This window comes from Chenopodium album, chromosome 16, assembly GCF_948465745.1.
Source record: "Chenopodium album chromosome 16, dcCheAlbu1.1, whole genome shotgun sequence".
Taxonomy (NCBI): Eukaryota; Viridiplantae; Streptophyta; class Magnoliopsida; order Caryophyllales; family Amaranthaceae; genus Chenopodium; species Chenopodium album.
This window is the reverse complement of record NC_137849.1, coordinates 31,303,282-31,447,460: the sequence shown is the minus strand read 5'-3', so window position 1 is coordinate 31,447,460 and position 144,179 is coordinate 31,303,282. Positions and strand designations below refer to the sequence as shown.

Here is a 144,179-nt window from a genome sequence, read left to right as displayed (position 1 = left end):
TGCATCCTACGAAGGCTCCTGGCCCCGATGGTATGTGTGCTCTTTTTTATCAGAAATTTTGGAATATTGTCTGTCCGAATATTATAGATTTGGTCTTGGATATTTTGAATAATGGAGGTGATATTGAGTCTATTAATCAGACTTACATTGTTTTGATCCCTAAGAAAAAAGAATGTGAGTCTCCTGCGGATCATAGACCTATTAGTTTGTGCAATGTGATCTATAAGATTGTGACTAAGGTTCTTGCGAATAGATTGAAAATTGTTTTGCCGGATATTATTCATGAGTCCCAAAGTGGTTTTGCCCTGGGTCGTTTAATTTCAGACAATATCCTTGTTGCGTATGAATGCTTTCACTATTTGCGGAAAAAGAAGAAAGGGAAAAATGGTTTTATGGATCTCAAGCTTGACATGTGTAAAGCTTATGATAGGGTGGAATGATCTTTTTTGGAGCGTATGATGCTCAAATTGGGTCTCCCGGGTGGCTATGTTACTACTGTTATGAAAGGTGTGTCTTCTACCTCCTTCAAAATTCTTGTGAATGGGCAACCGTCTAGGGGTTTCTTACCTTCCAGAGGACTTCGACAGGGTGATCCCTTGTCGCCTTTTCTCTTTATTATTTGTGCAGAGGGGTTATCTGCCCTCCTTAGAGATGCCGAGAAGAAAAACATCATTCATGGGGTGAAAAGTGGCAAAAAAAATGGATCTGATATCTCACTTATTTTTTGCAGATGATAGTTTGTTGTTCATAAGGGCCAACGAAGAGGAAGTTGATAATGTACTTGACATTCTTTCCACCTATGAAACTGCTTTGGGTCAGAAACTGAATATGGAGAAATCTGAGGTCTCCTTTAGCCGAAACATTGAGCCAGAGAAGAAGAATATGCTTCAGATGAAGTTATCATTTAAGGTTGTTGAGGGACATGACAAATATCTTGGTCTTCCTACTTATTTAGGGAGCTATAAGAAAAGAATTTTCTCCGTTATTCAGGATTGGGTCTGGAAAAAGCTTAAAGGTTGGAAAGGTGGATGTCTCTCACAAGCAAGTCGTGAAGTCCTTATTAAGTCAATTTCTCAAGTCATTCCCACTTACGCGATGCAATGCTTCAATCTTCCTTGGAGTATCCTTAAGGAAATTGAAAGAATGTGTCGTAGCTTCTTTTGGGGCCAAAAGGAAGAAGAATATAAAACTGCCTGGGTGACGTGGGAGAAACTGATTGTATCCAAGAAGGAAGGGGGATTGGGGATGCGTGATCTGGTATGCTTCAACAAGGCCATGTTAGCAAAGCAAGTGTTGAGGCTCCTTACTAATACAAACTCCCTGATGGTGCGTACTCTGAAGCAGGAATACTTCCCTAATTCGAATTTAATGTCAGCCAAAGCATCACTAAATGCAAGCTACACTTGGAAATCCATACTCTCTACCAGAGAAGTTGTTAAGTTGGGTTCCTGTAAGTTGGTTGGTACGGGAAACACGATTGATATTTGGAAGGACCCTTGGGTTCCGGATCTACCCAATTTCAAAAAATTTCCAAGAGTTCATGGTGATAGCAATGGTATAAATTCTGTTAGTGATCTTATCTTGGAAGCTGCTTGGGACGAGACTTTGCTAAGGAGCACCTTTGTGGAGTGGGAAGTGAAGGAAATCACGAAGATCCCACTGCCTTCTTTTCCCTCTGAAGACAGTTGGACTTGGAAGCTCTCTAAGTCAAGCGATTTTACTGTAGAGAGCGCATATTTCTCCTATCTGAAGTACATTAAAGCTGCCGACTCTTCCTATTCTTCTCCTCCTTGCAATGATATATGGCTCAACCTTTGGAATGCTAAGGTTCCCCTTAAAATCAAGAATTTTGGGTGGCGTGCTCTTCATTGGGGCATCCCTGTTAGAAATAATCTAAAAAATCGTGGTATTTGTTTGGATGATGTGTGTCTTATCTGTGGGGAGGAACCTGAAACTGTTATGCATACTCTTTTTTACTGTCCTTCTGCCAGAGCAATGTGGTATTTTTCCCCCCTTCGCTTAGATGTTGCCAGGACAAATGTGGTGTCTTTCAGGTCCTTCTGCTCTCAATTGCTAAAAGAGAACAACAAGAGAGTGGTGGATATTCTATGGAGCCTCCTATGGGGGGTCTGGTTGAAAAGAAATGTGTGGTACCTTGAAAAGAAAAATCTAAAGATTGAAGTTGTGATTCAGAGAGCTGTCAATATTGGGGTGAGTATGATAAGGCGAATGAGATGAAAGCTCCTACTTTTGCTCCAATTCCAATGTCTGTTCAACTGTGGACAGCCCCTCCATCAGGTATTTGCAAGGTAAATTCGGACGTAGCCTGCTTTAGAGATGCAACGACTGGCCTTGGTGGAGTTGCGAGAGACCATATTGGTGATATTCTTCTGTCTACATGCTGGAGATTAAAGGAGGAGTTCGATGTTGATGTGGGTGAAGCCCTTGCTGCGAGGCACGCCTTATCAATTACCATTCAAGTAGGTTTTCGAAGGATCATCTTAGAAACTGACAATTTGAAATCTTCCAGCATATAAAGCACAAAAAATGTCAGGCTTCTAGTTTTGGTTTAATTGTGAAGGACATTCTTCACCTTGCTAATTCTTGCATTAGTTTTGTTATTTCTCATGTGGGAAGGAAATGAAATGGGGTAGCACATAGATTAGCTCAAGGAAGTTTGATGTTTGATGGTATGCGTGTTTGGATGGAAGAAGTGTCGGACTGTGCATCTGATGTTATAATCTTTGACACTTTGAGCTTGAGTTAATTTATTTCCCCGTTTCCCCTTAAAAAAAAAAAAAAAAAAAAAAAAAAAAAAAAAAAAAAAAGGAATATTGTTGACAAATTTAGATCAAAATAAAAAATTATGAAAGATACTACGTGATATGTCAAATTATTGATTTAGGAATTAATAAGGTATGGGGTTTGTGTTGGAAATTAAGCACGAAAGAGGACAATGAAATGATTATTTCGCTGAAGCATAGGTGTAAGCTTTCGCCAACGACCAAGTCACCACAAGCCCAATTAGTAAGACGTGTATGTGTGATTGTGTGGTTAGGACTTAGGAGGACAGCGGATACAAAGTACTTTACATTAATAAACCAAAAAAAGTTGTTTTTTTACCTCCTCCATTTTTTTTAGTTGCAATACTTTAAAATTCACAATCTCCTAGGCAATTCTTGAAGAGGAGGGAGATAGAGAGAAAAATAAGAGGGACCCATGTGAGTAGGAGAGAGATATAGAGAAAGAAATGTCAAAAATGAAAAGTGTTGCAAGTAATTAAAAAATTTTAAAATAGAAAAGTGTTGAAACTAAAAAGAAATGGAGGAAGTACATTTTGTTTGGATAGAATAAAATGGAAGGATAAGAAGAAAATAGAAAGGGAGGAGAAACGGAAGGTAAAGGATTAGGGGAAGGAAATGGAGGGATCTATTTTCCTTTTTTTTCCTTATTATAATTGATCTTTTTAATTCGTATTTTACATAATATGCCGGGACATAGTAGCAAAAAAAATAAAAAATGCAAATTCCTTAGCATAGCCATGGCCCCGAGATTAACCATGACATCAAAAATCTTGTTCGTTCGTCGATGGGGAAAGGGAGTGGGGAGTTGTTATTCACTAACAGGGTTGGGAGAGTGTAGACACCCATTTATGTCTCCCCAAAACCAAACCCAGTGATGAATATCTTTCACGTCGAACCATAAACGAATGAGGTGAAAGTGTGAAAAGTCAAGTGATGCGGTTAGTTTTTATTAAAAATCTCTTTTTCTGTTTTCGAAAACCCACTCTATTTCATGAAAACGTCCAATTAAGTTTATTTTGGTCCATGATAAGGGTCCAATAATGGTGTAGTTGGATGGGGCTTGAAAATACCTTTCCAACGATATATTATAAGCCCAATTCCGATGAATAATGAGGAAGTTATGGCCAAAATACTAAACTGGGCCCAAACCGGATTTTACCTACGACCCAATGATCATGAGGAGGGTCCAAAGGTTTAATCCTATTCCTAAACTAATTAGGATTGATTAGAATCTTCTATAAGTTTCTAAAATATCTTAATTATCCTTTTTTGAAAAGATAAGATCAAGGAATTTGATTTAAATATAAACTTTCCTTCTTTAAAACTTTCCTAATTCTATTCGGATTTAAAGATGTTCAAAGATAGTCAGATATTATTTTCGTGCCTCATATTTTTTATCCAAATTTTATATGGTTGGATAGATATTGAAATTATCTTTCCAATGATATATTATAATAATAAATCCGAGCTATAACGAAAAAGATATTAAAGATATACGAAACTCTATCCAAAGCTGACACCCTTTAACTATTTCGGCCATATCTTTTTATCTACAAAATATTTTAATCTGATTCTAATTTCATTTGAAAGTAGACTTCAAGAGCTTTCCAACGACATATTATATGAATTATTTGGACTTCTAGATCAAAAGATAGGATAAAAACAAAATCCGCAAAAACTGTCTCTGTCGCCAAACGACAGGCTTGTCGCCTCGCGACAGACTCTGTCGCCTGGCGACAGGATAAATTTCTGGCGACAAGGTCGGTTTGTTAGCGACAGAGTGGAGTTTTATTCCTTATCAAATTCTATGATTTTCCGGACTTTTTCCTTATAAATAGGGTCTCAAACCTCCGTTTTTATTCATGATCTCTCATCAACTCTCATCCTAATTCTCTCTATTCTCTCTCTAAGCAATATAGCTTATTCTTCCTCTCTATTTCTAAACCAACCTTTTTACACACAATATTCCGCATTCACAAGACTTGGAGTCTCTTAGCCAAGTTCGAAGTTGCCTTCGCCCTAGACGTGCAAGGTTTGATAATTTCTGAGGGTTTGGTCCAAAACTAGTCAAAACTTTTATTTAATTTGATTTCAATTTGATTCTTTAATTATTCTTTATTGATTTTCATTGAAGTTTACTAACTTGTGTATTTTGTTATTAGAAAGAGGTACGAGGCTTCAAAGTAAATAGATTAGCTTACTCCTTATTTTATTAACAATGTAGAAAGCATGCTTATTATTGTTTTATGATTCCTAGTATCATGTTAGGATGTTATTTTATGCTTTCTAGTATCATGTTTAGGGTGCCTTTAATCTTTTCTAATATCATGTTATCATGTTAGTACCATGTTAGGTTTAAAGCTTTGATCTTTATTGCTTAGTGACATGCTAGGGTTTGTTATTAATCTTGTTAGTATCATGCCTAGGATCTTGTTATTATTATTAAGCTTTATTATGTCTTATCATGTTATTATCATCGTCATTATTATTTATTATTTATTATTATGTTGCTTGATATTATTTATGTTTTATTGTTATTGCTTGATCACACCTTTTATGATTGTTAAAGGTAATTTGTACTTGAAATCACGCTTAATAAGATAATCAATAATTTGGTTTAGGCTAATATGATTTTAACTCAAGTGATCGCCAATAATAGTATTATTTATGCATTAATATCTCAACCAACATAGATTAAACAGGTTAGGTTCAATATGATGTTTGTATGTTATTCGAAAAGCGCACATGAATACGAGCAGAACAAAGTAGAGGCCTATTTTATAGGGCGGGTCCTTTCTTTTGTAGATTGGATTCGTACCCTCATCCCCGGACCCTGTTTGGTTCAAGACCTTATGGAGTTGATGGTCCTTTTGGATTGTCTTTTGGGTTTACAAGTTTCTAAAACATGTTGGCGACTCTTTTTGCTCTTTTTCTTTCCCTTTGGAACGCCACCATACTTTAGTGTATGATCACAGTGGGGTTCAAGTTTGGGATCATAATGCTTGAAATATTCCCTACAGAGAGCTATTGTTTGTCGCTGGGAAGTGGGTGCGGTTGTTCATTAATGGGGAAGGGAAATGCTTATGTCTGCGCGGTGGGGAGGGGAGTGGGGCTGCTCAGGACGTGTGGGCGAGTTGCCGGGCTCCGTTCTAGTGGGGGTTCAAGAAGAGGGAAGGGGAAGGGAGTGGTTTGGGTATTTTTTTGTTTTTTATTTTTTACAAAAAATAATAACTAGACCAATCAAAAGGTGACACGTGGCAAGTCACCTTAGGTCACCAAGTGAACAAATCGGTCACAATTAATAAAGCCAATTTCACAACGAGGCCACGAGATAGCGACACTTGACATTCTAATTTTTCGCCAAGTTTCGTGCCACGTATTCAACAAATAGGTATTATTGTGACACATATGATGCTAAGTAAACGATTTTTTGATATACTTTTTTAAGATAAAAAATGTCGTATACAGTTTTATTATCACTATACTTCTAATATTTCATATATATATATATACAAAATTAATCATAACTTTTAATAAATATCCTATAACTCGGTTTTATTTACATCATAAATAAATTCGTTTCAAAATGTACTTTTAAATGAGATCCATTTATAATATATTTAATTTTGCTAAAAAAAATAATAGTGAATAATTAAAAATAATTTTAATTAATAAAAATAATTTTGGTTTGGTAAAAATACTTTCAGTTCAGTAAAAGTAATTAAAGTTCAATATCAACAAATTCAAGTCAATTAAAATCTATTTACAAAGAAAATTACAAAAAGTACACCGTTCTATAAATAAGCGATAGGATATCATATGTCTAAATATCTTGCATTATCAAAAGGAATTACATGACCGTATTAATGAACATAAAACAAGTTTATGACTAAGGACTTGTTCTCTTCAGCTTATTTTCAGTTTTATTCAGTTTTGTATTGTAATCCCCCGTATTTTTAAATAATTTATAAATAAAATTTTATTTTATTTATAATATTTATTTGTATTTTATCTAGAATTTATTTTACTACCTCTGTTTCACATTTTTTGCAACTTTGAAGGGTGCACGGACTCCTAGGCAAAATTTGTTTGTGAGTGTAAGATAGAGAGAGAAAAATATAAATGCATGTGATGAGGAGAGAGATAGAAAGAAATGACAACCTAAAAAGGAAAGAAAACATTAGTTGCAAATAATGTGTAGCATTCATATTTGGCAAAAGTTGCAAAAAATATGAAACAGATGTAGTAAAAGTTTTAAATTATTAATTTGGGTCAAAAATTATTTTAGCACAAATTATTTTATGAATCTTCATTTTATAATTTATTTCCAAACAAACAAAGCTTAGTCCATTTCATTTATTTAATTGGCTCATTGTTTTCATGAGGCCCAATATTTCTAATTACCCTACATTTCTCTCTCCTATAAATACCCCATAAATCCCTAAATTTTTCCTACACAAAAAAGGTTAGTCTTATTTTCTTTCTCCTTTATTTTTATTTTTCATTTATTTATCTTTTCTTTTTCCTTTTCTTTTTTTTTTCTTTTCCTTTCTTTTTTTTTTCATTCCTACATCAGTTTGCACTCACCCCTTAATGCCCGACCACCTGCCGCCGGCCAGCATATCGCCGACCACCTGACCTCGGCCCCGTTGCCACCTTGCCGGCAGCCGCCCCTTTTCTCCTTCCTCTTTTGTTTTATTGTTTTGCTTAATGTTATTAAATTGTTTTGGGTTTAATTTATTTGTTTGAAATTAATTAAATTAGTATCAAAACTATATTTTTGATGGTTTAAACTAAAAATTTCAGATTATTAATGTTGTTTTAATTTTCAGATTTTATAATTTTAAAATTTAGGGTTTTAATTTATTGAAATTGGGATTTTAGGGTTCTTATGAACAATTAAATTGGGGCTTTTGTTCCTAATGTATTTTTAATGATTAATTAAGCATAAAAACGTGTTTTAAAGGGAGTTTTAAATCAATATTGCTGGAAATTAGTTTGGGTATTAATTCTTGATTATTGGTTGTTTTCTAGCTTAGGAAGTGATTATTTCCTAGCTAGGAGATTTTAATTGATTAAAAGTGACACAAAGGATTGTTTATACGAGGTACGTACATGTCTACTTCGTTGAAATTAGTATCATGTTTAGGTACCAAAAGGAAAGAACTTAGTTTCATGTTTAGAAAACTCTTGGATGGAAATTGTTTGGTTAAACATTGAATTAATTCATGTGCTTATGTTTATGAGACATGTTTTGGTGAATTGATTATGTTTGTATGGAATTATGGATGCAAGTGTGTTGAATTTTATTGGATTAATTGTTCGTATGGAATGTTTATACAAACATATTTTATTGGTTTGGTTTAATAACCACATTTGGATTATTGAAGGATTGAAATTGAATGGTTTAAGTGAAATGAATTTATTTATTATTCCAAATGGTTATTATTATTTTATTTATTACTCAAGCATGACTTGTTAGTATGTTGAGTAAAGGTGAATTAAGCCGAAATGGCTAGGTGGGTTGACTATGTTCAATAACTTTGGATATCTTGGAAGTTTAATGGAATTAAAGGTCAATTTGTGATGTGATCATCGTTGTCCTAAGTAAGATTAAAAGTGAAAAATATGTATGATTATTATGTATGGTTTACTTGAATGAGTCGGTTATTATTTAAATTTGTAATCACGTAAAGTGAAACATGAATGAGCAATAAAACTCTAGAAAGCGTGCACTTCTAGAGTATTGACAATTTTGGGTTGGGTTACATGATGGTAGCCTGTGTCTTTCCGAGACTTGTTTGATCAACATGTCCTCTTTTCTTTTGGTAGATTTACATTTTTAATTTATAATGAAAGTTGGATGGGATCCTAGACTAACTTTGTGAGAATGGAGTCGCGCCCATTCTTGCATCGCGCTATACTTTTATTTTAAACGGTCATTTGGGACCAAAATAATTTGGTGGATTGGACAACCTTGTCTATTGCTTACTTCAAAATTAATTAAATTAAATTTAAAGAGTCAAGTGTATGGAATTAATTAGTGAGTATGTTGAGTTGATTGAACTATTTTAGGGTGGAGTCTTGGTTAAAGAATTCATGTTGAATGTTATTTATTTTAATTAGTTGAGCATGGTAGGTTTTGTGCGTTGTTGTAATCCCTCGTATTTTTATACGTATTTTATTTTAAATAAGTATTTTGTGAAGTATCTAAATAATTCGAAATGAATTATTTATGGCATTTTAATTATTTATTTTAAATAAGTTTGAAAATATTTTATAAAAGGAAATTTTTATTTAATTAATTATTTTAATAAGTTGGGATTATTTAGGAAAGTTTTGTAAAAGGAAATTTTATAAAAGTTAAGTTTTATTAGAAAAGGGATTAGTAAGGATAGAAAGGGAAATTAAGGTTAGAAGGGTTTCTAGAGAAAGGGGTATAAATATTCAACACATGGGCAAATTAAACTTTGCCCGGAGTGGAGAATACCCAAGGTAAATTTTCTCTCCCTTCTCCTTTATTTTCTTTTTATTTTTCTTTCTTTTCCCATTCCCCTTTTTTTTGCATGCACCACCGCCGGCCACCACCACACCACTAGCGGGCCGCCGTACCACCAGCAGTCGCTAGCAACAGTAGCGGCGCCACCAGTAGCAGCTGGTTGTGGTGCCGTGGCTACTGCCCGGCGCACCATTCGGAAAAAAAAATTATTTTTTTTATTCTTTTTCTTTAATTCTTCAATCTAATTATAATTTATGGGTTTTGTGATGATTTTATGATGTTTGATTATAAGTATGATGCAAATTATTTTCAGATTTTAATTTTAATTAAAAGCCCCAGATTTGAAACCCTAGATTTGTGAATAATTGATTATTGAAAGAATATGATTTAGGGTGGTTTAAGTCTTTAATTTGAGGGTTTTTAAGTATATTTACAGCAAGTTTTTCTAAATTTATATTGCTGGAAATTTTGTTAGTAAGCTAAAATTTAAGTTTCTTGAAGGAATTTTGACTATCCATTAATTGGGATTAAAGTAAGGGGTTTTAAATTAATTTTCAGCTTATTTTAATTAAATTATGAGTGATTTAATAAGAATATATATTGCTGGAAATTTGTGTGGAGTAGATTTTAATGCCATGTTATAATTTTGGATTGTAGGATACTTCCAAGTGAGTGATTTCTGTTAGTCGTGGCGATTTTAAGTTCGTATTCAAGGTACGTTCGCGTACTTGGTATTTATTTTGTGATGTAAGAACATGCTAGGCTTTGAATAATTGATTCTAAATAGTATCATGATGCATTTTGATTGGAATTTATTATTTGGTTGATGTTGGTGATTGAAATATAAAGCATGAATTATTTGTGATGGATTATTGAATGAAAATAATTATTTTGGCATGTTGTATATGAACCATACTTTTATTATTGGCATGATAGAGAGCATGTTTAATTAAACTAAATGTTTAATTTGGGTTGGAATATTAAAAAGGAATTTTATTATGGTTCATATAATTTTTATTGATGCTATAAGCATGAGGAAAGAGCTATTTAAATGTGTATGTATATGAGGAATAAATTATTTGGCGCCTTAGTGCACTTAAGGTGTTTCTAACACCGAGGGATAGGAATTGTGGCACATTACGCGTTTAAGGTGTCCTTGACACCGAGGTAGATTAAAAGTGTTTAACATTAAATATTATGTGGTCACTAATTATTCAAGAATTGAATTGGAATGTTTAATTATTTGAATAATTAGAAAGTTTGAATGTGTCATGGTTTGAGAGTCTTCACTAAGTTTAATAAAATTATGATGGTCGCTTGTGTTATGGTTTGAGAGTCATCACTAGGTCTAATAATATGTAAACAACGTAAAATAAAAGGGATTACGCACCAAAACTCTTGGAACGTATATACCTTGAGTATGAACATATGAGGGGAGTTATGCGACTTTATATTTGACCATAACTTCTACTGGGGGTACAGGACGCTGTATTTTCCTTTTATTATTATGCGTAGGAATTCCGCCACTTACGAGTGGTTATTTTATACTGGCACGGTTAGCTCCCGTGTTAGTACCCCTTTATTGGGACAGGTTAGGGGGAAACCTGTTCGATGCGTAATCAATGCTAAATGAATCAATTAGTTATTTTAATTGAGAATCATGTTGTATGTTGTATGCTTGTAAACAGGTGCAACGAGGTAAGTTGTGTGTTGATAGGTGATAGCATGTTAGTGTGTTTAATTACGCTTATGTACTCAGCATTGTTGATTGCGTGTTTGTATGTTTGTTTGGCCTTGTCTTTACCTTGGCCCTATGATGACCCATTTTTAATGGAGACTAGTGGAAACAAGTAGAGAGAAGCTTTTCAGGCGATGAAGCATATTCATGATGGGCATGAGTGAAGAGGGAATCATGCTAGTTTCCATAAGTTTACGATGTATTTATTACTTTAATTATTTTATTATATTTATGCTTGTGAGACAAACGCAAAGGTTTTGAGTTGGTTGGTTTATTAAGGGCCTACAATGGTTCCAAGTTGTAAGTTGACTTCGTTTTACTTTGGTTTGACTTTACTTTCGTTTGGTTGACTTGAAGTTGAATGGTTTTCAAATGTTTTTAAAGATAGTCTTCCGCTGTGTGTCTTTGATAGTAGCATTAGGCCCTATTCTTTAGAGCTGTCCTGCCTACTCTAGTCTATTTAAAAATAATACTTAAAATTGAATTATTATAATAATAATAATAATTAATATTTAATAATAATAAATAATAATTAATATTTAATAATAATAATAATTAATATTGAATTATTATAATAATAATTAATATTGAATTATTATAATAATAATTAATATTTATAATAATAATAATAAATTAATATTTAATAATAATGATAATAATAATGTGAAAAATTAATATTTAATAATAACAATAATAAATAATTAACATTTAATAATAATAATATTATTAAAAATTAATATTTAATAATGATAATAATAAATAAATAATATTTAATAATTATAATATTAAAAATAATAATTAATATTTAATAATAATAATAATAATAATATTTTCTCAAAAAAAAAATAATGATAATAATAGTAATAATAATACTTAATAATAATAATAATAATAATATTTTCTCAAAAAAAATAATGATAATAATAGTAATAATATTACTTAATAATAATAATAATAATAATAATTGATTTTTTATAACAAAAATTAATATTTAAAGATGATAACTAATATTGAAATATAATACTAATTTTTAATTTTTAATAATAATAATAATAATGATAATAATTAAATAATATTTAATAATAAAAAATAATTATTAAATATTATTTAATAATTATTATTATTATAATAATAATTAATATTTAATAATAATATTTAATGATTATAATAATAATAACGATAATAATAACGATAATAATAACAATATTAATAATAATAATAATAATATAATAATAATAATAATAATAATAATAATAATAATGAAATCTGCTCTGCTCGGCTCGGCTTGGCTCGGATCTGCTCCGCTCTGCTTCAATCTGCTCTACTCTGCTCTGCTGAAATCTGCTCTGCTCTGTCTAGAAGCTCAAAAGAATAGGGCCTTAGCCGTTTTCACGGTGGCAGTAATGTCTTAGATTTTCCCATTTTGATTTTTTAAAAGAGTAAAATAGGTATTTTAAAGGAAAGGAATTTCTAGGGTGTTACAGTTGTAGCTTGTATGTACTCAGCTTTGCTGATTGCGTGCTTTTGTGTGTTTTCTTGTGGTCATGGCTTTCGCCTTTCAATGACCCTGTGGTGATCCAATTATTACACTTGTATTAGCACAAGTTAGCTTGATGATGTGAAGTTTAGGGATTTTCCATACGCATTGTGAAGGGATTGGTGTGATTGAGAGTATTCGTTTTTTGTGTTGAGCTTATTTATTTTTTTGTATTCATTTATGATTTGGGTTTTACATATTGGTTTGGTTTTAAATAAGGGCCTTTATGGTTCTAGTTTGTAAGCTTTGACTTATTTGTTTTCTTTACTACTACCTTCGGAACCTATTACATGCAACTTTTGCCAAAAATGGAAATTTCACATTAGATGCAACTTTCCCCTTCTTTCCTTTTTTAGTAAATTTTTTTAATGAAATTACTCAAATACCCTTATTTAAGATATCATAGACAGAATTAAACAACTAAATTAGAATTAATTAGAATAATTTATTAACTTAATTAACATAATTTTTATCACCCAATTCATTTCACCCAAACAAAATGTAATTAACAATCAACCCAAACTTAAAAAAATCATTCAACTCCCATCCTTGTTCATCTTTCACAACTCCAGCAACCACCATCGTTAACGTCGCCGGCCACCACCACCTTCAAGATTTCCGACTCCGCCTCCGCCTCCGGTGAAGCTCTCTCCGTCTCGTGCGCTCTCTCTCTTTCTTTAGCGCTCTCGCTCTTTCTCTATCTCTTTCTCTTTCTCCTTCTCTTAATCAATTCTTTAGATCTGATGGTTTAGGGGTTGGCTAGGCTTGAATTGGGTGTTTTAGGAGGTTTTTGGGGTAGGTTTGAGTGGATTGGGGTGAGTGGTGGAAGGTTTCGAGTGCTTTAGGGGGTTTTCGGGGTGGTTCGACCGATGATTGGTTGTGTGAGTACTGGTGTGTGTTTAGGGTGTTTTGGGGTGATTAAGGGTGGGTTCGAGGTAGATCGGGGTGAGTAAAGGTGGGTTCGAGGTAGATCGAGGTGAGTGGGAGATGTTTCCGGCGTTTGGGATGAGTGGGGGTGGTGTCGGGTTGGTTCAGGGGTAGTTTAGAGTGAGTCGGGCGGTTTTGCGGTGGTTCAGAGTGAGTAGAGGTGGTCTCGGGGTGGTTTGTGATGGTTCAAGGTGAGTGGAGGCGGTGGTTGGTTCAGGTGTGAGTGTAGGCGATGTTTCAGGGGTGACGGTTGTTGATGGTGGTGGTTCAGGGGTGACGGATGTTGGTGGTGGTGGTATAGGGGTGACAGTTGTTGTTGGTGGCCATTCTCTCTCCTACCCTTAATTACATACTCTTTAATTCATTAATTAACTATTATGAAATTTTGTCTTGGGTTCCGTGAGAGCTCCAAAGTTGCATATAATGTGTACCGGATGTAGTATATTATTTTAGAGACTTAAGTTTGGATTTTCCGCTACGATACTTTGATGAAGCCTTAACGTTTTAACACATGGCGGTAACATGCCAATGGTTCTCCTCTATTTTATTTAAAGTAAGTGGTTTGGAAAAGGAAGAATTATTGGGGTGTTACAAGTAAAGTTCAGTTCCTAATTTCCTTCTCTCATAAACAATTCAGTTCAGCTCAGTTCAATTTAGTTCAGCTCATTTCAGTAAATAAATATAAGCTCTAATAAGCACTAACCTTTAAGTTATAATCTTCCTACCTTATTACTTTGTATTACTTATTACATGACTAATACATTCAGATAAGACAAGTTCAAATCTTAATAACGAAAGTTTAGAGTTAATAAGTTAGTACTATGTTATGCCTAAATTTTCACTACAGGTTTTGTTGTCTGCACATTGCAAGATTGCAAGTTACAGGTTGCTATGAAGTAAACGACTAGGTTACCGGAAGTCAAGGGAAGTTCAATGAAGATATTTCCAAGGAATATTCTAAGAGAATCCAAGTTTGAATGAGTCAAGAGAGGTTCCATTAAAATAGGAACCATAAAATCCAACTAAATATTGGCAAAGAACAAATCAAAAGATAATGGATAAGAGCATGAAGAATGTGGCATGAATCTCGGAGGTGAACCTGGCAACTAACTCCTATTTTCGAGGAATCATCAAAGAAGTTGTTAAAAGATTTCAAAAGGCTCTCCTATTATAAATAGGTTGGAAAACCATTGTAAAAACATAAGATACAAGCCCTAGGCATTATATTCCATAGCCATTAGCAATTAGCACTAAATTACAGATTCATTCTTGATCAAAAAACTACCTGTGTTGTACTTGTACTTAATTCTCAAACTAGTAGATTGGTAGACTCATCGCGACCTGTAGTTTTTACCCTTATTCCTGGGGTTTTCTGGGTCATCATCTTGTGTCTTTTCTTTCCTCTCCCCTTTATTCCTTTTTCGTAGGTTATTCATCCTTATTCATTGAGCGTACACTATCATTTGCATATTCATTAATCTAGTTGTTGTCCTATAGAACCTGGTCGAATCTAGCGGTCAGATTTTGGCCTAAACAGTTTGGCTCCGTCTGTGGGGACACAGTTAGATCATCCTAATCATTTCATTTGATTTGTCATTCATCATGGTTGAGACTCCTAGTCAAGATCCCATTGTTGCTGAAGTTCGTGCAGAGAAAGCTGAATCCATTTGAGTTCTCACTTAAAGTACTCGTACGTAAGCTGGGGTCAACCTGGGAAGGCCTATACCTGATTAACAAGGTAATTGGCAAAGTAGCCTACAGGTTAGTTACACTAGAAGGTAAGCTAGTACCTAGAAGTTGGAATGTAGCACATTTGAGAGCTTGCCATTTCTAAAAACCTTCCAGGTTGTCTTCAAGTTTTTTCTAAGTTTTCTCTAAGTTATTTCTAAGCTATATCCAGGTTATCTAGGCACTATTTCTAACCTGTTTACTACTTTTAAGTTGTTCCTAAGTTACCTATACTTCTTTCTAAGTTAGTTTCTAGTAAAATAAAATAAAAAATATTTATATTTTTAAGTTTATTGCTTTAATTTGGTTTTACCTCCGTCAAGTCAGTACTAATTTAAGTGTCGGAGGGCCTTTGGCGGCAATGCCAACGGTCATCTCTAACCTGAATCCCAGATACAATTTGAATGCCAGGAGATTCAAATGGACAACCTGAATCCCAGATACTATATGAATTTCAGGTACAACAAAAAAACATATAGGAGCAAAGATGAAGAATCAACCAAGTAACTTCAAACTTTGTCAATTTGTTTTTGATCAATCTACCAGAACTTGTACCGACTTTAAGTATCTCGCAACATCGTTAGATATGCCAAAGGCTACCCCTAACCCTTGTGATACAGGTACAGCTACAACCTGCCAAAGCTACGAACAAAGTAAGTGTAACACCCTATAAATTCCTTTCCTTTAAAATATCTGCTTTGCTCTTTTTAAAACTCAAAATAGGAAATTATAAGACATTATTGCCACCGTGAAAACGGCTAAGGCAACTATCAAAGACACACAGCCGAAAACTATCTTTAAAACATTCAAAACAATTCAACTTTAAAAGTTAACCAAACGAAAGTAAAGTCAAACCAAAGTAAAACGAAGTCAACCTACTACTTGGAACCATTGTAGGCCCTTATTAAAAATCAAACAACTTAAAAACCTTTGTGTTAGTCTCACAAGCATAATATAAAATAATCAAAACATTAAATCACATTGGAATCTTATGGAAACTAAGCATGATTCACTCTTCACTCATGCCCATCATGAATATGCTTCATCACTTGAAAAGCTCCTCTCTACTTGTCCCCACTACTCTCCATTAGAAATGGGTCATCGTAGGGCCAAAGTAAAGACAAGGCCAACAAACATACAATACACATCAGCAATGCTGAGTACATAAGCGTAAATGAAACACACTAACATGCTTTCACCCTATCATCACACAACTTAACTTGTTGCACCTGTTTACAAGCATACAACATACAACATGGCCTTCAAATAAATAACTAATTTATTCATTTAGCATTGATTATTCATCGAATGGGTTTCCCCCCTAACCTACCCCAATAAAGGGGTACTAACACGAGAGCTAACCGTGCCATTATAAAAGAACCACTCATAAGTGGCAGAATTCTTGCGCATAATAATAAAAAAGGAATATACAGCGTCCTGTACTCCCAGTAGAAGTTATGGTTAAATATAAAACCCCATAACTCCCCCAATATGTTCATACTCAAGGTATATACGTTCCAAGAGTTTTGATGTGTAATCACTTTCACTTTACGTTGTTTACATATTATTAGACCTGGTGATGACTCTCAAACCATAACACAATCGACCATCATAATTATTCCAAACAATTCAACATACCAATTTAATTCTTGAAAAATTAGTGACCACATAATATTTAATGTTGAACCCTTTTTAATCTACCTCGGTGTCAAAGACACCTTAAATGCATAATGCGCAAAATTCCTATCCATCGGCATTAGAAACACCTTAAGTGCACTAAGGCACCAATATATAATTTATTCCTCGTGTACATAGACACTTAAATAGCTTTTTCCTCATGCTTATAGCATCAATAAAAATTATATGAACCAAAATAAAATTCCTTTTTAATATTCCAAACCAAATTAAATATTTAGTTTAATTAAACATGCTCACTATCATGTCAATAATAAAAGTGTGGTTCATATACGACATGCCAAATGATTTATTTTCAATTACTAATCCATGCTTTATAATTCAATCACCAACATCAACCAAATAACAAATTCCAATCAAAATCTATCATGATACTATTTGGAATTAATTATTCAAAGCCTAGCATGTTCCTACATCATCAAATAAATGCCAAGTATGCGAACGTACCTTGAATACGATCTTAAAATCGCCACGACTATACGAAATCACTCACTTGGAAATCTCCTACAATCCAAAATTATAAAGAGGCATTAAAATCTACTTCACACAAATTTCCAGCAATATATACACCCCTTAAATCACTCTTAAATTATTTAAAACAAGTCAAAAATTAATTAAAAACTCCTTACTTTAATCCCAATTAATGGGTAATCAAAAATCCCTTCAAGAAACTCAATTATGGCTTACTAATAAAATTTTCAGCTTTATTAAACCATTAAAACTTTCTGTAAATATGTTTTAAAACCCCTAATTTAATGATTTAAACCACCCATAATCAAATTCCATCATCATACACTAATTTAGAAACCTAGGGTTTTCAATTTGGGGCTTTTTAAATCAAAACCAAATCTAAAAATTTATTTGCATAATACTTATAATCAAACATCATAAAATCATCACAAATATCTCAAAACATCAATTAATTAAAGGCTAGTTTAGGATTAAAGCAAGAGAATTAAAAAAAAAATTGTTAATAGTGCCGAGCAGCAGCCCCGACACGGCGACACCACAATAGGCTGGTGGCGCGTCGGCCGTCCGGCGGTGTGGTGGTGGCTGGCGGTGGTGCTAACAAAATAAGGGGAGGGGAAATAAGAGAGAGAGAGAAAACAAGAGGAGAAAGAGAGAGAAAAATTTACCTTTGGGTATTCTCCACTCTGGGAAAAGTTTAATTTGCCCATGTGTTGAATATATATACCCCTTTTCTCTAGAAACCCTCCTAAACTTAAATTCCCTTCCTACCCTTAATAATCCCTTTCCTATTCAAACTTTTATTTGACTTTGACTTTAAAAATTTCCTTTTATAAAATCACATGCCCCAAACTATATTATTAAATAATAAAATAAAGTATTTCCAAAATTATTAAATAAATTATTAAATGCCATAAATAATTCATTTCGAATTATTTAAATACTTTACGAAATACTTATTCAAATAAAAAATACGTATAAAAATACGGGGTATTACAGTAAGGGCCAATGCGCCAGATATCAAAGACATCCAAAGCTACGAACGAACTAAGGGCCAATGCGCCAGAGATCAAAGACATCCAAAGCTACAAACGATTTTACTCAATGGTTTCAGGTTGTAGCACATTTAACTCACTCATTTCTGCAGGTCCCATTCGATATGGTGCCTTGAAAATTGATGTTGTCCCTGGGACTAATTCTATTGTGAAATCAATTGCCCTCTTAGGTGGCATTCTAGGGATCTCCTCTGGAAACACATCCAGAAATTCATTCACCACCTCTATATCCTCCCGTTTAGTTGTCTCTTCATGATCCGTGTTTCTCACAGTACAAAAATACACTGGATGACGCTTCTTAATGTACTTTGCCAACTTTAACACAAATATTATCCTTAGGAACTTTGTGCCACCTTCTTTAATAGTTCACCCTGAGCATCCCCATTGTTAGTCGAGTTCCTTGCCAGTTGTTGGGCAACAGCTGCCAATTGTCTCACCACTTCACTCAACTCTCCTCCATCATTGTTGTTACCACTCCCCCAGCCAACTTTCTTCGCCTGAATTAAAACAAGGGTCTTTATTAAATATGGTATTGGTTAGATCTCAAGGTATACACTCATCTATTAATTAAAACCCTTGAAACATACACAATAAATTTGAAGCTAACAAATTGGGATAGTAAGAGCTAAAAATTCCCTAAGCCAACTTTCTTCGCCTGAATTAAAACAAGGGTCTTTATTAAATATGGTATTGGTTAGATCTCAAGGTATACACTCATCTATTAATTAAAACCCTTGAAATATACACAATAAATTTGAAGCTAACAAATTAGGATAGTAAAAGCTAAAAATTCCCTAAATTTATAGCTTTGTCAATCAATTATTGATTGCTAACCAACCATACATTTAATAAAGCATCACATAAATAAATAAATAAAAATAATTCCCATGAACTCCCAGAGCTTAGAAATAATTCGTTGGATTGTTTTTGAGTGAGAATTGGCTCATTGAAATAGTGACATTAAATGAATATTTCGAAATGAAATGGATTAATTGTCAATAAAATGAATTAATTGACAAGGAAATAAATGGAATTTTATTGATAAGTAAGAAAATGAATAGAATACTGAAATAAAATGAGTTCTAACAACTTATGCAACTACATAAGTTCACCGACTCCCTGTGGACAAGCCACTTATTACTTTACTGAAACTGAAATAAACAATATGCGGAAACGAATCTAAGAATCCCTTAAGGAAATGAAACTACAAAGATCTAGTCTTTTCGAACATTATCCCTCTTATCTGTGGACTGTTTGTAGCTTCCAAGATCGAATTCGGGGTCATCTGCTTCCTCCATTGGTTCAGGTGACTCTGGTTCTTCCTCAACTTGAACTCACTCCTCCTCTTCCTCATCGTCAGATGAAATATCAATTATAATTGGGGTTGGAGATGGAGATGGATTTGGATAAAAAATCTCCATAAGGGAACTATTAACCGTATGGTTACTCTGCTCCATCATTTCTCCCTCTTCTCGCTCTCCACTTGTCCCCCTGCTTGGTTACCCGTGGAAGAAGAACTACTTGACTGGTGACTACAAGAAGGGGAATTATTCCCTACTGGATTATCAAAATAGTGGTTTGGATATGGGATTTGCATGCGCTCACAATGACATTTCTTGACCTTAATGAGGTAAGTAATTAAGTATTGGTAATCCAAATACCAGTGACCATAATAATCCTTATACTTGGAGTAGTTTGGGACGTCACCTGGAAGGTAGAAATCAGAGAACCTTGCCTTAACAGCGAGATTTGGAGGCTCATCCGGAAGACAATGAATAATCATGGCAGAAATACGGTCGGGAAGGTCATAAAGCTTGTTTCGTAGAACATTACTCATGTAAAAACAATAGTAGCGATTTTTCTCTACATAATCATAAGGGTGTCAATTGGCTTTCTTAATAAGAGTACAATTTGGGTGTATTTATTAGGAAGAATCGACATCCTGTAAAGGAAAAGACTTATAAAAGAATTCCCTTCCCAAAGAAAACAAATAATACAGTTCTTGCATGAATTAGGTTCAATTCATACCATTTGATTATTTCTAATCACACACATAATTACATGCTCACAAGCAATCCATTCACATGATCAAACATCACAACTTAAATATTATTGCATACAAGAACATGATTATTCATACTATATGCCCAAATTCTTTCCTACCCAAGCTCACCAACATGCTTATAAAAGCTTTTAACACATATTTCTTACCTCAATCCTTGCTTTCCTGCAAAATGAACAAACTAAAAATATTTTGACTCTTCTTTAAATTTTAATTTTCGAAAATAATTCCCGAAAAAGGCCATTATACTCGGCCAATTAAAAAAAAAAAATTCGGACACCCCTCATAAAAAAAAATTCGGATTTTTTTTTTAAAAAGAAATTCGGACTTTTAAAACAAATAAATAAAATATTTGATCTTCTTAAAGCAAAATGAAATAAAATAACTCACTTTAAAAATTACACAATTAAATAAGCACTTGACCAAGTTTCAAAACAAACACTTTAAAACACGTTTTTGGCTTTAGTGGTAATAAAATATCAACCAAAGCTCCCAGATACCACTTTGTAATACCCTAAAAATTTCTTTCCTTTAAAATACCTGTTTTACTCTTTTTAAAACTCAAAATAGGATAAGACATTACCGCCACCGTGAAAACGGCTAAGACAATTATCAAAGACACACAACGGAAAACTATCTTTAAAAACATTCAAAACAATTCAACTTTAAAAGTCAACCATACGAAAGTAAAGTCAAACCAAAGTAAAACAAAATCAACCTAATACTTTACCATTGTAGGCCCTTATTAAAAATCAAAGAACTTAAAAACCTGTGCATTAGTCTCACAAGTATGATATAAAATAATCAAAGCATTAAATTACATTGCAATCCTATAGAAACTAAGCATGATTCGCTCTTCACTTATGCCCATCATGAATATGCTTCATCACCTGAAAAGCTCCTCTCTACTTGTCCCCACTACTCTCCATTAGAAATGGGTCATCGTAGGGCCAAAGTAAAAACAAGGCCAACAAACATACAACACATAATCAACAATGCTGAGTACATAATATATGGGATTTTTTTTTATGGACTGAAATATGAAAATTCAAATATAAAATGAAATATGAAAATTCAAAGGAAAAAAGAGATGTTTTAACAAAAAATAAAAACAGAAAAATAAAAATTGAAGAATAAAAATCGAAAACAAAGAATATAATATCTAAACGAAAATGAAAATAAATCTAAATTATTATTTTAAAAAATCAGAATTGAAAACCAAAAGCAAACAAAAAGTTAGAAGAACAGATCTTAATCAAAATTTTATGAAAACGATATAAGAACATAAAATGAAAACAAAATATAAACATAAGAAAAAAATAATCAGATTTCTAAGTTTTGCAAAGAAGATAAAATAGCTAAGATCTAAAAAAACATACCGGGAATTTATAATGGAGTGTATAAATGACTATTAAACCCAAAATTAACACATTTCCTGTTAATGCATGCTCAAATAGAGATGATGTAACCGAAAAATTGCTTCAAAAGAGAAGAGAAAAATCTTAAACTGCTTCATTGGAGAACTAAGAGGAAATTTCTGCAATCGAAACCTCGCCTTTCATTTTTTAGATTGTGAGAAGAGTTGAGATGATGATAACTACAATGATAAAATGGAGAACAATATAATGAATCGGATGATGGGAGATGATGGAAAATGGAGAACAATGAAAGGAAAAATATGGAAGAGAATGTGAGGAGGCGAAGGGGGCAAGGGAGAAGAGAGAGAAAGTTAGGGTTTTTGCGATTTAGTAAAAATTCTACAAAGACCAGTTAACTGACAAAACAGGTCTCTACAAATTTTTAATGTAAAATAAATAAAAATAATAAATTTTCTAGAGACCTGTTATCTACCTCACCGGTCTCAAATTGTTTTTATTATTAAAAAATAATAAAAGAAAACCACAGAGACTAATTAACTTAAATAACCAGTCTCTAGAGTTTTTTTACCACGCAAAGAAATGAAATTGGAGACCCGTTATCAATGATAAATGGTCTCTTGGACCAAAGAGACCCGTTATGTAGATAACATGTCTTTTATGTTAGGTCTCTTTGGCCAATTTTGTAGTAGTGTTATAATACTTATAATCAAATATCATAAAATTATCACAAATATCCAAAAACATCAATTAATTAAAGGTTAGTTTAGGATTAAAGCAAGAGAATAATTTTTTTTTTAATAGTGCCGAGAAGCAGCCCTGACACCACAGCAGGCTGCTGCCGCGCCGCTGGTGGTGCCGTCGCTGCCTACTGGTTGCGCATCGGCCGTGCGACGGTGTGGTGGTGGCCAGTGGTGGTGCTAAAAAAAATAAGGGGAAGGGGAAATAAGAGAGAGAAAGAGAAAATAAGAGGAGAAAGAGAGAGAAAAATTTACCTTTGGGTATTCTCCACTCTGGGCAAAGTTCAATTTGCTCATGTGTTGAATATTTATACCCCTTTTCTCTAGAAACCCTCCTAGACTTAAATTCCCTTCCGACCCTTAATAATTTCTTTCCTATTCAAACTTGTATTTGACTTTGACTTAAAAATTTTCCTTTTTATAAAATCACATGCCCCAAACTATATTTTTAAATAATAAAATAAAGTATTTCCAAGATTATTAAATAAATAATTAAAATGCCATAAATAATTCATTTTGAATTATTTAAATACTTTATGAAATACTTATTTAAATAAAAATACATATAAAAATACGGGGTATTACAATAAAGGTCAATGGTGCCAAAAATCAAAGACATCCAAAGCTACAAACGAACTAAGGGCCAGTGCGCCAGAGATCAAAGACATCCAAAGCTACAAACGAACTAAGGGCCAATGCGCCAGCTATGCAGATACCAAAGATATTCAAAGCAAAAGCACAAGCGCAGAACAACGGAAGTAAAACCAAAGTCTATCTAAAGAACCTAGCATCAAGTGGTTCAAAGTAAAAAAAAAAAAAAGGACCTAATGAATGAAAAACCTTTGCCCCCATGAGCAAAGTAAAACATAAGTTCAAAAGCTAAGATCAATGTTTTAATACCAAGAAATGTAACTTTTCGAATCTCACGAATTACCTCGGGAGAAAATTATCTCTCCGTTACTCACGTTAAAGTTTATCTTTTCAAAATGATTAAGCTTGCCTCATAGATGCAACAGATACATCTAAGAGACAAGATGGGAGCGAACTGTTATGCCTAAATTTTCACTACAAGTTCACATGTCTGCAGATTGCTAGATTGCAGGTTACAGGTTGCTACGAAGTCAACGACTAGGTTATCGGAAGTCAAGGGAAGTTAAATGAAGATATTTCCAAGGAATATTCTAAGAGAATCCAAGTTTGAATGAGTCAAGAGAGGTTCCATAAAAATAGGAACCATAAACTCCAACTAATTATTGGCAAAGAACAAGTCAAAAGATAATGGATAAGAGCATGAAGAATGTGGCATGAATCTCGGAGGTGAACTTGGCAACTAACTCCTATTTTCAAGGAATCATCAAAGAAGCTATTACAAGACTTCAAAAGGCTTTCCTATTATAAATAGGATGGAAACCATTGTAAAAACACAAGATACGAGCCCTAAGCATTATATTCCATAGCCATTAGCAATTAGCACTAAAATTACATATTCATTCTTGATCAAAAAACAACTGCCTTGTACTTGTACTTAATTCTCAAACTAGTATATTGGTGGATTCATCGCCACTTGCAGTTTTTACCCTTATTCCTGGGGTTTTCTGTGTCTTCACCTTGTGTCTCTTCTTCCCTAGCGGCCTTTCCCCCTTATTCCTTTTTCGTAGGTTATTCTTCCTTATTCATTGAACCTACACTATCATTTGCATATTTATTAATATAGTTGTTGTTCTGTAGAAGTTTGTCGAATCCAATGGTCTGATTTTAGCCTAAACATACTAAAGATAGCTTGACCAAAAGAACACAATCTTGATTAATGGGAGCCTTTAAGACTTGATAAATATTCTAACGCCTTATGTAATTATGTCACTGTATATTTGACCATCCTTCCAAGTTCTAGTCACTAATATCGCCAACATGTGACGTTCGTGTTCCACCATTTTATAACCCATGAATTGTTATTAGTTTGAAAGAACATTATTACAAATAAAAGTCTTCAACTTTTTCAATAATTATACTTTAGTAAAAAGCATAATGTCATTTTCCAATCAAAATTCACAAAAAAAAGATGCAAAAGAGGAGATAATAGTGCATGTTCAATGGGAAAACATGGTAGTGGACCATTTTTATGGCTTCTTTTTACGTGTACATCACCTTATAAAGACTAAACCACTTACTACTCAAATAACCAAATTAAAAAAGCAATGAAATTGCATGAGTTTGTTGCATAAATTTCATCAATTAATTATAAATTTCATCAATTTTTATAGTTGTCCATCCACTTAGTAACGTATGATTAAAGGGTAGAAATTAGTCAGTTTTATTTATTCTTGAAAACCAAAGTAAGATGTTCAAAGTTGAACCATTATTTTCCACACGAGTAATACTTTATTCACATTTCACAAATATAAATACAATATTATAGGAAGCATTTTGTGTATAACCTTGATAAATCTCTTAGAAATGATTTCTCTAGGAAAGTTGTTCAAATTTTCAATATGGTTTCTCTTTTTCTTCTTTTCTACTATTGTATCAACTCCGGCAAGGCCATGGCTTGGTGGAGTCCGGCGAAAAATCCGGCAAAAACAAGATATGGATAGCACCTTTAGTACTACTATAATTTCCATACACAAAGATTTGAAAGTCTTGTATTATCCTCAAACACTAGATCATTTCAATTATCAGCAAGAAAGTTATGTGACATTTAAACAAAAGTATATGATGTATTCCAAACATTGGGGAGGAGCAAAGGATATTTATCCTATATTTGTGCATTTTGGAGATGAAGAGCCAATGTTTGACGATGAAATTAATTGGTTAATTCTTCCAGATTATGCTGCAAAATTTAAGGCTCTTGTGGTAATTATTGAGGTAAGTATGTTAATTAAGTCAATGAGTGTTTCTTTGGGGAGAAGGGGTCGCAATGACCAATGATTAATATCTTTTAGTTAGATATAGTCATATGTTTATAGAGAATTAGTAAAAATAAGCTTTTATCCGTAAAAATAATTTCAGTTTAATAAATTGATTTAGTTCAGCAAAAATAATTTAAGTTTTGTTCAGCTTAATTTCAATTCAATTCAGTTCAATTACATATTTTTAACTTAGCTTAATGAACAATTAATTTAACTTAACATAAGTATTTTTTACGAGTAAGATAATTATGAGACGTTATTATCTCCGAGTATAAAGTTTTTCTAAAACTACTCGGTATTCGTAGCTATTTTATACAAAGTAATTGTATATATTATCTTTATCTAACGAAGTGATATAATTTTAATTATAATTGTTTTTTTGGTGATGTGAAGCATCGATATTATGGGGAGTCAAGGCCATTTGGAATGTCAATGGAAGAAATCATAAAAAATACAACCGTTCGTGGGTATTTCAATTCTGCCCAGGCTCTTGCTGATTTTGCTGAAATTATTTTGTTTTTGAAGAAAAGACTAAATGCAACTTATTCCCCGGTTATTGTTGTTGGAGGTTCTTACGGTGGAAGTGAGTCCAACTTTTTTTTTTTTTTTTAATTATTATATAATGACCGAGCCAATTTTTTCTTATAACGCTTCTCAATTTCAATTAAGAATCTTGCTAACAAGCACTCTGAGGCGTTAGATAATTAAGTAATACATAAACTAAAATAGTACTCTTGTAACACCCTAGAAATTCCTTTCTTTTAAAATACCTGTTTAAAACTTTAATTAGGAATATCTAAGATATTACCGCCACCGTGATAACGGTTAAGCCAACTATCAAAGACACACAGCGGAAGACTAATTTCAAACCCTTTCAAAACAAGTCAACTTAAAAAGTAAATCAACGAAAGTAAAGTCAAACCAAAGTCAGACGAAGTAAAATAAAATCAACCTACAACTTGGAACCATTATAGGCCCTTATTAAAACCAAACCAAATTCAAACTTCTTTGTTAGTCACGCATAATAACATTATCGTAAATAATTAAAGCGATAAACACATCAAAAACTTATGGAAACTAGCATGATACGCTCTTCACTCATGCCCATTCATGAATATGCTTCAACACCTGAAAAGCTTATCTCTACCTATTTCCACTACTCTCCATTATAAATGGGTCATCATAGGGCCAAGATAAAGACAAGGCCAACAAACACACAAAACACACAATCAGCAAAGCTGAGTACATAAGCGTAATTAACACACTAACATACAATTCCCTATCAACACACGACTTACCTTGTTGCACCTGTTTTTCAAGCATACAACACTCAATAAAAATTCTCATTAGACACTAAATAATTTATTTAACATTGATTATGCATCGAACGGTTTTCCCCCTAGCCTCCCCCAATAAATTGAGGTTACTGACGCGGGAGCTAACCGTGCCAACATAAAAAAACCACACATAGGTGGCGGAATTCCTACACATAATAGTAATAAAAAGGAATATACAGCGTCCTGTACTCCATTAGAAGTTATGGTTAAATCGTAACTCCCCCCTATATGTTCATACTCAAGGTATATACGTTCCAAGAGTTTTGGTGCGTAATCTCTTTCACTTTACGTTATTTACCGATTATTTAACTTGGTGATGACTCTCAAACCATAATCATTCAATCAATAATAATTATTCAAACAATCAAATATATCAATTTAATTCTTGAATAATTAGTGACCACCTAATATTTAATATTGAACCCTTTTAATTCTACCTCGGTGCCAATGACACCTCAAACGCATAAAGTGTCACAAATCCTATCCCTCGGTGTTAAAAACACCTTAAGTGCACTAAGCCACCAACATACAATTTATTCCTCGTGTACATAGACACTTATATAGCTCCTTTTCTCATGCTTATAGCATCAATAAAAATTATATGAACCATAAATAAATTCTTTTTTCAATATTCCATACCAAATTAAACATTTAGTTTAATTAAACATGCTCTCAATCATGCCATAAATAAAAATGTGGTTCATAAATAATATTCCAAGCTCTTATTTTCCATTCAATAATCCATCACAAATAAATCATGCTTCATAATCCAATCACCAATGACATCCGAATCATAATTTCCATTCCAAACCTAGCATGATACTACTTGTAATCAATCAAACACATTTAGCATGCTATTACATCAACATAATTATGCTAAGTACGCGAACGTACCTTGAATACGATCTTAATATCGCCACAATTAATAGAAATCACTCACTTCAAAGTCTCCTACAATTTAAAATCATAAAAGAATATTAAAACCCACTCTACACAAATTTCCAGCAATATATACTATTATAAAACCCCTCATAATCTATTTAAAATAAGCTGAAATTATATTTAAAACATCATAATTTAATCTCAATTAATGGATAATTAAAATTCCTTAAAGAAACTTGATTTCTAATACTTTACCAAAAATTCTAGCACTTTATTTTAATTAAATCTTGCTGTAATTTAGTCTTAAAACACTTTAATAAAAGGTTTACACCATTATATATCATAATCCTTCAATAATTTATAAATCAAGAACCTAGGGTTTCAAAAATTGGGGCTCTTTAATTAAAAACATAATCTGAAAATTAATTAACATAATTTTTAATCAAACATCAAAATCAAATCACAAAACCCATAATTAATATTTAGATCTAGGATTAAATTGATTTTTAAAACAAAAGTTAATAATTTTTTTTTTATATTCGAAAAAGAGAGAGGAAGAAGGTGGCGGCAGCCACCACGCCGACTGCCAGTGCCGGTGGCCGCCTGCTGCCGGTGGCTGGCAGTGGTGGTGGGGGTGGCCGAAAAAAAAGAAAGGGAAGGGGAGAAAGGAGAAAGAAAAAAAATAGAAAGAAAATAAGGAAAAGGAGAGAGAAGTTTACCTTGGGTTTTCTCCACTCTGGGCAAAGTTTGATTTGCCTCATATGTGGGATATTTATACCCCTTTTCTAAAACCCTTCTCCCTAAACTTTCCCTTTTTAATTTTTCCTAATCCCATCCCTAATAAAACTTTACTAAAATAAACTTTCTTAAATTAAACCCCAACTTAATTAAAATAATTAATTAAATAAACTTTCCTTTTATAAAATATTTCCAACTTATTAAAATAAATAAATAAAATACTTTAAATAAAACATTTAAATTCAATTAAATACTTCTCAAAATACTTATTTTAAATAAAATACGTATAAAAATACGAGGTATTACAACTCCGTTTAAAGTTTGAAACACAAGCTAAATTCACGCGTTGATTGATTTAATTAATGTTTATTGTACTTTAATACTTTCATTTTTAGTTCTCTTATCTAACATCACGAGGACGTTAATTAGCCTTTTCCTAATTAGACTATTTTGTCATCTAGTCATATGAGAGTAATTCGTATTCAATGTTTTTTTAAAAAATAAAATAAAATAGACCGTTTCTTTTACCGGTAATGAGGATCTTGACCATACTTCAATCCTCATGGCTTTTTGGTCCATTATTTGTGGGCTGGACACTTGGGAGTAGAGGGGAGAGTAAGAGAATCCCTACTCCCACTCGGTAGAATTCGAACCTCAAACCGCTAGGATCGGGTATATATATATAAAAACAATTTCATTTCCTCATAAGGTCGACCATAACTATAGTATTTTTCTATTCATTTTTCAGTGCTTGCTTCATGGTTTCGACTCAAGTATCCCCATATTGCTCTTGGTGCTCTAGCAGCCTCAGCTCCCGTGCTATATTTCGATAACATGATTGAACAAAATCACGGCTACTATTACGTCGTAACCAATGATTTTAAGGTAATTAAGAGTATATTAATTAGAATAGTTATTAGTAATGTTCACATTTCATTCCAAAATTAAATTTAAGGATTGTATCATATAGTTTTACTTACTAATCATTCAGGAAGCTAGTGAGAGTTGCTATAACACCATCAAATCATCGTGGGATGAAATCGACAAAATTGGATCAACGCCAAAGGGTCTCTCCTACCTTAGTAAAAAGTTCAAAACTTGTAGGTAAGTAGTATTCCCTCGATTTCAAAATAATTAATACACTTTACATACAGTGTGCGAGGTGTAAATTAAAAAAATAAAAAAATAAAAAAACTTAACTAGTATGGAGTATTTGTTTGTTTTATTATTATTACAAACTAGCTCTTAAATACAAGTATTTCTTAGTTGTTAGTTATTATATGTCAATTGGTATTAAAACCTTACATAGAACTGGAGGGTTTGTTACCTCATCACTCAAAGCAATTAGAGTACATCAATTAAAAAAAAAAAAAAAATTATTCTTTCTATTGTATCGATATTTTCAAAATTTATAATTAACCAGCGTGTCTTACTATTACTGATTAAAATTTTAGTTAAGTGATTAGATAATATGAAACGGAAGCTCGATCCGACAGATCAACATTTAAAGATTTGATATTTATGGGGTGCATGCAGCCAATTACAGGAAACAAGGACGTTGAAGGACTTCTTGGAGAACATGTACGATGATGTAGCACAATATAGTAACACGGACAATAATCCATCCATAATATGCAAAGCAATTGATCAAGGAAACAAGGGAACTGACATACTTAGCCGTATTTATGCAGGAGTTCATGCCTATTTTAATGGAACTCATCACAATTGTTTAAATACTAATTACTTTAATGATTATTCAGTTGAAACTAATCTTGGTTATGATTGGCAGGTACGTAATTGATTTATTATGTTGTTATTAATTATTTTTTATATAATTTAATTGACTTAGAAATTGTTTAGTCAATGTGCATATTTTGCCCATTCGTGATCGTTTGTCTCATCATGTTTCTACTTTTTATTAAAATAAAATAAAGGGTAATGTTATATATATCCTTTAGGGCTATGAATAAGCATTTAATACCTTATTAGATAATGTCCGAGCCATGCTCGGGTCTTAAATTAATATTGAGTATTAATTAAAAGGGTAATGTTATATGTAGCCCTAACGGCTATATATAAAGCATTAAATACACTCTTGAAAATTGTATTAAATTAGGAATTCATGACAAAAATACGCTTAAAGCAGTGTAATTAGTGTTTATATTTTTATGATTTCTTAACTTTTTACGATTTTCAAGTGTAAATTTAATGCTTATATGTAGCCCTAAGGGCTATGTATAACATAATAATATAATTTACCAAAATTTTAATAAAAAAAATTATAAAAAGATGACATCATTTATAGTTTTGGAGGGAAATTTTTTAATGACAGTATGACATGTGTTAAATTTTTGGATAGGATGATGTCAGCGATTGCTATTTTAGTATTAGTTATAGATTTGGTACTATGTATTAATCTAGGAATGGATAACAAAATCACGCGTAAAGTAGTGTAATTAATGTTATATTTCATTCAATAAGTCTTGTGTAAGACATGTGTACGTTAATTTTATTATAAGACGGTCAATTTGAGGGTAACTTTAACTATTTTTTTTTTTTTTTGGTAATTTTAACAACTAAAAGGGTAACTTTTAATTTGTCGTTGGTTTAAACTTTATTTTAATGTGTAATTTCTTATAAATTCATGATTACATACTATAAAAACTAATATGATTAATCTAATACTCCGTACATTATAAGAATTTTGTAAGATATAATTTATTATTAGAAAAATAATAATTTTTGTACTATAAAGGGTAACTTTAAATATTTTTATGATAACTTTAATGCGTCTTATAATAAGACCCGTCTTTTTGGAGAATTTGTGATTTTTATTTGTTTTTGCCTTCATTAATGCTAATTGCCTTTTTTAACTCTTAAGAATAACGTGCGGATGTTTATTTACATATTTTTCATCATTATGTTGCCAATTAACAAATGAAAGAGCTTCCCAAAAATGACTAGATTTCTGTTTACGGGATGTTATTACAATTTAATTGTCTTGTGTATGTTACAATTATTCATGAAAATAAATATAACATCATTACAATTAAATGTGTATATTATACTGTGTTGTAGACATGTAGTGAGATGGTGATGCCGGTTACTCGAGGTACTAGCAAATTGTCTATGTTTCCTCCTCAAAAATTTAAAATACAAGAATTCATCCAAAAATGCAAAAAGAAATACAATGTTGCTCCTCGCCCTCATTGGATTACATCTAAATACGGTGGACATGTATGTCAAAGTTCAATATTTCTAAAAAAATTATGCAATTTTTTATTGTTATTGATATTTATTTTTAATTTCAAATTTTTTTTGACGAATTTTCAATATTTGTAAATGTTACCAGGATATGAAATTAGTCCTGAAAAGATTCGGCAGTAACATTATTTTCTTGAATGGACTCAAAGATCCTTATAGTAGTGCTGGGTAACTTTCTTACCAATTAAGTTATTAACCACATCTACAGTTAGTTACTTATTGGGACCCGTTCCTTTTTGTTTATCCTATACTCCTATTAAACATAATTTTGAAGTAAAGTAAGAACAAAAACGAACAGAGAGAATAAGATTCATTTTGTTTCAATGCATTAGAGTAACTCGAGTGGTATACTATAAACTGTAAAGTAATCCATATTATTATTTGTTGGCTAATTAACACATTATATAATCAAACTACATCGTTTATAAACAATAAAATCTCTCGTTTGTTGTCTATAGGCCTATAATCCCTTGTAGCTTGCATGTATTTCACTTGTACTATTGAACGATAACTCACTATCTTATTTTTATACGGTTTTGTTTTTCTTACCTTTTATGTATGTACGTTGATCTATAGGGTGCTGCACAACTTGTCCGATAGCATCGTTGCCATTTATACAACAAAAGGTTAATAATTATTATAGTAATAATAAATCGTTCACTCTAAATTAATTAACTTTGTTCATTAATTAATTAAATGTTTGTTATATTTTTTTACTAATTGATTATATAACAGGATCTCATTGCTTGAACATATTTTCTGCAAAGAAAGATGATCCAGAATGGTTGGTTCACCAACGAAAAAGAGAAGTTGAGATTATGAGTGGATGGATCAATCTATACCATAATGATCTCTACAAATACATGAAATAGTATTTGTTCCCTACCTCAAATTAATATATACTTCGTATAATATGACGTATATGTAGTTAGTGACTCAAAGTAAAATTGCAATCATGTAATTTTATGTTTATAAAAATGATTTCTATGTCTAAGTTTGTTGTCATCTATTTCAAACTACTACCTCTGTTTCAAATTATTTGCAACGATTTGACATAAAGTATGAGTAGAAAATATCTGATCATTACAAATAATTTGAAAATGAGGTGGTAAATACAGTAGTTTAGATTGTGATTGACTAAAGTGAAATGATGGAGCCCATTGTTACTAAGAAGTAAGAAGGCAAGCCATAACTTCAGAATGCATAGCCGAAACAAAATGACCAAAATTTGCTCCACCCAACTACCTAAGAAATACAAATAATTTGAAAATGAGGTGGTAAATACAGTAGTTTAGATTGTGATTGACTAAAGTGAAATGGTGGAAGCCCATTGTTACTAAGAAGTAAGAAGGCAAGCCATAACTTCAGAATGCATAGTCGAAACAAAATGACCAAAATTTTCTCCACCCAACTACCTAAGAAATATTGCCTAGTTGGCTACAAGGAATCCAAACATCATCCCACCCCTACTCTCTTGCTACCTTTGTGCCATGAACCATCTATGAGTATAAGATTGTTTTGAAAAACCCGAGAGGACAAATTGGGTCAATCTCGAGTGCAGGGATGGACGGGCGACGGTTTTACGGGGATAGGGAGGGGTTTCTAGGGTTTTACGGGGCTGGGGGATATTTTTGCGTGGGAGGGGAGGGGCGGCGAGGGTTGGGGTAGAGGCGGCGAGGGTCAGGTAATGCAGTGGTTGCATTTTCCAGCGGTGTGGGTAGGTAGGAAGGTGGTGATGTGGTGGTGTGGTGGTGGATAGGTGTCGCGGTCCGAGAGTTCTGACACCGAATCGTGCCGTGCGCTCCTGTCTTTTGGTGACAAGAACACAAGCCTAGAACGGTAGAGGTTCGTGAGCACACCGCAACACAGACCAAAGGGTATCTTAAGGAAGCACTCGTCAACAACGAGTGCTGAGTCGGGGCTTGTGACGGCCGATACTTCGAAGCGGGCACAAGCGGAACCGACGAGATGAAGGCGTCTTTTAAGGGTCTCTTGGTTTGGTGGGGGATGCTTTAAAACAAGGCAAGCACAATATCTATAAAGGCTTAAAACAACACACAAGTCTTAAAACAATAGCAATGAGGTAAGGAGATTTGATTCATTAACCATTCGCTCCTTAAATAGCTTTATATTGGATACATTGAGAATTACTAGTGAACACTGAAATGACAGTAACACAATAATTCTACCTAGAGCCTAGAAAGTAAAAAGAAAGACTTGAAAGACATTACATAAGGAAAATACAAGTAAAAGGGGAGAAGAATACGTAGGAAAGGGGTTGGATTCTAACATCGTCCCCTACTTAAGCCGTCGACGTCCTCGTCGACTTACAAAACATACTCTAAAAGATCCTAGCAGCTTCAGTCTTCTGTTGTAGGGGTGGCTCTTGTCCTTGCTCTGATGTTGGCGTGGTAGCTGATGTTGCGGTTGCTGTCTTCGGGATCTGGGTGATAGGGTTTGAGACGACTAACGTGGAAGACGGAGTGGATCCGCATCCACACAAGTGGTTTAACCTTGTACGCGTTCCTCCCAATCCTTTTAGTGATGCGGATGAGGCCTTCGTATTTTCGTATCAAGCGATGATCTCTGCCTCTGAGGAATTTCAGCTGTTTTGGTAGGACCTTCATCATCACCATGTCCCCAAATGCAGAATCTACTGGCCTTCTGTTTTGATCAGCCTATTTTTTCATCCGGTAAGACGCTCGTTCCAGGTAGGCTTTAGCAATGTCAATGTTTTGCTTCCACTCTCTTGTAAAATCTCGAGCCTGAGCACTTCTTCCACTTTCCCAGTCTGCCACTGTGTGCGGGAGACGAGGTTGTTGACCTATAATCAGCTCAAAGGGGCTTTTGTTGGAGGAGGAGCTCCTTTGAGCGTTGAAGCAAAGTTGTGCTACGTCCAAAAGTCTCACCCAATCTTTCTAGTTGGCGCTTACGAAGTGTCGCACATATTCTTTAAGCAGTCCATTGAATCTCTCCGTCTGTCCATTGGATTGCGAATGGTGGATTGACGACATGTTGAGGTCAGAACCCATCAATTGGAATAGCTCAGACCAAAATATGCTCGTGAACCTAGTATCTCTGTCTCTCACTATGCTTTTTGGCAACCCCCAATACATTACAATGTGTTTGAAGAAGAGCAATGTCGTTTCTTCTGCTCCACAAGCCTTTTGCATGGGTACGAACGTGGCATACTTAGAGAACCTATCTATTACCACCATGATAAAGGAGAACTGATCCACCTTCGGGAGGCCGCTAATGAAGTCCATTGAAACACTATCCCAAGGTCAAGTGGGTACTGGAAGTGGTTCTAGGAGCCCCCGGGCTTCTGTCTGTCAACCCTGTCCTACTGGCACACCAGGCAAGTTTTGGTGTATCTCATCACACCTTCCTTCATTCCTGGCCAGTAGCACCCCATCGCGAGTAAATTGATAATTCTCTGCCACCCTGGATGTCCTGCCCACATCGTGTCGTGGCATTCATTCAACAACATTTTTCTTAATCCCCCTGCTTTAGGGATAAAAATTTTTGTGCCTTTAGTGAAGATGAGGCCATCCTCCATCCAAAAGCGTTTGGTCTTTTCTTCTTCAATCATCTTCATTATTGTTTTTGTCATCGGATCATCTGGTAGGTACGCACAAACTTGATCTCTAACAGATGTGGCAATACTGCTTGCGGTCATTGGTCCTAGCTTGTACATTGCGACAAGATTAACACGCCTACTTAGGGCATCAGCTACTCTGTTGCTTGAGCCTGTTCTATAAGTGAACTCCACATCAAAGTCGGCCAGTACCTCTTGCCACCGGGCTTGCTTCCCTGTTAATTTCGATTGGGTGAGGAAGTAGCTAGCTGTTGTGTTATCGATGCGAACAATAAATTTCGCCCCTAATAAGTAGTGTCTCCACCCTTTCAAGTAGTGAACAATTGCTAAAAGCTCTTTTTCTTGTGCTGCATACCTCCTTTCTGCATTACTCAACTTCCGGCTTTCATAAGCGATTTGGTGGCCTTCTTGGAGTAAGACCCCACCCAATGCATAATCGAATGCATCCATCTCTACTTCAAATGGTTTGTTGATATTAGGGAGCGCTAAAACTGGCTCCTTCATGACTTCTTCTTTGAGCTTGAGGAAATCCCCTTGTTGTTTCTCTAAGCAATTCCATTTGTTGTCTTTCTTCAACAAGTCCGTGAGGGGGCTTGCTATCTCTTAATACCCTTGATGAATGAAGTGGAGATAGTAATTAGCTAACCCCAAGAACGATCTTAACTCCGAGACGTTCTTCGGAGCTTGCCAATCACTAATGGCTTGAATTTTCTTAGGATCCATTCTTATGCGGCCTCCTCCTACAAAATGTCCAAGAAAGCTTACTTCTTTATTCGCAAAAGCACATTTCTCTCGCTTCACGAACAGATTGTTGGTTTTCGATGAGTCCGACTCATATCAGAAGAAAACCCGAGCCAAGACCACGCTCACAATAAAATATAATCATAAAGAATAATTAACTTAAACAACAAGATTAAAAAAGAGATCAATACCTTTGACGTGTGCTTCACTCACAAAAAGAGCTCTTACTTCGAAAGCTCTAAGTGTCGCTCGCACGAGAACCTCCAACGGAAGTCCACCCGCAACTCGACCCCTGAAAATGGTCCAACGCTTAGGGGTTAGCTAAGCCCGACCTAAACCCGAGTAATTATATGTGTTCAAAGGTTTTCTCAATGGAAATGCCTTTTTGAACACCTTACTCAAGTGATTTTCCCAATACTCCAACTTGGTTATTTATAGGGGAAAACAAGAGTGAGATTTGTTGTTCCATCAATGTGAGATAATTGATTTTTCCATTTTATTTTTAAATCAAAAAAAAAAATTTATTATCAAGCTACTAATAAATGAACAAGTGGCATATTCATGAGAGAGGTTAGGTGAGAACCACTTGGAAAAGGGGGGACCAAACTTGCTCCCCAATCCTCTCCCATAGCCGGCCACCTCAAGCTTCAAGCAACGAATCCACGCGCGCCACGTGGCACCCACACTTGGGCACCAAGGCACCCAAGTGTGGGCTGCTTAGCTGCTGCCATGCCTTTGGCCCGGCAGGCCACGCACATATGTGCGGGCTGCTTGGTCGAGGCTTGCTGCCAGCAAGCCATGCACCAATGTGCGGGCTGCTGGCCGTGGCCTGCTAGCATGCCTCGCACATTTGTGCGGGCTGCTGGCCAGGCCTGTTGCTAGTAAGGCGCAGCACAACACGCCATGTTGCTGCTAGCTGCTGCGGGCTGGCGCGTCATACATGCTGGCCCTTGTGGCATGACTGCTAGCACATGCGCGCTTGGTGCTACGTGCTGCGGCCAGCCTAGCTAGCCGTGGTGCGCTAGCATGCACCAGCCAGCATAGGCTCAGCTTGGTGCGCTTGCTAGCCACCTTGCTAGGCCATATGCCCCTAGCACTCGGTTTGCTCGGGGCATTCCGATGCTAGGGGTATTTTGGTAATTTTGTTGATTAATTAGTAATTTTCTCGTCTCGTCTTTTATTATTTTGACTCGACTTCCGACGCTCGAATTCGACGCTCCAAGCTCGAATTTCCGTCGTCTAAATATTAATTACTCGAGTGACTTAATAATTCCTTCTGAATTAATTCGTCGCGTCTGTTCGTTAGTTGCTTGGGTGTGACCCGAATGATTCAGTCAAGATTAAGCCTTAATACTAATTATACGTTAATATTACTAATCGGAAGCGGCCTCCACCTAAGCATTCCGATCACTTGACCTTACTGAATATTTAGCTTTCTAATAATTCCGAACCCTCTATCGGAATAATACACTTGTTCGAAGGACACCATTCCTTTCAATCTCCCACTTGTCCTTCCGGACAGGTGCGCATTTAGTGTATAGCCTTTTTCCTGTGTCACTTAATGTCTCTTCATGAACTATAAGGTAAGATTTATTCGTCATCCTTATTATGTCCAGAAGTGTTTCTCGATCTTGAGTCCGACTGTCTATAAACAAATTATTTCTAAAATCCATCCGAGCACGGCCATGCATTTTTATAGTCTCGTTCTTCGAGAGGCCTTGTAAACAACAAAGACATCTTCCCTGTTTTAGTAGGGGGACATTACCAGTCTTGTAATGTAGCTTCTCTTACTGAGAGGACCTAGCTGCTCGAGTGTTGCCGTTATAATCCCCTTTTACGGCAGACGTTTGACAACATCAAAGCGGATTAGTACTCAAACAAGAGAACTCACAATACTCATGGTCGAGGAAATAGGTTCCGATAGCCATAATGAGAAGTATACTTATGACGTTTTTTAATCTCTTAAAGTATTCTCATAGGTCGATCCAATATGGTTCTAAACCAATACCTGTTAAATGATTTATGACAATCATGTCCTTGTAGCACAAGAAACGGTGCTATAAATCAAACTACACACTAATCTCAAGTGGTCATTAATCGTCCATCGTTTAAATGACCTTGATTTGGGATAATTCTCGATTATTATATTCAATGTTCACTTAATAGGTCTTTCCTTACCAAGACTGGTCTTGATACCCTATTTTGAATATTCTTATAGTCGAATGGACTCATTATTTAATCCTAAACCACAATTAAATAGCAAACAGAGTAATAAAATTGCATGAAATTTAAATTACTCCAAAACTTGAATGGTTTTTCTTAGTGCCTTACATTAAAATGTTCAAAAAATTAACTAAAACACTAAACAGGAAAATCAAAACTAGTCTCCAACGTGCCTGATTCCCATTGCCTCAACGTGCTTGTTGTGCTTCACTTGAGGCAAAGGTTTAGTAAGTGGATCGGCTACATTATCATCTGTTCCAACTTTACAAATTCTGATTTCACCTTTTGATTTCCATTCTCGAATCATGTGAAAACGCCGCTTGACATGTTTGACCTTCTGATGTTCCCTTGGCTCTCTGGCCTGAGCAATAGCTCCATTGTTGTCACAATAGAGGGCTATTGGACCCTTGATGGAGGGTACAACATCAAGTCACCAATGAACTTACGAATCCAAACAGCCTCCTTAGCCGCTTCAGCAGCTGCCAAGTATTCGGCTTCAGTTGTAGAATCTACAGTTGTGCTCTACTTCACACTCTTCCAACCAAACGCTCCTCCATTAAGACAGAACACATATCCAGATTGCGATTTAAAATCGTCTCTGTTTGTCTGGAAGCTTACGTCGGTATAACCTTCAACAACTAATTCCTCTGAACCACCATACACAAGGAATTTATCCTTGTTCCTTTTCAGGTACTTTAGGATATTCTTGGCCGCAATCCAATGAGCCTCTCCTGGGTCTGATTGGTAACGGCTCGTAGCACTCAAGGCATACGATACATCAGGCCTAGTACATATCATGGCATACATGATCGATCCAATTACCAAAGCATATGGAATTTGATCATCCTTTCCCGCTCATCAGGTGTCTGTGAACACTGCGTCTTGCTTAGGGTTATGCCATGTGACATGGGTAGGTGACCTCTCTTGGCCTCCTCCATGTCGAATCAAGCTAGTAGCTTATCAATATAAGTACTTTGGCTCAATCCAATCATCCTTTTCGATCTATCCCTATAGATTTTGATGCCTAATATGTATTGAGCCTCTCCCAAGTCTTTCATTGAAAAACACTTTCCGAGCCAGGCCTTTACAGATTCTAACAACATGATGCTGTTTCCAATGAACAATATGTCATCGACATATAAGACTAGGAAGGCGATGTCAGTCCCACTGACCTTCTTACAAACACAAGATTCATCTGGATTCTTGATAAAACCAAACTTACTGATGGCTTCATCGAATCGCAACTCCTGCTAGCTTGCTTTAGCCCATAAATGGACTTTTTAAGCTTACAAACTTTCCCATCATTGTTTTGGTCGACAAAACCTTCAGGCTGTGTCATATACACAGTTTCTTCCGAAATACCATTGAGGAAGGCGGTTTTGACGTCCGTCTTCCATATTTCATAGTTGTAATATGCAGCAATTGCTAGGAGGATCCGAACGGATTTAAGCATTGCGACTGGAGAAAAGGTTTCATCGTAATTAATACCATGAACTTTCCTGTAACCTTTTGCTACCAATCAAATTTTGTAAATGAATACATTTCCATCTTTGTTGGTTTTCAATTTGAAAATCCACTTACATCCGATAGGTGTGTAACCCTCGGGTAAGTCAATCAAGTCCCAGACTTGATTTTCAAACATGGAATCCATTTCAGATCTCATGGCCTCTTGCCATTTAGCAGAGTCGGTGCTTGCCATCGCTTGCTTGTAGGTTGCCGGTTCATCTCCATCCATAATCAGGATGTCCTGATTCTCGGTTAATACTATACTAAGATATCTATCAGGTTGAGATCTCGGCCTCTAGACCTACGTAGGGTAACGGACTGAGTATTTTCATTATCGGTTTGACTTTGCACATTTTGACCATTTTGACCAGCGTCAATAGATGTTGTTTGAGCACTTTGACTGTCAATCTGATTTTGTTGCTCATTCTCTCGAACTTCATCGAGTTCGATTTTCCTCCCACTTGTCATTTTCGAAAGGTGCTCCTTCTCTAAAAAGACACCATCTCGAGCAACAAACACTTTGTTCTCGGATTTATTGTAGAAGTAATACCCGACATAGCCTCCAAATCCTCCTTTTGAAGTTGAGAGTCTCCCTGTCTAAGACCTTTCCTACCAGCAAAAGGGTTTCTTTTGGGTAGCCCACAAAGTAAACCTTGTCAGATTTGGGATGAAGTTTGTCAGAAATCAATTTCTTGACATATGCTTCGCATCCCCATATCTTTATGCTTCGCATCCCCATATCTTTAGAAAAGACAACTTAGGAGGTTTCTTCGTCCATAACTCATATGGAGTTTTTTTTTACGGCTTTTGATGGAGCACGGTTCAGCGTTAGTGCCGCAGTTAGAAGTGTGTGTCCCCAGAAAGAGATAGGAAGATCACTGAGACCCATTGTAGATCGTACCATGTCTAACAAGGTTCGATTTCTCCTTTCGGATACTCCATTCCATTGTGGAGTTCCTGGAGGTGTCAATTCTAAAAGTATACCCTTTTCCTTCAGATGGTCATCGAATACTTGGCTCAAGTATTCACCACCTCCATCCGATCGAAGGGCTTTGATTTTCTTGCCAAGCTGATTTTCAACTTCACTCTAAAATTCTTTGAACTTTAAAAAACGATTCAGATTTGTGCGACATGAGGTAGACATAGCCATATCTACTATAGTCGTCTGTGAAGGTGATAAAATATCGATGTTCGTTCCTTGTGGCGGAGCTCATTGGTCCACATACATCGGTGTGTATTAGACCCAACAAGTCTCCTGCCCTTTCTCCCAACTTGGAGAATGGCTGCTTAATCATCTTGCTTAATAAACATCCTTTGCAATTCTCAATTGATTGCAAATCGAAAGAGTCAAGAACACCTTCCTGTAGAAGTTTCTTGATGCGTTTGATGTTAATGTGGCCAAGACGACAATGCCACAAGTACGTTTGATTTGACTCCGTGGTCTTAGCCCTTTTGGCGGTATTATTCACATTATAAACTTGTTTGTCTAAAGAAAGCACATAAAGACCATTTGCAATACCATATAAAACATTATCGAGATAAAACGAACATTCATTATCCTTCACTCGAAATTCAAAACCCTTGGCGTCCAACGCCGAAATTGAAATGATGTTTTTAGTAATGTTGGGAACATAATAACAGTTTTCAAGTTCCAAAACAAGCCCAGAGGGCAAAGACAAACTGAGAGTTCCTACGGATACGGCTGCAATTCTGGCTCTATTGCCGACCCGGAGTTCAACCTCTCCCTTCGCTAGCTTCCTAGTGTTCCTTAGTCCCTAAGAATTGGAACAAAGGTGTGAGCCACATCTGTTATCTAATACCCATGATGTTGAGCTAGTGAAGTTTAATTTTATAACGAATATACCTGATCTAGAAGCAACGGTTTTGTTCTTCTTATCTTCCTTGAACTTGAGGCAATCTCTCTTCCAATGTCCCTTCTTCTTGCAATAGAAGCATTCGGAATCAGATTTAGAAGACGCTACCTTCTTCTCCTTGTTATCCTTGGTAGCTTTAGACTTAGGTGGAAAGGTCTTCTTCTTACCCTTCCCCTTAAAGCCTTTCTTCTTCTTGCCTGAGAATTTGAACGGCTTGCCCTTTTTTATCATGAGCATATCATGCTTCCTTTCATCCTTGAGCGTTTGCTCGGCTTGCTTCAACATACCATAAAGCTCAATGAGTGTTTTCTTCATGTTGTGCATATTATAGTTCATCTTGAACTAATCATAGCCTTTGTGCAGCGAGTGGAGAATGATGTCAATTTCCATCTCAGTTGAATACCCCGCATCAAGCCTTCCCATGTTCTCAAACAATCCTATCATTTTGAGTACATGTGGGCTGACTTGCTCTCCTTTCTTGAGCTTGCTCTCAAGGATCTGCCTGTAGGTTTCAAACCTTTCAGTTTGGGCCTGCTCTTGGAACATATTCTGCAGCTCATAAATGATCTCAAAAGCTGTCTCCTTTTCAAAGAAAGTCTTTTGAAGCTCGGGAGACATTATGGCCAACATGATGCATTTGACATCCCGATTAGCAATTTGCCATCGGTTTAGGGCAGCCTGAGTCACCTCCTCATTGGGAGTCTCGGGCATTTCCTCATCAAGGACATATTCCTTTTGCTCTTGCATGAGAGCTATACGCAAGTTCCTTTGCCAATCAAGAAAATTTGGCCCACTTAACTTCTCCTTGTCGAGAATTGAGCGTAACGAGAATTGGTTGTTTGAGTTATTTGAAGACATGATTCTATAATTGAAAGAATTTGAAATGAAAAACCATTCATAATATTTAAATAAGATTGAAATCATGCATTTTAATCAAACTTATTTAAATGTCTTATTCACACATTAAAATTGTCCCCATTTTGGTGAGAATAAGTCGATTCCAAGATCCAAATAAACAAAGAGTAGTTAAGCATGCTTTGGCTTGTCTTAACACTCAATCTCCTAAGGTAAGCAACGCTTTGCTAATGGCTCCAAGCCACTCTTGGTTGAATAAATCGTCACATCTAATGCTCTCTCAACAAGTTGTCCACTTTGCCACGACATGTTAGGACTCCATCACTCATATCGTTGAGTTTAACCAAAACCAACTTGCATACCCGGTATGCCTTACGTATCCTAAGGAGTAATAGTGATGCCTCGCTTTGGCGTAACCCATCACTACTCTCAATAGGTCGATAAGTGTTGTTTTGAAATGGCAATTTCATTCAATATTTTAGGGACCTAGGGTTTCTATATTGGTTGATTTAAGTGAACTTAATTAATCATCACAACATTCGAAATCCTAAACATGCATCTAACATATAATTTATATACAAATACTCATAAATATATATCGAAAACATAAATAAAGATGCATTTGGCAACTAGCATGACCCCTTGAGTCTTCAAGTCTCCAAGGGACGGCTTTTGCAACTTCATGGCTTCATCTTCCAAGAACCTCCATCTTCAAGATATGACCATAAATATGCAAATACTAGTATCTACGATTAGGACTAATCTAAATATTAAGGTACAAAAACTCAACGGTTCGCAGACCGTATTTAGATTTACAAAAATACATCACGGATCGCAGTCCGTATTTTCTATCCTAATCGGGCCCCACTAGTTGCCATTTTATAAAACCTGTGAGAGAATATACATTCCATTCATCCATTCACTATTTGTGAATGGCCCATGCATTTTACAACGATAAAACAAGTAACAATGCCTAAAACATGCATAAACTAGTAACTAATTTAGGCCGTTAATCCAATTAACATGCCTAATTAAAACTAGTTAAAGTTGTTTAATTGATTATGTAATTTAGCACAATTAATCATTGAAGCTCCCACTAAATTCCACATCCTTCTTAATTAATCCAATTAATTAAGCCGGTAAACCCAAATATTTGCCAAAATTAAATTTTGCAAATACCGCTCAAAAAACCGAGGCCTAGCCTCCAAAATTTAAATAATTAAAACCAAAATAATTAATTAAAATTAATTAAAACAGCAAAATGAGCAAACATGAACCCAACCGCACTCAAGTGGCTCACGCACTAGGCGCGTGCCATATGCAAGCCAAGGTCGTCTAGCAACCCCGGACTATGCGGCTTGGTGCTTGTGCCTCCACCACCCCACGTAGCACTAATTAGGCCGAGCCTAGTAGCGTTTGCTACGGGTTACCTGGTGCTAGGCACATGCACTAAGGCTGCTTGCCCCTTCGCACCAAGCGCCAAGCATCGCACACACCCGCTCAAGCTCGCACTCCACGCAACACAGCAGCACGCACATGCTGCACTATGGCAGTAGTATGCACGCACACAGCACAGCCGCAGCACGCTGCTGCCTGGCTGGTGCTGTTGTGCTACTGCTGTGGCTGGGCGCACTAGCCACGCTGCTAGGGTGTGGCGCGCACCAAGCATCACCAACCTTGGCAGCCACATGCGGGCTGCACAGCAGCCCGGCTAGCCGAAGGGGTGTTGCCTTGGTTTGCGTGCCATACTCTCGGGATTTAAAATCTGAGTTTTTGCGTAACATATAATTAATTCTAAATTAATTTTAGAACTAATTCAATGAGAAAAATGAAAAAATTAAACAAGTCCAACTTAAATTAAAAAATTCATTAAGGTGCATATGACCAAAAATATTTCCAAGAATCATTCTTTAATAAAATTGGTTTAACTTGGTGCAATAAATAAATAAGGGCAATAAATCACTATTAATTTAATTAATTTAAATTAATCATGAGATTTTGACAAAATAAAAGGGAGTTGGAAATATGAACACAAATATTCAAATAAAGATTCCAACTTTAACTTGTGAATCCTTGAAAAATTATATCTTCCAATATGAAGATAAATGAAATTTCTATCACAAGATTCAAACTTTATGATTCCAATCAACTTAATACATGATTAAATCAAAAGTTCAACCCAAAAATTCATGGTATTTAGTAACTCAAAGTTTCAATCACTTAAAACAATTAAAGATTGAATCTTTAGTACTTAGAAGCATCAAAGAACAAATTTTTCACACTTAATGCAATGGATTTGCAATTATGTGAAAATAAAAACCAAACTTTCAAGCACCAATTACTACCAAGTAACCATGCTTAAAAAGGTTTAAAATTGCATATAAATTAAGGAAAGAACCAAACACATAACCACCATAAATATGCCATTAAGATTCAAGGTTAGAAAGACTTAAAATTTTTCGTCAAAACGAAAAATCTCTCGAAAAAGGCATTTCTGGTTGTTGGCTAAAAACACAGCCCTAAAAAGGTAAAACCATTTCCTGAACACCTTTTCCACCCAAAATTCACTATTTTTGGGCGAAAGAAGTCCACCCGTAACTCGACCCCCGAAAATGGTCCGATGCTTAGGGGTTAGCTAAGCCCGACCTAAACGCGAGTAATTATATGTGTTCAAAGGTTTTCTCAATGGAGATGTCTTTTTCAACACCTTACTCAAGTGATTTTCCCAATACCCCAACTTGGGTATTTATAGGGAAAAACAAGATCGAGATTTGCTCTTCCATCAATGTGGGAGAATTGATTTTTTCATTTTATTTTTAAATCAAAAATAAAATTAATTATCAAGCTACTAATAAATCAATAAGTGGCATATTTATGAGAGAGGTTAGGTGAGGACCACTTGGAAAAGGGGGGACCAAACTTGCTCCCCAATCCTCTCCCATATCCGGCCACCTCAAGCTTCAAGCAATGAATCCACGCGCGCCACGTGGTACCCACACTTGGGCAACAAGGCACCTAAGTGTGGGCTGCTTAGCTGCTGCCATGCCTTTGGCCCAGCAGGCCACGCATATATGTGCGGGCTGCTTAGCCGAGGCCTGCCGCCAGCAAGCCACGCACCAATGTGCAGGCTGCTGGCCGTGGCCTGCTAGCATGCCTCGCACATTTGTGCGGGCTGCTGGCCAAGCCTGCTGCTAGCAAGGCACAACACAGCATGTCATGCTGCTGCTAGCTACTGCGGGCTAGCGCGTCATGCGTGCTGGACCTTGCAGCTAGCTGCTGCGGCATGGCTGCTAGCACATGCGCGCTTGGTGTTGCGTGCTGCGGCCAGCCTAGCTAGCCTTGGTGTGTTAGCACGCACCAGCTAGCATAGGCTCGGCTTGGTGCGCTTGCTAGCCACCTTGCTAGGTCATATGCCCCTAGCACTCGGTTTGCTCGGGGCATTCCGATGCTAGGGGTATTTTGGTAATTTCGTTGATTAATTAGTAATTTTCTCGTCTCGTCCTTTATTATTTTGACTTGACTTCCGACGCTCGGATTCGACGCTCCAAGCTCGAATTTCCGACGTCTAAATATTAATTACTTGGGCGACTCATTAATTCCTTCCGAATTAATTCGTCGCGTTGGGTCGTTAGTTGCTTGGGTGTGACTCGAAGGGTTCAGTCAAGATTAAGCTGTAATACTAATTATACGTTAATATTACTGATTAGAAGCGGCCTCCACCTAGGCATTCCGATCACTTGACCTTATTGAATAATTAGCTTTCTAATAATTCTGAACCCTCTATCGGAATAATACACTTGTTCGAAGGACACCATTCCTTTCACAGATGATGCTATCTCAATTTCTCAAACACCTTCCTCAGGTGTTCCAAGTGATCTTCTAGGGTGTTGCTGAAGATTACGATGTTGTCTAATTAAACAACCACAAACTTGTTAAGGTAGTCGTGGAAGACTTGATTCATCAAGGTACAAAATGTTGCAGGACCATTCGTTAGCCCAAATGGCATGAACAACCACTAGAACGCTCCGTATCTGGTGACGCAAGCCGTCTTTGGTTCATCTCCCTGAGCAATTCAAACCTGATGATAGCCGGACCTTAGATCAAGCTTAGTGAAGTACACAACATCTCCTAGCTGGTCGAACAAGTCTGCCACCAAGGGAATCGGATAGTGGTTTCTCACCGTCAGTTTGTTTAAAGCTCTGTAGTCGATGCACAATCTCAAACTCCCATCCTGCTTCTTCAGGAAAAGGACTGGTGCACCGTAAGGGGCTCTAGAAGGTCGGATAAACCCGGCTTCCAACAACCCATCCAGCTGTTTGCGCAACTCTGCGACTTCCGGAGGGGCCATCCGGTAAGGGCTTCTCGCAAATGGTCTAGCACCTAGAACCACCTCAATGTTGTAATCTATGGCCCTTCGAGAGGGAAGAGATTTTGGGACCTACTCGGGAAGGATACCTACATACTTCCCAAGTAACTTTCCTATACCTCAGGGATGTCCCCCCATCCTCCTCATCCTTCATCGAGAGCGTGGCGAGGAACGTAGGCTCATTTCTCCTCATCCCCTTTTTGAGTTGCATCGCCGATAGGAGGGGACCTTTTAGTTCTTTTCCTTCTTCAGCCCGAGTGTGTGTCCGTAAGAGTCACGGTTGGTGGCATCGAGAAAGCCATACTGGTGTACAGGAAATCCATCCCAAGGACCAGTTCAAAATCATCCATGGTTGCCACCGTGAAGTCCAGACTCCCACTCCATTCCCCAATATTTGTATTCACATTCCTTGCCACACCGCAAGTCGGTTGTGCTTCACAGTTCACGGTTTTCATTCAACCTCCACTCTGCACGGCTATCAGGCCTAATCTGTTCGCCCCACGCTTTGTGACAAAATTATGAGTAGCTACTATATCAACCACCGCTTGAGCTTTATTCCCATCAATCAAGGTATCTACGTACATCAGGCTAGTAGCTTGACCCTTATCTCCTGACGTCTCTTTTTCCCATAGCATACAAACAGTACACGGCCCCCAACTTGGAGGGTTCTTCTTCGCTGGCTACATCCTCCCCTTTGTCATCCCCCTTGGTGGGTTCTGAGGATATTGAGGAGAGTTTCTTCTAGAGGTTGTCTATCTCCGCTTTGTGTTGGCACTCAAACCTTTTGTGAGGTCCATGACATATTATGCAAGTGAGGGGTTTGTTCCATGATGATGGGCCTGAGGACCCACCTCTGTTTGTGGACGCAGCGGCTCCGCTCTTCCGCGAGTCTTCTCCCCCATTCCTATATCTGTTCCCCACACTATTCGAGTTAACTTGGGAATTACCATTGGTGGGTTTGGAGTACTTAAAGCTGATCCACTATTTCCCTTCTTCTGGCTAGACACCCTCTCTGATGAGTAATACATCAACCTTTCAGCTGCAGCTATACCAACTGACAAGGTATCAATTTTCTAGCGCCATATCTCCCTTTGAGCCCAATCTTTCAGACCTCGCACGAAGTTGAATAGACGGTCTTTCTCCGACATGTCATAAATCTCCAACATGCACGCCGAATATTCTTTTACATACTCTCGAATGGAGGTCTTGTGTTGCAAGGTTGCAAGTTTGGTGCGAGCAACGAACTTCGTGTTCTCGGGGTAGAATTGGCCCATCAATTCTTTCTTTAGTTCCTCCCAATTGTCTACCGACGTCCTCTTAGCTTGGATGTCGGCATACTTAGTTCCCACCAAATTTTAGCGTCGTCCACTAAATATATCGTGGCATTATCCACCTTTAGTCCGTCCTCCAACTGACATATGCAAAAGTATTGCTCCATGTCGAAGATGAAGTTATCACTTCGTTTGAATCTCTTGTGCCACTAAAGGTCCGAGGTTTGGGGGGTTTTATTCTAGCACCTCCACTTCCCCCGAGCCTTCTTTGGTCATGCATCAAGGTTGCACATTTATCTTGTGCCTCATCAGCTATGCCTTGAACAAAATTAAGCTGCTCCGTCAACCCATCTACCGTCGACGCAAGCCTCTCTATTTGCTCGGCTTGCTTTATCACAATATCTTCGAGCTTGGGCAACCTTTCTTCCAGTATAGCCCACTCTTCCGACTTGCCTTTAAGCCAAACAAGCCGTTCTTCCCACATATATTCTGGCATCTCGTCGTGCGCCATTTTTCGAGCAACATGGCTCTGATACCAACTGTCACGGTCCGAGAGTTCTGACATCGGATCGCGCGGCGCGCTCCTATCTTTTGGTGATAAGGACGCAAGCCTAGAACGATAGAGGTTTGTGAGCACACCGCAACACAGACCAAAGGGTATCTTAAGGAAGCACTCGTCAACAACGGGTGCTGAGTTGGGGCTTGTGACGGCCGATACTTCGAAGCGGCACAAGCGGAACCGACGAGATGAAGGCGTCTTTTGAGGGTCTCTTGGTTTGGTGAGGGATGCTTTAAAACAAGGCAAGTACAATATCTATAAAGGCTTAAAATAACACACAAGTCTTAAAGCAATAGCAACGGGGTAAAGAGCATTGAATTCATTAACCATTCGCTCCTTAAAGAGTTTTATATTGAATACATTGAGAATTACTAGTGAACACTGAAACGACGGTAACACAATAATTCTACCTAGAGTCTAGAAAGTAAAAAAAAAAAAAAGAATTGAAAGACATTACATAAGGAAAATATAAGTAAAAAGGGAGAAGAATACATAGGAGAGGGGTTGGATTCTAACACTAGAAAATGGGAATGGAAATACCTTGGAGGGGGGGGGGGGGGGGGGGAGAATCAACTTAAAAGGATTTGGGGGAATAAAGTGGGCAAAGGGAGTGGGAAAAAATTACTAACAAATAGCAACAAAGGGAATCAGGGTGGTTGATTACTTTTTCCTTTGATAAATACCCCCAACCACCCCCTTAATTTGCTCTGGCTACTTTGCTTTATTTATGTCAAACTTATTTATTTTATCATGTAACACTTGAACACTATAATAATTACACATTTTCACTCTTTTTCTTCACTGGCCCATGTTTTTATATTCTCTCTTACCTTAATTCAATTTATGTTAACTCATCATCAATATTTTCTTAAATTGCGTAATCACTACGTAGAATATAAAAGAACATAGGGAGAAATATATGCAAGCAACAAAATTCGTGAATGAAAACAGAGAAGCGTTAAGCTTCTTCATGATTTTTAAACATGGGAATACATACACTGTATTTGTGATGTCTGATATCAGAGGAGAATGATTTTACAGATGATGACATTAAATACATTGGAAAAAGGGTAACATCTACAGATGGCATGAAAAAAAAATAGATTATCATCTTATGCACACATCAAACAATGAACAAGACTGTTAGAGCTCTGAAAGAATGGCGGGAATGTAGTGAGATAACTCAGCGGTAAGCGATTGAAATCCATTTACAAGCTGAGTGTGGAACTCCTGGTCTTCCTCTCCAATCAACCTGAAGTGTACTCTAATTGCCCTCTTACAAACAGCCATAAATTCAAGAAGTGCGGCAATGAGTTGCTGCAGTTCCTGCGAACGAAGCCTAGTTGCAGGCTCACCTGATAGAAAAGCAGTACACACACTCAACACTCCACTATTTACCTGCAAGGAGCAATTTCCAATATCAGGATTCATCAAATTACCACACATTACACATTTAAAACCAAAAGGTGTCCCTCAGACTCAGAAACTCATGTGAACATTACATTTCTATGTTACTCGAACATTGCTATTTGAGTCGGATAGGTATACACCCAACTGTCTGATGTGTTTTTTTTTCAAGAAAATCCATGAGTTTAGCCCATAACGACGTGCCCACACCCAAGTCAAAGTATCGAAGATCTCACATGATCTCGAGGTGAAACGAAGATTCTGAGTACTACAGCAGGCAACGTGTTTTTTTGAACTTGTACATAATTTTGGTCTGAGTAAAGAATTCGTAACGGTTACTTCAGATAATAACAAAATATCAGTCCAAGTTACATAGTTTTTGGGGATTGTCTCAATTCGTTCATCTATTTGTGGAGATTTTCCCAGTCAATATAAGGTTATTATAAATGCTCTATAAAGATTAGCAATAAAATACCTGCTAATATGGAAAAGGTGTTTCTTCAGTCAATTATAAGCCACATAAGAAAAATGATAGAACTAACACACGGAGAGAATTGGAAGAATCCCCATACATGGCCTCAACCTTCATTCTCTCCATTGAAACAAGACTACGTTAGACCCTCAAAGACTAAGGACTACATGTGAGAAAAGAGGAATATGATGCATCATGAAAAACATCTGCATATTAACTTTTCAAAAGCTTGAGGCAACTACTTCACTGTAAGATCTAAACTATTGAGGCATTAACAAACCAGAACACTTAGTATCACATACATGTCGCAACTAGGTCAAGACAGAAAGATTAGGGCATCAGACACAAGTAATCATATGACAGGCTAAATAGGCAAAGATTTCATAATACTCACTTGAACTGCCACACTGCCTTGCAATATTCTCTGCAGGCTCTGTAAACGTGGTAACTGGTCCCCTTCAGAGCTTCGAGGTTCTTCAAGTTCATTTCGAAGTGCAGCTGTCCGAGTTTCAATCATTCCAATCGCATTTTCCACAGGAGAGAACTCCATAGATTCAGATTTTATCACCAAAAGCCTGTTAACAAGAGCAGGAAACGAGCCTTCTGTCTGAAGAACTGTACGCCGTTTCCACTGATCCTCTAATCCAGCTTGAGTCTTCCCGTTTTTAGTAAAGGGGGTATCAAATAAAAATCGATCAAAAACACGAGCACGTACACTTCCAGTGGATAGGGAAAATATCCTCTCTCTCCTACTACCCAAGTCTTCATCTTCCATGACAGGATCAACAGCAGTAATCTGCAAGTAACAGACACCAGGCTGCAACTCCTCCGCCTTCACTTGCCTAGAATCTTGAATAATATGAAGTCTGTGATTACCATCCATCCTGGATTCATATGTATGGCTAAGCTTTTCCATGATGTCTCCAAGCCGTACATCACGGGGCTCCCTGTATACATATTCTTTTTGATCCAGCTTTCCAAATTTCTCACCATAAAAGCCTACCCTATAATATGTAGCATCGGCAAAGGGAATTGGGCTTGCTTCTTGTTCAAGGATAGATTCATAAATACTGGTTAGCATTGTGTGACATTTGGCTAGCTGCCCATATGCCCTTCTGCTTTTGTACACTGGAATTACCAATTCTAGAATGCTAGCACAAAAGTGATAGAGCTCAGCTTGAGAAAAAAGTTTGTTAGCAAGCTGCAAATATTTCACAGCTGAATCAACAGTAAGCTTTGAAGCACCATATCCCTCCACCTCTGCAGCAGCTGTCTCAGAACTTATCTCATTGTTGACCATAGGACATATTTTGCGGAGAGCAGCAACATGCTCTTTGCTCCATACGCCGTCATTTCTACTTACTAGAGCCTGCAAAAGATGTGGCATTATCACTTGTATAAGCAACGTTAATCCAATCAATGTTTCATAACATTCAAATAGGCCAAAAATTTGGTTCTTGGACTACATTTCTTTCACATACGAATCCCAACCTGTTTGTTGCAAAATGATCTAAATGTACTTCCTTTGTTTCTAGCATTTCCCTAAAAATGGAATTATCAATTTTGACAGAGGCTTTGTAACACTAAAAACATAATAGTAAACGCGCGCCAATGTTTTTCAGGGAAGTCCTATTTTTGGTGTAGAAATTTTCAAATTCAGGATCTTCCGCTGCACGGATTTCCTGGGAAACGAAGTCATAGGCACATAGGTTCAAAGCCAGACCGACTACTCCGCCATATTTCGACCCGGACGTTTTCGGGTCACTCGATCACGGTATTATTTTTTTGTTTCCAAAAGAAAAACGAATATCCTGGCTTTCGTGCTTTGGTGGGTCTCCGAGATCCTCCTTACCTCGGGACCAAATTGGTTATTGGGCAGTCAAAATTGTAACGGGCGTACCGGAAAATGAAGAATGTACTTATCAATTTTGACAGAGGCTTTTTAAATCAAAGTAAGATGTATACCTGCATAACAACACCTGCAACAGCAACTGCACACTCTGCTGCTTCCGCCCAGGATTGCATTTCCTGATGCGCATCACATAGATGCAGTAGCCACATTATGTGAAGATCTGGAACAGGAGCAAATGCTACAGCAAGTTTGTAAAAGCTTTCTGCAGCAGCATATCTGTCAACGTTCATCACAGGGCCCTGCCAAGCCAAAGGCAGAAAGTACAACAATTTCGGGTCAGTTTGTTTTCCACATTATATGCCTAGAATGCTTGGACTCAGGTCAAGAGTGAGACTAGCGTATTGATCCAGACTGGTACAAGTGTCAGACTTGGGTATGGATCCAGGTTAGGAAAATTCATAACCCCAAGGACCCGGGTACACAATAATTCCGGACAAAAAAAAAAAACCTTAACAAATTATCCGTAATAATAAAAATTAGAACAAATTTTATAAAATACTAGTAATGAGTAGTTGCTCATAAACTCAGTTTCTTAAATTTATTTCACTGCTTGCATATCACTGAAGTTATGTGAAAAAAAAAAAAGTTCCAATGCCCATGGTACCCACACAAGTAATAATTCAGTAATCAAAACTGACATTTCTAATAAAAAATTAAAAAATAAAAAATAGACTGACGTGACCAAATACATTTATTGTTCAGAATTTTGAAAAAAGTTAAAATGAGTGAGAGAAGTAAAGAGGAAGTCAAATGAATTATTGAAGAAGACAAGCATCCCGTTGCCAGGAAAGAATACCAGCACGATGTGTCGTGATGACACCGGTACAGAAGGAATGGTGGGTTGAGTCCAAGCATCACAGATATAAGCCGTTGTCAGAGTAAATCTTACCAGAAGTGCGTGTTCCAAGCTCGCATCAAGAGCCAGAATTAGATTGTCAGAGAGATGTTTAACTTCTGACCAAGACCACCTACTCTCCGTAGACCTTTCTGGAATAGCTATCAGTGCAGACTCAGGAAGACCACAATCCCTCAGCAAACTGGAGCTTTTCACTTCATCTGCCATTTCCTCCAAAGATTTACGAAGCCGCTGCTCTTCACCACTTTCTTCAAGACTTCCATCAGGCTTCATCAGAGTAGTTTGTACATCTGACATCAGCTCTGACAATGTTATGGTCAGCATGACTCTAAGCCTTGTAGTTTGTATGAAGTGACAGAAAGAGCTCTGCAAAAAGTAAATATATTACTTGTTTTTGAAGAGTGAAAAACCTTAGAATAAAAGGAACAGAAAAAGAAGCAGCACTTGATACATGTAATGGTCATCAGCAATCAGAAACATACCCTTACAAGAATCTGAAGCCCAACAACTGCCCTTTTTCTGATGTTTTCATTTCTATAGACAGCAAGACGAAGAAGATGGAAAGCAATTTGTTTAAGAAAACGATCATTCTCACGTGACATTAATGTTGATCCATGGGAACTTAATATACTGTTAAACACCAGCAGAAGAGCTTTCCAGAATCCAAGTGGCTGATTCCTCGAGAAGAAACTCGTGAATATGGATGTAATGCAATCAAGTTTCCCGTAATCTGTTGCAATTCCATGTGTTGCTGCTGTTTTAGAAAACTTCTCAATAATTTCAAGGACTTGAAGACTAACAGCAGCACACAAATTCTCCTCCCAAAGTTCCTGAAGAGAAACAACATTATTACCCATACAAAACCATTCCTAGACAAGACAAGAGAGACCAAAATGCAGGACAGATCCCAGGTAAAGGGATTATGTCATCTGGTAAGATCTATTAAATATGAAACAATCTTGTCATGGAAAAGTTGTACCAATGCAAGAGTACCCACCAGCTTCTGTCTCAATAAAGGATGCAATGATTCCCTTAGTGCTTGGGCAGAAGTTCCTATCCTGGAAGACTGTGCTTGAGCTAGAGCTTCTCTCAAGGAATAGGGTTGGCTTGGAGAACTTAACTGAGAGTTTACTTTCTGCCACAAATAATTCTCTTGCGTTCTATGAGGCTGCATTGATTTAGCCAACACCCAAAAGGAAGGAGAAAGATCATAAAGTTGTTAAAGAAAACAAAGAAAAACAAGAAACATTGGAATATCAAACTAAAAATATATGCTGGGCCCAAGTGCATTTTATATGCACACTTAAAACACGACGAAAAAGTAAAATTCTACAGAAGTACAACATCCAAAAAGTATTGAACTTTACCTCTTGCCGTGATGCTTCAGACAGATAGTTGTTGATGGCTGGAGACAACCTGTCTGAATACTTAGGGGATGCATTTCCATCCCCCACGATACTACGAGAACTGTTTCCAATTATCATACCATCAGCTGGTTTTTTATGCTGCAAAAATACCATTTGACCTCATAAATTAATTTGCCAAAATCAGTAAAACACAACAACACACAATTATTATACAATGCATGTCATAAAGGAGTCAAAAATAACCTCAAAAAGGATTAAGCTTTCCTCTATAACTTTGAAAAATAGTCTGGTTCTTGCAATACTTTGCTGCCAGGCTTTAATCAATGATGCATCATCCAAATTGCGTACAATTTGCAAAACAACAATCAAGATTTCACGCTTTTCAGCAGCACCGAGGTTGTAAAAAACAGGCATTTCATCAAGTATCTGCAAATTAATCTGATAGTTAGCATTGCAGAATATCTAGTGCGTCAAAATTATCATATGTTATTAGAAGGGTAATAGACTGATGTATTATTTACAAATATCAATACCAACAAAGATTATCCTTCACCAGTTTGCTCTGAGGCTTTTAGAGAATCTGATTTAGCCGTCACAAAATTTCTTGACAATGGTCATTTTCTCCTCAACTTATTCGCACATATTAACAAAAGAAATAAATTCAAGGCTAGGCTACTGAAGGTCAATGCGCAATAATAATAAAAATCTATGAATTGTAGATAAGTCAAGTACCAGGCCAATAAGTTCAGTTGCGGGCTAATAAGTTCTAATCAGCAAAGGAAACACGCCTTAAGATTAAAGAAATCAAGACATTTCATACTTTTTGAAAACATCGAAGTCAATGCTGAAAAATTGAGAGGGAAAAGGAAATTTTTCCCAATGCTTCATACTGAAAAGTAGTGAATACAGTTCAAGATAGCATCAAAAGAGCACAAGTTATGTACCTGGCTTATCAGCGGGAAATAAAGCTGTGCAATGTATAATTTATCTTCAGGCTTCTGGTAACGAGAATCAAATTCATGTTTGCACATGAGAACCACTAAGATTCTAGCTCCCTACATATAAAATTATTAATTAGATGTTTAAAGTATACGAATAACAAGTCCAACCAGGAGAAAACATATGTGAGCAAGCCGTTCCACGCAAAGTAAACAAACAAGAAGCAACGACAACAGAAGTTTATTGGTCAACTTACTTTAGCCTTTAGTGACAAGTCATCATGATCTAAGGTGAGGAAAAGTTCTTGTATCAGCACAGACGCAAGATAGTTCCTGCGTATAAATCAAGTTACCAAAACCAAATTAACAACACTCTACTATGAAGCACAAGGTTAACACTAAATAAAGACATAAGAGTCAATCAGTTCCTCACAGCAGTTTAATGCAACAAACAAAATTAAATGCTGAGGCACAAGACACCTGTAAACCATTCTGCGCTCTTATTTTCAAGAAATGTTTCCAGGATGCAATGAAGGATAATAAAGCAAAATATTAACATTAAACACTAAACCCAAATAAAACTGAAAGTAAGAATGATCACAACCACAGGTCACATTTGAAAGTGATGTAATAGGAAACACCCTAGAGAGGGGAAAGTAGTCAGCATACCAAACTGAGAGCAAGCAGCATAAACAAAGGTAGTATAAAACTGTCAATTTGGAACCAAACTAACTAGAATATAGTGCTGGATTACACATACAAAGGTCTACACTGGACTAAATCTCAAACCTTTTGGAACCAAGACCAAATTAAATATTGTTTCTATATTCAAATCAGTCTCTGCATAACAGCTTTCAAGGATTAGCGTAGGCAGCATGAGTTCTTACTCATGCATCCTTTCCATTCCATCGAAATTTTTTTGTACTTCTAACTCTATGCCAAATGGAATCTGATTTCGAAACAAATTAGGTGTTCTTTGACTCCAAATCAAAGCAAAGACATTCCCTTCCCTAAGAGTCACAGAATTATAACTAACATATTCTTCCAACTCTTTGGATGTAAAGATCTTAGATCTTATGCCTTGCAAGACGTGTTGTCAATCACATATATCAACGAAAAAGAAGATACAATTTATTGTTGCATGAGTGATAACTCTCTTTTGACTCAACGGTCAATCCCTGCTGTACCATCGTTCTTTTTTTTTTTTTTAATATTTCATTTAATTTAATTATTTTGTTTTCCTTTTTATCTTCAAGGTTTCTTATAAAGACTACAGGACAATATATGGGACGGGAATCTGAAAATAAAATATCATACCGCCAAATAGAGAGCAATATAGCGTACATGTATCATTGACTATTGGACTGTACACCCGTGTGCAGCAAGTTTCTAAAACGTCTACATAATATCTTGTAGGTACAAGGAACTAAAAAAATTGAAAAGTATAACAAAAATAATTAAATGAAGAAAAAAATAATTGACTATCAACGATCAATACATTAGACTTCGATCTGAAATATGAGATTTGAAGACTGAAATAACAAGTTACAAAAAGAAAGCTGAGCTGAGCAGGAAAGATGATCAGGATTACCTATCAGAAGGGTCTCTTCCTGGCATTTCGACAAAAAGATCATGATCACATATGATCTGTAAATAGGTAAGCTTACAGTCATGAAGAACAGGTTGACATAACCCAGAAAACTTGTCCAAATACAAAGATACCTGAAATGAAAAAAGGAAAAGTGAGTAATCTATGTTGCAAGATTTACAATAGAAATTCAAATTCTCCAAAATTAACGTCAAACAGTTTGTCATCAAAACTAAATGAGATAAGAAAGTATCTATAAAGATAAAACATGTATGCGTGTCACTTCCTAAAGATAAATAGATGGTGTCTACAATAATCTCTATATCATCTACTCTTCTTAGGATTTTCACCACTTAGAGACAGATCAGATAATCAATAAATATATACACATCATAATTTATAAACATCTCGTTCTGTCCAAATTAAATCATATGGATAATAGAATATGAAAGTTTTGTGAAGGGAAATCTACAATGACGCGTGACTTCCATCCAAGTTAGGAACTTCTTTAAAAGTATAAGAATAGTGTTAATGCTCAAGTTGGATTATTTAAATTCTCCTATCAGCTGTTATACTTGATTTTTAACTATTATACAGATTTATATACTAGAAGTAAGAAACTTTAATTAGTTAGCAGATACTAGGTAGAAGGAATAATGTTTTTAAGAGGTATCATGGTATAACCATCAAGACGATAAACCAAAAGTAACATAATTAAATTTTACTAGATTAAGTTAGATTGAACAAAGTTATGCGTAAAAAGGTTTCTAGAGCTAAGAGTTCTTCAGATAGAGATGCTAGCTCTAAGCACTATTTATATGTTACAATTAACGCACAATTTTGGTGATTTAAGGCCCCAATAAATTTAACAAGGTGTGTCTCTTAATCTTCTTGTAAATTAAATATAGGATTACGTGAGCTACCTAAATTCAACTATTAAATAAGGTTTACTAATGTAATGATGGCTTTGTCTAGGAGGTGATGAAGTTGTTGCCACCTTATATTTTATGCCCCATGACTCTAGCGAGATTATCTTAAAAAAATACGCAGCATGATTGGTGATTGGAAATTTTCCACTTAGGTGACCTAAGGTTTGACATAATTCCACTTTGGTACCCTATAGTTTCAATAATTCCACTTTAGAGCCCTGAGTTTTTGAACTTTGTTTCACTATAGTGCCCAGTAGTTTGATGATTCAATATTGATGTCTTAGTTTTATACCTTTTTCATTTTGGTACCCTGAAATATATATATATATATATTTATGCTCATTTTTGTACTGTCCTATTTACTTTTTGCACAGTTTCAAAATTGTAACTAAAATATCTCAAGTTTCGTACTACAAAAAATTATTAAAGTTATATGTTTGGAAACATAAAATCGAAACGAATCTAACAAGACCCCACATGACTATGTTTTGAAGATCAACAATATAATTAAATTATAAGATTTCAAATGAAACAAACAAAAGAAAACGAAGGGAGTTAATGTCTATAATCTTATTTCATTACAATGAAAATAATCTTACTATCTAAGTAATAAAAAAAAATTAAAAAAAAAAGAAAAAGACTTTTGTTTTTTGACATCGGTGCCTTAAACTTATACAGTTATACTGGTTAACCTTGTCAATCATATTGTATAAAAAATAAAGAAAAAAGTTCCTCTAGCCTCTCCATTTAGAATTTTATTTTTAAAACATGAACTTCATATTTATTTTGTTCTTCAACTATTCTCTATTAAACATAATTCATATGGCCTTTTTGTTCCTTTATAAGTAAATAAAATCACATTTATTCATATAATTATTTTATTCAAATTCTAATAGGGAAATAATATTACTAGTTCCTCAAAACAAAGTCACTTTTTATTTTGCTCATGGCTATTACATCGAGTGGATAACTTAACTCTTCTTTTATTAAAATTTAGAAACATTTTATTTATAAATGAAAAAAATTAGACATGGGATAATTGCTTAAATAAAGAGTCATCCCTATTTTAGTAAAATAAATATAAACATAATCACTAGAAATATTTTTAATAATGAGATTGAAAATTGACACACAATAAAAAAATAAAAAAAAAAACAAAAAAAAACCATACCTAATAATGAAAAAAGACTAAAGAAGTTAATTGTTTGTTACAAAAATGAGGATTAATATGTAGTTTAGACCACCAAAGTAGAAAAAAAAAAGGTTAAAAACTTCAGGGCACCAAAATGAAATAGTGAAACAAATTATATAACTTTAGGGCACCAAAATGAAATTACTGAAAACATAGGGGACTAAAGTAGAATTACTTCAAACATCGCGGCTCCAAAGTGGAACTTTCCCTAGGTGATTTGGTATTCTAATTATTTTTATAACCCTTCACATTGAGAGAAACTACTGCCCTTATCATACTAAAAAAAAAATTCCTTTCCCAATGACAACTTCTTTTGTTTTCCAAAATACTATTGTGCACATTTTATTCAAGAACATGGAGCATGGGCACAAGGCTAAGTAAATATTGAGGAAAGAAGCATACCAATTCAAAAACTTGCCGAGGCTCAACAATTGACAACAGGTCATAGCAAAAGAAGGCCAAGCTACTATTTAAACGCTTTGCTAAGCTTAACCCTTTCTTGCAACGCTCATGTACTTCAGTGATAAGACAATCATAGAGCTGTATAATGCACCTAAAAACTCCTTCTTTCAATTGCATTGGCGGGACATCTTCACCTGGACAATCAAACAAAATTATTAGCTTGGTAATTGATCACATTATGACTAACATGAGTGCTTCTCTCTCGTCATCACATCACTCCCATAATATTTTGTCTCCACCACCCCAAATGTTCCAATTATTTTGGTTTGGAAAAATATTTAATTCCATTCAATATGATTTAAAGATAAATAATGAATTCAAGATATTTCTGAAAAACACCTTAACTTACCTCTCCTTCATTTATGGCTCACTTGGTTCAAAGATAATAAATTATTGAACCATAAAAAGTGAGTGATGAAAGTGACCTAGGTAACTTTCAAAATGTCTAACACAACATTCCACAACGATGAAGGTCCTACAATTAATTTATTATCATTGTGCGTGATCTTTTGATAAGAGATCTTATCACAATTTATTACTATAGAGAGAGAACACATATTTTGCAACAGAGATCTGATTTTTCAAGACAAACCTCACACAAGTCATACATAGTTAAACACAGACCAAATGTGCGTGCTGGGCAAGTCTGAGACCGCAGTTCATCACCTTGGCATGACTGAGACCCAAAGGACGTGACTCAGAACGCCTTTGGCAAGGCACAAGGTTAGGTTCCAAAGCCGCCATCCGTAGAGAAGCATTTGAAAGAGAAAATTTTAATTCGAAGAAAGACAGATAATTTAAACTAATACCTAGGTTTTTGAATTATAAATTCGAAGCACATCATGTCATAATACCAACATATAAATAAACTTAGATCCGGTAGCCAACCGCGAGACAACGAAACTTCCATTCTAACTTTTCGTCAATTGTCGTTCATGCCACGTCAACGAAAATTATGCATTAGTATGATGTTTATGATGCCAAATAAGCAAAAATTAGATTATTTTTCCAGATAAAAAAGTATTTTAAATTTAGTTTTTGATAAACTTATGATATTTCATATGTATAAAATAAATTATAATTTGACAAAATACAAGTTTATCATTTTGTTAAACAAAGTCTATATATCAAGTGGCAAAATTGTAAATAAATCAACAACTTTTTACTTCCTCCGTTTTTTTAGTTGCATCACTTGGCAAAGTGCAGACTCCTAGGCAATTTTTGGAGATGAGAGAGATAGAGAGAATTAAAAAAAGGACACATGTGATAGGAGAGAGATAAGGAGAATAAAAAAAAATGGACTCATGTGATAGGAGAAAGATAGAGAGAGTAAATTAACTAAAAAGGAAAGTGATGCAACTACAAAGAAACAAAGAAAGTATTTAAAATAGCCCCCATAGTTGTTAATATAATTACGATAATGCCAAATATTATAGATTTCTTTATATTTTTATCATAACGGGATAAATAGGAGCTTCCTCCTATAATTTTCAATAAATATATTATAATTACATTATTTCTATATAATAAAATTGTTTTAAAAAGTAATTTAAAACAAGATCCATATATAATATAATTTAATCAATAAAAAAACGTTCAAAATCTAATAAGATTGTTATTACTTCATAGTTTGTGGATCCAAAAATAATCTATACTATTAAGAACGATGGTGGTATATTTCTTATTATACACGAATAATTATTAAGTGATTATTAATTCGTGTTTAATAAATTGAAATAACATAGGTATTTTAACAAAACACCAAAAATTACTGTGTTTTCCAAATACAACGTATATTTTAAAAGTATATAAATTATTCCTACATTTTATTTTTTTTTTATTTTTTTTTGAGGAAAAATTATTCCTACATAAATCAATGAATCTATGTCAAAATATTCTAAAAGGATTATGTGCCTCTTACAAAATATAATCTATATCAATGATATGTGTTAAGATTTGACATTAGGGCAAAAATTAAAAAATTATCCTATAATTTAATCAACCCCACATATCCGATCACAAAATTAGTAACTAATATATAAAGTCGAGCAATACGGGCCAGGAGACGACGAAACTTGACATTCCAAATTGTAGTTCCAATTTTGAATTTGGTCCAAATTGCAAAAATCTAATTACGAGTGGATTAGATATGATTATGGGAAATTTTGAAATTAACTTGGACTTGACTTTCAACACCGGATTTTCAGTCGAATCAGAGTTAAATTTGGCCCCAATCCAAATTAACTACGAATAGCCCCTAGTCATTTGCGATTTTATTACAATCTTACAAGATACCGTATATTATCCATACTTCCTTCCTTCGTTCTTTTTTTTTTTTTTTTTTTTACCATATACTGTAGCAATTTAGAACATGAAAAAATGGGAAGTCGGCCCTTCATTTGAGTTTTTGGGTAGAAAAGTGAAATTTTTTTAAGAAACATTGATATTATTATATAATAACTTAAGGACCATGTGGTGGAATAAGGAGGTACATAAGTGAGTATTTTTTTACAATAAAAGGAATAAAGCAATAATGAGTTCATATTAAAAAATAAATAAAGGAACATATCAAAGCAAAAAGTGGAAAGATAAAAAAAAATAAAAAAAATATGAAACTCAGAGGGAGTACTTTATTTTGTTCCCCCTCACCATAGATCATTTAAAGGGGCAACGTTGATGTCCTAAACATAGCTTCATTGCTTTACACAACAATTAAGTACCATACATAATTAGAGTTTCCTTGGACTTCCAAGGAAATATAAGGAACATGTTTAATCATAAAGGCCATTCAGATAAGTGATGGCTATTTTAAGTTACACCCAAGTATTTTCCCATTTGCTTCCATCTATAATATCAATGTTATGAGTATACATATTTTCCTAACATAATGTGTATATTTTCCATTTATTAAAAAAAAAAAAAAAAAAAAAAAAGGGAAAATATTACGGCTTAAAATCAAATTTTGCACATTCAATGGAAAATATGGGCATATTATGTAAGTTTGTTTATTTTTGTAGATTAATCTTCTTATAAAGAAATATGGATATGTGATTAGGGGATGACTCTTATAAAACACCTCATATATGTAAAAACACTTCCTTATGTAAGAAGAATTATGGACCATAGATCGTATTATTATGGATATTTTCCCACCACTCTTAGTCAACATCCCAAATAATCTCCTTTCCCTCTCTTAAATATCCAATAAGAGAATTGAAAAGGCTTTACGCTCTTATTATCACTATCACAAAAAATGTCACGAATTACAAAACAATCTTCATTTATTAGCTCTTCATTAATTACATCTTCAATTTTGATTTTTTCTCCTTTATTAAAAACCCATTTTCTCTACTCTAAAAATTCATTCTTTCTCCTAAAATAAACTCCATTGAAACAATAAGATTAAATTAAACGAATTTCTTTAGAAATCAAACAAATTTCTTTAAATAATTTTCTATTGTTTAACCTCGGATTAAATGGGTATTTAACTTTGTTTCTCTTCTAGACGATCTTTGCTAAAAATAGTCACTCTCTCCTCAAACAAAATTCAACACATTCAAACTTTAAGCTCAAATTTAATGAAGTTCTTTAAGTTCGACAAAATTATTGACAAATTAATGAAATTCATCATCAACTTTCTAAATTTTGACTTTCTGGGGAGAGTTTCATGTCTTAGTCTTTCTAATTTCGTGAACGTAAAAGAAAAGTATGATGTTAAAAAAACTACTTAGGGCCCCTAATTGATTGATTGACTAAACTGAATATTTTATAAGAGAGGGAAATTAAGAACTGAACTGAACCGAACCAATGTTGAGTATGGTGGTAACACACCTTCTCGGCGCGTATTTTGAGGAACGGATTAGAGAAGGTAAACGGATGATTTAATCTATAAAATTTTAACATCGATAAGAATAAAGTTATATGGATTAATTCATCCGTTTATCTTCTCTAATCCCTTCCGCTTTTTGTGTAGAGGAGTGTTGCAACTACAAAGAAACGAAGGAAATATTGCATACGTTCCAAAACTTGATTTTATTTTATAAAACATAACTGCTAGAAAAGACAACGAAAATAATTATTCGGTATTTCTACAATCTGGCTTATTTAAGTTGAATTCAATATCTATGGATTAAAATTTCATTCTCTTTTTCTTAAAACACCCATTTAATATCAAAAGATTCTATTCTCCATTATTAGACCATCAAAGATCCACGCATAATCAAACTCAATAGAGTTCTTTTAATTCAATACATTTCTTCACAAGCTTAACAAACTTTACTTTATTTTTTCAAATATTCGACTTATCTAGTTAGAATTTTTACATTCTTATTGTTATTTAGACCATGTTCTAATAACATAATTATAATGTTCTTAATAGTATTACATATGTTATAAATCTTAATTTAAATGTTCTAAAAATCAAAGGATAGTTTACTTTTGTTAAAGAATACAATTGATATTAATGAGGGGGAAAAAAAATTAAAGCAATAATATCATATTGTTCCCTTTAAGACTTAAGTCATGATTGACATCTGATAATATTAAAATAAATACAATGAAGTCATTAACAACAAATAATCTCATTAGATCGACACTTATATAACTAGTGTAGTTTTATATATATAGCAGTTGGACTTCTAGACATTTAAATGACCTAATCAAATACTACCTCCGATTTTTTTAAGTTGACAGCTTGACACGTATTCCTTTTTGGAAAGTTTTTATTTACTTAAAACGTTTCTATTTTAGGTAAGTTTTATAAATCAAAATGTCAATTTTACCCTCCGCCCTTTAGCTAAGAATCTGATTAAATTTCTCACACCTCCTTTATCTTCCCCACTACCCCACCACCTCCATCATCAAATTTATCGTCTTTAGACCATCACGATCATAGCAACCACCACCACTTATTCTCACTCCTCTATTCCTTGTAAGTTGTAACATACCCAATTTCTCAATGTTACTCGGACTCGTCTCTAAGTGTCATGTCCGACAAGGTGTCGGAGTGCGACACTCAGTCATTTTGGTCGACACTTCGACACGGTCAAGGGAGTGTCTTGACTAATATTTAGGATACGGCTACAGTAAAAAGTGTCCAAAAAATTTAATCTGACACTTAAATAATAATAATAATAATTATTATTATTATTATTATTATTATTATAACAATAAAGTAATTAGATTTTTAAAAAAAAAAAGTTTAAAAAAGGTATAGTACGTTAATATAAGGAGAAGTTACCAGTAACAAAAACAACTTTCAATTAAAAATAAAAGATAAAGTAGAAAAGAAAGGATGAGAATGAGAAGTCAAAAGTAAAAAAATACTCCACCACATAAAGATGACTTATGTCCACCTTTCTTTATTTGATAACAGCTGTCTCATATTTCCACCATATTTACCTCGTTATTATTGGCCAACCTTTCATTTTCTGGCTTATTTGCCTCTTTCTCTCTCTATTTCCCTGTTATGTAGCTGCTACACGCCGGAAACAATGGAGTATACCACTAAAATTCTACCGACTCACGGCCGTATCGACATCTATTTCAGACACTTTTTAGATCCCCGAGTTGACACTTTCCCGGAGCTGTGTCAAGGGTCGTGTCGCACGTCGTGTCGTGTCGACACGCGACACCCATGACCAAGAAAGGTGTCGGAGTAACAGTGCAATTTACCAAAGAAAACCCCAATAAAAGACCCCATAGCTTCTCCTAGCTTGCATCCGGTAACTCTGCCCAACCACACCACCTCTACACCACTTGCCCAGCCACTACAACCTCGCCTCACCGACCAAGACGCCATAAAGGATAAACCAATAAAACCTTCAATTGTAGATATCTACTTGTAGATGACATTTTTCAGCTAGCTAATTTGTGCGTTTTTGTTTTAGTTGCTAAAAGAAATTGTAAAGAAAAAAAATTAGGTGGTCAAGAATGGAGGTGCATAAGACTGTTGGAAGAGAAGGAGAGAGAATGATTGTGAAAGGTGATGATGAGAGAGAAATAGTGTAACTGGTTAGGGTGTGTCCGTGGGTGGGTGGAATAGGTATAAGGGTATTTTTGTCTTTCACTTTTCTTTTCCACTTCTCCTTAATATGTGCGCCTAAATGAAACATGTCAACTAAATAGAAACGGAGGAAGTAATATTTTTTCCTTTTAAGTACCTAGGTCCACAATCCTACTTGATTGATCATCAAAAATACGTTTGTCATGTGACCTTGATCTTTTCAGTTTTTACATAAACCACCTCAACATACAAAATTTAATAACAAGCTTACCTACAAAATGTCCAAAAAAACTGCTATCAAGACAAAATGAAAAGAATCACATGAAATGCCATTGAAAAATACCTGATGGAAGGCTATGGTATAAAAGCCGTATTTGTTCCAAAGCCATCGACTTCACAATAAGCTCAAGAAAAAACCAAGACATTGCCAAGACATCATCATATACTGGTCCCACACGGTAACCTTTTGCCTATAGACATAAAAACAATAAATCTTCATGGTTAGTTAACATGAATGGTAATGACCTATTGTGTTGCAAGAAAAATAGAAAATATAAATATAAAGTTGTTTTGTTAGAACATTTTTTTTAATTATTAATACAATCTTTTTTCATGGAACATTTTTCTTAAAAATGGAATTTAACATATACCCTTGTTTCCCTAATAAAAAACCACAGATAAATTTTACAAACCAAATGGATAACATAAATGCAATGATTCACAATCATTTCATACATTATGCATGGAGAGAATCTTCATCTAAATCTAACTAGATACCAAAGTCAACATACTAAAGGCAACATTTGCAACACATTTCTGACAGGCAATCTCTATGGTAAGATATAAGCCAATTATTTACACTCAACAGCTATCTGCAATTCATCTTAGAGAGATATAAATAGATTGATTAAAAGAACTCCAACTATTCTTTATTTGAATAAGCAGCTATGACCTAATAAATGCACTGCCAATTTGCCAGCTTTATTTATGATTACATCTAACATTCCTCAGTAGCTGGCAAAATTACATTACTAAGTCATATAGCATGTACTAGTTTTTTTTTCTTTTGAAAGGATATAGCATGCGCTAGTTTATGGAAACATTAAAAAAGAAAGTATAAAATTAAATGAAAAATTGCATTCAACATTGTCCCCCCCCCCCCCAATTTCATGCATGAAAAATGTTAAAAAGGACATAGTACCTTACTACGTGCTAAACTTCCCCACACAGTAGAAAGACCAGAATAAACTGGTAACTGGCGGCCACCAAAGTCATCAAAAGCATAATCAACATAGCTAATAAGAAATCGATTTCTTTCTGCATCATCTACAGATTCTTGCTGGACCCTGTGAACAATAGAAGTCTTTCTACTCACTAAAATGATGAGGAGTCAAATCCGTATCCGTCAAAACAAATAATGATTTAAAATGATCTGAAGCTCATAATAGCATAAGCCTCTAAATATAATAATAATTGTAAATTACAAAAAAAAAAAAAAAACACACACACACACACAAGGATACATCAATGTGAATGGCTAAATGCAAATTGAATATATACCCTATATCTTGTTAGTTCTGAGTCATATGACAGCAACTAGTGTATTATCTTTTCTTTTCTAGTAATTTCTTGCATTTATTTTCCACATAATCTCATGGGAAATGCACATACAAGGAACATGACCAAAGATCCTCTAAAAGAAAAAAGTATCAATGCAAAGAAGGAATATCATGTAAACTGCAAAGCAGCAAATGCCGATCAGCAGAAATAAGTGTCACTGGAAAGAAGGAATGTCAATCAAATTGCAAACAAAGGAATGTCAAGTACATTGCAAAATTGTCTACAAGCAATCTCTTTGCATCAACACCACTAGTCCAAGGATCTGACGGAAAGACTCAATATCAGTAGACATAATAAAAGAAATTGTTACTCCCAATTGAATTTTTTGTCTGCACATAGTTTTACCCAAGGCACATATTTCTCCATACTACCTGTCTAACTGGATAAACACACAATCTTCCTACCTTTGAAACAGCATGTATTTATTATCCTTTTCATATATTAAAAAGTAATATGCATATGACTTCTCTGTGCTTCCTATGAGATAATACATGAGGAACATAAAGTTTTAAGTGAACGTTTTCTCTACATTATCCTTTTTGCTCGTCCATCTCTTATACATGCTCTTACGTACAATGATAAAATTTAAATCAATAACTTTGTGGGGCACGGAGCCACTTTTCATAGATAAGCTCCACTTGCATTAGCTAGACAAAGAAATCATGTCGTTTTGGTCATTTTGGGTCCACTATGCCTTCGGGTCGGGTTTGGATTGGTTCGGGTTGGGTTGGGTCAATTTGAATTCTGGGTATAATTGGGTCATTATATGGTTGGGTCGTGTCATTTCGGATAAGGTAAAATCTCAATTTAAGATCAGGTCAAAAGAATTCTGGTCTAGTTCAGATTGGGTCATTCGGATCAGGTCGAGTATTAAGGTCAAGTTTGAATCAAATCATTTCAGATCGAGTTAACCATTGAACATTCAGGTCCTTCAATCTAGTATTAATAAACTGGGTCGTTTAGAGCTTAATCTTAATCAATGAATTCAAGATAAATGAAAGGAATCGAGTCGGTTTAGTTCAGGTTGTTTTTGATTAAAGTCTGTTCGGGTCATTCTGGTTGAAACCACTTAAGGTCATTTCGTGTAATAGAGTCTGTTCAGGACCTTCAGGTCAATTAATACAGGTTAAAATCAGTCAATTCAGGTATTGCGGAACTTCTGAGTCAGATCACTTTGGGCATTGGTCAAAAGCAGGTCAACTCCACTTTGGGTTGGGTCGGGTCGGGTTTGGTCACAAATCAGGTACTTTGGGTCGGGAAATCGGCTTGATCAGTTTTCCAGGTCTACCATTAGCACACTATGTCACTTGCAAAAGTTTTGATAGCCCAACTAGAAACGGATAGAGCAAATTGCCTGACATGAATAACACTTCTAGAACTACCGAGTCAAGACAGAGGATCATACCGAGTCAAGATATTAACCATAGCTCTAAATGCAGCAACCTGCATGCAAAGGTAAAAAAAAAAAAAAAAAAAAAAAAAAAAAAAAAAAAACTAAAATAAAATAAAAAGAAAGAAAAAAGAGCAATACTGTATGAAATCATAGCACTTTGAAACAAATCCTTGAATGAAAAAAAACAGCAAAAACATTTTTTTTAAGTAATACACCCTATTCACAGTTTTGGCATTTCTGATAAACTTTGATTCCAAAAAAGAAGAGGTATTCAGTGATATCAGAGTCTTCTATAGCATTCAATGAATTCTCTTTTGACATTAGGTTGCTGGCAACATCATATATATCACTAAAACCCCTACTGGCTACTGCACTCGTACAAATCCATTCAAAAATCAGCCTTTGACTATCCGTAATTTATCTGGGAAAAGGTTTTGCATGGTATTGCTTAATTTAATATCTGGCAGGTGATTTTATGATCATTGACCAAACGATGCACAACCCAAAATCATGTCAATTGTCCTATACAAACTATCTTCTGCACACAATAGGTGTTTCTGTTATTAGCCCTTTGTTTATATAAGAAAATTTGTTCCCCTACCCCCGCCCCAAAGTTCATTAGATAAGAGAATATTTTATGATAGATTACTTGAGACTTTAGAGTTATGTGCTTAAACTCCTTTTAGAAATATATATAACCACCACTTCATAATTATTTTAAAGTAAAAAGAGAAAGCAACTTTAATCAAGGATGGATCTATGAAAACGCCAAGTAAGAAGGAGTTTGAAGAAATTATCATGGTTGAACAGATACTGTAAATGATGGATCCATAAGATGCCAAAGACAGAACAAGGAAGCATACCTTAATAGTTCTGCAATGGAGAAATAGGAACAAGACTCTTCCAAGGTGTTAAAGAAAAAATTGGGTCCTACCACAATATACACAGTTTACTGATTGGCATGGGAATCCATAATGCCTGCACACTACTTTGTCCCATGAGTGGCATTATGGATTCCCAAGCCAATCAGTAAACTGTGTATAACGTGGTAGGACGCAATTTTTTCTTTTGAGTAAACTGTGTATAATGGACCATGACTATACTCGCTCAAGGTTGTATTACCAGACATTTAATAATTTCTCAACAACCACAAAACTCAAAGAGTGCCAAGACAATCTCCCAAATTGTTTCCTACCTAATCTCAAAACCTATGTTACTCAGACTCTTCATTTCACCTCACGTACCCGTGTCGGGCCCTTGACACTCGGACATGGGTATGACACCCGAACACTTCACTTTAGTTCAAAATCATGGAATTTTTTCACAAAATAGCCGAGTCGGACACTTGGACACGTACCCGTGTCGGATATGGATGCCCGAGTCCAAGTAACATAGCTCAAAACATACATAATGACCTACAAACACGTCACATACTCACATATAATTGGAGCACACAAACTCAAAAGAAATACCTAAAGAACATTTACTTATCTAAGAGTAAAAGTGTTCCAGAAGATTTTCCTATTTAATGTGAATAGATCGGAGGATCAAGATATCTAACAGACAGTCAATGCACATGCAGATTAAAGAAGGGTTGGATATCAGAATATGATCATGTCTATATAGCAATGTGATCAATGCCCGTTTTATTTTCAAGCATCTATGAAGCATTAGGAAGACAAGGAGTCCTCATGAAATAGATGACTGACCAGTACAAGGGAATAGATTAAGGAAACAGTGACGATCACAGCATCTGTGTTTCTTAATTACTTAAGATATATATATGAAGGATAGATGAAAATCTGGCAGTTTAGATGCAAGAGAAATGAAACAAAGGAAAAGAAGCAATAAAATATTGAGCAATTTGTCCCTTGAATCTCAAATGACAATAAATATCTGTAGAATGCACGATTACATGTTAGTAGCAACTTACCATTAAACACCCACAAAATTTTAAAAGATATTTCAGCAAGCATGTGGTTAATCAAGACGTGTTTTCAAAAAATCACAATTCACTTTTGTCAATTCAACAGATGCAGAAAATATAATAAGAGCACCTGAAGGGTTTCACCACCATTTCCAATTAGATGGAGAAGCATATTTAGTATTGGGTGAAGAAATTGAAGCAAGGCAGTGGAATCAACATTCTTGAAACTATTAATGGCCTGCGCAGAAGAAGAGGTGTAAAAATATAAGGATAAAGTAACAGTAACAATGCAATTTTCCGCTAATACAAAGAATTGGACTTATCTTTTTTGTTTGTTTTTTTTTTTTACTGTGAGGCTTTGCAACTTACTGAATTAGGTCTATGATATATATGGTACAAAGTAATATAGAGATGTAACAAGGAGTAAATCATGGCAAAATAAAAAAGGCGTAGAAACAGAGCTCATAATTGTCTGCTACAATTTGAACTGAAGATGGAAAAGGGAAATGAAAATTTTCAGTAACTGCGACAGAAACAAAATTCCGTATATAAATATGATGGAAGAGATCACCACTAGAAAAATAGAGACTATGCCACCATATCTAAGATAATTATGACACATTTCTCACAACTGAATATTTAAAAACTAAGACCATCTTAACAGGCTTAAAAAAACAAGAATTTAAACCTGAACTATAGTAGTTGAGATAAACATGTTATTCGCCCCACTCAAATTTAACATCTAAGATAATTATGACACATTTCTCACAACTGAAGATTTAAAAACTAAGGCCATCTTAAAAAATAAGAATTTAAACCTGAACTCTAGTAGTTGAGATAAACATGTTATTCGCCCCACTCAAATTTAACATCTACAAAGTCTTTCCGTCCCCAACTAAAAGTCCCATCTCTCCCAAAAATATTGGCCCTAAATATTAGCCCCATGTCTTATTTGGGTTTTACACTTTTAATCCAAAAAATAAATCCCTCTAATACCACTATACTTTCTCTCATAACCTGTAAAAACAATAAACTATTTCCACTACCGTCTATTTTTTATTCAACTTTAATCAGCAATAACCGACTACAATTCCTCCTTCAAAACATTTTTTTTCAAGGAAAGAGGCAGCAATATATTAGAAGCTGAAAAATGAGTGCCTCAAAGAGCAGAAATTGTCCTCTGATCAAGAATGTAAATTACATATTATGCCAGTTCCCTTGAAGCTCCTCAGTTGAATAGTTCTTAAGGACCTTGCCACCATAAAGATGTTAGATAAGCTACTTTGTCCCAGACCATTTAAAAGGCAAGCTCAAGATATAGCATTAAAATTGTGGTATTCCGCCGAAAACAACACACCAAAAGATTTCTATAAAAGCATAATGCCACAACTTCTTACCCTTACCAAGTCCACATAGGGGTGTCAATTTGGGTCAATGGTTCAATTTTAGGTTGGGTGGGATTAAAACGGGTTCAAATGGCTAGAGTGGATCAGTTCGGTTTGGTTTTATTTTTTTTAAAAAAAAGTTTCTATTTTTGGGTCGGGTCCTAAACGGGGCAGGTTGCAATCGGTTCAGGTCCTATTAGATTTAGTTGAAATGGGGTTGGCTTGAATTTGAAAACAGGTTTATCCGGATTAGAACGTGTTTTAGCTCAAATCAAATCAGGACATCAGGTCATAACAGGATCGAGTTGGTTATCTGGATAGAGGGTGGGAACGAGTCGGGTCATAAATAAGTCGGGTCCTAGACAAGTCGAGTTAATCAGGTAGTGGGTAGCAATGGGCCAGATCAAATTCGTGTCGGGTCCTAAACAATCCGAGATAATCATGCAGCGGGTATGAACGAATTGGGTCAAAATCGAGCCAAGATATAAACAAGTTGGGTTGATCAGGTAACAAATTAGAACGGGTCGAGTTGTAATTGAGCAGATCATAAACACGCTAGGTTAATAGGTTTTCAGTCATAATTAATATGGGTCATGAACAAGATGGGTTGATCAGTGGCAGAATGAAGCATAGAACTATGTGAGACGGAAAAAATAATTATTATGAAATTTGTTGTATTTACTTATATTATACTCCCTCCGCATTATTAAGTGCATGTTTCTAGTATTTTACAAGATTTAAGAAGAATGGAGAAAGTCTATGATGTTCTGAAATGTAAGGAAATTTTATATAGATAATGATATTTAATGATGATCTCGATATATGTGTATTTTATACGTTATGAGCTATGTTGAAGATCATTTAATGGCATGAAAATTTGAAGAAATTTATTTTGGGACAAAGGGAGTATTATAAAGATATAATTTGAGCACTGATCACACACGATCCAAATACCAAACCACACGGATAATAACAATTGCGCACAATTTAAGATAATTTGAGCAGAGAAAGTCTTAAGCATAGATCACAATTCAAAAGAAATAAGATCTAATTACCTCAAGAAGCTCTGATCCCCATGGAGGGCTTGTCTGAAGGATGTGCCTATCATACTCAAGAAAGAAATCCCTTATGCGTTCATTAGTAGGATACAATGAGGAACATAACCTCAATCGCAATCTGAAGACATTCTTCCCATCCTCCAAATAGTCAAGCCTCTCCTAAATAACAATGTACGTACATAGGTGTATCAGATTTTTAAAATATAAAAAATAAAAAAGAATGTAATAGATTTTCAAAATACAAAAAATAAATAAAAAGAAAAAAGAGAAGTTTATTTAGAATTGGTTCTCATTGATATGTATATGTTTCATGCGCTTAAAGTAAGACCAATAACATTAAATCTTACCAGATTTGTTCTTTCTTCGCACTTTAGGCTCACACACACACACACACACACACACACACACACCCCTTCCATAACAAAACAAGTCCAAACGGATTTAATGCAACACTCATCAAAGTCAAATGGTTCATAGGGGACTTATGCAACCAAGATCACATTGATAGAACCATTTAAATTTAAAATTTTTAAATAAAATAATAATGCAATGCCTGTTCAAAATTATTTTCTTAATTAAAAACAACGAATTTAGCACATGAAACTTCTAAAAATATTACCATAAATGTTAACAATGCATGATACTTATAGGAAAAAATTTACGGAACGATGGAGTTATACCTTCCCCGCATCTTGAAGATAATGTGGAACAAGCTCTCTCATGATGGGCAGAGAAATTTCAGATCGTGACCTGAGTTAAAAAAACAGGAATCATTTTAGAATGTCAGCAACACTAGTATATGGCTTCTAATGATTGGAGCTCCTCCGTCTCATAATGTTGGTAAATTTTTCTATTTATGGTAGTTCAAAATCGCAAATAAGATAATCTTGGGAACACACATAAGATATATGAGTTATTATGGCATACAAAATAATAGATGCATGGTACCCAAGAAAAAATGTATTTTAAAAGTATTACATACTTCAACAAACAAAGATGTGTGTGTGTGTGTGTTGAGTGTGACTCGCTGCACCTGCACATTAGTCTCCGTCGATGCACGTCTTCGAGTGTCGTCTACACTTGCAGAATGGCTTATGTAATACACTTCTTGTTAATTATTTTATTTACTATTTTCCTTGTATTAATTTCTAGGGTTTTTTTTAAAGATATTATAAATACTCAAAGAGACTTGTTTCTCCTTTCAGATTGTAATAAGATATCTACATATACTTTCTCTGTTTTTCAATACTTGCAACACACTTTTTCACAATAATTAAGAAAAGTGGGCCTCACATGATTTAAATACACTTAAATTGTGGGTGAGAGGTTGTTAAGAGTATATTTTAGTGGGCCATGAGCTTTTTAAATAAGGGTTATAGTACAACTTTCAACAAAATAAAAACTTTCAAAACATAGTGCGTTGCAAGTACTAAAAACAGAAGAAGTACAAATTATTAATTTTTGGCAAACTGGTGGTGGTCCTCCCTATTCCTAATTTCTTATCTTCTCAGTAAGAAAAACTTTTCCCTAATATATTGTTTACTTTATTCTGCCACAGAAGTTCTAAAAACCCTCCCACTTATAACATTAATCCTTCTACACAATTGGTCTATGATATATAATGACTGCACTTGATTAAATAAAAGAACTATGAAGATTAAGAAGCATAAAAGAGCTCTGACACTGTCAAAGTTAAAAAATGACAATAAGACAAGAATCAAATTATGAAAGAACAAGTTCTTACTGAGCATATGTAGACAGTGGGAGTGCAGCATAGCCAATCACCACCTACAACAGAATATTAGATGGTCCCGTTCAGGCATGATGAAAGTAGGTGAAACATGGACATCAAGAAAACAGTCGCAACCTCAGAAGTTTTGTTGTTTTTAGGATAATATACATAGCAAACTAAGAGCTTACTGGTTTCGGAGCTTCCAATTTAGTTTGAAGGTCAACATGAAGGAAAGTGAACAAAAGGTGATGCAGTGGGGTCCACATAGGTGGCAAGGAGACTTTGATTTCATCATGATAGCAACCAACCCTTGCACCAACTGCAACTTGTGTATGAGCCCACTTCTCTAGTGATGCACCAGGCTCCCTGGGGTATGTTGCCTAGAATAAATGACAAGTAAACTTAGGGAAGAAACTTCCATGAGACAATTAACAGTATGATCAAACTATAGTTACTAACCTCCAGAGGCTGTCGTCGAATATCTGTGTCATCTTTTCGAAGCTCTATTCGTATGAACAGATTCCTTTTTCGACTCAAACTGACAGTCAATGGATACACATAGAGACAGTGGAAAAGTTGCAAGAAAGGTTCATTCCTTGTAGTTGCACGGAAGTCAAAGGCATGGAACTGCAATTTGCATTCAATGAGTAATTACTAATTATCTTAGCTTTACACTCTCAATATCTATTTTAGGTATCAATGATGTATCTTTTTCAGAATTTACAGATGAAGCACCAGAGTAAGAACGAAAAGGAACATCAACAAAAATAGTAGAGAGAGAGAAGGGCAGAGGAGAGGTTAGGTTTATTTAGTTACAAACAATCAAAATGAACAATACTATAATCTTCCTACTCTCCAGTTAAGGGTATTCTACAATCTTCCTGTTTCCAGTTAAGGGTATTCTATAATCATCCTACTTTCCAGTTAAGGGTATTCTATAATCTTCCTACATTTGCTTTAAATCTTCAATGGCAAAGGAAAATTCTTACTTTAACCCTTCCATAACAACACATGGTCCACTTATACTATATAGTAATACAAATGTCTCTATAATCTATAATCTTCCTACATTTGCTTTATACATCCCCATGTTCTACTTTGTGATGTTTACTCGGTATTTTGAAGTATTTATACAAGGAAATATAGTTTTTTGTTGAGTACATGGTGTACCAGTGTTACAAATTTTGGATTTTGCCATTTTCCATGCTAATTTTTTTTTTAAATTAGCAAAGCCAATACTCTATGATTTATTATAAGAAAATGGCTCCACAAGATGAATTCCCAGTTTCCCACCGAAGCCTGTTTTATACAAAAGAAAAAAGGCAATCTAATGGCAAACCAGATTGATCTCAGCAATCAGCAACAGCATCAGCAGAGATATTAAAACAAATACCACATTGATAATTATAGCAAACTTACTACCTCCGATTGGGAATCATGGTTCTCATAAGCCTTTAAACCATTTCGAGCAGATTCTTTTCCATCTGCAAAACAATTTTTTGATCTGGTGCTCTGAGACCTTTCCACATTGTTACTTGGTTCCTGTGATATATCTTGAATACTCTCTCCCATATCAAAGGATTCATTAGTCATACTGCCACTCTCTGAGCCATTTTCAAAGTTGAGATGCCCAGCGTGTAGCTTCTCAATCTCTAGTCTCAACATACCTCTAACAGGCTTATGGATCTTTCTTTTAGGATCCTAGAAGAAAATAATGAACTTTCAAAAAACCACACAAACAAAGAAAACAGAATGAAGGTAATAGAAAGTTTGTATTCTAATATAAAGTTATAAACTACAAGCAACAACAAGAGGCACTATACAAATGGAAAAGCACATCAAAGTTATTCAGCCTTTCCAAGGCTACGCAGCACAAAGTTATCACCCAGAACTCTGTAGCTATCAAGCATATCAGATGATAAGAAGGAGAAATGATGATAAACAAAACAGACCTGCAGAGAATCCTCTGTATAGCTCTCCTTGACTTTATTCAAATTTGATATTTCAACAATGATTGAACTCCCACTCAAATAACCCAACTTTCCATCTAATGTGATTTTTGTAGTAGACTCTGATACACCCTCATGGAAACTAGAACCAGATACACTCGGTGCCAAAGGGCTACTGGGAGAAGCAGTTCCACCAGAGGTTCCAGCGATGGTATTGTCAAATAATGGTACCATAGCCCACGCAAATGACTCTCTGTAAGGCATTACTCGAGACCAAACCTGCAATTTTTGCCTCTCTCTCTCACTAAGCTGTATCTGAAAATAAGAAAAGCATTCTTTTAAGTCAAAGATTAAAGATTTAACATAATAATGTGCTCGAGGCACAAGCATCACAAAGATTAAAAAAATTATTCTAAAACAATCTAGAAATTCAAAGCTTATAATAGATGGGATACGCACTGGTTCTTTTCGGGAGTAGACAGATGAAGTGATGCCTCCTTCTTCAGTGGCAGGCTTCTCCAGCTGGATCAACAAGCAAACTGATGCTGAGGGAGCATCTAGGTAGAATATTGCTCGAGAGTCATTTGAAATACCAGACTGCAAACAGGTGGAATATAAGAAGGCAGTAAGTTTCCGGAAGATTCTAATAGCTTACTCAAGAAATGCAGACTTGGATAAAGAATATAATTCTGGAAGGGAATGCACAATAAAATTTCTTTTGCTTTCCACTTTTAGAATTCAAAATGACAATGTGTCAAGATACTGAACATGGCTTGAAATGCAACACTGCTCTTCCACAGCTTACATTTTCCATTTCTGTAGGGAGGACATGGAAAATGAAGTCCTCTGATAACTTCTCTCTTTTCTCTTTGTTATATAAGCAAATAGTTCCATAGAATGGTTCTGCAAAGATCAAATAAAAAATTTAAAAAGACATAACAGTAATAATATAGTTTGTCATACACAAGAAAATTATAAACGATCTTTGCTAGATATTTTTGATAAACGATGCATGGAAAAAACAAAATACAGATGGTTTCAAGAAAGTTATACATTTTCTTCATTACTCCTCTTATTTGACTTCTACACTACATAAATTTCCAAACTGTCACCTTAATAGTGCAATTCAAATTCTAGATAATTTTCTCAATTGTTTCTTTTTTTCTTCATTTCAACGAAATTATTTTATGAAAGAAAAATGGACACACAACCAAAGATTTCTAGGTTAAGTGTGGGATCAGCGGCTATGTATGAAATGTTCCTGGGATTAAGAAATTGTAATTCTTGAGCTAATCATGGGTAGCATTTCCATGTATAACAGCAGGGCTACAAAGGCCAACGGCCACACTCTGATAGCAAGTGAGAGAAACTAGTTATCCTAGACTAGGCAGGACGAAGTTTAATTCAGGAGGCTCACACGAGGCAGGTCTGTCAACTAAATTACATGGTTTTTCAAGCAAGAGCTTGCTTTAAGAGGTTTTCAACATTATTCTTTCCCATATTGGAAAGCAGCAACTTACTGTGCTTATACACCACCGTGAAATGACAAATTGGAAACATTGTACTTCATCATGGTAGCAATTTTAGTTTAAGTGTTTATACATAAAATAATTTGGATAAAGGCTTTGGAAGAGTAATCCTATTATGAAAAGGAATTAAGTACTAGTGTGTTATGAAAAAATACATCAAAAAATCTGTTTGCTGTACATGAATATAAAATTTATATAGCTAAACATGAATAAAATAAAACCTTGTTATGATGTATTTTAGATTCGAGTGCTGTAAATCAACTAAGTGCGTCTACTGTTTACCTTTTGTGCGGGGATGAAGGCAGATGACTTGTTTGACAAGTACTTGAGTATGATAATCGAGGACTGTCTGAGGACAGCAACGTCCAGCCCAAAATAAAATTAAAAATAAAATATTTCTTTCTTTACATAGGTAAACATGAGTATGTTCAAGTGTTCATAATTTTGTGTGGAGTTTGAATTAAATTTTAAAGACATGTAAAGAAGCTTTATATTATAATTTTCAGTTTTCGTTTTGTTCGATTGATTAAAGAATATGACAGGATAACATAGAGTTAGATGTTTTGGCTTTGTATTATTTCTTTGGTCATAAAATTGGAGGTAATATTTCCTCATGACCTAAGTTCTGCTTCAGTCCATATCATATGGGTCAAGCACATGAGCGTGTTGCAATAACTACTATTTCTCCATAACCTAAGTTCTGCTTCAGCCCATATCATATGGGTTGAGCACATGAGCGTGTTGCAATAACTATTATTTCTTCAAAACTAAGTTCTGCTTCAGCCCATATCATATGGGTTGAGCACATGAGCATGTTGCATTAACTATACCAATTATTTAAGGATGGAGGGAGTAACATGGTATTTACAATTTTCTAATATGAAATACAAAAGTTGAGCACTAGGAGTGAAAACATTAATGATTCTTATGTTAACCATATCGAGCTTAATAAGTTTGATGCATACCAATTGAGTTTTAAAAACATGTATTGAAGTTGGGCAGTCAAACAAATTGGAAAATATAAGTCACTGTTTCTGAGAAATAAAAAGTTGTATTCTACCCTAAAGACTACATTAAACCAATATAAAGAGTCGTCACTCACCAACTAATCCAGCTTGAAACATAAGGGACTGAACTTTGACAGAGATCTTCAATCCACTGGAGAGCACAACATAACAGATCAATCACAATCACACTAGAAGAAAGGTAATGCTATAACAGTGAGTAAATAACAAAAACAATCAAGAAAATTAAACTCGTCAAACCTTCCATATTGTACTTGAGTTTCTGGAAGTCTTTGACCAAATACCATAGACCTCTCATTCTCCCAGTCAAATGCTGGCTCATATGCACTCAACGGCGACAAACCAAGATGCTACACAAACACCAGAAAAATCACATTAAATAATGACAAAGCATTAATTAGCACACGATAAACATTGATACGACACCTCTCCAAACGGTCTTCCGGATGTGCTTGGTGATTCTTCATCAGCAGCATCTTCATTTTCAATTTGCCTGGCCTCAGCTAGATGCATCTCTAAAAGAAAAAAACTTAAAAACATTAATGTGGTTTTTAGCATTGCATTAAACAATGTGTTTGTTCAATTCGAAGCCAATTGCATTCACCTGTTTCAATGTCAGTATCAGGGCCTTCATATATCTGATTTCGAAAACTAGTAGCACCAATGCTCTCATAATGCCCATACTTATTTTCATCTTTAATCCAATCAGCTTTGTAGCATTGCACAAGTTCATGCAAATGTGGCCACTGTTCCACATCCTCGTCGAGCTGAACCAGTCCGTCTCTGAGCCCGGGCAATCGCCTCGGGCCCACGGAAAAATGCCCCAGTTTCATCAAAGGCTTCTGCAACACATTAGCAATAAAAATATGATTCAACTATCAAACAAAGCTCATTAAGTTAGGAAAAAGGGTACAATTTCATAGCTATATCTAACAATAAAGGCAAATTATTATACTCAAACATCAAATTAAGCTAATAATTATACTCTTGTTTAGTAATTATAACTCAAATAGTTCAAAAATCGAGTTTAGAACTAGAACCCTAATTGAGTATATGAGAATTAAATTAATAATAAAAACCTACATTGTGAAATTGATATATGATGATTACAAAAACGAAAGAACATCTTACCTCAGAAGCTGCTTCAATGGAAGATAGAAATCGCTTCAATGGAGAACGTTGAGTTGAGTGCACTTCAAGTGAAACCGAGTGAGTGAGAGAAAAACAGGACAGATCTAGGTTTTTGGTGGGTAACTTTTTCTTTTTTTAATACACTACTTTATTTGACAAATCAAAAAGGCTGTCTGTCTCATTTAAAAAAAAAAAAAAAAATAAAAAGAATGATTTCTTAATCTTAAATAAATAAATAATAACACCACATTTTGTATCTTTAAAAAATAATAAAAAAATTAAAAAAAAAAAAAAAAAAAAAAAGCGCAGTTTATATGCGGCTGACGGTCTGACCACGTCAATAACCGCTTATACAAGTGTATATAACAGAATTTTCACCATATACCACTGAATTTTAAATTAATTCATCATATACCACCAAAAACTTTCTGATTCACCATGTAACACTAGATTCCTGTGCAGTACCACAAAATACATTTTTTTATAATTGTCGTTAGTCTGCCGTTTGGGGTATTTTACTAATTCGCCACATACCCAAGTTTATAAAGTTATTTCACCAGATACCATTAAATTAAAAGATATTTCACCATATACCTAGAATTTGCATCTACTATTTTTTGCTGCTTCACTACTCTTCTCTTGAGCTCCTTCAACATGCTCTCATCTCCATGACATTGTGTATCTATGCTTCCCCTACTTTGAAATTCATAACTCGAAAGGACATTTTGCTCGGCATTACCCTTGCACCATTGAAATTTCTCTCATATATCGCACTTATAGTACAACTTTTATGGATATTTTGCCGAATCACAGCTCCTTATTGCAAATTTCTTCCCACATGTACAAGCTTTGTTTGGCATTCTTATGTATGCATATTCGTAAGATGACGATGATGATTTCGAGTGTGTTGACATCTTTGCAAATGCTTTTAGAAGGGTGAAGTGCTGCATCAATCCCTAAGTATTATGTTTATATACATAAACTATCCGTTATAACAGTCAACGACTAATTTTTTTTTTTAAAAAAAAATAACCGTTGTAATTTTCTGGGTATATAGTGAAATATTTTTTAATTTAATGGTATATAGTGAAATAACTTTATAAACATGGGTACATGGCGAATTAGTAAAATAACCCAAACGACAAGCTAACGGCAGGCTAACGGTAGTTACCAAAAACGGTTTTTTGTGGAATTGCACAGGAACTCAATGGTATATGGTGAATTAGAAAGTTTGTGGGTAGTATATGCTGAATTAAGTTAAAACTCAGTGGTATATGGTGAAAAAACCGTATATATAATAACTAGTGAGTAGCCCGGGCGTTGCATCGGGATGCTAGTGTTGTACACGTGCAATCGATAAGTTTTTTTTTTAAAAGGTTTTTAAAATTGTAATTGTCATTGTCAAACTAAAATTGAGTTTTTTTTTTTTTTAATTGAACATTGTGGTTTGCACTTATATCATTTTTTTTACATATTAATAACATACTTGATAATTGGTATATATGGTGAAATAGTTTGACGTGGCACAACTAAAAAAGGATTACATGGCACGTCGGTGTGTTTAGGAACGCCTTTTATAATATTAAGTATAGATCTTGTGCATACACGGATAGTAGTAAGATTTTTATTTAACTTATTAATTCAAAGATTATTATAATTAAACTTTAATGCATGAAATTAAATTAATTGACACATAAGTATGTATTGTCTCACATTTTTTTAATATATTGTACATTAGTACCAACATTAATTTTATAAGAAAAAAGTTATGGGAAATTCTACATTGTGGGCTCATGGTTTTAATTTTTCTACGTGGAAGACGAACTTTTTTTCTACTCTCTTAAGTGGCACTCAAGATTCACAAATTTGATTTAAGAGGCCTAATTATCATTAAACGGCCTAACCAACTACTAAATGGCTCATTTTCTAACTAAATTACACAAAAAGACTAACCTACCCCTGTATTAAGTGATTCCCTCCCCTTTTTCATCAGTTTCCCGCCCCTATCATGAAATCCCTCTTTATATATTACTTCCCTCTTCCAAATCTTGCGTTAGGGTTTCATATCAATTATCAATCTCCAAAAACGTTCTCACCACGAATTTTCATGGAATTTCTTCAAGGAAGAGGGGCGCAACTGATGGAAGTTTCAATTGGGTAAGGATGAAGCCCTTCGGGGGTGACTAGCTTTCGGGGGATTAGATCGAAACCCATCTCAAGGATGTAATACCCTGTATTTTTATACGTATTTCTAATTTAAATAGTATTTCTCAAAGTATTTAAATGAGTTGAAATCAATTATTTATGGGATTTTAATTAATTTAAAGAGTTTTATTAAAAGTCTAATTTATTTATTTAATAATTTTGAAATACTTCATTTTATAATTTAAAAATATTGGGGCATATGATTTTATAAAAGGTAATTTTTAAAGTTAATGACATTTAAAGGAAAGTCAAATTGTAGTTTGAATAGGAAAGGGATTATTAAGGGTAGGTAAGGAATTTTAGGAAGGAGGGTTTTAAGAGAGGGTATAAATACCCACCATATGAGCAAAATCAACCTTTGCCTAAGGTGGAGATTACCCAAAGGTAACTCTCAATCTCTATCTCTCCTCTTATTTTCTCTTTCTCTCTCTTATTTTCCCCTTCCCCTTTTTTTAATTCACCACCACCACCACACACACGGTGGTCGGCTGCCACCACCACGACAGTCGGCCCCCGCCGCCAGCACAGGGTCGGCAGCAGCAGCGGCCGTGGGAGGTGGCGCCAGCCACCTTCCCTTTCCCCTTTGTGCGTGTGTGTGTGTTATAAAAAAAAAATTCTTTCTTTCTATTTAATCCTTCATCTAATTAATTATTTTGGGTTTTGTGATGATTTTATGATGTTTGATTATAAGTATGATGTAAATAAATTTTCAGATTTGGTTTTGAATTAAAAAGCCCCAAATTGAAAACCCTAGGTTTTTAAATTATTGTATTTTTTTTTATTATGGGTGGTTTAATTATTGAAATAGGTGTTTTAAAACATATTTACAGCAAGTTTTGATGATTTAATAAAGCTGAAAATTTTGTTAGTAAGCTATAATTAAGTTTCTTGAAAAAAATTTTAACTACCCATTAATTAGGATTAAAGCAAGGGGTTTTAAATTAAATTTCAGCTTGTTTTAAATAATTTATGAGTGAAATAAGGAGTATATATATTGCTGGAAATTTGTGTGGAGTAGATATTAATACCTCTTTGTAATTTTGGATTTGTAGGAGATTTCCAAGTGAGTGATTTTGTGTAATCGTGGCGATTTTGAGATCGTATTCAAGGTACGTTCGCGTACATGGTATTTATTGATGATGTAGGAACATGCTAGGATTTGAATAATTAATTCTAAGTAGCATCATGATAGGTTTTGATTTGAATTTGTTATTTGGTTGATGTTGGTGATTAAATTATGAAGCATGGTTTATTTGTAATGAATTAGTGAATGGAAATAATTATATTAGCATGTTGAATATGAACCACACTTTTATTATTGGCATGATTGGAAGCATGTTTAATTTGGTTTGGAATCTAAAAAAGGAATTTTATTGTGGTTCATATAATTTTTATTAATGCTATATGAGCATGAGAAAGAGCTATTTAAGTGTCTAAGGACACGAGGATTAAATTACATTGTGGTGCCTATGTGCACTTAAGGTGTTTCCAACACCGAGGGATAGGAGTTATGGCGCATTATGCGTTTAAGGTGTCTTTGACACCGAGGTAGATTAAAAAGGATTCAACATTAATAGTTATGTGGTTACTAATTATTCAAGAATTAATTTGGTATGATGGATTGCTTGTATAATTATAATGTTTGATTATTGCTATGGTTTGTGAGTCATCACCATGTAAAATAATATGTAAATAACGTAAAGTGAAAGAGATTACGCACCAAAACTCTTGCAATGTATATACCTTGAGTATGAACATATGAAGGGAGTTATGCGACTTTATATTTGACCATAACTTCTACTGGGAGTACAGGACGCTGTATATTCTTTTTTATTATGCGCAGGAATTCCGCCACTTACGAGTGGTTTATTTTATACTGGCACGGTTAGCTCCCGTGTTAGTACCCCTTTATTTGGGGCAAGTTAGGGGAAAACCCGTTCGATGCGTAATCAAGCTAAATAAATATTTTAGTCATGTAGCGAATGTTCATGTTGTATGTTGTACGCTTGAAAAGAGGCGCAACAAGGTAAGTTGTGTGATTGATAGGACTAAAGCGTGATAGTGTATTTCTTTATGCTTATGTACTCAGCTTTGCTGATTGTATGTTTGTTTGGCCTTGTCTTTACCTTGGCCCTACAACGACCCATTTCTAATGGTGAGTAGTGGGGACAATTCAAGCAGAGAGAAGCTTTTCAGGTGATGAAGCATATTCATGATGGGCATGAGTGAAGAGCGAATCATGCTTAGTTTTCATAAGATTACGATGTGGTTTATTGCTTTAATTATTATATTATATTATGCTAGTGAGACTAACGCAAAGGTTTTTAAGTATTCGTTTGGTTTAATAAGGGCCTACAATGGTTCCAAGTTGTAGGTTGATTACGTTTGACTTTGGTTTGACTTTACTTTCGTTTGGTTTGACTTTTAAGTTGACTTGTTTTGGAACGGTTTTGAAAAGAGTCTTCCGCTATGTATCTTTGATATTTGCCTTAACCGTTTTCACGGTGGCGGTAATGTCTTAGATTTTCCTAATTCGTATTTTAAAAAGAGCAAAACAGGTATTTTAAAGGAAAGGAATTTCTAGGGTGTTACAAAGGAAGTCTTCTAGAGTACAACGGTGATGAAGATGATGTTGTTGGCGGGGGGTTGTGGTGAAGAGGGGAGTTAATGAAATTGAAAACGCCTTCTAGAATACAACGGTGATGAAGATGATGTTGTTGATGGGGGTTTTGGTGAGGAGGGGAGTTAATGAAAATGAAGGGGGTATCAATTAGGGAATGGTGAGAAGGTGAAGGGGGTAGAGGAGGAGAGGATAGAGACGATGATGATGATGATGATGCATGGTGGTGGTGGGGTGGAGGAGGAGGAAGGTGGTGTTGGAACGGAGTTGGTAAGACAAGAAGGTGGTCGTTAAGGAATGGAGGAAGAGGAGGAGAGATAACTAAAGGAGTTTTTCTTATCTTTAATATTTTTGTTAAATTTAAAAAAAAAAATTACTTGAATAGCAGATAACTAGTCAACTGGGCCTAATAAAATTGAGCCCCCAAAGGTTGGATAATTTTGGAATAATGCAAAGGTTTGATTAATAAATTAAAATGGGGACAAAGTAGAGCTGATCAAAGTCAGTAAGGCCCGTTGGCTTGGCTTAGATTTGGCAGGATTTTGGGCAGATTTTTCGGCTCGAAATATATGGTTAACCCGTCGGCCTGACCCGTTTTTTTTTTATTATTTTGGCAGGCTTAGGGATGCACTTTTAGTTGTTTTATTTGGCCCAACCCGAAAAGACTGCACGACCTTCCCATTTTGGGCAGGTTTGGGCACGTAATTTCTGGTCCGAAGCTTGGCCTGGCCAGCGTAATTGCTTTTTTTTTTGCCGCCCAATGATCACCTCTAGGTAGAAATGACATTATATCGAATTCAGGTCGGATGAAGCTTTCACCTGCATCCACCTCCGCACTCAATCCGCTCCAACCAACTAGCGTCACCCAACCTTCCCAAAAATGCTGAGGTTAGGTTTTCTGATTCAATGAGCAATCCAAAGAAGCCATACTACAAATGCAGGGAAAAAGTCAGAGGTTGCGGATTTTTTGACTAGGTAACTGAAGATAATGTGAGTTTTTATGATGCCTCACCAAATTTTGAGATTGTTGCAATACATAACATGGTGGAAGACCTTTTTGTTTGCTCTTAGAGGCTTATGAAGATTGCTATTATCATATTAGTAATTTGTGTTTTTTTTTTTACCTTAAATGATGTAATCAGGGTAATGAAGGAAAGGGGAGTAGCAAGTAGTTCAATCCTAATTAAGTTATGTAATCAGGGTAATGATGCAATTTGTATGGGGTTTTTGAATGAAGTTATGTAATTAAACTAAGTAAATAAAACTCAGTTATGGTATTTTCTTCGTCTATTATATTTACACGTGTTGTTAATGTAACAAAGTTGAGGTTCATGATAATTTAGTACCTAATTTAGTCTAACAGATTAAAAAGTTGCTCAGAGTTCAAATAATACCAACATTTCAGAAAGCATTTAAGAGCTAAATGAGGTTGCATTATAACATGAAATCAAAATCTTGTGGTAATGTAAAAAAAAAGGACATATGATCAAGTCAAAGTAGAGATCGATCATATATAAACCTTAGTTCAAAAACTAAAACAAAGCCAAGTAATTGCACTGTCATTTACAAAAAAAAAAAAAAACACTCAACTTGGTCTTAGTTCAGCAAGCTACAGGACAGGTTAGACTTTGTTCTTTCCTTTCCATACTTCTTTGAAATAGTAACAAGTTGGCTACTTGGACCTTCAAACGCTTGATATGAATGTTGAGTCGTTGTATTAATGGAGTGGTGTGGTTGAGAAGCAGACTGCAATGGACTTCTTGTGAATCTTATAGGTGGGTTTGGTGGCTTTAATGTGGAGGTACTCTTTGGTGCATTGTGTTTAGTGGATTCAGAAGCTGTCTTTGCTGCATTTTTAGCTTTTTCCCATCCCTAGAACTTTGCTCTGCTGCTATGAGTCCACCCTTACATGTCTATTTGCTGTGTCCATAACACATACACTTCTAACATTGGACTGTTGTAGACCTTTTTCCTTTGTCTGGTTCATCAGGTGCCCTTATTCTTTGTCTAGATGACTTACCAATGCCTTTTCATCTGTGGTGGTAATATTATAGGCATATCAATCTCTGGCAAGTGCTCAAAAGCTGGTATAGAGTGTATTGAGTTGGCATAAGCTTGCTTATAAGTTTGGACTGAGAACCATGTACTACAAAATATGTATGGGTTCAATCCAGCAGCCAAGATTGCTCTAATTGCATGTTTGCAAGGCAAACCTGAAATTTGCCATGCCCCATAGAGACATGTCTTCTTGTTTAGTGACACTAGAAGCATAGACTTCCCATCCCTCACTTCATATTCACTCTCCTTAGACTAATAAGCTTTGCAAGTTGTTACACTTTTGTCTTCTTGTTGATAGTCTCACCATTAGAGCGAGCAAAAGTTGACCCGACCCGACAACCCAACCTAGACCTATAAGGAGGGTGTGCCCATCGTAGGGGATCCTTCTCCTTTATGCCCATGACCCATTAAAAGCCTAGGAATTTACACTTTTTAGGGTGTTTTAGGATTTGAATTCCTGACTATTTGGGAGACCTTTGAATTAGAGTTGATCCTATCATCATGCTTTTTTGTAACTGTTTGGGAGACCTTTGAATTAGAGTTGATCCTATCATCATGCTTTTTTGTAAGAAACTAGTAAGGAGTCGCCAATGAGTTTTAGGAAAACTCGTAAACCTCGTTCATGCCTTTTTCCCAAGTAAGGTTTAAAGGATATTTAACATGAATCATAAGTTTACCTCATGCGCAAATTGGTTTACTTATACCAGAAATGAGTTCGTGAGCGAGGGTACTAAAATAACGTTCCTTTTAGGGAGGAATCACTATTCTACCCCTAGTGTGGCCTCTACTAGCTCTTCTTTTTTCACAATTTCATCACCAAACAATATATGCAACGTGGCTCCTAAAAACTAAGTTAGTTGATTTTATTTACAAACATTAATCATGTAGGAATTACATTGTGAAAGTCGTTATTCTTTTGTTATTCAAGTTTGTGAAAAGAGCAATAAATAAACAATATTCGCCTTGACTTAGGTGATAAAACAACAATTAATTATTCAATTCTAATCTTTGATTAACGAAAGAATACTATGTGAAATAAATTAATTAAAATTTTGTTTAAAGTGATCAAACAACACTAATTAATCAATTAAAGTTATTTAAACAATAAAAGAAAAGTGATTTATCTAAGTGCCCAGAAAACTAACCGTTCTTCTTTTATGCTATATCTCCTTTTAATGAGTTTATGGACTTTCTTTCTTCTTCATACCTCCAAGGACTTCAATGGATTCAATTAGGGTTGGAAAGTATTTGGGAAGAGAGAAGAAAAGTAGTATGATAATAGGAGAAATTGAGAGATTAGGGATTCAAGAATACTAGGGTTTAGAATTCTGATTTTTCTGTTGTCTTTAGGGTTGAACGAAGACCCCTATTTATAGGTGTAGGAATCTAGGTTTAGGGTTTTAGAGCTGCGGCGTCAGGTGGAGCGCGCAACTCTCGGAGTCGCGCGCATCTCATTGACTGGCGCCCGCAACTCACTGATGAGTTGCGCTCGGTGCGGTTTGCCTTATACGAAAATGCGTTTTTAAAAACTTCCATAACTTTTGATTGGGAAGTCGGATTAAGGCGTGTGAGATATCATTGAAAATCTATGAATGTCTAATTTCCAATTCCATTGGAATTAGGTTAAAATCTATTATGGATCAAAAGATATGGCCGTTGGAGTGCAAGGGTGTCAGTTTTAGGGCCCGATTTAGTGTTTTGATCATAACTTCTTCGTTTTAACTCGGAATTGGGCTTATAATATACCTTTGGAAATCTTTTTGAAAAGGCTATCCATATGTATAGGCCTTTCATGGAAATTTGATGGTTGTTTTATCTGATTGGCTCGTTTTTTTAACAATGTAAGATCCATTGGATCCAATCATTGCATATGACGCACTCGGGTCCGTTATTAATCAAGTTTAAACATGTATGAGCACGTTTTAGGCCTATTTAGTAATCGGACAAGGCTCTAAGATAACTTGGTCTCAAATATAGGTTTTAACTTACTTCATAGTGCATTTCAAAGTCCATAAACACTTCAACTTTGATATAGCATGAAGAACGAGTTTTTGTAGCATCATCGCACTTCCTGTTGGGACTGGAGGCCAAAAGTAGGTGTCTACAAAACCCAACCCAAAATAAATGGGTTTTGAACGTCTGTGTAAATGGGTCGACCCAAACCCGACCTGAAAATAAAAGGGTTAAGTTCAGGTTGAAAATCTCCACTCGAAAATAACCCGTCTTAACCTGTTTAACTAATTGGGTCAGTTTCAAGTTAGGTCAACCCGAATCTAATCTGTTTAATCCGATTACTTAGTATGGTAATTAGACTTTTTATTTTTAATTTTTGGCCAAGCCCAATAACTTGCCTCACATTACTATAATCTAAAGCAAACCCTAAGCTCCTTTTGCTCCTTCATTTTTCACAGAAAACTTCTTACATTTTCTCTATCCTCCCTTCTTTACACTGACCTTTTTGAATTGGCTCTTTCTTCTCCATTTTTCCCTTATTGTTTGTGCTTGCAGCATAAATAAATCCTACAAACAACCATTGAAATAAAGATTTGATGTAATTTAACCAATGCAAGACAACGAAATAAGCCTTTTGCAAAATGGAGAAGCTTTTTATTTTGAAATTTATCAGGCAACAATGTCTAACATTTATTTGTTGGAAATATAATATGTAATAAAAGTTTTAAATTTAAAATTCTAGCATTTTAGAGTATATTTTCGGTTGGTATGTCTATTAATCTCGATCAGTTTAACAAAGGTTTAGGCAAAAAAAAAAACTTTAAAAAAATTCAGGTTAAACAGGTCGGGTTCAGGTCAACCCGATTATCATCATGTCAGGTTCAGGTTCTATTTTCTGACCCATTTAAGTATCAAGTTCAGGTTGGGGGGTGCTGACCTATTTACGTAAACATGTGAACCCGACCCAACCCGACTTGATTGCCAGCCCTACTCACCATGCACATTCTTCTTATACCTACGCATTCATGTTAGGATGGGTTAGCATAAAAATGAAATGATGTCAATTACCATTAAAGAAGTTAGAAAAAGCAAGCTTAGGGCCTGTTCTCTTCTAGGGGTGTCCATAATTCGGATAAAAACCGAAATCCAGTCCAATCCAAACCAAATTATCAATTCGGATCGGATCCAAACTTTGAATCGGATCGGATCGGATCGAGATTTTTTGAAAATTCGGATTTTCGGATCGGATCGGATTGACCCTAATCGGATCCAATTAAAACCGAAAACTGAAATTTAGATATCAACATGTATAATATGGACTGTTGTTTGGATTGTTTGTTGCTGCTGCTTTCTTCTTAGGTTGCTGCTGCATACTTTCTTTATAAGTTGATGATGCCTAACATTTTAAGTTGATGCCTCCTAGGCTCCTATTGCCTTCAGTTAGAATTAGTTGCTGAAATCTTAAACAGGAAATTGTTACTACTTGTTTTGAACAAAAATGCTGTAATGAACTCTTAGTGTTGCCTTTTAGTTGTACTACTTATTTTGAACAATTTAATTTAACTTGTTATTAAACAATTTATGTTAATCATGACTACCGTTTTATATTATCGTACTAATTTATTAGACGTTATAAATCAACTTATTTTAATTCGAATTTTCGGATCGGATCCAAAATAACCGAATTTAATACGGATTGGATCGGATTGGATTGGAAGAGTAATTCGGATCGGATCGGATTGAAAAATGAAAACCGAATTATATTTCGGATCGGATTGGATTTGGCCTAAATCCAAACCGAAAACCGAATGGACACCCCTATTCTCTTCAACTTAATTTCATTTCAGTTCAGTTCAGTTCAGCTTAGTCAGTTCAGCTCAGTTCAGTTTAGTTTAGTTTAGTTTAGTTTAGTTCAGTTCCTAATTTCCTTCTCTCATAAATAGTTTAGTTTAGTTCAGTTCAGCTCAGCTCAGTTTAGTTCAGTTCAGTTCAGATCAGTTCAGTAAATCAAAACAGGGCCTTATACCTTCCAAAAGTGTTAAGACATGCCTACATCTATCCACACCCAAAGTTGCATTGAAACTCTCTACAAAGTTGGTCTTGTTTTCATCACTACAAATTTTGGGATTAAATTTGTGCCTTGTCCACCTTGATTGCTACCCCAAATCAGCCAACCATTCACAAGCAAGTGGATTCACCTTCTTAATCCTGTCCATAGCCTTTTTAAAGGTGAAAGGAGAGGTTACACTACAAGCTAACCAGAAGAGTGAATGCATCAAAGGGTCAAGAAATGATCCTTTCCAATTCTTAGCTAAGTGTTTACACCAATATCTCCTGTCCTCTTCAGGCCATATCTCAGTTAGTGCCACATCTATTCCCTGCACATAAATACACAATAGTGAGTTTAGTTGTTACAACAATTTCAGAAATCAAAGTGTTAGTGACAGAGCAAACTTACTTTTTGTCTGTCTGGAATAATACACTAGCCATTTCCCCTCCCAGAACCTGACAATATATGCTTCAAGTGCCAGAAAAAAAATACTTCCAACTTTCACCATCTTCCTTGAGCTATTTCCCAGGCAAAGGGAAACAATTCATTGTTTGCATTTGCAGCCACAACATACAGAAGGACCTGATGATGAACAACCTTTCACCGCCATTATTAGTTGGGTTGAGTATTTAATCTTTGGAGTGCTTAAATCCATGTTTCCATCAATACATTTCATAAACCAATCCAATTCATAGCTCATTTCCCTAAACCATAACTTACTTTTCACTTTTTGTATCCACATCACAAAACCGAGAGAAACTGATTTTGTGACCCTATAATTTTGATCCAATTATTATTTGGTTGGATAGGCCTTAAAATAAGCTTTCCAAAAATATATCATAAGCCCAATTCTGATTTAAAACGAAGAAGATATGAGCAAAATACTAAACTCGGCCCAAAACCGATACTCTTTCACTAAAACGGCCATATCTTAAAATATACAAATGATTTTGACCTGATTCTAATTAGTTGGAAAGTAGACTTGATAATCTTTCCAATTATATATTATATGCCTCATTCCGAGTAACGGATCAAAAGTTATAGTAGTTTTAAAAACGCGTGAAAAACTAGAATTACTGCACAACAGCTAAAATGCCACGACGCGGCAAAGGCTGACGTGGCACAGTGCATATTGCCGTGACACGGTATTCTACACCGTGTCACGGTGCCTTTTTTGTGTATTTTCCACCGCATTTCAAAAAAATAAAACACCGTGACACGACGCCACGTGCCGCGCCACGGTAGACTTTGCCGCGTCACAACATTTTCTGTCGTATCACGGGCAGGGGCGGCGCATAGGCGGAGCAGGTTGAGCGACCGCACATGGCCTCGTAATTTTTGGGGCCCCAAAATTATATAAAAGTATATTCTGAGTAATATATGTTGCAATTACTTCCCTTGGTTCACTGGTATAAAGCAACTATCTTTGAAGAGTGATCAAGGGTGGTTCGAATATTGGTTGGACCAATTTTTTTTAGTTAAATGTCATACTTTGCTAGTTGTATCCCACTATCTCATATTCCCAAGTCTGCTAGCTGTAAAACGGTAACATTTATGTAATTTTTTTTTTCAATGATCACAATAGAAAAATCTAGAGAGTTTTTATTCATTATTACTCTGTCTCTTTCTAGCTTTATTTTGTCTATTTGCTTCTCTCTCCTCTCTAATTTCTTAGATCTACATTCTCTCTCATCCTCTCAAGCTCTCATTCAAGGTTTTCAGAGAGAATAATCACAAAAACAACAATTAATCAACGAGTTTGTAGGTAAATATGTTTTTTTACTCAGTAATTATTATCATGTGTAATTTTAATTGATGTAGTAATTATTTTATTTATTTTTTTTTTGTAAAAACAGGTTGCTGAAAATGTCGAATACTCGAATAATTAATTTGCAATCCTCTTAAATTATTGGGATATATGGCAATTTCGCAATCTCCAATTCCTGGTGTCATCTTATCTCTCTCTATTTATTTTTAATTATCTGTTAATTATTCATTATGTTTCGCAAATACCAATCTGGACATAATAAACGGAAAAAGAAAGAAAGAATAGAGCAATTTGTTAAATCTCAAAAAGTTGCTTTAGAAAAGTTTTTGTTAAAAGAACCTAAAGAAGGTGAAAATTCTGTGAATCCTGATGAAGAATTATATGATGTTAATGTTGATTGTGATAATGTTGAACAAGAAATTAAGGATGATGCTAATAATGTTAATAGAGAGGAAGATAATGATGATGCTAACAAGGATAATGAGAATGATGATGTTAACAGGGATAATGAGAATGATGATAATGGTGAACAACATTGCGATAACTCTGATAAAATTAATCACAATGTTGAACATAATAGATCTTTCTTTATCGATATTTATGATCCTAGAAATTGGGATGCTCTTGATGTGCATATGATTGATGAATTAGCAGTAAATGGTCCCAAAAGAGACTTGAGCATTGTAAAAGGCCCTAAAGATAGTGTTTCTCGTAGATTCTCTTCTTCTTTCTATACAAGATATTTGTCCAATGGTGAAACTTGTGATAGGGAATGGCTTGTTTATTCAAAAGAGCTAGACAAAGTGTTTTGTTTTTGCTGTAAAATTTTTAAAAAAGGCCCTGGTAAAGGTAACTTAGTAAGTGAAGGCTTTAATGATTGGTCACATCTTAGTCCTAGACTTAAAGAGCATGAAACTAGTGTTGATCATGTATTGAATATGACAACTTGGTGTGAATTACGTCATAGATTGCAAGTAAATGAAACAATTGACAAGGTTGCCCAAGATCAACTAAAGAAAGAAAAGCATTATTGGAAAAATGTTATTATAAGAATCATTGCGATTGTGAAGTACCTAGCTAAACATAACCTTGCCTTTCATGGTAAAAAAGATAGGTTATTTGAAAATAGCAATGGTAACTTTTTAGGTTTGGTTGAGATGTTGGTTGAGTTTGATCCGGTAATGAAAGAGCATGTTGAGCGTATTAATAGTGGCAAGATTTATCATCACTACTTGACTCATGATATTCAAAATGAATTGATTCTATTACTTTCTTCTAGAATTAGATCCAATATTATTATGAAAATCAAAGAAGCCAAGTATTTTTCTGTGATGTTAGATTGCACACCCGATGCTAGTCATCAAGAACAAATGTCTTTAATATTAAGGTGTGTTGATAATTCTTCTAATGAAGTATGTGAGTTTTTTATTGAATTTTTACAAGTTGATGATTCAAGTGGCCTAGGACTTTTTCAAGTGTTAGAAAATGTGTTGCATTCTTATGATCTTGATATAGATAATGTTAGAGGCCAAGGATATGATAATGGGTCTAATATGAAAGGTAAAAATCAAGGTGTGCAAAAAAGACTTTTGGATTTGAATCCTAGAGCTTTTTATACTCCATGTGGATGCCATAGTCTAAATTTAGTTTTGTGTGATATTGCTAACACTTCAATGAAAGCAAGAGATTTTTTTGGAGTAGTGCAACGTATTTATACTATATTTGCTAATTCTACAAAGAGGTGGCATATTCTAAGACAAAATGTTAAAGGCTTAATTGTTAAATCATTGTCAGCTACACGATGGGAAAGTCGTGTTGAAAGTATTAAGGCAATAAGGTTTCAAATTGTTGAATTACAGGAAGCCTTACTTCAAGTAGCCCGTGTAGAAAATGATTCTAAGATACAAAGTGAAGCAAAATCTTTAGCAAAAAATGAGCTGGGTAGTTTTGAATTTTTGCTTGCTTCAATTATTTGGTATGATATTTTATATGCTGTAAACTTGGTTAGTAAACAATTGCACTCTAAAGACATGCTTATTGATGTTGCTATTACTGAGATAAAAGGGCTGATTTCTTTTTTTCACAAATATCGTGAAAATGGTTTTTCAAATGCTATGGAAACTGCAAAAGAAATAGCCACAAAAATAGGAATTGATCCTGTGTTTCCTCAAACGCGTGTAGTACGTAGGAAAAAGCATTTTGATGAGATTGATGATGATGATGATGAAACTTGCTTATCACCAGAGGAAACATTTAGAACACAATACTTTATATACATTATTGATCAAGCTATTGCATCATTGGATAAGAGATTTGAACAATATGAATCGTATGAAAAAGTGCTTGGTTTTTTTGTTCAATTCTGATAAGTTACTTGCTATGGATGATGCTAAACTTCAATCTTGTTGTAGCCTTTTTGAAAATGCTCTTAAACATGGAGAGAATTATGATATTGATGGCCAGGAACTGTTTATTGAGTTAAAGTTATTCAGAGAGCTTTTACCTAAGGGGAAAATGGGTGCAATGGATTTATTGAAGTTCTTAAAACGCTTTAATTACTTTCCTAATACAATAATTGCATATAGAGTATTGTTGACTATACCTATAACTGTTGCTTCTGCAGAACGGAGCTTTTCAAAGCTGAAATTATTGAAGTCATATCTAAGGACAACAATGTCACAGGAAAGGCTAAATGGGCTTGCTTTGATGGCAATTGAAAGTGATCTTTTGGAAGAAGTTGATGTTGAAAGTGTTGTTGATGACTTTGTGTTAAAACATGCTAGAAGAATTGCACTTTTTAAGTGATTAGCAATTTTAGTATTGTATTTGCAGTGTAATTGACGATTTATTATTATTTATAATATTTGTATTTCGTAATTGAAAGTTTTTCAAGGGCCTCATTTTAAGATCTTGCACAGGGCCCCGAAATTCATTGCCCCGCCCCTGGTCACGGGATTTTCCCATGTTTTCTCCGCGTAAACCTAAATGCGTTTTATCCTTTTTAGGGCTGCTGTTTTCCCGCGTCGCGCTAAATTCTCCCGTGTCACGACATATTTTTCCGTGTCGCGGCAATATGCTGCCGTGTTACGACATTTATTTTTAGGGTTTTATATTTTTAGGGTTCCGTGTGTTCCCTCTACAGGTGCATTTGAGATAGTTTGTTGTGGGGCCATGGTTTCTTTATCACTAGCTACTTGATATTTCATAACAAATGATATTTCACAAGTTTGTTATCGTTGTTATATATATCGAGGATATTTCACAGCGATAATTATCGTTGCAAAATATCGATAAGTTTGAAATTGTCAAAGACTCGCGCTATGATTTGGGAGGGGGGAAATGAATTAATATATTTTACAACGACATTGTTGTTGCAAAACTTAGTTTTGGCAACAAATACAATGTCATTGCTAAAACTTCGTTGCTATAAATGAGTTTTCTTGTAGTGATATATAACACATCAATGAAGATATATTGGTACTTAGGTTTTAGAAATCATGCACACTATATACAAGGTAAGGCGAAGACCAATGAATTAAAGATATATCTATGGATGTATTTATGATTCAAAACGAATGATAATCTGATTCAAAACAATCAATATTATAAACTATGCTAAATGTTTCCTTAACATACATAACACGAAATGAACTGAAACAAATGAGTTGGAGTTTGAATTTCTTTTTTTTTTTACTCGTTTATATAAGTTAGCCAGCTATATTTGACAATTACGTCAAAACATCTTGTAGTTATGTAGAGGTAAAATTTCAAATCCTTGATTTGCTTAGTATTGGAGTAAATTACCTCCATCCCGGCCTATTTGATCAAAATAATGTATATTAATATAATATTAAGAAAAAGCTTAACTTATACAAGTATTATGTATTATGTATTATTATTATTATTATTATTATTATTATTATTATTATTATTATTATTATTATTATTATTATTATTATTATTAGTATCTCAAAAACAAAAGTCACACAACCTACAATAATTTAGTGGGAAGCCGAGAGATAATCTGGACCCCCACTCCTCTAGCTATAGCAAAGCCTACCCTAGTGAAGATATGAGCTGCAGCATGAGCCCTAATGTCTAGCGTTGTTGAGAACCTCTAAATCCGCTTCAGCAACGCAACAACCTCCTTCTCTAATTCCCTTAGTGAAGAAAAGGAGAAGGGAATGAAACCATATCCAATTGCTCGACAACAAGCTTCATACTTAACTCGCTTCCAATAAGCCGCATCAGCCACAACCCGTCCAAAAACAAAGTCAGATAGCCCTATCTGTGTCAAAGGAGAAGACCTTGTGAAGTCGACACATACATCAAGACAACGAACCCATCAATAAAGTAACACTTCGGCAGGTCTGAGGGCCCGTCATTTCCTCTAGACAACCCTATGTCAACCTCCTTTCTAGCTCAAATCCCAGATCTGTAGAAAATATCAACAAGTGTATCCCGAACAACATACATTATGCGGATGTTTAATGCCCACAATACCTGCACAAGACACCGCGTGATCACCGAAAGTATTCCCTATAAAAACCCTTGAACAAGCAGAGCACGGCGTTGTGATAGAGAACAATGGAACACCCAACCGATAGCACGGCACACATCGGTAAGTCTTGGCGTTCATCGTCTGACCAAACCTCGAAATAGGGACCGTTCGTAGCCAAGCAGAGGTATGATCCCTGTGCTGCGATTTCCACTGATTGTCGAGGAGATAAAGAGAAGGTAGATTCTGCAGAAGCGGTAACCTTTGTAAAGTATATATATACCAATCTCTTCATGAGTTTAGGGGCAGCGAACTCACTAGGATTACTCAAAATGTCAGACTCAACCGTTCCATGAAAAAGACTCAACGCATCCGCAAAGGCTTGACCAAGGCCAACAACGCCAGCATGCCGTAGAAGCTTTGTCTGCAACCCAACAGACTGTAACCGAGAGGCAAGAAAAGCATAATAACGAACATCACCTGCAAAATAAACACCAAGTCCACCAAAACGCAAATGGTAAGGTAGCAAGCCGGCAAGCCGCCACCGCCAATCGCCAAACCCAGGCCTCGAAGCAGTAACGATACGCTCCAAGGAAGATCGAAGTGCCTCACCGAAAGTGCGCTAAGCCACCTCAAAAGTACTAGGAGGACAAGTATGCAAAGCAAAGTAGTGTTTAGAAACTCCGGTACATGCCCTAAGCAACAAAAGCTTGCAATGTAACCCCCCCTTTTTTATATTGTGCCACGTCATCTTCCAACATCTCATGACGCCACATCGTCAAACAATGCCATATCATCCACGTAACTAACATTAATTACTCCATATAAAAACATAAAGATAAAGAGGTTCGAACCCTCAACCTCTTATAACAAAGATGATTATTTAACCATCTAACTTTATTTGCCAATTATCAACTCTGATATTAATATGTAAAAAAATTCATATAAGTGCAAACCACAAGGTTCAATTAAAAAAAAAAAGATATTCAAAGAATAACTCAATTTTGGTTTGACAATGACAATTGCAGTTTTGAAAAGCCTTTAAAATTGCATGTCTACAACAGTAGCAACCCGGGGCAATGCCCGGGCTACTCACTAGTTTTATTAACTAAACCCTCAAATCTTATTTGTTAGTTTTTCTTATGTGGCAATTAAGTTTTTGAAAAAAATATTTTAAATGAAAATGCAAATCTCATTTTTTATTGGCTAAAATCTAATGGGTTCCGCTCTAAAATATCTTGTATTAACTTTTTATGTATAATAAAATCATAACAATTCAATATTTTCAAATTATAGTTAATGTTTAATACCTTTCATATATATAGTAATAATCTTTTAATATCTTTTAATTAAAATTATGTAACGTAACAAATCATTCAATATCTTTATTTATAGACATTATGGTAATTTAAACATTGAATTCATTGACAATTTAAATATGTAATCATTTTTTTAATTTTATAAGGTAACAAATCATTCAATATCTTCTTTTATAGACATTATGGTAATTTAAACATTGAATTCATTGACAAATTTAAATATCTTCAATATCTTTTAATAAAAGATCATATATGTAAGGTAACATAAACATTTTTATAATTATATAAGGTAACAAATCATTCAATATCTTCTTTTATAGACAATTTTAATATAGTAAAATAAATTGATATTAAACTTTTTATTAGGTAAGAAATCAATAATGGCTTTATTTTGGTAAAATCAATAATGATACTACACAATAAAAATAATAATAACAGTAGGAAATATCTTATTATTATTATTATTATTATTATTATTATTATTATTATTATTATTTTTATATCTCAAAAACAGATAATGTCATACAACCTACAAAAAATTAGTGGGAAGCCGATATACAATCTAGGCCCCCACTCCTCTAGCTATGGCAAATCCGATCATAGTGAAGATATGAGTAGCGGCACACGCCTCAATGTCTTGCGTCGTCGAGAATTTCTAAACTCGCTTCAGCAATGCAACATCCTCCTTTAATTATCCAAGTGAAGAAAAGGAGAAGGGAATGAAACCATATCCAATCGCCTAACAACTAGATTCGTGCGTGACCCACTTCCGATGAGCCGCATCAGCCACAACCCGTCTAGGAACAAAGTTAGATAGCCAGACTCTGTCAAAGGAGAAGACCCTGTCAAGTTAACATAAACATCACGCCCACAATCCCAGGAATAAAGTAACACATCTGCAGGTCTGAGGGCCCCTTCATTCTTTCCAGACAACCCAATGTCAACCTTCATTCTTGCTGAAATCCCTAATCGATAACAAACATCAACAAGGGTATCCCGAACAACATTATGCCGATGCTTAATGCCCACCATACCAGCACACGACACCGCATGATCACCGAAAAATATCCCAAAAAAAACCCTCGAACAAGCAGAGCACGACGTCGATACAGAGAATAACGGAACACCTAACCGATAGCACAACACACATTAGTAAGTCTTTGCGTTCATCACTTTACCCAACCCCAAAATAGGGACCGCCCAAATCCAAGCAGATGTGTGATCTCCCTACTGTGATTTTCCACAAGGCTGATTGTCGAGGAGATAAAGAAAAGGTGGATTCTACAGAACCTGTAACCATTGTGAAATATATATCTGTCAATTTCTTCATGAGGTTCGGGGCAGCGACCTCACTAGGATTACTCAAAATATCATATTCCACCGTTCGATTAAACAGACTCAATGCATCTTCAAAAGCTCGACTAAGACCAACAATACCAGCTTGACGTAAAAGCTTAGTCTGCAACCCAGGAGACTGTAATCAAGATGCAAGAAAAGCATAATGACGAACATCTCATGCGGAATAAACACCAAGACCTCCAAACGTAAATGGTAAGGTAGCAAACCGCCATTGCCAATCGCCAAACCGTGGCCCTGAAATTATTATTATTATTATTATTATTATTATTATTATTATTATTATTATTATTATTATTATCAATCGGAGCCCCTATCTTAAAAAATGTCTATCTCTAGTGAGGGTAACAACCTCAACCTTAAGCGCTTAAGGTGTGAATTTTCTCACTAGAGCAAGCTACCTTAACTTCGCTTGACTATTATTTTTGCTTAACAAAAGCTTAACTTCGCTTGACTATTATTTTTGCTTAAAAAAAAATATTTATCAAGGCTAGATGTACTATAATAGTGGTTCCTATGTTTATGGCATTAATTAATAGTATAGGGGCTAATCTTTAGGCTTGTTAGTTATTTCTTTTGTCGGCTTAAGATGTAATTTTTTTAAAAAGTGGAATAAATACAAATTTTGTTCTTTCCCTTTCTCATTCTCATCTATCTTTTTTATAAATTCTTAAAATGAAATAAATACAAATATTGTTAAAGTGGAAAAAAAATGTAATTAGATGTTTAATAATAATGAACATATTGCCACTATCATCATTAATTGTTGCAAGTGCAGGGTTGACGGGGATAAGGTTTGGAGCAAATTTGATCTAGTTGTATAGTCATTGCTTGTCATCTTACTCTTTATACCTTTCTACTTCAATTTTCCAAATTTATCTAGTTTGCCCATGGCTTGTAAGAAACACCAATATTTTTGTCAACTACAAAAGTAGAAATATGCTTTTATTGATGCTCTAGAAAAAAAAAACCTCTAGAAATATGCTTTTATTGATGCTCTAACCTTTGATTGTGAACCATTGTGATTTTGAGTGACTATCAAAAAATATATCGTTTAACACATTAATAAAAATCAAACTAAAAAAATCAACATGGTTCTTAATTACTAGCTTGTGTCGTGTCATGTTCATGTTTGAAATTAAATGATGTAGGGAATCAAAAAACATACTAACCTGACCTAGATAATAATAAACGTGTTATGTCGTATTGAGTATTGACTAGCTAATCCAATTATCCAGATTGGTGAATTAATATAAAATACACGTAAATAAAGACAATTCAAATAACAAGTTAAAATGTACGAAGTAAATTCTAAAGCTCATATATTGCGACAAAAAAATGTGCCACAATATTCCAATATACGTACACAAGAGATAACATGTATAAGAATATGCGTCATAATCCTATATTACAAATGACAAGTATGAGAATGGACAATGAGGTGTTAGGTAAGCGAATGCAAAAGAACAAAAATTGCTACTTCGTATATTACACTAGTTCCGTTTTTATTATTTACAAGAAAAGAGTATTATTAATGAGATAAAATATTATTTTGTTGCAAATAATAAGTATAAGAGGTAGAACATTACTAATCACAATACGCACGCAACAATTTAGCGGAAGTCATGGTGGTTTCTCATGATATAATAAATCATATACTTCCCCCGTTAAATGTTAACTACAACGAAGGGATATTATTTGTGAGATATAAAATATTCCTTTGTTGCAATTAACATATAATGGAGGAAGTATATGGTTTTATTGATGTTTTTGTAGTTGATTATATTTTAATTGTATTTTGGATAGAGGAGTAGTGTTATTATTAAGGTACTGACATTCCATGCGTGTCTTTCATGGTTCCATGCACATTAAGTAATTTAGTTCTTCGATTCTTTCCCTCTCTCATCTAGCTTTATTATAATTTCAACAGTAAAATTGTTGATCTAAAAAATTGTAACAATAATGAACATCTTGGCACTATCACCATTAATTGTTGCAAGTGCAGGGTTGGAGCAAATTTGATCGAGTTAAGTATAGTGCCATAGTGGTTGTCATTAAAGATTAAGACATACATATCTTTCTACTTCAATTTTTCAATTTTTTCTAGTTTGCCCATGGCTTGTAAGAAACAACAAAATATTTACCAATTACAAAAGCTGAAAATTGATATAGATCCTTTGGTCCCTTTCTCCAAAAAAAAAAAAAAAAAAAAAGCTCTTGAAATATGTTTTTATTGATGTAAGGTTAAATGGAATAATTAAATTCAAACTTGTGCAAGGGCAAAACACATTAGCAAGTGTATAAAAAATTTTGTTTATGCCCTATTAATGTAATTTATTATCTATAAGCACTTAAAATATCAAGATAAGAATTTATTTGTATTTGGTAATAATATGTAGTTTGTTATAGCCAACAAAATTTATTTATATCTGTTCAAAAATCAAACCCAATAATGATTACCTTTCACGTCAATGATTATCGAGCAAGGTGAAATGTGGAGGAGTCTTGTGAATTCCCCTTTTTCTAAAAATGTTTTAAATCATTCATTTCGTGTCCTATTTATGAAAACGTCTAAACCAGTTTATTTTATTCAATAATCTGGGTGCAATAATTGTGTAGTTGGATAGAGCTCAAAAAGATCTTTCGAACGATATATTATAAGCCCAATTCTGAGTTATAACGAGAAAATTATGACCAAAATACTAAACTGAGCGTAAATCGAGCTTTATATGCGGACCCAATGATCATGTGGAGGGTCCATTAATATTATATATGAGTTTTACGTAATTTGTTAATTCACGAATAAGTTTTACGAAGATTCTAATTACCTATTTTTGAAAAGATAATGATTAAGAATTTTATTTCGGTTAAAACAAGTGCTTTTAACAGATTTAATTCTGATTTAATAAGGATAAATAAGGATATTCAACTAACCTAATTTGATTGGAAGTCTGATTCCATACAGATCTTATGTTTCGAAATCATCACGACGCGATAGACCCATCGCGATGTGATAAAACCTGTTTTATTCCGGATTGAATTTGGATTAAATTCTGATATAATTCTCTTTACAAGCTAAAAGCTTTCTTCTCTCTCTTTTCTAAACCTAATCCTAAACACACACATCATACGTCCTTTGCGAGACCCTAACACACCTAGCCAAACTCGAAGTTGCCTTCGCCCTAGACGTGAAAGGTTTATAGTTTTGAAGGTTTGGTCCCCAATCCCTATTTCAATTATTTAGATTAATTGTTTGATTTAATATTTTATTGAAGTATACTAACGTGTGTATTATTTTGATAGAAAAAGATACGAGGCAACAAAGTGAGTAATTCAATTGTTCTATTTCTTTAGGAATCATGTTTAGATTATTTTGTTAATTCCAAGTATCATGTTAGGATGTCTTTCTGATTTCTAGTGTCATGTTTAGGGTATTAACTAATATTTCTAATATCATGCATGATTCTAGTATCATGTTTAGGGTGCTTCATATCTTTAATATCATGTTTAGGATAAAACTTTGATTTTCATTAGTGACATGCTAAGGTTTGATATTAATCATATTAGTGTCATGCCCAGGATTTTGCTAATATTATTATTATTATGCTTAGATAAGATTGTTATGATGATGATTGTTGTGTCAATATTATTATGTTGCTTGATTATATATTATTGTTATTACTTGATCACGCCATTTCTTGTTAGTTTAGAGGGAATTTGTACTTGAAATCACGCTTAATAAGATAATTAATAATTTGATTTAGGCTAATATGATTTTAATTTAAGTGATCGCCAATAATAGATTTATTTGTGCATTAATAATCAACCAACATATATAAACAGGTTTAGGTTTAACCTAATGATTGTATGTTGATCAGAAAGCGCACATGAATATGAGAAAAATAAAGTAGAGGCCTATTTAGGGCAGGTTCAATCTCTTTTAGGTTAGATTCGTACTATCATCCCCGAATATCGTGTCATGGTTCCGGACCACTATGGAGTTAGCGATCTCTGTGATCATGAATGGGCTGTAACCTTCACACCCGTGAACGGTTTACAAGTTCCTAAAATTTGTTGACGACTCTTTTGTTCTTGCTTCCTTCCCTCTGGACGCCATCATGCTTAAATGCATGATCATAGTGGGGCTCAAAATTGGGTTTTTGAAATATTCCCTACACCTTCATAGAACTAAATCTCGCTCTATATTAAGCAAAGAGGTCGACTTTTAAAATCTTCCTCCAGGTTAATTGCCTTCTTAGCGTTGTTATTGTATTAGCTTCGGATGGTAATTAAGATCATTCAAAGAGGGCAAAAATTTTCGCCCTCGTTGAATGATTCAAGTAAAACAATTACTTTTTTCACCTTATAAAATAAACTCAAATAGGACAACTTATTTTCCCTCCTAAGTTCATAATCAAAGAAGACAACAAGCTTAAGTCATCTTTTTTGTCCATTATTAAGTAGGGCAACACACAAAAAGGCTTTCTTCGTTCTTCTTTTAGTTTTAGTTAGTTTTTTTAAAAGCTAGTTCTAGTGCAAGACATAGTAATAAAGAATATTTGTATAATTGGTAATCAACATAATTTATTAGCAAAAGTATTTTACAAGAGAATGTCTTAGATAGGAAAAAGAAAAAAAAAATCTTTGTTTTCTTAACATGCTAAGCTACTTCCTTGCTTGTTAGTCAAATTAATTGTGTTAAAAACTAGTATGTAATATATATATATATATATATATATATATATATATATATATATATATATATATATATATATATATATATATATATATATATATATATATATATATATATATATATATAATGCACAGTTACTTCTTATTTTTGTGTGTATATTGGACATAAAATGACTATCTTATTGATTTTATAAGTACTCTGTGTACTAATGTTTAGAGTTGCACTTTAATTTCAATTCACGTTCACTTAATATACTACGTACATATAATTAAAGAAACTCTAATATGAATACATAATTACTCAAAACTATTATTATATTTTGTAAATGAGTAACATAAAAATTATAAAAGCATATATATATTGTAAATAAATAACATGGATATCATGATCATCAAGTGTACAACTACAATTCACACATCTATCAATCAAGATATTAATACACACACTTCTAGGTTTTCTTTATAGACTAACATATTTATTTATTTATTTGTAATTGGCTTCCTTATTGTCCATTATAAAATAAACCTACATCAATTCACCATTTTTTCTTCATTTTATATCCTTCCCTCCTTAAAAAACAGTTAACTTTCCTCTTTACAAACTATGGCAACAGCGAGATTTAGTAGTTGTATTATACTAAAAAATAATATTAATGAAACTACAAATGAGATTGATGAGATCAAAGAATAAAGGGAAACACAATTGAGAGATTGTGTTAAAGCCACGGTTGTTCTCGATCAATGGGCTCAGGAAATCCCATACATGTACTTACTAAAGACGGCAATCATGCATGGTGCCGAAAATTTACCACCATTAGGGGTGAAAGTTCGGTTTTTGGTTTGGATTATTGGCCAAACCAAATCCAAACCGAATTATTTCGGTTTTGGATTTTTGGAACCGAATCCAAACTGAATTTGGATTCAATCCAATCCAATCCAAACCGAAATAATCCGGTTTTCAAAAACAAATTCAATCTAAACCGAAATTTCAACTAGGGGTAAAAAACAGGTACAAATTCGAATAACCAAAAAAAAAAAACCAACATTAATATTATCATATTCGAATAACAACACAAGGGCAACACGATTTGGGGAAAAAAACCAGAAAATAAACAACCAACATCAACGGAATCAATTCGACCATAAAAATGGAATGAAAATAGAAATAAACGGAGGTGAATGTGAATTTAATTTGAACATAACAATGGAATGAAAGTGAAATTAAATAGATCTCTTCCTTTTAAGCGTTGTATGAGAGAGTGAAAGTCAGGGACGAAGGTGTTGGTACGAGTGCGCAGAAGAGAGTAAAAGTGGTGATGGAGTTGTAAGGTCTGACAGAGGTGGTGGGGGAACCCAGGGAAGTGTTGACAGAGGTGGTGAGGGAGGCGTCAACGGAAGTGGTTAGAAAAGGGGGAGAATTTAGGGAGGTGGTGAGGAAGTAGGGAGTTGAAAGGTACTCAGAATAAATGATAAGGAAAAGAGGGAATGAAAATTAGGGTTTAGGTTTTTATACGAAGGGGAAATGGGTTGAAATATTTGGGCTTTGTGTAATTCAATTTGGATTTTCGGTGTTCTGTTTTTTGAAGCACTAAACTGAATCCAAACCGAATTATTTCATTTTTGGATTTTTGAAACTGATCCAAATCGAATTGTTAATTCGGTTCGGTTTGATTCGGTTTTCGGTTTTAAACCATATTACTTTCACCCCTAACCACCATTACCTCCGAGTTCGGAGCCTCTACCGTATGAAGCTTTTCAAGATCTTGATAATTTCATGCAAGTCAATATGAGGCTTATTGTAATATGCTAGCTGTACATGTATCTTTTGTTATTGCTTTCCTTAGTTAGAATATCTCAAGATACTCTTGTATTATATATACTGTATTCTAGCTCATCTTTTTTTATTAATACAAAACATCAACATTTCTGAATCTCTCATGGTATCTGAGCATGGAAAGATTTAGAGACCCATTTTCCCCCCTCACCAACGCATCTAACAATGGCATCCAATACCAAAACATTTACCAACAATGTTACACCTTCACCAGGAAAATGCCAATGGTGTCATAATCATGGATTCGTGGTCATACATTGCGGCACTACCATACATTTCATCAAAAATTCCCCATGGTCATGCCCACTAGATATTCCCCTGGATTCATTCATTCACAAAAAGCCCAAAAACCCAAAGTCCCAAACTGACAAACTCCCTCCCCCACCCCCCTCAGCCGCACTTAGTTCCACCCACATCACTTCCACTAATTCGTCATCCACACCGGAGCAGCGTCGTAGTGAAGCTACATATCACCCACCACTTCATCATGGCCCTCACCACCTCATTGCAGCAGCGCTGCAGCGGAACATTACTTTGGTCCTTTGTCTTCTGAGAGTAGATCTCTTTCAAATAAAGCTTGCATAGAGTAATCCGTCGCCCACCGCTTGTATTCCTAGCTTAGCATTTTTGTTTAGAGGTTTTGCATCTTAGTTTGATGTTTGCTAATTATAAATAACAATTAAGCTTTGATATTTTGCTGATTATAAATAGCACTGACAACTTGAACATTAGATAAAATATTGTTTATGTACTTTATAAAAGCAATCCCCTAAAATAAAGATAAATTTGTACTCGTATAATGCTCTTTAGCGTTTATTTCGCATTTAATAATTTCGGATCGGATATCCAGTGATCCGATCTAAAATTTTCGGATATCCGAAGAATTGGATATTTGTTTTTTTCGGATCGGATTCGGATTGACTATTTACCGATTCGAAATTTTCGTATATCCGAATTTCCGTTTCGGATCGGATTGTAACACTCCCAAATCTCCCTCTATGAAAATACTAGAAAAAATACAAATAATTATACCGTAGAGATAGACTTAGGCGTATTACTGCCACATGATTACGCAAGGCTACCAAACTTACTAAATAAAACAAATACTTTGCAGCGGAAATTTCAATACTCTTTTATTAATAAAACCATAATAATAACCATTGTCATGAGTACTCATAAATAAAAACAAGAACTGACCTTCCTAATCTAGAAGAAGACATTCCCGAGACACCAAATGCTCACATATTGACTTCACCTGAAATTAGTCAACACTGCTTACCATTAAGGTAAACAGGGCGAACCAAAACAAATAGGAAATATGAATTAGCAAAATATGCTAAGTACGATTAGTGTTTTGAGGTTTTTTGGAATCCCTCGGGACACTGGTCACGTACTGCCGGCAACGAGACTTGGACACCTGCAAAACAACGAATATTCCGGTAACGGAATATTCGCCTCTGACGGTCAAGTTAGTAACCGAAAATCGGAAAGGCTAGAGAGAGAAAGTAGAGAGAAGCTGGAGCTATTTAGTGCTATATTAAATGTTATGTCACCATCCCCCTTCCCATCATAAATGATTGGGGTATTTATAGAGGTAGGAGTTTGTGCCCCTTTAGGGTTTGTGCCCTAAATTTCCGTATCCTGATTGGCTGCGCAATCAGGTATTGACACGTGTCAAATGGGGGCGCCGTTTTGCGGCTTTCTACAATAATCTCGGGATTTGGGCTTTGATGTAAGAAAGCCCCTTTTCCTCTCATTTCAGGTGCTCTTTGTGAGCTTTTTACACGTGTTATCTTCCCATTGGGATATGTATCACCCTTTGATTGGGCCACATGTCACTATGGGATTGGGCCACGTGTAAGGGGTATCTTTACCCTAAACATTTGCCCCTCAGAGGGGGTGGCGCGTACGCTACGAGCCGCCTCCTCTGATCCTTTACACTTCTTACCGCGTCCGTGTAAGAAGGCCTAAGGCATATGGTGGAACAGGCGGACGGATTCGTTCGCCTATTTTGATAGATGACTGTCTTTGGGCATAAGGCATATACCATCCGCCTGTAATCCCTCAAGCGGACGGCTGAGTCTAGGAATTGGGCGAACGGAACCCGACACATCATCTTCTTGAGAGGAGCTTGGACGCCTGACCTTTTTTAGGATGGCAGTTTTTGTTCTGCTGACGTGGCCGTCTATTTGGACGCGCCATTATACGTCCGTCCCTTTTTTCCGTCTTAGTTAACGGGGGTACATTTTAACCCTTTTGAATTCTACGTTAAACTTTTCAAAAAGTAACCGTTCGAATTTTTAGGCGGGAGAGATGAATTTACCATCTTGCCCCCATAAATTTTGCCTATAAATAGAGGGGGTTTGACCTCATTTTGGCACTTTGGAACTTTGAGAATTTTTAGAGAGAAGTCAGAGCTTTAAAGAGAGAAAGTGATTTTCCCCTGAATCTTTGAGAGCTCCGCCGTTCGTTTGAGTTCTCCGGTCAGAGTTTGAGGTTTCGACCACCTTCCAGAACTTTCTACACGGACAGAGGTAGGCTGATTGCTTTTATTACTTTACTTTTTCTTCCCTTCTTTTCTTTCTTTCTTTCTTTCTTTTTTTTTAAAAACTGGCTCCACACTCGGCTTCATCCGTTTCTCCTCATGAGGCCAGCCGTTCGCCTGGGACTAAGGAGTCTAGAGTGGACGCAAACGAGTTGTCTCCTTCATGGAGTGGGTCCATTTCTAGTGAGTACCAACTCTTATCCACCTATTCTTCTCTGTCCCTGTAGGAGAAGATGGCCCGTACAAGGCAAACGTACGACATGTATGCTGAGAGAAATCTGGATGGTAGTCTGGTTCATCCAAGGGTCCCCTATGACCCGGACACTATGAACTCTCAAACCGAAACCACCACTAACACAGCCTCTACTGGAGGCACTAGGTGTTCGGTGGTCGAGGTGACCGCCTCCTTTAAGGAGAGCCAAAGGACTCAGGGCGCCTCTTCTCTTAGAGGTGCGTCCGGGCAAACCCCGGAGCTAAGGTACCCCAATATGCCAACACGGTCATGGACCCGACCGAGTTGCTATCTTAGGAGAGACCTCCTTCCTCTTCTAGGGCGGACAAAGCTGGATTGTCCGTCCCCTTTCCTGAACCACCCCATCTCCAATGAAAAATAACCGTCCGATTTCTACCATGTAAAATTGTCTCAGCCAAAATGCTAAGTACATACAAATGCTAGACATGTAAAATCGATTTAGTTAATTAAATGCTTTCGAAAAGATTTAACTTCAATAAATCATAATTTATCCAACCACTCATGAATAGTAATTCACGTATTAAAACGTGTCAAAAGAACCAATTTCCAAAATCAACAACTTTCCAAAAACAATTCCGAATAGGATGGAATAATCCGCATTTTCATAAATCATTTTTCGACCTAAGTGTGCACACCCCCCAAGCTAGTAACTCCTTTACATAGTCTATACTTGATGAAATACTAGGTCATACATATAGTCTTCAATTTACTCCGCATAGTGGGAGTTAAAAATCCAAAGATCCAAGGAATAAATCCTAATAAATAACCTTCCAATATCCCATACACCGGAAGATTTAAAATCCGATAAATACATTTTCCGATATGTCATACATAGGATGATTTAAAATCTCCTTTTCAAACCACTTGAAGATCAATGTAACTTTACAAACAACTTTATAAAACATTTTGAATATTTCAAACAATAATTAAAACATGCTTCACTGAATTAATCGTTCAAACATCGTTCGTAAACATTCAATGTATAAGTCATTTTACATAAAATCACTATATAAAAGATCTAGCCACGTGTACGTACCTTGATCCTTGCAAACAAACACAAAGTTCCTAATTCCGAACTTGAAATCCCTACTACAATAACACAATGTACTAATAAAAAACTCTTCCACCCATATCACAAGTACATAAAATATAGACCCCTGACTTAGTTGTGCACAAACAATTAATTTAACCTTTATTATACTTATACTTTTAAAGTTTAAGAAACCTTTTTAATATTAAGAGAGTTAGTCATAATAATAATAATGATAATAATAATAATAATAATAATAATAATAATAATAATAATAATAATAATAATAATAATAATAATAATAATAATAATAATAATAATAATAATAATAATTAGGGCTGGGTAGGAAAGGCTTCCATGTCAATTTTTCGGCAGATTTTTCGACGACATTAAGCACGTTCAGGTTAGGCTTTGGGTTCTCGGTGGACAGGCTTCAGGTCAGGCGGTATTCAGACGTTTTTCAAGCAAAATTCAGGCTTGTTTGGTGCGGTTTGCTCGATAATTAGGTTCAGTTTTTGGGTGTTAATTGGGTTCGGTTGGTTCGAGTTTCAGGTCAGTTTTTGTTTCAGTTTCTGGGCGGTTTTTGCGTGGTTAACAGTGGTTATTCAGGCAGCTTTACCGGTGTCGCTGTTTCATGTAAGTTTGAGGGAGTTTTATGCGTGAGTTTTTGAGGAATTTCTAAGTAACTTTCAGCCGTGTTTTAGGGCCTTTCCCGGTATTATTTCCCCTGCGAATTGGGCTGTGTTCAGTGACATTTGGGGGCATTTTTTAGGCAAAATTTTTGGCAATTATATTGTCCATTTGCTACAGTTTCTGGTACGTTTTTGGTGTGCTTTTCTGGTCAGTTTGGGTGCTATTTTGGGTGCAAGTTTCTGGTCACTTTGGGTGCTCTTTTGGGTGCGTTTTTAGGTGCAATTTCTGGTCATTTGGGGTGCTATTGTGGGTGCAATTTTCTGGTCAGTTTGGGTGCCTTTGGTCAGTTAGTTTGGTGTTGTTTTAAGGTGGTTTTGGTGTTGTTTTGGGATCATTTTGGTGTTGTTTTTGGTGTAGTTGTAGTGTGATGTTGGAGCAGTTTTTGGTGTGTAGTTTAGGAGCTGCTTTGCTTCGTTTATGGGACGTTTTTGGTGCAGTTTGCGTTGTGTTGTATTACGGTTCTCTTGTGGCAAGTTGTGGTGGATATTATGCCTCCTAGTGTTCTCTTTCATTGCCCGTTTGTAGGTCTTAATGTGTGTCAAGATGGCAGGGGTAATGGGCTCACTAAAACTTCTTTGATCACTTATCTCCGTGACCGCCATTGTTATGTGAATGCGCGGGATTTGACTCGAAACTCTCTTACTTCTGATTTGGCTATTTTCTTAGAGGCGAAGTCAACTTTTCGTCGTATGGGCATTTGGCTTTGTGGGGAGTGTTTCAAGAAAAATACTTTTCGTACAAAGTGTCGACAAGGTCGTGGTTCGGATGCTATTGTGGACCCACCTGATTCAGGGGATGGTGTTGTACGGTTTGTTATTTATGGTTTTCCTAAACCACAAGGTCTTTCTTCGGAGGTTTTTGGTGTTGTTCCTAGTGTGCCTCATTTTGCTTTCGATGTTGCTCTCCTTGATAGTTTGCTATCTAAGCGATTACGTTCGGTGAAATCTATCCCGCCTATTTGTGTTCTTAAAACCTTTTCTCCGCGGAGTAATCGTGAGTTTTCTTCGGGGGTCAGGCGTTAACGACAAGAAGAGAGTATCTCAACTGCTATTTGTTCTTGGTGTAAGCCTGGTGGTTCTGTGCTACTTGTGCGGGACACGTATCCTGACGTGTCTCCACCTTTATTGGATGTTGATGAGGACCATGATTTGTCTGAGCGTAATATTAAGCAGTGTAAGAGAAAGATTTGTGACAGACATTACACTGCTGTAGTTAGCGTCCTTTCGTCTTCTAGTCCTTCCCCGTAAAATGATGCTACTCTTGCAAATTTACAAGCTAAGCATCCTTCCTTTCCGGCTCTTATATTACCGGATATCCCTATTGATCAACTCCTTATTGCTACTCCTGCTGTTGTTTTGGACCAGATTACGGGTTTTTCGCGTGGTAAGTCATGAGACAGAGATGGCTTGAGAGCTCAACACCTTCTAGATTGCTTGAGTAGTGCTGCAGTTGCTATTTTAGATGAGTTGGTGGGCTTTATTACGCAGGTGGTTAATCTCTTTCTCGCAGGGAATTGTCCTACTTAGTTGGGGGAGTATATTGCTATTGCTCCTCTCACGCCACTTGTTAAGCCTGGTGGTGGTATTCGGCTTATTACTATGGGTAATGTTTGGCGGCGCCTGGTTTCAAAGGTTGGGGCTGCTTTAATTGGTCCGCGTTTGGGAAGCTATTTAGGAGGTCTTTAGTTTGGTGTTGGGGTGCCGGCTGGTGGTGAGGCTATTCTTCATGCTGTTAATCGTTTAGTTGAGGCTCGTGGTGGTGATGTTAGCCTTTCTATGTTGCTTGTGGATTTCAAGAATGCTTTTAATTTGGTTGACTGTTCGGCTATGTTACGTGAGGTTCGTCTCCGTTGTCCAGCTCTCTCGCGATGGGTTGAATTATGTTACTCTACTTTATCCAGGTTGTTTTACAGGGAGCAAACATTATGGTCATATTAGGGTGTGCAATAGGGTGATCCTCTAGGCCCTTTGCCTTTTGCTTTGGTTCTTCATTCGTTAGTGTGCCAAATCATGGATTCTTTTGACTTATGTTTGCAGGCTTGGTGTTTAGATGACGACACTATTATTGGCGACACCTTAGTGGCAGGAAAGGTTTTGGAGTTGATTTTGGCGGAGGGACCTCGTCTCGGCCTCCATGTCACCGTTGAGAAAACGGAAGTTTTCTGGCCCTCGGAGGACCCTCGTAGCCGTCTCGTGGGTGTCTTTCCTCCAGATATTGGTCGTCTGGTGCATGGTGTTAAGTTGTTGGGTGGTCCCGTCTTTGCTGATTCCTCTTTCTGTGGTGAGCTTGTTTCGCAGAGGGTGTTGAAAACCTTTGTGTTAATGGATGCTGTTGTTAAGCTCGATGATCCCCAATGTGAGTTGTTACTTCTTCGTGCGTGTACTGGGGTTTCAAAACTCTACTTTGCTATGTGCACTTGTCCTCCTCGTCCTTTTGAAGCGGCACAAATTTCTTTTGATAGCTCTTTGGGCATCTTTAAAGCGTAGTGCAACTACTTCGGGGCCTGGTTTTGGTGATTGGCAATGGCGTCTTGCCACGTTACCTTTTTCTTATGGTGGACTGCGTGTTTATTCAGTAGGTGATGTTTGACACTATGCTTTCCTTGCGTCACGTCTGTAGTCTACTGGTCTTCAGGCTACGCTTCTTCGCAATTCTGGTATTATTGGTCCGGGACCGGCCTTTGATGATGCTCTTAGTCTTTTTCATAGCACTGTGGAGATTGACCTTATGAGTAACCCTAGTGAGATCGCTGCCCCCAAACTCATGAAGAAAATGGCAGATATATATTTCACAAAGGTTACTGCTTCGCAACATTCACTTTCTCCTTATCTCCGCGTCAGGTTACCTTATCGAAATCCCAGTAGGGGGATCATACTTCTGCCTGGTTGCGGGCAGTCCCAATATCGGGGTTGGGTGAGACTATGAATGGTAAGGCTTACCGTTCTGTTCTTTACTATAGATTGGGTGTTCCGTTGTTCTCGGTTTCGGCGCCGTGTTCCGCTTGCTCAAGGGTTTTCGATGGGGATATATTTGGAGATCATGCAGTGTCATGTGCTGGGATAGTGGGTAGTAAACATCGGCATAATGTTGTTCGCGACACCCTTGTTGATATTTGTTTTCGGTCCAGGATTTCTGCGAGAAAGGAGGCAACGATGGGGCTCTTCGACCTGCAGATGTGTTGCTTTATTCTTGGGATAGAGGCCTTGATGTGTGTGTTGACTTGACGCGGGGTCTTCTCCTTTAACACGATTAGGATTGTCTGACTTTGTTCCTGGTCGTGTTGTGTCGGTTGCTGCTCAGCCGAAACGGGACAAATATAGGGCGCGTTGTAGGGCTATTGGTTATGGTTTTCTTCCCTTCTCCTTTTCTTCTTTAGGGGAATTAGAAAAGGATGTTGTTGCGTTGCTGAAGCGGGTTCAGGCGTTTGCAAGGACTCACATCTTCAATAGGATCGGGTTCGCTATAACTAGAGGAGTGGGGGACCAGATTGTATCTCGGCTCTTCACTAATTTCTTGTAAATTGATTGGCTTTGTAGGTTTTGTTAATTAATATTTATTAATATAATAATAATAATAATGAGTAGTACATACGTAGAGTTGTAGTATCAACAATTATGATTATAATAATAATAATAATAATAATAATAATAATAATAATAATAATAATAATAATAATAATGAGTAGTACATACGTAGAGTTGTAGTATCAACAATTATGATTATAACATTAATAATAACATGAATAGTAGTAGTACTTATATTAGTAGTAGTAGCTAGAAATTAGTAGTAATTTTATGTAGTGTAGTAGTTTGATACAATTTAATCATGATAATAATAATAATAATAATAATAATAATAATAATAATAATAATAATAATAATAATAATAATAAAATTATCATTAGTAGTAGTGTACAGTAGTAGTATCAATATAACTAAAAAATTAAGAAGAAGAAGAACAACAATGTAGTATCAAAATAATGTTGGAAGCTTAGATAATCAAGCAAGGGAGGAAGGTGGAGTTACCACCTATGGTGGCAACGGCAACAACGATAGGAGGGCAATAGCAAGTTGGTCGGAGTGATGGTGATTTTGGTGCTCATGGCCAAAGAGGAAGGAAGAGGAAATATAATGGGGAAACAAAGGACAAAGGATGAAGAAGCTTGAAGATGGAATGAATCAAGATGCTTGGATAAGCATCTCAATGACTTGTTTATAGCCTCAATTAGGTACTATTCCAGCTGCCTCAATCAATACAAGAGCAAGTGGGAACCTTGGTTCAATTTTTGCCGACATGAAGAAGTTCTAGAAGTAAGAAAACGAGCTTCTGTTCGGCAACCATAACTTTTGATCTATAGCATAAAACGACAATCACACCATTGAAATTGAAGCTCTAGATGTTTCAAACAAGCTGTCAAAATTTCAGCCAAATCGGACCACGGATGGACCTTCATCAGAGGTGATTTCCGAGACTGCTTAAGTTTGGAACAATTTTGGGATTGAGTGGTGTATAAGAGAGCTACGTGGAGTATTTTCATGGAAGCTTAGAGTTGAATTTAGCAAGGAGGAGATTAAATGTTTTTGGCACTTTGTAGTATGACTTGGGAACAAAATATTTGGCTCGCGTCGGGAACAAAGAGTTTAAGGTTAAAAATCCGATTTTTAGGTATGGCAACTTTAATTTGTCTAGTATAATCAAACTCATTGTAAAACGTAGTTATAAAATTATTATTTGTATATAATGACTTAAATAATTCGTTTTGTATAATAATAACATAATATTTGAAATAACTCGGAGAAATCCATAGTTAATGATTAGTAAATGGGATGAAAAATACGGGGTATTACAATCTACCTCTGTTAAAAAAAGTTTCGACCTCGAAACTTAGTCAAAAATTGGTTTAATAATCCAAGTTAGTACTAATTGACTCATGCACAACCTATATCAACTCGAAATGATTCAAAAAGTGACTCATGCACAATATATAACGGCTCGAAATGACTCAAAAACTAGCCAAAAAGGGCAAAAGCGCGAAACTCTACTGCATTCTACCCCCTTAAAAGGAGTTACACCCCGTAACTCGAACACTAACCTCAGAAAATAACTCTGGGTACCTTTTCCTCATATTTGTTTTGGCTTCCCAAGTAGCTAGCTTCCTCGGTTTTATGGTTCGACCATAACACCTCACTACTACAAAATTAGAAGTAGAGACCCCCAATTACAGAGCCGTTATTTAACTAACGGGTCTATTTGATATAAGAGTTCCAATATTAAAAAGTAATGGGTTTCTTATGTGGTATAGGGCCCACAACTTTGTTCAAAGAAAAAAACAAAAGAGATAATAGAACCGTAGTCCAATTTAACGGCTCTCGTACCCTATTTTTTATTCCAAATTAACGCTCTCTCTCTTCTTTTTATTCCAAATTATTTTTATTTACAGTATTGTTTGTCCCAAACTTGTTTCATATGATATTCCCTCTCCTCAAAACCCAAACCTTAACCCCAAAGCTAAAACCCATTGTATTTGCTCATTTGGTTCCGCCGTCTCTTTTCCACTTCCTCATTGAATCTTTGCAGCAAATGATAAGAAAGCTAGTCTCTCTTCCTTTCTTTTTCTATAGATGTAGTAATTCATTTTGCAACACAACCCATAAATGGTAAAAAAAAAAAAAATAACTCCTATCCCACCAAATCCTTGAGTATCTTGCCACTAAGGTATTTCATTTTTTTTCTCTGTGATTTTGATCATTTTTAAAATTGATTTGATTTTTTGTGTTTGTGGAATTTTTTAGATTGATAATGATGGGTTTGGTTTATTTATTAAGCTCTAGCTAGTTTCTCATATTCTGGTTTAATTGCATGTTTCCTTGGATTTGTGGTTTTCCAACTGTTTCTGTTTATTTATCTACTATCATTTTCCATTCAATTTCATTTCAAAACCTGCAACATGAACGATTTTGACAATTGTTCTTGATTAATCTGCAATTAGTTATTCAATGATTTCGATTCTCTAGATGTTATAGTTCAATTGAATCAACATACTTTTTAAAATTCCCAATTCAAATGTTAAATTTGTATATTCGTGAGAATTTGGTTTATTAGATAATTTTGGTTTAAATATATATGTTGGGTTGTTTTGGGTAAATTTTTTGGCAATTGGTCTTTTAATATTTGATGATTTATTTTTTATATTTGTCTTTCATTTGTTAATGGAGACTCCTTTTTCTTTAATTTTCTGGTACAGTTAATGGGAATAATCATGTTATCTCCTTCATTCATGCTATGGAAGTTGCATATCAGATAAAGGAGTTACTTTTGAACGCTTAGATCCACCACGGAGAGGCGTGGCACATATCATTTCAAGTAATTTTCAACCTTGCTTTCATTGATATTCAGGACTCAGGATTAGTCTGAAGATTAATTGGACTAACTTTGTATCTTGTATGTACTGATAAATTTGCAGCAATTCATCGTTGTACCTAACATAAGTATACTTCTATTGTAATTTTTTGTTGTATATAAATTTTGATTAATTATAGAAAAAATATTTAGTAGTAGTAGAATTTTGTTATTTTATAAATTTATGTTTATTCATCAGCATTATAACTGGTATTGTCGAAATAATTTTTTTTTTCAAAATATAGGCAAATAGACCGCCTATCTTCAATTAGGGTTTGTATTGATCCCAGCGAAGAGACCCCATTTCTATAAAGATGGGTCTCTTCTCATATTGATTTTTTTTAATAACTAATATAACAGACCCCATTTCTTAAACAATTGGTCTCTTTTTTCTTAAAAACAAACCCCACCTAATGAGGGGGTCTATGTATCAACAGACCCCTGAGATAAAGACCCGTCCAAAGGCGGTCTGTAATGCATATTTTGACGGGTCTCTTTGCCTATATTTGTAGTAGTGCCTTGACTATCTTAACATCTGTGTTCCTAGTACTTTTCACCTTACTATCCAAAACCTTCACAGGCCTTTCCTCATAGGTCAAGTTCTCATCCATCTCAATAGTTTCATGCTGTAAGACATGAGAAACCTCTGATATGTACTTTCGGATTTTGCTCACATGGAACACATTGTGAACTCTTTCTAGCTCACTAGGTGTAGATACCTAAAAATGTCTCCCCAAAACCAAACCCGATGATGTACAACCTTTCACCGCCATTATTGGTCGGGTTGAGTATTTAATTTTTGGAGTGCTTAAATCCTTATTCAATACAATACATTTCATAAACCAACCTAATTCTTAGCCCATTTCCCCAAACCATAACTTATTTTCCTCTTTTCGTGTCCACATCACAAAACCAAGCTAATATGATATTTTAGATCTATAATTTTGAAAAAAATATTATTTGGTTGGATAGGCCTTTCAATAAGCTTTTCAACGATATATCATAAGCCCAATTCAGATTTAAAACGAAGAAGATATAAGCAAAACACTAAACTCAGCCCAAAGCCGACACCGTTTCACTAAAATTATACTTGATAATATTTCCAACGATATATTATATGCTTTATTGTAGGGAATATTTCAAGCATTACGATAACCCCAAACTTGAACCCCACTGTGATCATACACTAAAGTACGGTGGCGTTCCAAAGGGAAAGAAAAAGAGCAAAAAGAGTCGCCAACAAGTTTTAGGAACTTGTAAACCCAAAAGACAATCCAAAAGGACCATCAACTACTCCATAAGGTCTTGAACCAAACAGGGTCCGGGGATGAGGGTACGAATCCAATCTACAAAAGAAAGGACCCGCCCTATAAAATAGGCCTCTACTTTGTTCTGCTCGTATTCATGTGCGCTTTTCGAATAACATACAAACATTATATTAAACCTACCCTGTTTATCTATGTTGGTTGAATATTAATGCACAAATAAGACTATTATTGGCGATCACTTGAATTAAAATCACATTAGCCTAAACCAAATTAATAATTATCTTATTAAGCGTGATTTCAAGTACAAATTCCCTTTAACAAGCATAAAAGGTGTAATCAAGCAATAACAATAAAACATAAAATAAATATCAAGCAACATAATAATAAATCAATAATAATAATAGTAACATGATAAGGCATAATAAAGCTCAATAATAATAGCAAGATCCTAGGCATGATACTAACAAGGTTAATAACAAACCCTAGCATGTCACTAAACAATAAAGATCAAAGCTTTAAACCTAACATGGTACTAACATGATATTAGAAAGAGTAAAGGCATCCTAATAACATCCTAACATGATACTAGGAATATTAAACATCCTAACATGATACTAGGAATCATAAAACAATAATAAGCATGCAATCTACATTGTGAAAGAAATAGGAAGTAAGCTAATCTACTTACTTTGAAGCCTCGTACCTCTTTCTAATAACAAAATACACAAGTTAGTAAACTTCAATGAAAATCAATAAAGAATAATTAAAGAACTAAATTGAAATCAAATTAAATAAAGTTTAGACTAGTTTTGGACCAAACCCTCAGAAATTATCAACCTTGCACGTCTAGGACGAAGGCAACTTCGAACTTGGCTAAGAGATTCTAAGTCTTGTGAATGCGGAATATTGTGTTTTGTAAAAAGGTTGGTTTAGAAATAGGGAGAGAAAGAAAAGAATTAAATAATTCTTGAGAGGGAATAGAGAGAATTAAGGAAGAATTGATAAAAGTTGAAAGAGAATTGTTGATGAGAAAACAGGAATTCGGACCCTATTTATAAGGAAAATAGTCCGGAAAAACATAGAATTTGATAAGGAATAAAACTACACGCTGTCGCCAGGAATCGACTCTGTCGCGAGGCGACAGGGTCTGTCGCGCGGCGACAGACTTGTCGTTTGGCGACAACCTGTATTAGCGCGTTTTCTTCACGCGGAATCCGATCTTTAATCAACTTGATCTACGGAATCCGTATAGAAGATAAAATACGTATTTTTAAGATAACAAAATAATATTTTACTCCAAATAAAAGTCTATTTTAAAATAATTAATTATTAAATCTAATAATATTAGAATAAAAAAGAATCTTCTAGAAACTTCCAGAAAATTATAATTAATCCTAATAATTTTAGGAATAATAATTAACATCAGGCCCTCCTCTAGATCATTGGGCCGTACTTAAACAATTAACCGGGCCCAGTTTAGTATATTGGTCATAACTTCCTCAATATTCATCGGAATCGAGCTTATAATATATCGTTGGAAAGGTCTTTTCGTGCCCCATCCAACTACACCATTATTGGACCTTAATCATGGACCAAACTAAACCGGTTTGGCTATTTTCAAACAAATAGAGTTATTTTCAAAAACAGAGAGAAGAGAATTTTAATAAAACTAAACCGCGACACTTGACTTTCAACCACTTTCACCTAATCCGATAATGGTTCGACGTGAAAGGCATTCATCACTGGGTTTGGTTTTGGGGAGACACAAATGGGTGTCTACACTTATTCCAAGTTACGGATCAAAAGCTATCATAGTTTTAAAAACGCGTAAAAACTGAAACTACCGCGCAGCGGCAGGTGTACCGCGCAACGACATTTCATGCCGTGTCATGGTATTTTGCACCGTGTCGCGGCACACATGCCGTGACATGGCATTTTTCTAGGGTTTTATTTCTCACCGCTTCAATTCTAGGGTTCCGTGCTTCACCCTACGCATTTTCTCTTTAAATACGAGGCTGATTTCCTCAGTTTCGAGGACCAAAAATCATTCTCTCTTCCTATCTTATGCACCAAATCATTCTCTCTCCTCTATTCATATTCTAATCCCTAAACACTATCCTCCCTATTCTCTTACAATTCCATCCCTAAGCACTCCAAGGAGTCCATACAACATCCGAAATTCTATACTTAAACCAAGGCGTGAAAGGTAGAATTGATTGAGGGTTTGGACCAAATCAACTCTACTTTTATTTAATTTAATTTCCATTGATCGTCTATTTATTTTCCTTGAAGTTACTAACGCAATTATTGTTTTATAGTTGCAAGCAAACGCAATCAAAGTAAGGAATCATGTTCCTTTTGTTCCTATTATATTTCACTATAAGAATCAAGAAGAGGCCAATACGGGCGAATGTGACTCCATGACTCACTTTGTACCATCATCCCCGATCCTCCTTTCGTGGTTCCGAACCATATGGAGTTAGTAATCTCATGGATTATGAATGGGATGTAACCTTCATGGGTCATCGTTGTTGCCTATTGTTGTCCCTTAATCGTGGTTGCCTTAAATGATCCGTGAACAGTTTACAAGTTTCTTACAAACTTGTTGGCGACTCCCTACTTTCCTTGTCCCTAATCATATATGTCAATTCCCACTTCCTATGAATGCGAAGCATATTCACCACATGTTTAACGCAGACGCGCTTCGAATGACGCCTACACTAGGCAAATCCAACTTATATGTTACCTTTCCCACCTTTTGGATGATATCGTACGGCCTAATGTACTTTGGGCTTAAATTCCCTCTTTTCCGGAACCTCATTACTCTCTTCATTGGAGATATTTTCAATAAGACTTTCTAGCCCACTTCTAGTGGTGGAGCTAGGAATTGAAGAATGGTAGGTGTAGGGAATATTTCAAGTCACCCAACTTTGAGCCCCACTGTGATCATGCAGTTAAGCATGATGGTGTCCAAAGGGAAGGAAGCTAGAGCAAAAGAGTCGCCATCAGGTTTTAGGAACTTGTAAACCGTTCACGAGGTGAAGGTTACACCCCTTCACGATCACAGAGATCGCTAACTCCATAGTGGTCCTGAACCATGACTGGATATTCAGGGATGAAGGTACAAATCCAACCTAAAATAGATTGAACCTGCCCTAAATAGGCCTCTACTTTGTTCTTCTCATATTCATGTGCGCTTTCCAATCAACATACAATCAATATATTGATCCTAAACCTGTATAATCTATGTTGGTTGATTATTAATGCACAAATAAATCTATTATTGGCGATCACTTGAATTAAAATCACATTAGCCTAATTCAAATTATTAATTATCTTATTAAGCGTGATTTCAAGTACAAATTCCTTTAAACCTGCAAGAGAGGGCGTGATCAAGCAATAACAATAATATCAAGCAACAAAATATTGACACAACAATCATCATCATAATAATCACATCAAAGCATGATAATATTGGAAAGATCTTAGGCATGATACTAACATGATTAATAACAAATCCTAGCATGTCACTAAATATAAAAATCAAAGCTTTAATCCTAACATGATACTAGAAGGCAATAAAAGCATCCTAACATGATACTAGAAATGAAAATAATATTCTAAGCATGGAACCTATATCAAAAGAATAATTAAGTAATCAAATTACTTATTTTGATGCCTCGTACCTCTTTCTATTAAAAGAATACACACGTTAGCAACTTTAATGAAAATATTAATCAAACAATAAAAATAATATTAATTGAGATTAGATTTGGGACCAAACCCTCAGAACTATCAACCTTTCACGTCGAGGTCTAAGGCAACTTCAAGCTTGGTTATGTGTGTCTAAGTCTTGTGATGGACGTATGGTGTATTTTGAAAAGGCTAGGCTTAGAAATCAGGAGAGAAAGAAAGAAAGAATAAGTTTTAGCTTACAGAGAGAAGAGAGATGATGATTGTTAATGATTGAAAACGGGGGAAATCGACCCTATTTATAAAGAAAAAATGACCGAAAACAATCAGAAAAGAGTCAGAATTTGACTCGGAGTAAAACCAGTTCCATCGTGACGTGACAAGGCTATCATGGCGCAATGGACCTAGCAATAGACGCGGCATGATAAAAATCTGTACGGAGTCCTTCTTCTAATTGAATTGGGTTAATTAGAGTCCGTACTTATCTTTTAGTAAACCGGATATAATCCTTTTTAAAACACTTGTTTTTTCAAAATAGAATTCTTTATCTTTTCAAAATCAATAATAATTATAATTACTAATCCTAATTGTTTAGGGTAAAAATACCCCAAATACGTGGTCCAATCCCATAGAGACACGTGGCCTCAATTTAGAGGCAAAACGTGTCCCTATAATAAGATGACACGTGTCAAGCATAAGAGCACCTAAAAAAAGAGAATGAAGTCCTCCTTACATCAGGAGGCCCAAGATCCTAGATAGCCGCAAAACAGAGCCCCAAGGGGACACGTGCCCTCTCCCGATTGCACCGCCAATCAGAGCGCGTTATCCTAGGTCACTAACCCTAAAGGGGCACAATTTCCCACCCCTATAAATACCCCAATCATTTATGATGGGAGGGGTGGATTGCGACATTACATTCAATAGAGCATAAAAACAGCTCCAACTTCTATCTACTTTTTCTCTCTAGCTTTTCGATTTCCGGTTACTAACTTAACAATCGGAGGCGAATATTCCGGCAATGTAATATTCGTGTTTTGTAGGTGTCCGATCCACTCTGTCCGAGGAGCGTGATCAATATCCTAAGGGATTCCAAAAAACCCCGAAACATCTGGCGCCGTCTGTGAGGATACTCGTCTGTTATGGTAATAGATGATCAGACACCTAACACTGGTCTTGGTCCTGGCGAGGACGGGCATGTAGAAGATATAATCGCAACAATCAATTCTAGTGATCCTTTAATCGCTTCATTTCATGAGGTCGAGGATCCTCCGGTGACTGCTTGTTCACTTAAGCTCGCCTTGTGCAAGCTCAAAAGGGAGCTTGAGGGTAAGATGCCTTCTTATTCTAAGCCGCCGCCCAGAAGAGGAGGAGAGGGCACTCAAAAGAAGACCTAGAGTAAGGCGACCAATGCTGAAGGTGCTGAAATACCCCATTCTATCGACATGAACGTCCACCGAGGGTGCCGCAAACGGATATGTCTAGCCTTCTCGAGAAAATGCAGTCGGCTGGGGGGCAGACCAGACAGCCTCAGAAGGATATAACTAAGCCATCTCAGCGTTGGAAGGATGCAAGGGAGTACATTGGGCATAAGCAGCGTGAACGAATAGCCTATTCGGACACCGCCTCTACACCAACTATGCCGGATGATTTCTCAAACTATACCCCTTCCAAGCATACCAGCTCGGCCAGGACCAGCAGAAGTCAAGCTCATCGTACTCAAACTCCAATTCCAGTTCAACCGTTTCAATATCAGACCCCTCAGAATTTCAACGCAATTCTTCCGCCTAACCCCCCATGTCTTTGGACAGTAAGGGCATTATGGCCAGCCATTTGACCAGGCTACATACCTGGCCGGATCGGCCGCACAACCTCAGCCCATTGATTGACAAATGCGTTTGTTGAATCTCGATGACAAGCCGCCTCCGTTTTCTCGGGAAATTCTTAACTCTCCTCAACCAGTGAAGGTCAAGAGTGTACTTGTGGGTGCCTATGATGGTACGGGCAACCCGGAAGAGCACTTCACTTCATATAGAAATTTGATGTATTTACAAAGTGTGGACGATGCCACATGGTGTCGATGCTTCTTGGCCACCCTAAAGAGTGTGGCGCAGGATTGGTTTAACAGCCTTCCGGTCGGGTGCATCAACTGTTTTACCACTCTCAGTCTATTATTTGTTGGAAACTGCTCGTACAATATTCCCCCAAGGAAGACTAGTCTTAACTTGGCTACGATCGTCCAAGGGAAAAACGAAGGGTTGTGTTCGTATGTTAAAAGGTTCAATTAGGAGAAAGCCAAAATTCATAATCTGCCGGATGAAATGGCCTACTCTGAATTTCTCCAAGGATTAAGGCATAATGATTTTAAGTTTAATCTAGTAAAAAAAGGTTTGGATGTACGCAGGCGTGTTGCAGAAGGCTGAAGCCTACATTGAAGCATCGGATTTTTGTTCCCTCACTAAAGCAGAACAACTGGTCAAGGGGGCTGAGAAGAAGCAACCTTCTCAGCAAGACTTGGCCGGGAAGAAAAAAGAAGGAAACAGCAAGCGAAAGGAAGTCTGGGTGGCTGAGAGCCAACAGACAAAATCAAAGAAGGCCAAGACGTACGAACCTCAGTATGAGTTCAACAAGGGTTATTACTCAATCCTAATTGAAATGAAAGATAAATTTGAGTTCAAGAAGCCCCAACCACTAAGAGGCTCGGCCTAGTTTCGCAACAAAAACAAGTACTATCATTACCACAAGGACATGGGACATGACAGGAATGAATGCATCTATTTGAAAAGATTGCTAGATAAACTGGCCAAGAAGGGCATGTTGAATTCGTACGTCTTGAAGTCAAAACTCACTACACTCGGAAAAACAACAAATCCGAGAAGAAAAAGCAAAATGACAAAGAAGATGATAGGAACAACACTGATTCTGGTTTTGTGGCCGTCATTTTAGGCAACTTTTCTACTGGCGGCCTTACCATGAAGGGAATTAAGCAAGATGCTTGGAAGTTGGGAAATATGATGCATGCCGAGGGGGTGAATGACGAGCCCTTCCCAGAAGTGACAGTCTGCGAAGCAGATCGAGGCAAGATAAAATCCCCTGACAATGACCCTATGGTGTTTATCATGGAAGTAGCTAACTTGAAGGTCGACTGGGTTCTAGTTGATACTGGCAGCTCGTCCGACATAATCAGCTTAGGATGTCTGAAAAATTTGAAGTTTCCAGAAGATGCCCTCCAGGATACCTCCACCCACTTGTTGGATTTGGTGGGAGTATCATGCACCCGGTTGGACGAATTGATTTGCCCATTCGATTCGGGAAGAAAGGAGAGGGAAGGGACATGGTCGTCCGCTTCTTGGTGGTTAAAAAGCTTACAGGCTACAACGTCATCCTTGGCCGCCCGACTTTAACAGCAGCCAAGGCAGTAATCGTACCCTAATTAATGCTGATGAAGTTTGAGCGGACGGACGGGAAGATTGGTACCATTCATGGTAACCAAAAAATGGCAAAAGAATGAAATTAACTGGCCCTAAAGCTAACAGCTAGAGGACGACCACGATCGTTCGAGCCAAATTTAGATGAAGGTCTACTCCAAGCACAACGGATTAGCCAGAAGCGCATCAAGAAAGATCAGGCATAGTAGCTAATGGTCGTCGGTCGGCCAGAAGAGTTAAGGCCACAGTCGGCTAGCGATATCACGGACATAGTGCTCGACTTGGATCAGCCTGATCGGACAGTCAAGGTTAGTACTAAGGCTGTGGGCTTGCTTGGAGATGGCCTGATATAGCTGCTGAGAGAATTCAAGGATGTTTTTGCATTTAAAGTACATGAGATGCCGGGCATAGACCTAAGTCTGGCCATCCACAGGTTAGCGGTGAATCCCATGATGAAGCCTGTCCAGCAAAAGAAGAGAAATCGTGGAGAAGAAAGGAATCTGGTGGCCGTAGTAGAAGTAAAGAAGCTGCTGGACACCGGTTTCATTTGACAATGTTACTACCCCTATAGGGTAGCAAATGTAGTCCTTGTGAAAAGGCCGAATGGAACATGGAGAATGTGCATGGATTATACCGACCTCAATAAGGCATGTCTGAAGGATAGTTTTCCCCTACAAAAGATTGATCAGTTGGTTGATTCAACGGGTGGACATGCCCTTATGAGTTTCATGGACGCATACTCCGGATTCCACTAGATCCCCTTGTGGGAAGAAGATCAGGAAAAAACTGTGTCTGTGACCGAGCAGGGTCTGTACTACTAGAAAGTCATGCCGTTCGGCCTTAAGAATGCCCCCGCTACCTTTCAGAGACTTGTGAATACAGTCTTTAGAGATCAGATCGGCCGGAACATGGAAGCCTACATTGATGATATGATTGTCGAATCAAAGCGGCTGGTGCAAGATACGCGTTCCCCCCCAGCTTGTGGAAAGTCGTCACAAATGCAGCAGTAAAATCAGTTACCCTAGAGACGTGTACTTGACGGTGCAAGATACGCGTTTCTAACTCTCTTATCTGTTAAACTAATGCTAGTTTGTAGGTATCGACGTTACAAGAATGATTTAGGATCGCAAAACGTTCTGAATCATTCTCCATCCCTATCGCTACTTTGACTTTTGTTTTTGAAACTTACGTTCTCCAAACTCAGTCAAAGTGGGGGCTTCTGTAGACACCTGATTGTGTCTCCCCAAAAACCAAACCCAGTGATGAACATCTTTCACGTCATTGATTATCGATCGAGGTGAAATGTGAAAGAGTCTCGTGATACACTTGTTTTTAATAACAATACTTCTTTCTATTTTCGAAAATCTGTCTTTTTGTTCCCTATTTATGAAAAACGTCCAGTCTAGTTTAGTATATTCCATAATAATAGTCCAATAATTGTGTAGTTGGATGGGGCTTGAAAAGACCTTTCCAACGATATATTATAAGCCCTATTCCGAGGAATAATGAGGAAGTTATGGCAAAAATACTAAATTGAGCCCAAATCGAATTTTACCTACGACCCAATGATCATGTGGAGGGTCCAAAAGTTTAATACCATTCCTAAACCAATTAAGATTAATTAGAAGCTTATATGATTTTCTAAAAGATCTTAATTATCCTTTTTGAAAAGATAAGATAAAGAATTTGAAATTGAGTAAAACTTTCCTTTTTTTTAAGTCCTAATTCTATTCGAAATGAAAGACGTTCAAATATGTTCAGATATTATTTTTGTGTCTCATAATTTTTATCAAAATCTTATATGGTTGGATAGATCTTGAAATTATTATTCCAATGATATATTATATAATATTAATTCCGAGCTATAACGAGAAAGATATGAAAGAAATGCGAAACTCTATCCAAAACTGATAGCCTTCCACTATTTCGGCCATATCTTTTATTCTACAAAAGATTTTAATCTGATTCCAATTGGGTTGGAAATTAAATTTTGAGAGCTTTCCAACGCATATTATATGACTTATTTAAACTTCTGGATCAAAAGTTATGATAAAAACAAAATCCGCAAAAAACTGTTTTTATTGTGACGCGATAGTCCTATCGCGCCGCGATAGTCCTTATCTTGCCGCGTCAAAAGGAATTTTATTCCGATTCGAATTCTAACTCTTTTCTAATCGTTTCCAGATGTTTTTCTCTATAAATAGGGTCGTATTTCCCCGTTTTAATCATCAACAATCATCTAATTCTATTCTCTTCTCTCTTAAAAGCTAAAAGCTTGTTCTATCTCCCTCTTTTTAAGCCTTCCCTTTTCAAAATACAATATTCCTCCTTCACGAGACTTAGACACACATAGCCAAGCTCAAAGTTTCCTTCGCCCTAGACTTGAAAGGTTGTTAATTTCTAAGGGTTTGGTCTCAAATTCTTATTTCAATTATTTAAATTAATTGTTTGATTTAATATTTTCCTTGAAGTTACTAAAGTGTGTTTTGTTTTTATAGAAAGAGATACAAGGCAAAAAAGTAAGTTGTTTTATTTCTATATTTCTTTAAAACGCATGCTTAGATTATTTTAATTCCTAGTGTCATGCTAGTATGTATTTATTGCTTTCTAGTATCATGTTTAGGTTACTTCCTATTTTTTTTTATCATGTTAGTATCATGTTAGGGTTAAAGCTTTGATCTTTATTGTTAAGTGATATGCTAGGATTTGTTATTAATCTTGTTAGTATCATGCCTAGGATCTTGCTAATAATATCATTATGCTTTGATGAGATTGAGATTATTATTATAATGATGATGATTGTTATTATTATGTTGCTTGATATATTATTGTTATTGCTTGATCACGCCCTATCTTGCAGGACTAAAGGGAATTTGTACTTGAAATCACGGTTAATAAGATAATTAATAATTTTGTTTAGGCTAATGTGATTTTAATTCAAGTGATCGCCAATAATAGATTTGTTTGTGCATTAATGTTCAACCAACATAGAATAAATAGGTTTAGCATTAATATATTGATTATATGTTAGTCTGAAAGCGCACATGAATATGAGAAGAATAAAGTAGTGGCCTATTTTTAGGGCGGGTTCAATCTGCTTTAGGTTGGATTTGTACCTTCATCCCCGAATATCCAGTCATGGTTCAGGACCACTATGGAGTTAGCGATCTCATGGATTGTGAAGGGGTGTAACCTTCACCCTGTGAACGGTTTACAAGTTCCTAAAACCTGTTTGCGACTCTTTTGCTCTAGCTTCCTTCCCTTTGGACGCCACCATGCTTAAGTGTATGATCACAGTGGGGCTCAAGTGTGGGATGCTTGAAATATTCCCTACAGTTTTTTGGCGACTCAACTGGGGAGGATTTCTATTCCTAAAATTTATTTTGGAAATAATTTAAAATGAGTGGATGAGACTCGAAAATTTCTAAGTATTCATGTGCGTAATTTTGATTGACATTATTGGCATAAGCATAAAAAGGTCTGCATTAGATAGACCATCCGTAATGCATCAAAAACATAGGATTTTTACACGTAGGAAATTTGGGAAATATTTTTCACAACTAGGATCGAAAAAACGCTGCGAAAACTGGAAAATTCTAAGAAAACAGAGAGCTGCTGAGGCATGTAGGAACTAGCGCTGAGAAAATAGTGCCCACCGCAGTGCGATGGCTTTGTCATGGTGCGATAGTAATATCGCGGCGCGATAGGGCTATCGTCTCGCGATGTTCCCTGTTGTCTTGCGCTAAGTTCTTCCAATACAGAGCCAGAAATCCGCGTTCTTGTTTTGACCTGTTCTAGTACTATTTGCTCGGTTTTACTTCCTGATTGAGTTTTTCTCACTTTTCTAAACCCATATGTGTTCTACATATGGCCATAACCCTTTGGGAATTCACGCTCTATCTACGCAATCGAACGCTCATTGCAACAAAGGGTACATCCGAGTTTGTGAATTCACCAAACCATGGAAACAAGTTTAACTCGTGGGGTCCATCCATATGCGCCAACCCTTCCAAAGGTAAGGCTTCAGCGTGATGCATCCGGACTCATAACCATGGACCCTCTTTGACTAACCCTTATCCTTGAACTTTAGAGAACTAGAGCCATGGTTAGGTTGCAAACTCATTGCATCATATTGTGCTTACTTGACTATTAGTGCATTCTTGCTTGTGCAGAATCTATATGTGTTTACACTAACCGTTTGTTTGACTTGTGTATAATTCTAAATAAACTAACCAATGACTAAATGACTTTGCTTAATTAATTGATTAATTAATTTGAGCTAATAAATATGTCTAAAATTGAGTCATAGTTCCTTTGAGTCAACCCGCATTTTTATTCTCGTATACTGCACAAGCATCAACATATTTTGGTCATAACCGGAGTTATAGGAAGAGTTACGAGTGGTACAACCTATGGATCTGTAGCCCTGAGTTTTACATTTCATTTGGCGTTGGTTTCGTCCAATTCGGAGTCACATATTAAAAGTTATGACTAAAATACTGCAGCCTGTCCAGTTTAGTGCACATACGTGAGGTCTTAATTTAGTCTTTGTTTGAGTCTAGTCACATGGTCATGACACGAGTCTTGAACATATCACTTTCACTCACTTTTTAAGCACACACTTTGTACATACTCTTTTCACACCATGACCATGTCTTAGGTTCATGCATAAGTTGTTCTTTCTGTCATTTGAGTTGGGGGTCCACTATTCCTAATTCTTCCACATCTCTCCATCTACATCATCTTTCCACTCTCTACATGCTTTATCCATGCATATCAATCCCCACATTCTTCCATGATCTCTTCCCATCTATTGCATGTTGAATTGAGTTTGAGTCAAATAATTAACAATAAGTATCCATAACTTCCCTCTCCACAATGCTTGGTCAAGGAGAGAAGGGCGGTTAATCAAAGACAACACTTTCGTCCAAGTCTTACTTTTTGATAAACCGTTTCGACAGAGAAGAAAGGCTAAGAAGAAAATGGCAACCGTAGAAGAAGTTAATGAACTAAGACAGAACATGGCTAGCTTGACCGAGATGTTCAAAACTCTCGTTCTTCAAGTCAATGATCCTAGTAAACAACGACAGCTTGAGCGCATGGAAGAAAACCTTAAGAAAGTTTCCAACGATTATAAGTATCAAGGAATTAGCTCCCAAGGGGTATTAGTGGACAAGGAACTTCTTCCACAGAAGTTCAATGCCAATGACATCCCTAAGTTCAAGTGAACAGATAACCCTTTTTTTCATTTGAGAGCTTTCGAAACTATAATGAATATTAAGGGAATCGATAGGAAAACTTTCCACTCGTTGTTTTCACTATCTCTAGAAACCGTTTTTCAACAATGGTTCTTCTCCCTTGACAAAGAAAAAATCTCTTCTTGGGATTCTATAACAAACGCTTTCATTGATAGATATAAGTGCAACATTCAAGTTGAAACTGACTATAGGGAACTTGAGATGTTAAAACAAAAGAAAAACGAGGGATTTACCTCTTTTTTCAATAGGTGGAGGGAAACTTCTGCTAAGATGGTAGAGGTTTCTACCGAAAAAGAGTCCATAAGGATGTTCATCAAGAACCTCCAAGAGAAGTATTCAAAGCATTTGAAATACCAACACAACTTGAATACTTTCAAGGCCGTCTATAACATAGGCATTGACATTGAAGATGACCTAGCAAAACAAAAAGCTAACAATAGTAACAACAGTGGCAGGAAAGGAAAGAAGAACGACAATTCTTCTTCTTCCGAAAACACCTACTCTTGTAATAATGTTAGTACCTTTGACCTTAACAATGTCTTAGCCATGGATAAACAAGGACCTAAAAAGAAACCTAAAAGAGAATTCACACCTATCGGAATGACCTATGATGTTGCTTTCGATCGTATCTATGATCGAGGATTAATCAAACCTATTGGTCCTACTGAAGATCCAACGCCAGAAAACCGATCTTTAAGATGGATTCCCAACTCTCATTGCAAGTACCATCGAGGAAATGGTCATATCGCGGATGAATGTTACAGATTTCAAAATCTCATTCAAGATCTCATAGATGCAAACAAGATTCCGTTGCCCTCTAGCTGGCAAGAGGACCGGGTGATGATAACGCAAAAGACATAAGACGAGCTTCAACGACAAGATTTCGTGACTTCTTTTCTTCTTTTTTTTCTCATTCCCTAATAAGTCTAGCATAGACACCTTTTTGTTTTCCTTAGATTTATTCCATAGGTTTTTTCTTTTTCCTTAAATAAAATAAGCATTTCTTTTCCTGCATATGATCACTGCATTGCATCATTAAAAAAAAAAATCGCCGAACTAAGCACAAGGTATACTAATGATTCGAGGCACCCCTTGTAGCCATATCATATCATTTTCACCCTTCAAAAATACATCCATTCTTGATAAACCACTTTGAGCCTCGTCTAACGATAGACATCTCTCTCTTCAACCCACATCTACCTAACCTTGGGATGGGATGGTGTGCAATTTGTGTAATTTTCAAAAGACAAAAGCTTGAGTGATTTTACCTAGATCTCAAAATTTCAAAAATTTAAAAAAGAAAAAAAGCAACAAAAGTGTGCTAAAGGGAAAGTGTTTCAATGTCTTTGATACGAACATATCTTTGTTAAGAACACGACTCAGATTGCGTCTCTTATCGAGTGCTTGGCACTGTGCCTGAGAAAAATGAATGCTAAGTGAGTGATAGACCGCATGATCGGGATTTCCCATGCTTATTAAAAGGGATTTGAATTTGAAAAAATGAAAGAAAAAAGAAAAAAAAAAGAGAGCAAATATATAAACAAAAGAGAGTTCAAAAGGGAGAAAAACTCAAGCATACAAATACAAAGATTCAAAGGCAAGGTTGCACACCTTGGGGGCTTATCTAGGGTCTTGAGCCTTTATCTTTTCTTCTTCAACCTTTAGCCTAACCTGTTACAACCCTTCAAAAGACCTCTTTGAGGTATACACACACTTGTGCGAGGTTCGGCTAGAGCTACGTTCAACCTGATTCTTAACGGATACGTAGGCAACCTCACATTGGGGTGCGACCGTAATAATCATGCATTCATTCACATACATATTCAAGGATAATCATATCAAGGGATCCATACATCATTAGCCTACCTAGCCTAAGAGTCGCCATTATTTGGCTCTTCACAAAATATATTTCCACACACTTAGCCTTTGCGGCCTAACTTAGTATCACTTTCACACACATCACAGATACATGATCAAATAAACCTTCCCTTGGAAACCTTTGTCATGAAATCTTAACATAACTTTGAAGCACGCCTTGTCATATCAAAATCAATCATTATTGCATGACAAAGTATGAAGTACTTAGCCTCCGTGCCTAAGTTATCCAAATACTTTCATCATCGAGTCATCAAATGAAATAGCCTAGGATGCTATAATCCTTGAACCATGAGATACAACGATCACTTGATCGAGCTCATTCAACATGCACTACAAACACTCAAACACTTCACTTCTCTCTTTTCACGTCTTTATTTTTTTGGAGAAAGTCAGTACCCTCCACAAAAAATGACGGAATTTTTTTTGTTTTTTCTGCATTTTGAGTCACATAGCACAATCACAATACAATGCGTACACGAGTCATGTACACTTTGAGTCATGTCGTGTCATAACATCGAGTTAAGTCTATGAACACAAGTCATGTACACTTTGAGTCATGTCGGGTTATCACATCGAGTTGATTTGAGTACGTCGAGTTACACATTGAGTCAAGAAAAATGTTAAGTCTTACACAATGAGTCAAGTAACACCAAACCTTGAGTCAACATTAAGCAAATCAACTGTCAAAGTCCCTTGGCAAAAATTTGATCTCTTTTGCAAGGCCAAGAACATCTTCTTCAAACGACAATTTTTCCAAGATTGGATTGTCATCTCAAACTGACAATGTTCCCAAGAGTGAATTTTCGAGCATCTTCTTCAACGATAATGTTTCCAAGATTGGATTGTCACCTTTGGCAATGTTTCCAAGCATGGATTGTCGTACTCCTTCTCTATTTGGCAAGTTTTTCCAAGTTCGAATTGTTATACATTCATCAAATCTTCGACTATTTTTCCAAGATTGGATTGTTATCTCAAACTGGAAATGTTTCCAAGTGTGGATTGTCGTGCTCCTTCTCCTTTTGGCAATTTTTTCCAAAGTTCGGATTGTCATCAACTTCTAGGCAATTTTTCCGAGATTGGATAGTCATACACCAAGTTCCCTATGGCAAAATTTCCCAAAGGGTTGTCGTAGGTCTTTATTCAACTTAATATTTCGGCAAAGGTTCCTTAAACGTGGATTGTCATTCATTTCAGTAGTGGCAAATTTTCCCGAGAAGGATTGTCGGTCAACTCTTTTTTGCAAATGTTCCAAGATGCGGATTGTCGATGATGGCAATATTCTCCATGAAGATTGTCTCATACCATTGGCAAATTTCCAAGGCAGATTGCTTTCAAGAGTTATGTTCCAAAACGTGGATTGTCGATCGTAGCAAGGTTCTTATGACAGATTGTTATGCAGCATTGGCAACTTTTCCCAAAATTGGATTTTGGCAAATTTTCCGAGATGCGGATTGTCGTTTCATTGTAGCAATATTTCCTAGGATGGATTGTTATGCGGCACTGACAACTTTCCCTAAACCGGATTGTTGCTCATCATTCAAGAGTTGTGTTGACAACTGTTCCTAAAGAAAAAGAGGATTGTCACCACCACCGAAGCATGCATTCAACGAAACGAAGCAACAACACAACAAACATTCGAGCAAAGCATAGGCAAACTGAGGATCGTTACAAGCAGAATGATCTTCGACGACGTTCCCTAAGATGTGGAGGGTTGTCACAAACAACTGAAGATGACTACAAGTAGAGTCACCTTCGACAATGTTCCCTAGCTTGTGGAGAATTGTCACGAAAGTGGGAGATGGCTAAAAGCAGAGTTATCTCCGACTATGTTCCCTAGCTTATGGAAGATGGTCACAAAACAGCAGAAGATCTCTACAAGCAGATCAATCTTCGGTGGTGTTCCCTAGCTTGTGGAGGATTATTACAGCAAAAAAATTGAAGACATCTACAAGCGGAGTGGTCTTCGGCGATATCCCCTAGCTTGTGGATGGTCGTCACAAATGCAGCAGTAAAATCAGTTACCCTAGAGACGTGTACTTGACAGTGCAAGATACGCGTTTCTAACTCTCTTATCTGTTAACTAATGCTAGTTTGCAGGTATCGGCGTTACAAGAATGATTTAGGATCACAGAATGTTCTGAATCATTCTCCGTCCCTATCGTTACTTTGACTTTTGTATCGAAACTTACGTTTCTCCAAACTCAGTCAAAGTGGGGGCTTCTGTAGATACCTGAGTGTGTCTCCAAAAAAACCAAACCCAGTGATGAACATTTTCACGTCATTGATTATTGAAAGAGGTGAAATATGAAATAGTCTCGTGATACACTTGTTTTAAATAAAAATACTTCTTTCTGTTTTCAAAAATTTGTCTTTTCGTTCCCTATTTATGAAAAAACGTCCAGTCCAGTGTAGTATATTCCATAATAAGGGTCTAATAATTGTGTATTTGGATGGGGTTTGAAAAGACCTTTCCAACGATATATTATAAGCCCTATTCCGATGAATAATGAGGAAGTTATGGCCAAAATACTAAACTGAGCCCAAACCGGATTTTACCTACGGCTTAATGATCATGTGGAGGGTCCAAAAGTTTAATACCATTCCTAAACCAATTAGGATTAATTAGAAGCTTATATGAGTTTCTAAAAGATCTTAATCATTCTTTTTGAAAAGATAAGATAAAGAATTTGAAATTGAGTAAATCTTTTCTTTTTTTAAGTCCTAATTTTATTCGAAATGAAAGACGTTCAAATATGTTCAGATATTATTTTCGTGCTTCATAATTTTTATCAAAATCTTAGATGGTTGGATAGATCTTGAAATTATCATTCCAATGATATATTATAATATTAATTTCGAGCTATAACGAAAAAGATATGAAAGAAATCCGAAACTCTATCCAAAACTGATAGCCTTCCACTATTTCGGCCATATCTTTTATTCTACAAAATTTTTATAATCTGATTCTAATTGGGTTGGAAATTAGATTTTGACAGCTTTCCAACTACATATTATATGACTTATTTTGACTTCTGAATCAAAAGTTACGATAAAAACAAATTCCGCAAAAAACTGTTTTTATCGTGACGCGATAATTCTATCGTGCCGCGATAATTTTATCGCGCTGCGATAGTCCTATCACGCCACGATAGTCCTGATCTTGCCACGTCAAAAGGAATTTTATTCCAATTCGAATTCTAACTCTTTTGTAATTGTTTCTGGATGTTTCTCTATAAATAGGGTCGTATTTCCCCGTTTATGATCATCAGCAATCATCTAATTCTATTCTCTTCTCTCTTCAAAGCTAGAATCTTGTTCTTTCTCCCTCTTTTTAAGCCTTAGATTTTCAAAATACAATATTCCTCCTTCACGAGACTTAAAAACACATAGCCAAGCTCGAAGTTGCCTTCGCCCTAGACTTGAAAGGTTGATAATTTCTGAGAGTTTAGTCTCAAATCCTTATTTCAATTATTTAAATTAATTGTTTGATTTAATATTTTCCTTGAAGTTACTAACGTGTGCATTGTTTTGATAGAAAGAGATACGAGGCAAAAAAGTAAGTTGTTTTATTGCTATATTTCCGTAAAAGGCATGCTTAGATTATTTTAATTCCTAGTGTCATGCTAGGATGTATTTATTGCTTTCTAGTATCATGTTTAGGTTGCTTCCTATTTCTTTATCATGTTAGTATCATTTTAGGGTTAAAGCTTTGATCTTTATTATTTAGTGACATGCTAGGATTTGTTATTAATCTTGTTAGTATCATGCCTAGGATCTTGCTAATAATATCATTATGCTTTGATGAGATTGAGATTATTATTATAATGATGATGATGATTGTTATTATTATGTTGCTTGATATATTATTGTTATTGCTTGATCACGCCCTCTCTTGAAGGACTAAAGGGTATTTGTACTTGAAATCACGGTTAATAAGATAATTAATAATTTTGTTTAGGCTAATGTGATTTTAATTCAAGAGATCGCCAATAATAGATTTGTTTGTGCATTAATGTTCAACCAACATAGAATAAATAGGTTTAGCATTAATATATTGATTATATGTTAGTCTGAAAGCGCACATGAATATGAGAAGAATAAAGTAGCGGCCTATTTTTAGGGCAAGTTCAATCTGCTTTAGGTTGGATTTGTACCTTCATCCCCGAATATCCTGTCATGGTTCAGGACCACTATGGAGTTAGCGATCTCATGGATCGTGAAGTGGTGTAACCTTCACCCTGTGAATGGTTTACAAGCTCGTAAAACTTGTTGGCGACTCTTTTTCTCTAGCTTCCTTCCCTTTGGATGCCACCATGCTTAAGTGTATGATTACAGTGGGGCTCACGTGTGGGATGCTTAAAATATTCCCTACACCGAGGAAGCCTTCGTACAACTAAAAAACCATCTACATACACTCTTTCGGCTCGTTAGTCCACTCAAGGATGAAAAGCTATATATGTATGTTTCCATTTCAGAGCATTCCTTAAGTGCCGTCCTACTTGCTGAAAGAGATGGCCATCAGATCCCTGTCTATTTCATTAGCCACATACTGCATAACGCCGAGCTTAGGTATCTTCCTATTGAGAAATTCGGCTTAGCACTGTTTATGGCATCAAAGAAGCTAGGACCATATTTTCTAGCCCATTCAATCGTGGTCTACACAGACCAGCAACTTAAGAAGCCGTTTGCAACTTTGGAAGCCAAAGGCCGGATGCTTAAGTGGGCCTTAGAGCTGAGAGGTTTCGACATCACGTTCGAGCCCAGGAAAGCGATTAAGGTGCAAGCCTTTGCTGATTTTTTTGGCTGAAATGACTCGACCGGATTTGCAGCCGGCAGGGGGACCAAATCTGGAAGGTTTATGTTGATGGTAGTGCAACAGCGACCGGATGCGGCGCTGGAATTGACAGGATAAAGTCGTATCACCTAATCAAAAGTAATTCCTAAAACCACTAACTAATAATAGATAGGGAAGTAGGGTCGAATCCACAGGGAAACGAGTCTTTCTATTCCTAATTAATTATTATAATCTAAATTATTAAGTAACCAAAAGTTGTTATTTAAAGGAACTATACTACGAAGAATATGAGTACGGAGAAATCAAATAATAAAAGACCTAGGGCATAGGTTCACAAACAAATAATATTTCAGGGTAAAACATAACAATCAATCATCAATGCATCAATTAATCAAATCATAAAGGGCTTTTGTTACGTATTACAATCACAGAGTTAATTTACCGGTATTAAATCTCATCTCTCGAATCTAGACCTAACCATTTATAAATTAGTCTGCCTATTGAAACTAAGCCTAAACATTAATTCTCATCTCTCGAATCTCGAATCAATATTGCTAAACTCATACGAATTAAATCTAGCCAAATCTAACCGCATAGCATTAAATCAATCAATAGGAAATTAATCAAGCATTGACAATTAACAATAATAAATTATCCCTTCATATTATTTATGGATCCCCATAACCCTAGAAAGAAAACTACTCACACATAATTAAATATAAACTAAACAAATCAATTAAACAAGTCATGATGAAAGAAAGAGAATAAATAACTGAGATTAGAGGAGAAGAAATCGTTACCAAAGTTGAAGGAAACAAGAGATGGAACTAAACAAAGAGTTGTAGAGAGAGAAAATAATACTAGAGTTTAAGAGGGGAGAGAGATAAAAGTTAGAGAGAGAGAGAGTAAGGGAAGGGAGAAAAGAATACTAAACTCGCTTAACAAAAGCGTATAAATACTAAGCTCGAAAATCCTAAGTTAAAACAACTTAAACGACGCTTAAACTTCTCCTCACAAACATGCGCCCGATCGGCTGAGGCACCGCCCGATCGGGCCCGCCTTTTTTTCTACTTGAGCTTCTCTTCTCGCGCCCGATCGGGCGAGGCACCGCCCGATCAGGCGCGCCTTCTGGCGGAGACCCTTGCACCGGGCGGTGACACTTCGGGCTACTTAGACTCCTTGTTTAGGCTTGTAACTCGGCCCAAACCAAATATCCTCCTTAGGGCTTTAATCATTCGGTCCAATGCCTCATCTTCTCATAAGTCGAGCCCTTAATCACCGAGTCAAATTCATTTAACTTGGTCTTGGGCTTTAGATACTCGGCCATAAAATACGAACAAACTCCAATATTTTTGTAGGGGCTCAATAAGCTCGGGAATCATCATAATTCTGCAAATTCCTACAAAATAATACCAACTCTACAAAAACACTAGAAAACGTATATTAGTAATAAAAATAGCTCCGCAGAGCTCAAATAAGCACAAATATGACCGTGGGACGGGGAATAAATATATATATATATATATAATAGACTTATCAGGAATCATTTGTCAATCTCTCGAAGGGGACAAGTTTGAGTACGCTATGAGATTTCAGTTTCAAGCCTCTAACAATGAGGCTGAGTATAAAGCTTTACTGGTCGGCCTTAGAATGTGTAAGGCAGCAGGGGCAACAAAAATTGATGCAAGTTCGGACTCTCAGCTGATAGTCAGCCAAGTGAATGGTGATGATGAAGCCAGGGAGCCGGTTATGATGAAATATCTGCAGATGGTAAAAGACGAGGCTAAGGGCCTAGAGCATTTCTCTTTGCAACAAGTTCCCTGTTCAGAAAATCATCAAGCGGACGCGCTTTCCAAGTTAGCGTCCTCGGCATCATGTGATACTCTCAGATCGGTGTTTTGGGAAGTAAAGGAAAATAAGAGTATTGATACCGAGCCAGTACAAATTATTGATAGAAGCTCCACATGGATGGATGAAGTCATCTCTTACCTAAGGGATGTTATACTTCCGACCGATCCAAAAGAGAGTTGGCTGATGAAGAAGAGGGCGGCCTGGTTCGAGATGAAGAATGAGGAATTATTTAAAAAAGCTTTTGTGAAACCGTTCTGAAGTGTATCACCCCTAAAAGAGGGTATGATGTTCTGGACGACCTCCACCAAGGGCAATGCAGGTCGCACATTGGAGGGCGATCCTTAGCTGAGAAAGTTACCCACCTGGGATATTACTGGCCGAGTATGAATGCAGACGGCATGCAAATGGTGAAGAAATGTGATAAGTGGCAGAGATTTGCAACCCTAATTTACCGCCCGGCAAATAGCCTGTCTGCCATAAGTAGTCCACTCCCCCTTGCAAAATGGGGCATGGACATCTTGGGGCCGTATACACAAGCGTCTTGTCAAAGGCAATATGTATTAGTAGCCGTGGACTACTTCACAAAGTAGGTTGAAGCTGAGGCCATCCGAGGAATCAAGTGGACGGACGTATCAACCTTCATTTGGAAAAATATCATTACTCGTTTTGGGGTACCATAGTCCATGGTATTCGACAATGGACCACAATTTGAAACATGTCAACTCAAGGGCTAGCTGAGTGGCCAGGGCATCACTCATTGTTTTGCCTTGGTCGGCCAACCCCAAGCCAACGGCCAAGTTAAGGCCTGTAACAAGCTGATCTTTAACGGCATCAAGCGTAATCTTGAGAAAGCAGGCGGCCTGTGGGCAGATGAGTTGGTCAACGTGCTATGGTCCATACATATAACAGCAAAAAGTTCCACAGAAGAAACCCCCTTCTTTCTAGTGAATGGTGCCGAAGTAGTGCTCCCAATTGATATGAACGAGCCTACTCTCTAAGTAATATTATATGATAAATCGGCCAATTAGGAGGCCATGAAGACTGCCCTGGAATTTCTTCCTGAAGCCAGGGGCAATGCGGCGCTCAGACACGAAATCTATCGTCTAAGGATAACAAGGGCATATAACCAACGAGTGTCTAAGCGGCCGCTGAAGATGGGGGATTTGGTCTTAAGGAAGATGGAAGCGGTAGGCCGAGCCAATGAAGATGGAAAGTTAACCCCGAACTGGGAGGGCCCTACTGAATGAAGGAAGAAGTGCAAGATGGAACTTACCGTCTTGAAGCCTTATTAGATAGCCATCCTATTCCTCATACATGGAATACGGACTACTTGAAAAAAAATACCATGTTTAAAGCTTATCAGCCAAATGTTGCATCTAAGTCTGAATGACCAAGTAGTGTAACCGAGCCTTAATGGCCGAGCAATGTAATTAAGCCGATCGGTCACAATCAATGTAAAAATTTGATAATTATCAATGAGAAGTCAAACATTGTTTATAAAGTGATTTATTATTTACTGTTATAAATGTCTGTTAAGCTCAAATGCCGAATGAAAGTAACAACAAGGTGGCTCACAGCAATGTTGATCGGCCACCCAAAAATAGACATAGCAGCCGCCTGAAAAGAGATATCGGTGCTGCTTATGACATATCAGCTCGGTCGTCTAAAAATAGGGCATAGAGTGGAGGCCGAGTAGAAACTCACCAAGGGCATGTCAAAACAGACCACACCTAGTCGAACGATGATGAACAATACATCAACCAAGTAAAATGCTAAGCAAGGGCTTCCCTAGCAAGGCAACTCGGTCAATTCCTAGCAGCCGAGTAGAATGTTAAGTAAGGGGTTCCTTAGCTAGGCTACTCGGCCGTGAACTATACATCGGCTGAGTAAAATGTTAAGTAATGGCTTCCCTAGCTAAACAGCTCGGCTATGAAGTCCAAATGGACGATCTAACGTCTGGTCCTACGCCAAATGGACCATTACTAAAAAAGTCCTCCAAAGATGCCGACTACAAAGTGTAGCAAGGGCATACTTTCTTTAACCACTTAGCTTAAAAGGCCAATCTTATCATTCGGCCCCACCAGGCTGAAGTAAAGAAAAAACGGGAAGTTCTAAATCTGCCTAAGGTATGTATTACCCATTTAGGATGAAGACTTCCCTAGGCGTACGAGCCTTATAAATGGAAATTTACAAGTTGAGAGAATACTTAAAATTTCTTGGGTACGTCTGAGCGATAGCTTCAACGGACGACTCAAACAAAGCCAGTAAAGAGGTCGTATACTTAATGTTGGCTCGGCGTTCACCTAGTCCAAGGGCAATAATTGTTATGATTTGATTAACTTACTAGCTATCATACCCTTCAAGGTATAAAATCTATTAAGTTAATTAAACCACTCGGAATATGGACTAGGCAAACACCAAATAAAGGGGCATACCCCCAGTGTTCGTACGAAAAGAAATGAAAATCATAAATAAATAATATGTGCAAATATCTAAGTATGAAAATGCATAAACCACTCAGAAGGTGGCAAAATTAAAATAAATTAAAACTGCTCAGAATGCGGCAAAATATCTTTACAAACCGCTCAAAACAGGAGGCAATGAGAAGAAAAAAAATGTTTAGCAAAAACAAAAAAATATAGAAGACATAAAGCTTAAAGTTGTAGGGGAGGGCTCTTCACATGGCCGCCTCCTTGGCACCACCACCAGCGTTGGCCGCATTGTCAATCTGGGTCGGCTCCTCATATTCGAGCGCTTCCTCTTCCTCGTCCTCTTCAGATCCAACATCGTTGAACGGGGGAAGGGGTCTCGATAAAGGGAGAGATAGGTTACCCAACGGCCTAGCACTCGTCCCTCATGGTGCTGAGTCCAGCTTTCTGGTGAAGCGTTCCAGATAGTAGTCGATCTTACTTTTTTCCACCATCATGGAAAAGGCTTCATCAAAGCGGTTCTTGAGGCGGGTGGGGGTCGCTTGCTCGATCCGGACGACGTCTGTTGCAGGGATTGGCCTTGGGGCATTCAGCTGCTGTTTCAGCTCCTCAACCTCTTTCTGAAGACGCCGGTTTCTTGGTTCCGCTTGTCCCCAGCCTTCAACGCCGTTTTAGAGGCCTCTCTGCTAGCCTCCAGCTCGGCCTTGAGCTTCTCATAAGCCTAAGCCGCCTCCTTCCAGCTGGCCGCCTAAGTGACCGCCTCGTCCCTCTCTTTAGTGAGAGCCTCGTTGGCCAGCCGCTCTTGCTTAAGAGCATCACCTATTTTGACGATGTCTTCAGTTTGGCTGGCTGCTTTCTCCGCCAGGGCGTTCATGGCAGTCTCGTGTCGGACTTGCTCAAGGGCCAACAGGCCAGTGTTTTCATCCTACAGACGCCGAAGTTCGTCCTAGGCCGATTGGATCTCGTGCCTCTATTGCAGATGCCAGTCTTGGAAAGCAAAGAGCCTAAGGAGAATCTGCGAACGAATGAACAAAGACAAGTAAAGAAAAAGAGAGACAAAGGAAATTGGCCAAGTATTAAGGAAGGAGATGAGTTTGAATACCTCAACGTAGCTGTTGATCATTGGACCAAGGTGCCCAAAGTGGATACCTCGATATTTACTCTGAGTCTCGGCCGGGACAGCCTGTTGAATAACGTTTCGGACAGCTTTACGCTTGGCCTATGTTAGAGAAGATCTAAGGAGTCGAGCATCCATCTTCTCAGAAATGTCTACAAAGTAAAGACGCAAGTTAGAAGAGATTTGATAAAAGTAAACTTAGAAGAAAAGAAGACGAATATGTACAAGTACCTTCTGAGAGATGAGGAACATGCGGATGCCTTTCAGGAGTTGGCGTCGGCATAGGCTGCTCGTCTGCCTTAGGCAGGGATAGCTTCCCTTCTTCAGCTTGGGAACTCGTTGGCCGAGTTCCCAGATACTCAACATGCGGAGTTGAGTCACGGCCGGCCGTTTGGTCCAGGGCGACTTTATAGACATTCTTCCTTATCCGAGTAAAAGTGAAGGGAAATACCCTCCAAAGTAAATCCATTCGGCCAGGTGGGAAAGTGTTCGTACCCCCTTCGCCGCCTCGTAATGCTGCCTTAGGAGCCGATAGCGCTCCATATTGAACTCGCTCATGTCGAT

At 36.0% G+C, this 144,179-nt stretch overlaps 3 protein-coding genes across 4 annotated transcripts; 2 read left to right on the top strand and 1 right to left on the bottom strand.

The window, feature by feature from the left end:
• Positions 1-24,847: 24,847 nt before the first annotated feature.
• LOC145585110 (uncharacterized) lies at positions 24,848-32,744 on the top strand. The gene is made up of 9 exons (XM_081641847.1): positions 24,848-25,491; positions 25,929-26,118; positions 29,241-29,377; positions 29,484-29,596; positions 30,029-30,281; positions 31,571-31,729; positions 31,845-31,924; positions 32,333-32,382; positions 32,492-32,744. The coding sequence occupies exons 1-9, from the start codon at positions 25,084-25,086 to the stop codon at positions 32,626-32,628; spliced, it is 1,527 nt and encodes a 508-aa protein (XP_081497973.1). The 5' UTR covers positions 24,848-25,083; the 3' UTR covers positions 32,629-32,744.
• A 16,943-nt stretch (positions 32,745-49,687) lies between these two features.
• Positions 49,688-81,272, bottom strand: LOC145586364 (guanine nucleotide exchange factor SPIKE 1-like). 2 transcript variants are annotated; one of them, XM_081643183.1, is made up of 30 exons: positions 80,626-81,272; positions 80,099-80,336; positions 79,921-80,009; positions 79,735-79,844; positions 79,572-79,627; positions 77,746-77,843; positions 77,400-77,537; positions 76,944-77,255; positions 76,411-76,692; positions 75,451-75,618; positions 75,180-75,371; positions 75,004-75,047; positions 73,940-74,009; positions 73,257-73,418; positions 70,947-71,054; positions 68,902-68,939; positions 67,078-67,222; positions 66,220-66,346; positions 59,813-60,006; positions 57,293-57,423; positions 55,959-56,034; positions 55,708-55,818; positions 55,007-55,189; positions 54,764-54,901; positions 54,394-54,564; positions 53,879-54,226; positions 53,430-53,762; positions 52,594-52,779; positions 51,023-51,997; positions 49,688-50,147 (listed from the first exon to the last, which is right to left on the bottom strand). In XM_081643183.1, exons 2-30 carry the CDS (start codon positions 80,325-80,327, stop codon positions 49,893-49,895), a joined length of 5,469 nt encoding a protein of 1,822 aa, XP_081499309.1. In that variant the 5' UTR covers positions 80,328-80,336; positions 80,626-81,272; the 3' UTR covers positions 49,688-49,892. The 2 variants fall into 2 exon arrangements, with proteins under 2 accessions (XP_081499309.1, XP_081499310.1); XM_081643184.1 differs by having other exon boundaries at positions 76,414-76,692; positions 80,626-81,271.
• Positions 81,273-93,509: 12,237 nt separating this feature from the next.
• On the top strand, positions 93,510-96,084 carry LOC145584067 (uncharacterized). The gene is made up of 3 exons (XM_081641006.1): positions 93,510-95,379; positions 95,461-95,608; positions 95,691-96,084. The coding sequence occupies exons 1-3, from the start codon at positions 93,510-93,512 to the stop codon at positions 96,082-96,084; spliced, it is 2,412 nt and encodes an 803-aa protein (XP_081497132.1).
• The last annotated feature ends 48,095 nt before the right edge of the window (positions 96,085-144,179 follow it).

Excerpts from the sequence above, each read along its gene's own strand:
- LOC145585110 (XM_081641847.1), top strand. The coding sequence starts at position 25,084 with ATGATTTCTCTAGGAAAGTTGTTCAAATTTTCAATATGGTTTCTCTTT. Across the intron at positions 26,119-29,240 it reads TGGAGGTTCTTACGGTGGAA|TGCTTGCTTCATGGTTTCGA; the intron begins GTGAGTCCAACT and ends TTCATTTTTCAG. Across the intron at positions 31,730-31,844 it reads CATCTAAATACGGTGGACAT|GATATGAAATTAGTCCTGAA; the intron begins GTATGTCAAAGT and ends AAATGTTACCAG.
- LOC145586364 (XM_081643183.1), bottom strand. The coding sequence starts at position 80,327 with ATGAAACTGGGGCATTTTTCCGTGGGCCCGAGGCGATTGCCCGGGCTC. Across the intron at positions 74,010-75,003 it reads CCACTGTCTACATATGCTCA|GTCACGATCTGAAATTTCTC; the intron begins GTAAGAACTTGT and ends TTTTTAACTCAG. Across the intron at positions 66,347-67,077 it reads GAAGTTTAGCACGTAGTAAG|GCAAAAGGTTACCGTGTGGG; the intron begins GTACTATGTCCT and ends TTATGTCTATAG.
- LOC145584067 (XM_081641006.1), top strand. The coding sequence starts at position 93,510 with ATGTTTCGCAAATACCAATCTGGACATAATAAACGGAAAAAGAAAGAA. Across the intron at positions 95,380-95,460 it reads TCACAAATATCGTGAAAATG|TACGTAGGAAAAAGCATTTT; the intron begins GTTTTTCAAATG and ends AAACGCGTGTAG. Across the intron at positions 95,609-95,690 it reads AGATTTGAACAATATGAATC|CCTTTTTGAAAATGCTCTTA; the intron begins GTATGAAAAAGT and ends ATCTTGTTGTAG.